Raw genomic sequence first — 144179 nt, 5'->3', positions numbered from 1 at the left:
CACGTGGCTCAAAAGACTCAGAAAAGCCTAAAAATAGGATAGGGAAAAAATATTTTTGCCCGTGAAAATTTTGGCCTAAAAACTGCCCGGGGGTCTCCAGACTTTTTTTTTTTTTTCCGACACCTACGCAGGCAAGGAAACACGAATCGGAATTGAGATTGATCTCAAGAACAAACCTAATATGAGAAGAACTCGGATTGGTGGTGCATATATGGTGGATTCAGAGCGGTGGCGGATAAGCAAAAGTGGTAGATGGGCGATGATGATGGTGCGGCGGTGGCGTGACAACTTGTGACCAGAACTCGAAACTCTAAAAGACTAGACTCTAAGACCAGCAACTTGACACGACGATGCAACCGCAAATTCAACAAAGCAAAAACCCTAAAAAGATTATGCAAAGGCTCAGATTGGTTCGGATATGATGAACTAACCCTAATTTTTTTTTGTGTGGCTTTTTCGTGGACTGTAGGTATGAAGAACAGACTCGATCTAATCTACGAAAAACTGTAAAATCTCACCGAGCAACCTGGAAATCTGATACCACTTGATAGAGGCAAAGGTGTCCCGATGTTTCGATGAGATGGTGGCTATCGTTTTCTGTGGGAGTCGACCTTGACGATCCGACTACGAACGTGCGAGACGTCGCGCCTTAGCAATCGCTAAACCAACTTCCGAGGGGTTATTGACCACGCCGGAGCACGATCAACCTGACCACGAGGGCCTGTTTCCTGCGAGCAAACGAAGAACAAGCAAGAAGCTGAGATTGCAATCTGGATATTGCGAATATAAGATGAAAGCTTTATTGATCAAGGTGGGGTTCTGTGACGTCTTGGTCTGGTCGTTGGACACAAACGAAGTACGTGAAGTTGCAGCTATGGCGAACTTTTAATCTAAACAAAACCCAAGTCTAAACGACGCCCTAAGGGCTGTATATATGGAGGAAGAGAGGGGAATTTCGTGGCCCTTGAGGGTGGGGTCCGAAACCAACCCTAACTCTTGTTTCCCCACACATACGGACTCTAAAAATAGCCTATACTTAAGTATTTCGAAATTACATGGGCCTGGCCCATTAATAAGGTGACGCAGCACCTAGAATAGCCTATGGGCGAATATTATGAAGTGGCATCTTGTATATTTCGTCCAAGGCTTCATGCACTCCTTATGGCGGCTTCAAAGTCCTGAAATCATCACTTGTAACTCCGTTCTTGATCCCCTTGCGCATGCCATCAACTCCATTCGTGTTCTTGCTCCAATGTTCATCCTTCTCCAAGCTAGGACCTTCATTTGTAAGCAAAACAAATGTATCCAATTTAGGCAGCATCATAATCTCATGAACATTAGAATCATTACCAAGAAACGAAAGTACCTGGTAATTTAATTGGCGTGCGCGAGCTCTAGTAATTGGTCCAGTATATGTAACAGTAGGGGCTGTGGGTGTAACAATGGTATTGATGTCCTCATCATTTTGGATCACTCAAGTTCTTCATAATGATAAGCAGATATAAATCCCAAGTGACTCAAAGAATAGAGCTATGCTCCCCGGCAACGGTGCCGGAAAATAGTCTTGATAACCCACAAGTATAGGGGATCGCAACAGTTTTCGAGGGTAGAGTATTCAACCCAAATTTATTGATTCGACACAAGGGGAGCCAAAGAATATTCTCAAGTATTAGCAGCTGAGTTGTCAATTCAACCACACCTGGAAACTTAGTATCTGCAGCAAAGTGTTTTGTAGCAAAGTAATATGATAGTAGTGGTAAAGGTAGCAAAAGGTAACGATAGCAAAAGTAATAGTTTTGGTGTTTTGTAGTGATGATAACAATAGCAACGGAAAAGTAAATAAGCAAAGAACAATATATGGAAAGCTCGCAGGCAATGGATCGGTGATAGAGAATTATGCCGGATGTGGTTCATCATGTAACAGTCATAACCTAGGGTGACACAGAACTAGCTCCAATTCATCAATGTAATGTAGGCATGTATTCCGAATATAGTCATACGTGCTTATGGAAAAGAACTTGCATGACATCTTTTGTCCTACCCTCCCGTGGCAGCGGGGTCCTAGAGGAAACTAAGGGATATTAAGGCCTCCTTTTAATAGAGTACCGGACCAAAGCATTAACACATAGTGAATACATGAACTCCTCAAACTACGGTTATCACCGGAAGTGGTCCCGATTATTGTCACTTCGGGGTTGCCGGATCATAACACATAGTAGGTGACTATAGACTTGCAAGATAGGATCAAGAACTCACATATATTCATGAAAACACAATAGGTTAAGATCTAAAATCATGGCACTCGGGCCCTAGTAACAAGCATTAAGCATAGCAAAGTCATAGCAACATCAATCTCAGAACATAGTGGATACTAGGGATCAAACCCTAACAAAACTAACTCGATTACATGATAAATCTCATCCAACCCATCACCGTCCAGCAAGCCTACGATGGAATTACTCACGCACGGCGGTGAGCATCATGAAATTGGTGATGGAGGATGGTTGATGATGACGATGGCGACGGATTCCCCTCTCCGGAGCCCCGAACGGACTCCAGATCAGCCCTCCCGAGAGAGTTTAGGGCTTGGCGGCGGCTCCATATCGTAAAACGCGATGAATCTTTCTCTCTGATTTTTTTCTCTGCGAACATGAATATATAGAGTTGGAGTTGAGGTCGGAGGAGCTCCAGGGGGCCCACGAGGTAGGGGGCGCGCCAGGGGGCAGGCGCGCCCCCCACCCTTGTGGCTAGGGTGTGGGCTCCCTGGTCTTGATCTTTTGCCAGTATTTTTTATTATTTCCAAAAATAATCTCCATGAAGTTTCAGGTCATTCCGAGAACTTTTGTTTCTGCACATAAATAACACCATGGCAATTCTGATGAAAACAGCGTCAGTCCAGGTTAGTTCCATTCAAATCATGCAAGTTAGAATCCAAAACAAGGGCAAAAGTGTTTGGAAAAGTAGATACGACGGAGACATATTATATACCGATTGTATGACCTTGTTTGATTTGAGTGGTGTGAAATGAATGTGTTTGTCTCATGTGCATATTGGTAGTGATTTCTCTTTAGACCTCACTCTATTCTATTCTCATCTCTCTAAATCTATTAGATGCCTCCGAGACGTGACCCCGGATTTGTCTTCCCACCGGAGCTCACTCAGTTGATTCGACAGCAGAATGCCTTGATGTAGTTGCTAGTTCAGAACCAAGGCAACAATAACAACAACAACAACAACAACCCACCGCCACCACCTCCAATTGACAACTTAGCCCGTTTTCTGAGGTTGAATCCGCCGGTGTTCTCTAGTAGCGCCGAGCCGATTGTTGCTGATGACTGGCTCCACAGGATTGGAAGGGAGCTGACCACCGCAGGTTGCACAGATGCTGAGAAGGTGCGCTTTGCCCCACACCAGCTGGATGGACCCGCGGCCTCATGGTGGGAGAATTACACAACCACTTTCCCCATATCCAATGTCACTTGGGATCAGTTTCAGCAAGCTTTCCGCATAGCACACGTCTCAACTAGAGCTATGAGTATGAAGAAGCGTGAGTTTCACAACTTATACCAGGGAAATCGTACTGTGGGGCAGTACGTGGATGAGTTCAGCAAGTTAGCCCGCTATGCCCCAGATGATGTGGCCATAGATGTCGCAAAGCAGGAGAAGTTTATGGAAGGGCTGAATGATGAGCTGAGTATGCAGTTGATGGTGGGAACATTTGCTAACTACCAGGAGTAGGTAGACACGGCACTTATGATTGAAGGCAAGCAGCAGCAGATAGAGAGCCGCAAAAGGAAGTATGGACAGGGGAAGTACAACTCTGGAGCTCAGCAGAAACCTCGTTTTACCCCAAACTCGGGAGGACATACCCATCATAACCATGGAGGCCACACTCACAATGGAGGGAGTTCACATAACCATAGTGGCCCCAAGAATGGTAATGGGAATGGAGGAAACAACGGTCAGAACCGTTTCAACCCCACTACACCCGCTAAGAAGGATGTAAGACACATTACTTGTTTCAAGTGTGGGAAGACTGGACACTACGCTACCGAGTGTCCTGAAGCAAAGAATGGAAATGGAAATGGAAGATCGAGGAAGAAGCCCAACCCTTTCACCGGAGGACAGGTGAACCACGTTAACGTGGAGGAAGTTGAAGAGCAGCCGGATGCAGTTATCGTAAGTTTTTTATTAAGTCATTTACTGCTACTGTTCTTTTTGACACTGGTGCATCACAATCATACATATTGAGGGGATTTGTGGATAAGTATAAGATGACCACCAAAGCCCTTAAGACACCTATGTTAGTAAGATTGCCACGAGCGGAGTATATGGCAAGCAGAGGATGTTTTCAGATGCCATTGACCATTGGTAGGCATGTTTTCCCCTTAGACCTAATCATTTTGGAGTCACAAGGATTGGATGTGATACTAGGCATGCATTGGCTATCGATGTATGGAGGAAATATCGATTGTGCTAGTAAATCAATTCTCCTCACCACCCCTGAGGGAAAAAGGATCAAGTACGTGTCTAGGCATGCGCCAAGAAGGACCCAACTGAATTCCCTCATGGGAGTTATTCAAGAAGAAGTGCCTGTAGTGAAGGATTACCCGAATGTTTTTCCAGAGGAATTACAAGGCATGCGACCAGATCGGGATATAGAGTTTTTGATAGAGCTGTTGCCAGGCACTAGACCAATATCAAATAGACCGTATCAGATGCCCACAAATGATCTGGAGGAAATTAAGAAGCATATTAAGGAATTATTGGAGAAAGGTTATGTTCGACCCAGTTCATCACCGTGGGGAGCCCAGTGCTCTTAGTTGAGAAGAAGGATAGATCTTTGAGAATGGTTGTTGATTATCGTGCATTGAATGAGGTGACGATCAAGAATAAGTATCCATTGCCGATGATCAACGATTTTTTTGACCAGCTACAGGGAGCTAAAGTATTTTCCAAGATCAATCTTCGATCAGGATACCACCAGGTGAAGATCCGCGAACATGATATACCTAAGACTGCCTTTACCACAAGGTATGGGCTATATGAGTACACGGTCATGTCTTTTGGATTGACTAACGCCCCCGCCTATTTTATGTGTATGATTAATAAGGTGTTCATGCAGTTCTTGGATAAGTTTGTTGTGGTGTTCATTGATGATATATTGGTGTACTTGAAGAATGAAGAGGAACACAAGGAGCATTTGCGCTTAGTTCTCGAGAAGCTCAGAGAACATCAGCTATACGCCAAGTTCAGCAAGTGTGAGTTTTGGTTGAAGGAAATTGGTTTCTTGGACATGTTATATCAGGAGAATGTATAGCAGTAGAACATACCAAGGTTCAGTTTGTTACTGAGTGGTTGGCACCCACCTTAGTTGGGGAGATCCGCAGTTTTCTAGGACTCGCAGGATACTATAGGAGGTTCATTGAGAATTTTTCCAAGATTGCGAAACCCATGATAGAGTTGTTGAAGAAGGACACCAAGTTCAAATGGACTGAGGAATGTGAGGCCAGTTTTGAGGATTTGAAGAAATGCTTAGTTATAGCCCCAGTGCTACCCGCATATACGCAAGGATTTCCATGTTTATTGCGATGCTTCTCGCTTGGGACTTCGAGGTGTACTTATGCAAGACGAAAGAGTTGTTTCATATGACTCACGTTAGCTTCGACCGCATGAGTTGAATTATCCCACGCATGATTTGGAGTTGGCAGCTGTAGTGCATGCGCTCAAGACCTGGAGACATATTATAATTGGAAACCGTTGCGGTGTATACACGGATCACAAGAGTTTGAAGTATATCTTCACGCAGAAGGAGCTGAATCTCGGGCAGCGGAGATGGTTTGAGCTAATAAAGGATTATGATATAAAGCTACATTATCATCCAGGAAAGGCCAATGTTGTAGCAGACGCGTTGAGCCGCAAGAGTTATGTCAATACCCTCGTAAGCGGAGGATTACCGCAGGAGTTAGTCGACGATCTCAAGGAACTTAGTTTGGAGATATTTCCAAGAGGATTTGTTGCGGCAATGGAGGCTCAATCTATGTTATTGGGAAAGATTCGAGAAGCTCAGAAGGATGATAAGGAAATTGTTGAGATAAAGTTGAAGATGAGCAAAGGAAAGGCCAAAGGTTTTCGTGAAGATGAGCATGAAACTTCATGGTTTGATGACCGTGTTTATGTGCCAAATGACTTAGAGATCAGGAAGTTAATACTTCAGGAGGCTCATGACTCGCCATACTCGATTCACCCCGGAAACACTAAGATGTATCTGGATTTGAAGGAACGTTTCTGGTGGACATGTATGAAGAAGGACACTGCCGAGTATGTAGCAGTACGTGATGTATGTCAGCGAGTTAAGGCAGAACATCGGAAGCCAGCAGGTTTACTACAGCCTATGCCGATACCTGAATGGAAGTGGGACAAGCTTGGCATGGATTTCATCACCGGATTACCCAGGACACGATCAGGTTATGGTTCCATCTGGGTAGTAGTTGATCGCTTGACCAAAGTGGCTCAGTTTATCCCTGTGAAAACCACTTATACGAGTGCGAAGTTGGCCAAGATATATATGACTAGGATTGTATGTCTACACGGAGTTCCGAGGACCATCTTATCAGATAGAGGAACACAATTTACCTCGAAGTTTTCGAATCAGCTGCACCAGACTTTGGGTACCAAGCTAGAGTTTAGTACAGCCTTTCATCTGCAGACAAATGGACAGACCGAGAAAGTCAATCAGATTCTGGAGGACATGTTGAGAGCTTGTGCGCTAGATTATGGATCAAGTTGGGATGATAACTTGCCTTATGCAGAGTTCTTATACAACAACAATTATTAGGCTAGTTTGAAGATGGCCCCTTTTGAAGCTTTGTATGGAAGAAGGTGCAAGACACCATTAATGTGGGATGAAGTTGGAGACCGTCAGTTGTTTGGACCAGATTTAATCAAGGAGTTTGAAGAGAAGGTTAAGTTGATTCATGATAGACTGAAGGTAGCTTAGTCCAAGCAGAAAAGTTATGCTGATATGAAATGCAAGGAGGTTGTCAGTGTCAAAACCGGCGGATCTCGGGTAGGGGGTCCCGAACTGTGCGTCTAAGGCGGATGGTAACAGGAGGCATGGGACACCATGTTTTACCCAGGTTCGGGCCCTCTTGATGGAGGTAAAACCCTACGTCCTGCTTGATTTATTCTTGGTGATATGAGTATTACAAGACTTGATCTACCATGAGATCGGAGAGGCTAAACCCTAGAAGCTAGCCTATGGTATGATTGTATGTTGTCCTACGGACTAAAACCCTCCGGTTTCTATAGACACCGGAGGGGGATAGGGTTACACAAGGTCGGTTACAAAGGAGGAGAAATACATATCCGTATTGCCTAGCTTGCCTTCCACGCCAAGTAGAGTCCTATCCGGACACGATACGAAGTCTTCAATCTTGTATCTTCATAGTCCAATAGTCCGGCCAAAGCATACAGTCTGGCTGTCCGGAGACCCCTTAATCCAGGACTCCCTCAGTAGCCCCTGAACCAGGCTTCAATGACGACGAGTCTGGCGTGCAGTGTTGTCTTCGGCATTGCAAGGCGGGTTCCTCCTCCGAATACACCACGGAAGAATTTGAATACAAGGATAGTGTTCGACCCTGCAAAATAAGTTCCACATACCACCGTAGAAAGAATAATATTTCCACAAATCTAATCTGCTGACACGTTTTGGCAACATGACATTATGCCATGGCCCGGTGATTATTCGAACTGTTTCCTTTAACTAGCCCCGCACATAACGCGAGGCAGTTTCTTGACACGTCTTGTCAAAGCAGAGATCGTGTCCCCCTTATTACGGGATTCTCATCAATACGGGCATGGGAAACCCAACCACGCCGTCGATTACGGCGCTCGGGGGATAAGCGAGTTTTACCAGGCTAGAGGGGGCGCATAGTTTCGGCTGCCCTTATAAAGGGACAAGGTTTAACCTTTTTCTACCCATGCCTTCTTCCTCCTTGCTCATCCATTCTTGCGCAATCGAGCTCCAATGCCCAAGTCCACATACTTCTCCTCAACCTTCTCCAAACATGTCCGGAGGGGGAGGCAAGTGGATGGCGTCCTCCATCATGGAGGGACACATCAAAAAGCTGCGCGGGGTCGGATACCCGCATCGGCTGCCCGCTGCGGGGCAGATCGTCCCTACCCCGGAACCTCACGAGAGGGTAGTTTTCCTCCACCACTTCCTCCGCGGACTGGGGTTTCCCCTCCATCCATTCGTTCGTGGTCTCATGTTCTACTACGGGCTGGACTTCCATGATCTGGCCCCGAACTTCATCCTCAACATTTCGGCGTTCATCGTCGTGTGTGAGGCTTTCCTCCACATCCGGCCCCACTTCGGCCTGTGGCTGAAGACCTTCAATATCAATCCGAAGGTGATGGGGGGCCAATAAGCAGAATGCGGCGGAGCCATGGTGGGCAAGATGCCCAATGTTATATGGCTTGAAGGCTCCGTGGAGACCATAAAGGGGTGGCAATCGGCCTGGTTCTACATCACCGAGCCGCGCGACACCAACTGGGTGTTGGCCCCCGAGTTTCGATCCGGAATCCCCACGCGGCTCACCTCCTGGAAAGAGAAGGGCCTATCCTGGGATTCATCGGTGGAGCTGGACGGACTCCAGAAATGTATCCGGAATATGGCAAGCAAGAAGCTCAAGCTTGTCAACATAGTCCAGGTCATGCTCATCCGCCGGATCCTCCTGTGTCAACAACGGGATTTCAACTTGTGGGAGTTCGACCTGGCCCAGCACCAGATTCTGAACGAGCTCTTTGACGCGATGCACAGGGACGTCTGGAGGGTGCTGTTCAAGGGCGCCGAGGTCCCTCCCTCTCTCACTAAGGACCACGGGCTAAGCGTGAAGCGCCCAGCGCATTCGGTGAGTTCTATACATCTAGTAGGATATTTATTTCCCCTAGCTTAACTATGTGCGGGGTCTAAGCTCCATGCCTTTGACGGGACTGGGTGGAGACGTCGGGGCAGATTAACTGTCCGGCCCCTCTGCCCGAAGACACTGCGGACGCTCTCCTGACGGAGATGCCGACTCCGGCTCCTTACAAGGTGCCGGAGAAGACCAAGAAGGCCAAAGGAAACCGTAAGAGTTCCCGACGCCAGGTGTTATCGGACTCATCGTCCGATAACTCCGCGATGCACTCCTCCCCCGAAGACGAGGAAGAAGATGAAGATGCTCCCCCTCCAGTCGGGGGAGACAAGAAAAGGAAGGCCACCCCAACCGGGGGGGGGGGGGGGGGCGAAGTGTCCAAGAAGGGAAGGACTCTCCTTCCGGACTACTCCACCACCGCCGCCGAGGGCGGAGACGAGTGGCTGCTCAGGGCCAAGCCCCTGGCGAAGTCGTAAGTATTCGGATACCAGAGTAAGTCATAGCATACGTTTGTCGCACTGCTTCTCCTAACACCGAATTATGATTATGCAGACCGCCCCGCACCTGTATCGATGTATCCTCGTCGGACGGCTCCCTGGGCTCGTTGGATATGGATAGCGATCCACTTCTGACCGCCACCTCCCCTTGCCCGACGGACAACGCCGAGGTGTTGTCTCAAGAGGCACCGGGTGGAGGGGAAACAATCCCGGAGGCGCCTCAAGGCGACCTTCTGGACTCCGGGAGCAGAGGGAGCAAGGCTCCCGAGGGCTCCGGGTTCGGCCCTCTGCTGAACACCGCGCTGGAACCTCCAGTGATTCCGGACTCGTGTAGGAGGCCTCCTTCCAAAAGGGGCAAGTAGCCTGTGCCGGTGACCTCTGTCCATCCAGAGGCAGCGGACAATCTGCTGGGACCGCTTTGCAGCGCTTCCATCGACGAAGAGCACCGCACTATTATGAGTGCGGTGGTCCAGAAGGTTCAGTCCGCCAAGAGCGGACTGACTGAAGCATGTGCCAGCCTTCTAACAGGCTTTGAGGTAAGTATTTGAAATAAGAAAAATATTACTACATAGACAATAGCCCCTGGTGCTATGTTCGGTGTTCACAAAGAAAAGCCGAATAGAGGATCAAACAATATCGCAGGAGTCCAATATAAGTATGTCTATATGCGTATGCAGGCTTCGCTACTGGCCTCTGCCGCACTGACTGCGGAGGTCGCCGCACTGAAGCAGGACCACGAAGGGTCCAAGGAAGAGCTCGGCCTTGCCAAGAGGAAGCTCGAGGAGAACAAAGGTAAGTAATACCTAGTCTATGGATATATATAAAAAGAATGCGATTGCAAAATGACAGGATCATCGTAAATTTGCCAGGGGGCACGACCGAGGTGGCGACCCTGAAGCAAACGCTATCCGAGGCCGAAAACAAAGTGGCCCAGGAGCGCACTGAGCGGGAAAAACAAGAGGCACGGGTGGGCGAGGTGCAGTAAGAGCTCCGCGCTCTCGTGACGAAGCACGAGGCGTTGGAGCTTGACTTGAAGACGCGAGAGTCCGAGCTTGCCACAGCCCTTGAGAGTGCAAAGAGTGCCAAGGCCGAAGCCCAAAAGGCCCTCCAGGAGATTGATGCGATGAATAAGATAGCACGGGTAAGGCCTTCTATATGCAAAGCAAGCATGTGAAAGTAAATTACTTGTTACTTACCCGAATCCGGAGCTCTCCAAGAGCATTCGCAGATTTGCCCCGCAGCGTGTCGGATGCCGCATAGTTTTACCAGGCCGAGGAGGGAAGCTCAACGGAGAAGCTGTTCTGGTCTCAGTATACTGGGACCGAACACCCGATGCCTCTGAGCGACCAGCTGAAGCAACTGGTCGAGCTGCACAAGGCGGCCGAACAGGCCATGAAGGGCTTTATAGTCCGGATGTGGCCTGGCAACGCCCTTCCCAACAGCTACTTCAGCCTGGTGAGGCGGCTTGTGGATGCCTGCCCATGGCTTGAAGTCATCAAGCGGTTCGTCTGCATCGAAGGTGCACGTCGGGCTTTTGCCTGTGTGAAGGTGCAATGGGCCAAGATGGACGCCGTGAAGCTGGTGAAGGAAGGTCCGCCGCATGGCAAGGAGCATCGCCACCCCGAGATGTACTATGAGGGTGTCATGAAGGGTGCCCGTCTCATAGTGGACGAGTGTGCAAAAGATGTAATATTTGAATGAACTTGCTCGTGTAATCCATTATTATGAAAACTTGTTCATATGCGCTATGCAACGCTTGTCTGAATTTAAAATATTACCTTCTGTTCGGCTGTTTATCAAATCTGAGAGATGGCTAGTCGTCGGCTTCTGCCCCCACGCCACGAGTGCTGGGGTGTTCGGGATAAACCTGAGCACTCTTGTTCCCATTGTTGGGTCCTTCGAGGGAGATGCTCAGCACAACGAACAAGGCAATCAGACTATAATGCGTTATCACTCTCACTTAGCCATAGAATTCTATAATTTTAAACTTTGGAGAAGCCCCTAGTATTCAGAAGGCCGAATTCGGGGCGCGATACACGCCTTAAGCCGGACAGGGCCGACTCCTCGCTCTAAGCGGCATAACTCTTTAGGGACTTGAAACCTCTCGAACAACGACCAGTCTCTCGCCTTATCATGACAGTCAGTTTTAGCTTTCTCTACTGAGGTGCTTAGCCCAGCAGAACCGGGGCACAATCGCAGTAGTTCTCCCAGTGCTACCTTAGCCGATATAGCGGAACGTAAGGTACCAAAACATGGGAGCCGGGCAAACCCAACTATTGACCCAAGACATGATTCGGAGCTGATGCATATAATGCTATAAGTTCGGGGTGCCGCACTGTAGAAAGTGTTCGGACTTCTCACGCCGTATTATGGGGTATGCTTAAGCCCCTAGCGTATTGGCCGTACCAGAGTGTACGGGTGCTATATGTCGTGAATGAACATATATATAAAAAGGAAGAATGCAATAATAGTCTTAATGCTATGCATTTTTTATTCAAAATGGTGCGTTGAAGTAGAATGATACAAGTAGTGCGATAAGCAAAAAGTAGGACTATTTAACATGTCCCTTCCAAGGGCAAGCTGAGGAATAGTATTAAAGCAAATATTTCACTCGTTATCGTAATCCACCTGGGAGTTCCGTGGTGTGACGTAGCTTTCTGCCTCCTTGGTTGCTGCATCATGTGTTCGGCAATCATGCTGCCGGAGAGGGTTTCCAGAGATTAAAGTCCTGAAAGAGAAAAATAACAGAGCGAGAAGCCCGTAGTGCGGTTTAAGCCGCGTATTGGGGTGTGCCATAGTTGTGCCCCCTCCCCGCCTATGCCCATGGTATTTTTAATGCGTAATTATGTACGCGTGGCATGGATTTTGCCATTTGGCTGGGACCGGGGTGGGGGCCGCATTGCTATGCGAGGTCGGAACGTGCCAGGCGGTCCGGTTGCCGATTACTCCGGGTGCGCTTGAAGTTGTCCGGGTCCTTAATCGCCGAACTAGTGGATTGCCTTAAGAGGCTGCTTTGTGCTTCTGCTGCGAGGGCCGCAGTGTGCTCCTCCGTGCGCAGAGAGCGCTCTGTGTTTCCATTGACTGTGATGACCCCTCGAGGTCCTCGCCTCTTGAGCTTGAGATATGCATCATGCAGTACCACATTGAATCTTGCAAATGCAGTTCACCCTAGCAGTGCGTGGTAGCCACTGCGGAACGGGGCTATGTCGAAGATTAACTCTTCGCTCCGGAAGTTATCCGGGGATCCGAAGACCACTTCCAGTGTGACTAAGCCTGTGCAATGGGACTCTACATCTGGTATGACACCTTTAAAGGTCGTTTTTGTGGGTTTGATCCTTGAGGGGTCTATACCCATTTTGCGCACTGTGTCCTGATAAAGCAGGTTCAGGCTACTGCCGCCATCCATAAGGACTCAAGTGAGGTGAAATCCGTCGATGATTGGGTCTAGGACCGGTGCGGCGAATCCGCCGTGACGGATACTAGTGGGGTGGTCCCTGCGTTCGAAGGTGATCGGACAGGAGGACCATGGGTTGAACTTTGGGGCGACTGGCTCCAACGCATATACGTCCCTGAGCGCACGCTTCTGCTCCCTCTTGGGGATGTGGGTTGCGTATATCATGTTCACCGTCCGCACTTGTGGGGGGAACCTCTTCTGTCCTTCGGTGTTCGGCTGCCGGGGCTCCTCCCCGTCATCGCTATGTGACCCCTTATCTTTGTTTTCGACATTTAACTTGCCGGCCTACTTGAACACCCAACAATCCCTGTTGGTGTGGTTGGCTGGCTTGTCGGGGTTGCCGAGTATTTGGCACGAGTGATCGAGTATACGGTCCAAACTGGACGGACCCGGAGTGCTTCTTCTGAATGGCTTTTTCCGCTGACCGGGTTTAGAGCCTTTGAATCCGGCATTGACTGCCGTATCCTCGGTATTGTCGCTGTTAATGCGGCGCTTATGCTTGTTGTGACGTGACCTGCCATTGTCGTCCTTGGTATCCGAAGTACCATGGTTCTTTGATATGTTATTGCTGCGAGCCAACCAGCTGTCTTCTCCCGCACAAAAGTGGGTCATGAGTGTCGTGAGGGCTGCCATAGGTTTCGGCTTTTCCTGACCAAGGTGCCGGGCTAGCCACTCGTCGCGGATGTTGTGCTTGAAAGCTGCTAGGGCCTCTGCATCCGGACAGTCGACGATTTTATTTTTCTTTGTTAGGAACCGTGTCTAGAATTGCCTGGCCGATTCCTCTGGCTACTAAATTATGTGGATCAAGTCATCGGCATCTGGTGGTCGCACATAAGTGCCCTGAAAGTTGTCGAGGAATGCGGCTTCCATATCTTCCCAACAGCCAATGGACTCTGCTGGCAAGCTGTTGAGCCAATGCCGCGCTGGTCCTTTGAGTTTTAGTGGGAGGTATTTAATGGCGTGTAGGTCATCACCGCGGGCCATGTGGATGTGCAGGAGGAAATCCTCGATCCATACCGCAGGATCTGTTGTGCCGTCGTATGATTCAATATTTACGGGTTTGAAACCCTCTGGGATTTGATGATCCATTACTTCTTCTGTGAAGCATAGGGGGTGTGTGGCGCCTCTGTACTGGGCTATGTCGCGATGCAGCTCGAATGAGTCTTGCCTGCTGTGTTCGGCCGGGCGGACTTACTTTTACTGTATCCGGCGTGACGATTATCGTCTCGCATAGTGGCGCGCCCTCGTGATCCGTAAATAGATCTTGCATGTTTTGCTTTGTCCTCCAATACGTCTCGCAGGTCTGGCGTATTTCCCCATGCCTTTTTATTTGAATGGCGTCGGGGTGCGGGCTGAGCTTTTGGCTGGAATGTTTCTCTGTCGCGGCCACGAGGTGGCCGATCAGCCGCGTCATATGCCGGGGATGTAGGTTTCGGTGCTTCCTCCTCCAGTCGGGGTAGCAACCTGCACTTTGGGTAACTCTTGGAGGGGCGTTCATGTTTATATTCCTCGGCCGCCAGGACTTCAGTGCATCTGTCGGCTAGCAAATCTTGATCAGCTTGAAGCTGTTGCTGCTTTTTCTTAAGGGTATTTGCCGTGGCTATAAGCCGACGCTTGAAGCGCTCTTGTTCGACGGGATCCTCTGGCACGACGAATTCGTCTCGTCGAGGCTTGCCTCATCTTCGGAGGGAGGCATGTAATTATCATCCTCCGCCTCTCCATCTGCCGCTCTCTCAGGAGGGCTGGCTCCTCCATCCTCCTGCTCTAAATCTTGCTGGAGGGGATTGTTGTTGTCTTCAGCACTGTCCGGAGTGCTATTATCTCCGATGCCGGTATCACTACTTTTGCCTTTGCGGGACTTAGAGCGGCGCCGCTGACGCCGGCGCTTGGGTTGCTTCTTGGAGGGGTCATCCTCCGTTGTCTCGTCGCCATTGCCTTCTTTGGGTGTGTCCACCATGTATATATCATATGATGAGGTGGCTGTCCAGTGCTCTGTGGGCAGTGGTTCCTCTTCGACTCCCTCATCGTCGTCCATACCGTCGATGTCTTCGGAGTCGAAGTCGAGCATGTCGGTTAAGTCATCGACAGTGACTACTAAGTGGGTGCTGGGTGGGCGGCGAATTTCTTCGTCATCCGCATACCAATCTTGCCGGACGTAGTTCGGCCAGGCCTCTCCTGACAAGGAGAGAGACCTTAATGAGTTCAGTATGTCGCCAAGGGGCGAGTGCTGAAAAATATCCGCGGAGGTAAACTCCATGATCGGCTCCCAATCGGATTCGACAGGAATGGGCGTAGGTGGTTCGGAGTCCGTGGCCGGAGAAGGATCCGGCAGTTTGGCAACACGACTCTCGTGAAGGGTAAGGTCGATATTCGTCTCGATCGCCGCTGAGGATACGGCCTCCGTGACGGGGTCCATCCACCCATCCATGGATGGTGCAACTGGCTCCGAATTGAGGCTCGGAGCGGCTGCCATGCGATCTCCTAGATATGGTCCGATGGTAGAGCTAAATCGTACTCATCGTGACCGCACGGCACACAAGGCAGGGGCTCGAATCCGTCAAAGATCAAGTCTCTGCGGATATCGGCCGTGTAGTTTAAGCTTCCAAACCTGACCTGGTGGCCAGGGGCGTAACTTTCGATCTACTCCAGATGGCCAAGCGAGTTGGCCCGCAGTGCGAAGCCGCCGAACACAAAGATCTGTCCGGGGGGAAAAGTCTCACCCTGGACTGCATCGCTATCGATGATCGTAGGAGCCATCAAGCCTAACGGCAACGACACAGAGGAACTCTCAATGAAAGCACCAATGTCGGTGTCAAAACCGGCAGATCTCGGGTAGGGGGTCCCGAAATGTGCGTCTAAGGCGGATGGTAACAGGAGGCAGGGGACACGATGTTTTACCCAGGTTCGGGCCCTCTTGATGGAGGTAAAACCCTACGTCCTGCTTGATTTATTCTTTATGATATGAGTATTACAAGAGTTGATCTACCACGAGATCGGAGAGGCTAAACCCTAAAAGCTAGCCTATGGTATGATTGTATGTTGTCCTACGGACTAAAACCCTCTGGTTTATATAGACACTGGAGGGGGCTAGGGTTACACAAGGTCGGTTACAAAGGAGGAGATATACATATCCGTATTGCCTAGCTTGTCTGCCACGCCATGTAGAGTCCTATCCGGACACGAGACGAAGTCTTCAATCTTGTATCTTCATAGTCCAACAGTCCGGCCAAAGGATATAGTCCGGCTGTCCGGAGACCCCCTAATCCAGGACTCCCTCAAAGGTAGTCTATGAAATCGGAGACCGGGCATATCTTCGTGTGTCACCACTGCGAGGAGTTAAACAATTCGGAGTTAAAGGAAAGTTAGCCCCGAGATTTGTAGGACCATACCGAGTTTTGGAACGTATGGGAGAAGTGGCCTACAAGTTGGAGTTACCCGAAGGACTGTCAGGAGTTCACGATGTATTTCACGTTTCCCAGTTGAAGAAGTGCCATGTAGAGATGGCCGATATTCCTCTGAGAGATACAGTGCCCCTGCAAGCAATTCAGTTGGAGAGTGACCTAACCTACGAGGAGAAACCAGTCAAGATTCTCGAGTTTGCCAACCGAGTTACACGCAGCAAGGTTATCAACTTTTGCAAAGTTCAGTGGAGCCACCATATCGAGGAGGAAGCCACCTAGGAACGAGAGGAAGACCTACGGAAAGACCACCCACACCTCTTTTCTAGCCAACCCGAATCTCAAGGGCGAGATTCATCTTAAGGGGGGTAGGTTTGTAACATCCCAATTGTCAATTTTAGATGTTATACATAGCTCATCATATGCATATCATATTTTTATTTGCATTTGGTTGTGCTCCTAGAAATCTTAAGCAACTCAAGGACCCAAGGAGAGAGCTGGAGGTTTCACAAATTATCATAATTGAATTTATTTCAAATTTGAAGAAAGGATCAATTTGATTTTAATATTTTCTCTCCAATTCTTTTCAATAACAAAAAAATAAATGAGAGAAGATAAAATGACTTCTTCAACAAAGAGAGAAATATTGGAGAAGACATTTATAAAATCAAATTATTATTTTGTTCATTTTTTATTTGCTATTTTATTTGAATTAGAGAAAAACTTGCATTTATTGAAAACTGCATTTTAGGCCACAAAAATGTTCATCTTCTCCTAAATATTAGGTTTGGACGGTGAAAATTGTTTCTGGTATTTTTTAGAATTTTTTTATATTTTATTAGGATTTTTCTTTCTCGGCAAAATTTATTTAAAAAAATAAAAAATTTCCTTCGGACCGACTGGGTCGAAGCCCAGCCAGCCTAGGCCGCCGCCGCCTTCCTTCGCGCGCGCGCCTCCGTGGTGGCCAAGCCGGAGTCCGGCTCCAACTCCGACTCCGCCGGCCGCCTTGCCCCCTCCCCCAAGCCGGCCCTCCCCTCCCCTCTTTATAAAGCGCCGCCCCCTGTCACCTCAGCCCGCCACCCGCCGCCGCCGCCGCCTGCAGCCGCCGCCTGCCGGCGTTGTGCCGCACCCCGCCGCTGTGCCGCCGCCCCGCACAGCCACCCCGCCTCACCACGGCCTCTCGCCGGACTCGCCGGAGCCACCGCCGCTTCTCGCCGGTTTTCGTTGGTTTATTAGGTAAAAACCTAGATCAGTTTTTTAAGGTTTCACTGGTTTATTTTTTTCGGTTAGTTCTGGTTTTCTGTTTTTATTTTCAGTTCGACCTATTTAGCGAACGTTCACCCAATCATCTCTGTTAACGAACGAATTCATTCGTTAGCCTCTGTTAGCGAACGTTCGACCGATATATTTTTCTTTTTATTTTCATTTTCGGCCAGGGACCTATCCGCGAATACTTTTATCACAAATTAGTCCTAAACTTCAAACCCTCGCTACTTTTTGCCCGTTTATCCAAATCAAGTGAAACCAACGCCAAAACCTTCGTCTTGTTCCCCTCTTTCCAGATAATCAACTTGAACATGGTTTTGACAATTCAAAATTTTGTTTCAAGCAGATTTGATTTCGAACTTTTTTTATTGTTGTTTGAGTTTCGTAGCTGCGATTCGATTGATTCTTTTTGCAAATCGAAGCTCTTCTCTTGAACTTTCAGTTTGGATCCTCTCTCTTGATTTTTACCCTTGCATCTTATGCTTGAGTGCTTATGTATGCTATTATTTGTTCACGATAGAGTTTCTGGAGTGCGAGGCTTGCTACTTCGAGTCACTAGGGTTTTCAGATCGTCAGCATGGCAAGTAACACTTTGATCATATCCCTTATTACCTAGTTTTTATGCATTAGTTTCAACCCTCAAACATTGCATGAGTAGGAATTGTTTAACATGTGGGTTTTGGGAAGTAGTTGATGAGGTAGGAACCTATTTTCCTTTCTTATTCAAACCCATGGGTGTTACTACGTTATGCTCATATTGCTATGCTATGCTCATAGACGTGGTTTGGTTTTGAGAAAATTCATGAAAGATGTGAGAGTTATTGTTTACTAAGGTTTAACTTAAGGTGTCTACTTTAATACACATCTGGGTGGATTGGTTGGGGCACCCTGGAGCACCCAGTAGTTGTCCGGGCACCTGGAGCAAACCAGTGTTGCCCTAGGATATCCCGGAGTACCCGTGTGATCATCCTATGGTTTGCCACCCAGGCTCAAAGGGATCATAAGATTGTTCATCCTAGAAACTTCTGTGTGCAGCCACAAGCCATTATGGGCTCTGGCATAGTTGAGTAAGTTGCGGGAAACCTTTCCATGATGGGCTAGGAGATGTAGGGGATTGTAGGTGTACCGGCCTATCTATCGGTTAAGGGGACCTCTTCGGAAAGACTGTGTCTCGGTCATCCATTTCTCAAAGACCATGAAGTGTGAGGATTCCAATGGAGGAGATTGAGTCTTGTGGGGAAAGGTGCGCAAACCTCTGCAGAGTGTACAAACTAATCATGGTTAGCCGTGTCCCCGGTTATGGACATCTTGAGTATCTAGTACTTGAATTATTGATCTGATCTCATCCCTTTACTTAATTAATATGTTGGGTGATAACTATTTATTTTGGGATTGAGTTGGCGGAACCTTCTCAATGTTTTCAACAAACTTGTAGTTAATAAAAATATATTCCTTTGTTGTAGGGAAAAAACTAGCTTTGTGCAAATGATAACCATAGAGCCTCCACCAGCCTATGCATGTAGTGATAGTTGTTATTTGTTCATTGCTCTATAGTGTTATCTTGCCAGCATATTCTATGTGCTCACCTACACATGCTGCAACGTATTATGTTGCAAAGTTTTCAGATGAAGAGTAAGATGCGCTAGGTCGTTGTCATGCACTCAGTTTTGCCGTGGAGTTGGATGGACTCTACTACCTTCGAAGCTTCCGCTGTTATCTTATTTAGATGGCCTTCAGCCATATGTAGCGACCCGACCCGAGTGGATCAAGTGCTCTGTGCTCCGGTGTCATCCCTGGATCAGTAATGCTGACACCACACAGTACATCGAAGGATTTATAGCAGAGTGGCAATCACACACTTATTACATCGTTGTCTCAAAGAGAACTTATTACAATAAATATGGCTTAAGGCCATCTAATAATGATAACAGCGGAAGACTCGGAAGATAAATGGGTCCATCAACTCCAACGGCATCACTGAGTATAGAACCACGACCTAAAAACACCTTACTCATCGTCTGAAAAGTCTACAACATGAGAAGTTGCAGCCCGAAAATGGGTCAGCACATGGAATATGCTGGCAATGTAACACATAGAGAGTAATGGAATGAAACAACTATACTATATGCATATATGGCTGGCGGAAAGCTCTATGGTTACAGTTTTGCGTAAAGCCAGTTTTTCCCTACTGCAAAGGAATAAATTTATTTAACTATCATGGTAGTTGTTAAACATCGAGAATGGTTGACAGCATTCCGATCCCAATTAAGTGAACAATTAAAAACCCAACAACATTAATTATAAGTAACATGTTGAGATTCACTTGATATTCAAGTACTAGATACTCAAGTTGTCCATAACCGGGGACACGGCTAATCATGATTAGTTTGTACACTCTGCAGAGGTTTGCGCATTTTTCCCCACAAGACTCGATCGCCTCCGTTTGGTTTCTCGCACTACATGGTGTTTGAGAAGACGGATGACCGAGACACAGTCTTTCAGAAGCACTAGCACCTTACATGTGGGTAGACCGGTACACCTACTTTCCCCTACATCTGCTAGTCTACCCGTAAGAGTTCGCACGACTTAGTCAACTATGCCAGAGCCCATAATGGCTTGTGGCTGCACACGGAAGTTTCTAGCATGAATTATCTTATGATCCCTTTGAGCCTGGGTGGCGGTCCAAAATAAAACAGGCAAGTCCTGATAGACATCAGGTGCCTCAATCCACCCAGATGTGTGTTTAAGTGGCCACCTTAGATAAACCATTATAAATTATCAACTCACATCTGTCATGGATATCACTCACCCAATCCACGTCTACTAGCATAGCATGGCATAATAAGCAAACGTAGAAGTAACTCCCAAAGGTTTCATAATAATACAGGTGATAGGTACTACCTCATCTACTTCCCATCCCATAGTTTAATTAGATCCTAATCATGCAATGTGAGAGGACTGATCTAATGCAATAAAACATGGGTTGTAGAAAAGGTATGATCAAAGTGTTACTTGCCTTGCTGATGATCTGCGAGACCTAGGGTTTCGAAGTAACAAGCGGCGCAATCCGGGTGATCTATCGCAGAAAAACAACAAGCACACAATAAGTACTCGTCTAATGCACAGGTAAAACTTGAACAAGAGAACGAACCAGAAAGATTCAACTTAAGAACTCCGGTTGCAAAGAAAGAAAGAACCGAAGAAAGAAACGAAAAACAAACGGCGGAAGAAAACAACTCGGTTCTAGCAGGTTGAAACTAGGTCAAATTTTACGGTAGAAAAACTTGTTTAAGATGATTAGATGGAACGGCGGTTTCGAGACGAAACTCCAGGCGCTTGAATCACCTGATTCCGATAAGCGAGCGGAAAGAAAGACTAGAACGAAGATCGGATCTGAGATCGCGATCGCGGAATAAATCCGACGAAAAGAAAAAGAAGAACGATTAAATGAACGGCGTCGTTAACCGGGGAATAATCGGTGATCACGTTCGTTGAGACGAATGGTCCGAAAGAAGAACGAAAACCGATCTAGGGTTTTCGGAAAAGAAAACCGAAACAAAGAACGAAAGAAAACCGGAACGGTTAAGAAAGAACCGGAACGGTTTAGAAGAAAAACTGAACCGAGGGGAGAAAAAGAGACGCAGCGCGGGACAACCTCGGCGAGGCTCCGGCGAACGGCGGTGACGGCGGCTATAGGGCGGCGGTGACGGCTATAGGGCGGCGACGGCGGGTTAGGGGCGCGGGGTGGGGCGCGGCTAAGGAGGAGAGGGACTTGGGATTGATGTGAGGAGAGGGGGGGTTTGGGGTGTATTTATATAGGTGGCGGGGGATTACTTGGGGTAGGGGGCAAGCAAAAAAGGGAAAACAAAACAAGGAAAGGGGGGCTAACCGGCCTAGAGTCCCTCTGGGACTCGGCCTAGAGGCGGCGGCCTGGCACTGCGCCTGGCGCGCGCGCTGGCTGGGGAGGCGGCCGGCTGGCTGGGCCTTTGGCCCGGCTGGCCTTGGTCCTTTTTTTTAACTGGATTCACGCGCAGAAAAACAAAAGAAAACTAAACTAAACGAACTCCAAAATTACTAAAGTAAATTTTCCCCGACTCCTAAAAATGAGTCGAACAAAATGAACTTTACTCCGGACCTAGATGCAATTTTTGAAAACACGCATTTTTCCCTATCCAAATAAAATGCAAATAAAACTCCGGCAAAACCAAAATTTGATTTATTCATTAAATCTTCATTTTTCCTAAATTTGGGAAACTCATATTATTCCCTCTCTTATATTTTTGATATTGGAAAAATAATTGAAGATGAAATAAATAAATCAAATGATCCTCTTTTCCAAAATTTGAGAGAACTCAAATATGAAAATAACGAAATCTCCAACTCTCTTTGTGGGTCCTTGAGTTGCGTGAAATTTCTAGGATCAACCAAAATGCATGAAAATATGATATGCATGATGATCTAGTGTACAACATTCCAAATTGCAAATTTGGGATGTTACAAACCTACCCCCCTTAAGATGAATCTCGCCCTCGAGATTCGGGTTGGCTAGAAAATAGGTGAGGGTTGTCCTTGAGCAAATCTTCTTCTCTCTCCGAGGTGGCTTCATCCTCTGAGTGGTGGTTCCACTTAACTTTGCAAAACTTGATAACCTTGCTGCGAGTAACTCTGCTGGCATAATCAAGAATCTTGACTGGCTTCTCCTCATACGTTAAGTCGTCCTTCAATTGAATCGCTTCGAGTGGCACGGTATCTCTTAGCGGTACCTCCGCCATCTCGGCATGACATTTCTTTAGCTGAGAAACATGCAATACATCATGAACTCCTGACAGTCCCTCTGGTAATTCCAACTTATAAGCGACTTCTCCCATACGTTGCAAGATCTTGTACGGTCCAAAGAAACGTGGTGCTAACTTTCCCTTAACTCCAAAGCGCTTAACTCCTCGACGTGGGGATACTCGGAGATAAACTCTGTCTCCAGTTTCGTAGACTGTCTCCTTGCGTTTTGAATCTGCGTAGCTCTTCTGCCTAGACTGGGCTACCTTGAGCCTATCGCGAATCAACTTAACTTCCGTTCAGACTCCTTAATCAAATCTGGTCCAAAGAATTGACGGTCTCCAACTTCGTCCCATGACAACGGTGTCCTGCACCTCCTTCCGTATAAAGCTTCGAAAGGTGCCATCTTCAAATTGGTTTGGTAACTGTTGTTATAAGAAAAATCCGCATACGGCAAGTTATCGTCCCAACTAGATCCATAATCTAGTGCACAAGCTCTCAGCATATCTTCCAAAATCTGATTGACTCTCTCGGTCTGTCCATCTGTCTACGGATGAAAAGCTGTGCTGAACTCTAGTCTGGTTCCTAAAGTTTCATGCAACTGATTCCAAAACTTTGAGGTAAATTGGGTTCTTCTATCTGATACGATACTCCTCGGAACTCCATGCAAACAAATGATCCTAGTCATGTATATCTTTGCCAACTTAGCACTGGTGTAAGTGGTCTTAACTGGAATAAAATGTGCTACCTTCGTCAAACGATCAACTACTACCCATATCGAGTCATAGCCTGCTTTCGTCCTGGGTAGTCCTGTGATAAAATCCATGCCTATCTTATCCCACTTCCACTCGGGTATCGGCAATGGTTGTAACAATCCTGCTGGCTTCTGATGCTCTGCCTTTACTCTCTGACATACGTCACAAACTGCTATATAACTGATTGCTGAATTTGGCGTATAACTGATGTTCCCTTAGTTTCTCCAAAACCAAACGCAAATGTTCCTTATGCTCCTCTTCATTCTTTGAATAAACCAGGATGTCATCAATGAACACTACGACGAACTTATCCAAAAACTCCATAAACACTTTGTTCATCAGGTTCATAAAATAGGCAGGTGCGTTAGTCAATCCAAATGACATAACGGTATACTCATACAGTCCATATCTCGTGGTGAATGCTGTCTTAGGTATGTCCTGCTCCCGAATCTTCAATTGATGGTACCCTGATCGCAAATCGATCTTGGAAAACACTTTAGCTCCTTGTAACCGATCAAACAGATTGTTGATCATTGGCAGTGGGTACTTGTTCTTGATGGTTACTTCATTCAATCCCCGATAATCTACAACCATCCTTAATGATCCATCCTTCTTTTCCACTAGAAGTACGGGTGATCCCCAAGGCGAAGAACTTGGGCGAATGTAACCTTTATCCAATAACTCCTTAATCTAATTCTTAATTTCCACCAAATCCTTTGCTGGCATCCGGTACGGTCGCTTCGATATTGGGCCTGTACCTGGCAATAACTCAATCAAAAACTCAATGTCTCTATCCGGTGGCATGCCTGGTAATTCCTCAGGAAATACATCAGGAAAATCCTTCACCACTGGTACTTCCTCTTGCACAACTCCTATTAAGCAGTTCACTTGTGTCCTGTTTGGCACATGCCGGGATACATACTTGATCCTTCTTCCTTCTGGTGTGGTAAGCAAAATTGTCTTACTAGCACAATCGATGTTTCCTCCATACATCGACAGCCAATCCATACCAAGAATCACATCCAGATCTTGGGATTCCAGAATAATTAAATCTGTTGGGAAAACATGCCTTCCTATACTTAATGGTACTTGGAAACATCCTTGTCTGGCCATGTACTCTGCTCCTGGCGAGCTTACTAGCATAGGTGTTTTAAGAATCCTAGTGGGCAGGCTATACTTTTCCACAAATCCCCTTGATATGTATGAATGCGATGCACCAGTATCGAAAAGAACGAGTGCGGTAAATGACTTAACCAAAAACTTACTGATTACTGCATCGGGCTGATCTTCAACCTCCTCCACATTAACGTGGTTCACCTGTCCCCTATTGAAAGGGTTCGGCTTCTTCCCAGAGCTTCCATTGCCATTTCCATTCTGGCCTTCGGGACATTCATTGGCATAATGTCCGGTCTTGGAACACTTGAAACATGTGACTTGACTCAGATCTCTCTTGGTTGGGGTCGATGGGGTGGTCCGGTTCTGGCCGTTGCTTCCTCCATTCCCATTACCATTCTTGTGGACATTATGGTTGTGCGAACTACCTCCTCCATGGGTATGCTGAAACTGAAATCCCGGTTTAGGGGCAAAACGGGGCTTCTGCTGGGCTCCAGAGTTATACTTCCCTTGTCCATACTTCCTCTTACGGTTTTCAATCTGCTGTTGCTTTCCTTCAATCATGATGGCACGATCTACCAACTCCTGGTAGTTGTTGAAACTTGCTACCATCAATTTCATGCTTAGTTCATCATTCAGTCCTTCCAGAAACTTCTCCTGCTTAGCTGCATCCATATCAACGTCATCTGGGGCATAACGTGCTAACTTGCTGAAATCGTCAACGTACTGGCCAACTGTCCTTCCTCCTTGGCGTAAGTTGCGAAACTCACGCTTCTTCATGGCCATAGCTCCTGCTGAAACATGGGCAGTGTGGAAAGCTTGCTGAAACTGATCCCATGTGACAGTGTCAACTGGGTAAGTGGCTGTGAAATTCTCCCACCATGCTGCCGCGGGTCCGTCAAGCTGGTGAGCGGCAAACTTTACTTTCTCACCATCCGTGCATCCTGCAGTGGTCAACTCCCTTCCTATCTTGCGGAGCCAATCGTCTGCTACTATTGGCTCGGTGCTACTGGAGAACACCGGCCGATTCAGCCTAAGGAAACGGGCTAAGTGGTCAACAGGTGGTGGTGGTGGTGGGTTGTTGTTGTTGTTCTGCTGGTTCTGGACTAACATCTGCATCAATTGATTCTGTTGCTGGATCAACTGAGTGAGCTCCGGTGGGAATCCATTGTCACGTCTCGGAGGCATCTGAGGGTTTAGAAAAGACGAGAATTAAGAATAGAGTGAGGTCTAAAGGGAAAACACTACCCCAATGCACATGAGCAAATGCACACAAAATCACTTCATTCAAATCAAACAAGGGCTTACAAACGGTCTAACTATCGCAAAAGTGCTCGAACTATTGTGTTTACATGGGGGAATACTACTACTATCTGGTGGTCATCTAGAAATTTGAACCGGTGGAAGACTCCATGATATCTGCTCAAGCTTCGTCTTCAAAGTCGGGTTCACTTGGATCCGAATCGGTGTCGTCGATGATGATGTAGTTGTCCGGACATGCGACGTACTCGTCTTCCTCTTTGGATGCTAACTTCCTCTTGAGTTCTTCAATCTCCTGCTTAAGATCGCCATTGTGTCTTGCTAGAGCTACGATCTCGTCCATGTAGTCCTTGCGTGTAGACTTCAGTTCTCCTTCTAGCTCGATGATCCTTGCCTTTGCATTCTTCAACTCTATCATATCATTGCACATCTGGTTCTCGTGGCGTCGAATGTGCTGGTTTAACTCCTGGATGAAAGATGCAATGGATCTATCCTTCTTGGTGTTGACTAACTCCCATTGTTCATTTCGGCGTCCGCAAATCTGGTAGATAGTGTCCTTGAGGTCTTCTTGATAGACTTCTCCAATGCGTCCTATGGTGATATGAGCTGCCATGCTCTTTCCCAGACTACAGGTTGGTGCATTGAAAACACTATCTATAGGCTTCGTGATTGGCGCGAATGTTCTTCCCGGAACGTGAGCTTGAATCTTCCAGCGCTCCTCTTCAGGCAGAGTGGCGTTGAAGGTCCCGGTGAAGCTTGGTAGTCCAATGTTCAGGTACTTGGTGACTTCCTTCAAGTGAAATCCAAAAGGTGTGCCTTCATCCGGTTGAGCATACTTAATCTTCGCGTTCGTCATCCTAAAAGGGTAGAAAAGGTGAGGAGTTAGAAAATGAGAAGAGAATGGTGATCTATGGCTTTAACTTAGTGGTCGTGTCCTACAGTCAGCGTGTGCTCTGATACCATCTCTGTAGCGACCCGAACCGAATGGATCAAGTGCTCTGTGCTCCGGTGTCATCCCTGGATCAGTAATGCTGACACCACACAGTACATCGAAGGATTTATAGCAGAGTGGCAATCACACACTTATTACATCGTTGTCTCAAAGAGAACTTATTACAATAAATATGGCTTAAGGCCATCTAATAATGATAACAGCGGAAGACTCGGAAGATAAATGGGTCCATCAACTCCAACGACATCACTGAGTATAGAACCACGACCTAAAAACACCTTACTCGTCGTCTGAAAAGTCTGCAACATGAGAAGTTGCAGCCCGAAAACGGGTCAGCACATGGAATATGCTAGCAATGTAACACATAGAGAGTAATGGAATGAAACAGCTATACTATATGCATATATGGCTGGTGGAAAGCTCTATGGTTACAGTTTTGCGTAAAGCCAGTCCTACTGCAAAGGAATAAATTTATTTAACTATCATGGTAGTTGTTAAACATCGAGAATGGTTGACAGCATTCCGATCCCAATTAAGTGAACAATTAAAAACCCAACAACATTAATTATAAGTAACATGTTGAGATTCACTTGATATTCAAGTACTAGATACTCAAGTTGTCCATAATTGGGGACACGGCTAATCATGATTAGTTTGTACACTCTGCAGAGGTTTGCGCACTTTTCCCCACAAGACTCGATCGCCTCCGTTTGGTTTCTCGCACTACATGGTGTTTGAGAAGACGGATGACCGAGACACAGTCTTTCAGAAGCACTAGCACCTTACATGTGGGTAGACCGGTACACCTACTTTCCCCTACATCTGCTAGTCTACCCGTAAGAGTTCGCACGACTTAGTCAACTATGCCAGAGCCCATAATGGCTTGTGGCTGCACACGGAAGTTTCTAGCATGAATTATCTTATGATCCCTTTGAGCCTGGGTGGCGGTCCAAAATAAAACAGGCAAGTCCTGATAGACATCAGGTGCCTCAATCCACCCAGATGTGTGTTTAAGTGGCCACCTTAGATAAACCATTATAAATTATCAACTCACATCTGTCATGGATATCACTCACCCAATCCACGTCTACTAGCATAGCATGGCATAATAAGCAAATGTAGAAGTAACTCCCAAAGGTTTCATAATAATACAGGTGATAGGTACTACCTCATCTACTTCCCATCCCACAGTTTAATTAGATCCTAATCATGCAATGTGAGAGGATTGATCTAATGCAATAAAACATGGGTTGTAGAAAAGGTATGATCAAAGTGTTACTTGCCTTGCTGATGATCCGCGAGACCTAGGGTTTTGAAGTAACAAGCGGCGCAAGCCGGGTGATCTCTCGCAGACAAACAACAAGCACACAATAAGTACTCGTCTAATGCACAGGTAAAACTTGAACAAGAGAACGAACCAGAAAGATTCAACTTAAGAACTCCGGTTGCAAAGAAATAAAGAACCGAACAAAGAAACGGAAAACAAACGGCGGAAGAAAACAAATCGGTTCTAGCAAGTTGAAACTAGGTCAAATTTTACGGTAGCAAAACTTGTTTAAGTTGATTAGACGGAATGGCGGTTTCGAGACGAAACTCCAAGCGCTTGAAGCACCTGATTCCGATAAGCGAGCGGAAAGAAAGACTAGAACGAAGATCGGATCTGAGATCGCGATCGCGGAATAAATCCGACGAAAAGAAAAAGAAGAACGATTAAACGAACGGGCATCGTTAACCGGGGAATAATAGGTGATCACGTTCGTTGAGACGAACGGTCCGAAAGAAGAACGAAAACCGATCTAGGGTTTTCGGAAAAGAAAACCGAAACAAAGAACGAAAGAAAACCGGAACGGTTAAGAAAGAACCGGAACGGTTTAGAAGAAAAACTGAACGGAGGGGAGAAAAAGAGACGCGGCGTGGGACAACCTCGGCGAGGCTCCGGCGAAAGGCGGCGACGGCGGCTATAGGGCGGCGGCGGCGGGTGAGGGGCGCGGGGTGGGGCGCAGCTAAGGAGGAGAGGGGGGGGTTTGGGGTGTATTTATATAGGTGGGGGGGGGTTTACTTGGGGTAGGGGGCAAGCAAAAGAGGGAAAACAAAACAAGGAAAGGGGGGGCTAACCGGCCTAGAGTCCCTCTGGGACTCGGCCTAGAGCGAGGGAGGCGGCGGCCTGGCGCTGCACCTGGCGCGCGCGCTGGCTGGGGAGGCGGCCGGCTGGCTGGGCCTTTGGCCCGGCTGGCCTTGGTCCTTTTTTTTAACTGGATTCGCGCGCAGAAAAACAAAATAAAACTAAACTAAACGAACTCCAAAATTACTAAAGTAAATTTTTCCTGACTCCTAAAAATGAGTCGAACAAAATGAACTTTACTCCGGACCTAGATGCAATTTTTGAAAACACGCATTTTTCCCTATCCAAATAAAATGCAAATAAAACTCCGGCAAAACCAAAATTTGATTTATTCATTAAATCTTCATTTTTCCTAAATTTGGGAAAGTCATATTATTCCCTCTCTTATATTTTTGATATTGGAAAAATAATTGAAGATGAAATAAATAAATCAAATGATCCTCTTTTCCAAAATTTGAGAGAACTCAAATATGAAAATAACGAAATCTCCAACTCTCTCCGTTGGTCCTTGAGTTGCGTGAAATTTTTAGGATCAACCAAAATGCATGAAAATATGATATGCATGATGATCTAGTGTATAACATTCCAAATTGCAAATTTGGGATGTTACACCATATTATTATAATAAGATCTCTTTTGAGACATTCAATGTAGTAAGTGTGTGATTGAACTCTGTTATAAACCCTCGAGTACTGTGTGTGTCAGCAATACCGATCCAGGGATGACACTTAAACACAGAGACCTGACCGTCTGAGGTTGGGACGCTACAACTACAAGGCAACATATGCATCATATGACTAACATCATCATGCCAAGGTAGAGCAAACAACTGTGGTGGTAAATAGGAGTGGTTAGCTGCGTCTGAATCCACCTCAGAATAGATATCTTCCTCTGGTTTACAATCTGGAGAGGGGGGTGGTTTGCCATTGAACCCACCATGGAGCGATGTCTACATGACATTATATTGCCGCGCAAAACTCTTCTATTTTTCTCTACATGTTCAGCATGACTGTGTACAATATCTGACATGCATACGAAAAAATATGGTGAGATTATGTAAGGAGAGCATGCAGAAATCTAGAGTGATGGTAACAACCAGTGGATGGATCCAAAAATAATGCTAGAAGGCTGATGATTGCTTTAATTTAATAAAAAGACAGATGATGATTGCTTTACTATTTGTTTCGCACCCACGATGAATAACATAGGCATACCCTAGGTGAACCAGATATTAGACATAGATACTATTCATTTCTGCCTCGATATGTGCCCCACAACTAATTTAGAACTCAAGTTTGAACATTAATTTGGACCTGACTTGGAGTTTAAGAGGTGATCAGGATGATAAAGTAGCAGGTAATTTTAAGCAATGCCTAACCTAAGCATAAACAAAAGAGTGCGACCTCTGTTGTGGATCCGTGTACTCCTCAGGTTCATCTGCTGAGTCGATGATGGTGATGCCGTTGTAGTGGGTGCCGGTGGCAGGGAAGGAGATCTGAGGTGGCGAAAGACTGTCAGGAGTCGTGATGTCTGGTTTGGTGGATGCTTCTGTCGATGGAGCAGCTCAGGTGAGGTGGACGACATTGCGGCAGGAGCAGGACAAACCACACAAAGTTTCCTTTGACACCTACATGTAACTGAAGTAATTCTGTAAGGGATCATTTGGATTGTATGATTCTAAAAACGAAGGGATAGGAAAAACACCAGAATAGGATAGGAATGCCCATGGTGAACAAAACATTTGTAAACATAGGATTTCTGTTAGCTTGGGTGTTTGGTTCACATGAATTGGAAGAGCAGAGGAATACAAAGAAACATGGCCAAAATAAAGTGAAACCATATGAAAGCGTGTACAGTTAGAATGTTATTCTGCCACTAATGCACTTGGTCTTGTTTTCATGCATAGGATTTTGAAAATTAGGTCCAGGCAGATGTTTTGCTCCATTACTTTCAACAAAATGCATGAATAATTGAATAGTAGATTGCCATAGGAAAATTTCCTATTGCTATGTTTTTTCGTTGAACCAAAATAGCCCTAATGGATCGAGATGAATGTAGAATAATAAGTGATGCAACAAGTGTACAACCTCTTTGCCGTAGACGTGTCGACCTCAGTATCATTGGGTTGGTTTCTAAAGAAGTTGAGGTAGAGGTGGCTGTCGGAGATGTGGAGGAAGATCTGAGGAATCTGTAGATAGCGTCCAGGGCACTGCTCTCTTGTGATTGATCGTTCTGTCGTTGGAGCAGCTCCGGTGAGCCGTAAGATGTCAAGGCTGAACCAGCACAAGACAAACATCGTTAATCTCAAGTGGGATTCTAATAGCATCTCCAATAGATGATGTAAAATAGATGTAAAATTTACATCACCAAAAACCACCTGACTACAACAGATGAGGTAAAAGCTGTTGACTCTGAACTTAACTGTCGAAACTGAAATTTACTTTTCAATCTGAATGTTACTGTCAAAACTGAACACAATGGTAGCAGAGAGGAACTTGACATGTAGTTTAGGGAGGGCCTGCAGTTCATCTTCAACCTGCACCCCCCTGAGCCGCCAGCCACCACCGGCCGAACCGCCGGCCCCCGCGCCGCCCCAAAACAACTCCCCACCGCCGGTCCGCCGTCGCCCCGGTCAGCCCTCTAGCCTCCCCCTGCACGCCGAGCTTTTTCTCCGGTGATCCCCATGCCACCGCCCCACCATCGCGCCCCCACCGCCGGTGACCACTGCCCCAACCCTAAACCCTAAGATAGATAGTGGGGTACCTCTCAAGCGAGCCCCCCTCCCCGCTGTGGGTGGTTCTTCCTTAACTCCAGCGAGCCCCCCCTACCCCCTGAAAATTGACTGACCCAAAAGTCGATTCAGTTGACTGAAGTGTAGCTAAATCGGAGCAGAGCAGCAGCACGAGCGAGGGGAAGAGCAGCAGCAGCGCGAGCGAGTGAGTGAGTGTTGGAGCAGCAGTAGTGCGAGCGAGCGAGAGCCGGAGCAGCAATAGATCTGGCTGGTATGGACGCCGCCGCCGAAGGGGCCTCACAGTGGGGGAGAGCCGCCGTGGAGATGTCGCCCGCGGCGTCGGCTTCGAGGTAGCCGCCCCATGGGAGTGCGGGATGGAGCACTGTCGGCACCGGGAGGTCGAGTTAAGGAGAAGGAGTGATGCGATGAGTGTACAACCTCTTTGGTGGCGCCGAGTAGGCCTCGACTTCGTCCGAGGAATTGGTGAGGATGCTGTAGTTCCGATGGAGCAGGTTAAGGCGGCGCTGTGGGGATGGAGCAGCCACGATAGACGAGGTGATCATCAGAGCAGCTCCTTGGAGGTGGAGAACAGCGCTGCTGAACCGGCGAGACGATGAGATGGACGACAGATCCTCATCCGGGGAGGTGGATGAGGGACGTCGAGCTGTTGCGGTGGACGACATCGTCAGGGAAGAGGCTCCAGTTGGGCAACGGTGAGGTGGCAAACTAAGGAGCGTGGGGTTTCATGGCTGGAGCGGAGAGGTTATGGCGGCCTGGGTTTTCGAATGGCGAAAAGGAGGCGATGGGAGGGGGAACCATGACTTAGGGACGCGCTTGTCCAAAATGTAGGGTGTGTTACAAAAGTACCCCCACCGATTTGAACTGCGGCCCTTTTGGCTCAGGGTTAGAAGGGGGATTTCGCGTGTCGGGATTTGGCAGCTGGAGGGAGTTTTCGCGTGCGTTGAATTTCGGGGTAGAAAGGCGCGGGTTGTGAAGGCACCAGTTTTGGGCGCACAATATCTGAATTTTCGGGATATAACAAGGTGCGGGTTGAATTTTAGGGACAAGACTAACATGTAACATTGTACTTGTACGTACCAAATCAATTCGCACTTCCCTAAACGAAAAAAGGAAAAAAATAAAACTATTCACACCACACAAAGAGAGTCTTGTCCTATTTTATTATACAAATGCTTTTCAAAGCTACTCATACCAACATGTTGTGTTGAATTAAATTTTTTTGTTGGCTGTATAATGCATGTAACCTACTCATACCAACATTTTAGTGCATTGCAAATGTCTATAATACCGCTTCAATTCGAACTAAATTTGAATTCATTTCTCTATTTCAATAAGAATCTACAATCATGATTGTTGCCAACTTCAACCATCATTTGTGTATTACCATAACAACACACCACATGATTACTATAGAGATAGATATGAAATATGTGTACTATATGAACTCGAATTCAATTTTTTGAATACACTTGATGTTGATTCCAAATAATAGTACATTTGATGTACTAACTATATATTCATAATCTAAACCATGTTCCACACGTACACCATGTTTATCACACAAAGTATAGTGCCCCGCCCCCTACATTATGACAAGTATTTAGCCCAGAGCTGCAAAAGCCACACATTAGCCCAAATTATAATGAATGTTCTACATTATGATATCTTCTTCAAGTATCCGTATCCACTTTATTGTAATGAATTATGATCTTTGTTCGTCTTTTACACCTTCACGATCCTCTTCTCTTTGTAGCTAGCTAGCACTAACTTTCTATCATGCATGCACACGCCCACCCCCTCTCACCCTCCCTCAGCGCCCCCTCCATCGCGCATGTTAGTTATTTCTCTTTAGGTTGTTCACCCACGGTGTGTGTAGGCCCCTCGGATCCTTCTTTCCGGCACACACCGGTCGATATACCTCTCTAGCTAAGTGTGCCTACCACAAACACATACTTCCCCTCTTCTCTTCTCACCGTCCATGCCCCCCTATGTCCAATATGGTTCCATGCAGGTGCACACTCCCGCCCCTCTTTTCATCGATCTCATACTCGCACACTCCTCCCCCCTCGACATGGTAGGCCTCTCGCACCACCTCCTAGCTGCACCCCTCTCCCCCTGTCTGTCTCTCCAGACCTTATTTGCGTCTAATGCATGCATGCATGTATACATACCGATCTCCCTTCATATAGCCAGGTCGACTATAATCGTTTTCCCCATGCACTGATAGACTTACCTCACTAGTGATGTCTCTCCCTTTCTCGGACACACGATGGTTGATCTTCCTATGTAGTTATGTATGCTTACTACAACCATATTGTCTCCCCTCATCATCCTTGCATACCTCCCGACCCGTCTCTCACACGCACGTGCATAGACAGACAGACATCCCCCGCCCTCTCTTATTGATATTGCACTCGTACCCTCCGTTTGTCTAGCAGACCTCTCCCACCATTTGTGAGACGCCACTCCCCTAGCAACCCTCCGATGCTCTACCTTTGTCTTTCTCCCAACCTTATTCCTCAGCTACACATATCCGTGGACGTCGATCGATCTCCCTCAATACATAGCTAGGTCCCTCTCCTTCCCCACACATATACTAGTCGATCGGTCTCTGCCCCCCCACACACCGATAGTCCAATGTTGTAGGTAGGTATCCATTCCACAGAGAAAAACTGCACCTCTGCCCTCTCAAATTCTAGTAGGCCAGCCGCCCTGTATCTTTGACGTGGGCAAACACAAATTCGATGTCACTCTTTATTGATCGTGCAGCAACACACTTCATCCCTGTTTTCGATTCTATCGATATCTCATGTCCATGACTTCGTTTCACACACAATGCATATGTTACATTTTTTTGTTTGAGATATCATCGACACATTGCCTATGTTTCGCACAAACCATCTCTCTCACACCCACCCACATATGTACCTGCACCTAAAGAAGAGGTGCATGTAGGACACACATACTCACGTCTCGTTCCCGGCCACACCCGCGCGGGTACACGGTGGTGTTCGTTCATGTACGAAAAGGCAGCCCACGTGATAATTTGACTCGTGTAGTGGTTGTTTACTCGAAGGAGGGTCGGGTACCACGCCTAGATGGAACAAAATTCGACTTGATGCGTTAGTATTAAATAAAAGTTATATATTCCTCAATGGCACGTACAAAATATAAAACGATTGCCGTGGGGAAAATGGAAAAATCCTCTCCACTATATAGAACGGAGCCTGCCTCCCGGGATATGTCCCTCATCAGACCATCTCACACAAGGCGGCGGCGGCCTCTTTCTCTCACCATTGGTTAATGATCCGGCTGCATCCCGTCCGCCGGCGGAAAGGGAGGATATGCATCATTTCTCCTTTCGATGGCGTTGAGGCAACACGTCCCGATTTGTGGTACCCGCCGTTCTCTTTGACCAAGCTCCGGCGTGGTAGGTCCTTCGCCGGCGACCTCCTAGTAACATCCCGATGACCCTCAGGTACAGCTTCCTCTGGCCTTGCTCCAACGCCCACTATAACACCCACGATGTGGCTATATCTCCCACGTGTAGGAGCATGACTTAGAGGCATAACCACATTGTAGGCATGTCGCAAGAGGGGTAATCTTTACACATCCCATGTACTGAATAAGAAAGGGATAAAGAGTTGGCTTACAATCGCCATTTCACACAATACATAAATAGAACATACATCATCTAGAATACAATCAAGGTTCGTCTATGGAACCAGATAAAAGAAAGACAACCCCAAATGCTAGATCCCTGATCGCCCCAACTGGGCTCCTCTACTGATCATCCAGAAAAGAAACATAGTAACGGCCCGAATCCTCGTCGAACTCCCATTTGAGTTTGGTAGTGTCCCCTACACTGTCATCGTTGGCACCTGCATCTGTTTGGAAGTATCTGTGAGTCACGGGGACTCAGCAATCTCACACCCTCGTGATCAAGACTATTTAAGCTTAAAGGTAGGAAAGGGGTAGTGAGGTGCAGCTACAGCAAGCACTAGCATATATGGTGGCTAACTTACGCAAAAGAGAGCGAGAAGAGAAGCAAAGCACGGTCGAGAAGCTAATATGATCAAGAAGTGATCCTGAGGCTACTTATGTTCAAGCATAACACGAGACTGTGTTCTCTTCCCGGACTCCGCCGAAAAGAGATCATCATGGCTACACACGCGGTTGATTCATTTTAATTAGATTAAGTGTCAAGTTTTCTACAACCGGATATTAACAAATTCCCATTTGCCCATAACCGTGGGCACGGCTTTCGAAAGTTCAAAACCCTACAGGGTGTCCCAACTTAACCCATCACAAGCTCTCACAGTCAACTTAGCCGATCAGACTCGGAGTCCCAGTTACAAGACATTTCGACAATGGTAAAACAAGACCAAAAAAGCCACCCGATGTGCCGACAAATGCCGATAGGAATCGCACGTATCTCGTTCTCAGGGCACACCGGATGGGTAGGACGTCGGGTTGGCATAAACCCTCATTGCCCAGGGGGCGCCGGACATCGCCTAGTTTGGACCAACACTCAGAGGAGCACTGCCCCGCGGGTTTAAAATAAAGATGACCCTTGAGTCCGCGGAACCCAAGGGAAAAGGCTTAGGTGGCAAATGGTAAAACCAAGGTTGGGCCTTTCTAGAGGCGTTTTATTCAAGGCAAACTGTCAAGGGGTTCCCATAACACCCAATCGCGTAAGGAACACAAAATCAAGGAACATAACACCAGTATGACGGAAACTAGGGCGGCAAGAGTGGAACAAAACACCAGGCATAAGGCCGAGCCTTCCACCCTTTACCAAGTATATAGATGCATTAAAGTAAACAAGATATAATAATGATATCCCAACAAAAATCCATGTTCCAACATGGAACAAACTTCATCTTCACCTGCAACTAGCAACGATATAAGAGGGGCTGAGCAAAGCGGTAACATAGCCAAACAACAGTTTGCTAGGAAAAGGTGGGTTAGAGGCTTGACATGGCAATATGGGAGGCATGATATAGCAAGTGGTAGGTATCACAGCATGGCAATAGAGCGAGCAACTAGCAAGCAAATATAGAAGTGATTTCGAGGGTATGGTCACCTTTCCTGCAAAGTTCTCCGAGTTGCCGAAAGCTTGATCCTCGTAAGCATACTCAACGGGTTCCTCGATCATGAACTTGTCTCCCGGCTCTACCCAAGGCAAACACACAAGCAAAAGACCAATAATCAATCACAATGCAATGCGCAAGCAACATGATGCAAAACATGACATGATATGCGGGATGTGATATGCAATGCATATACGTGCTTTGGAAAGGAAAGATTGAACCAGACATACTTGTCAAACCAAGTGCGCCGCTGGAAAGATGAGTTGATTTCGGTCGAAACTGATATAAAGATCACCGGAATCGGATGTACGGTTGGCAAATGGAAAGCAAAACAATAATGGCACAATTCGGCGATTAATCGCACAATGCCATCTAGAATGCAACAAGAAACTAAGCTACTGCACTCCAACATATCAAAAGGGCACATGGCAGTGATCTACTCAAGATTCTTGACAAAAGATGAACACTGAGCTACGGCTAAATCACACAAGAACAGGTTCAAACAAGCATGGCAAGGGTGCAAAAGATATCAGCATCATAGACTTAGTGAAAATATCAACATGCCAGGAATTAACATCAGGAAGCCATGTTTAGAGCAAGCAAACAACATGCTACGGAAACAGATCATATCAAGTCAAAAGGGCATAGAAAATATGATGGCACTGATGTAAACATATCTAGTTCCGTTAACAGATTCGGACTTAGCAGAAAACTGAGCATGGCAAAAACAAAATTATTAAGGCATCTTTGCGAGCTCGATTCACTCACGACAAGGCATTGCATGACAAACTAAGTATACTACCAGCAAGAAGACATGTTCATGAAGCTAACCATGGCAAGAAAAAGCTCATAGCATGCATGGATCAACTACAACAACCATGGCAAAATTGATTAACATGTAAACAATCTACCAGGAACATTTTATGGCAAACGTAGAGCAAGATTAAGTCATGCTAGGGCACTCCATAATTGCAAACAGGGGCATGGATGGATGGAGCATAACCATATGTCCAAATCATCCTTATTTAAGATACTCAAACAAAGCATGGATCTCACTGTAGCATCATCGATACAGGGCATAAAAATAAGAGCAGGAAAATGACTGAAATCCTAAGTCTCTGAAATCAGCAATATCCCGAAGGCTACTTTGCATGCTTGTGCTAGTCACCAAAAAGATCATAAAAATACATGGCATACACCCCTGTAAAGATGGCATGGAATAGACCAAAACACATGTAGAGCTCATGCCCATATGCAGCACACCACAAATGTAGCAAAAATGACAAATCCTCATACTCTGCTAAGAATCAACAACTAACATTTTATAGAACTCTTGCATCAATGATTTGGCATCAAGATGGACTCAAACGAGCATGTCACAATGGAACAAAATGAAGAGCACATCATGATGAACATTTTGATATATCATGCATGCAAAACGGATCTATGGATGAGGAGTTATGGCATGATGAACAGGGGTGAAAATATTAGGGACTTGGCAGAAAAACTACCTCAGAAGATAGATCTAGGGTTTGGTGCACGGAAGTTGAGGAAGACGGGATCTCGCTGGAATTGGTGGAGAAGATGACTGGAGAGGACGGAGGAGCTCGCCGACGAGAGGAGCCGGCCGGATCCGGTGCTCGGAGCAGCGACCGACGTCGGAGGCGAAGCGATGAGGCAGTGGCGGCCCGCGGCGGCGAAGGAGCGCGGCGGCGCGGCGAGCTCGCGGCAGCACCGGCGAGGGTCGGCAGGCAAGGCAGCGGCCGGCGCGGGATCTGGTGTGGCGGCGGGGTGACGGGAGCTTGGCGTGGGGAGGCGCGGGGGAGATGGGCCGCGGGGGCCGGCCTCGGGCCCGAGCGGGCCGGCGCGGGAGGCGGCGGTGCTCGCCACTTGGCAGCGTCTCACTGGTGCGGGGCGGCGGCGGGTTTCGTCCGGCGGCGCGCGGACATGTCCGTCGGGCGAGAGGGAGGAGAAGACTAGGGTTTCGCTCGAAATTTGGAGAGGGTTGCACATATTTATACCTAGAAGGAGGTGGGAGTGTCCAAATGAGGTGTAGTTTTTGGCCACGCGATCATGATCCGACGACGGAGGACATGACATAGGTTTGGATGGGTTATTGGGCCACTTTGGAGGGGTGCTGGGCTGCAACACACACAAGGCCTTTGTGGTTCCCCGATTAACCGTTGGAGCATCAAACGGACTCCAAATGGCACGAAATTTGACAGGCGGTCTACCGGTGGTGTACCAAGGCCGCTTGTCAAATCTCGATCCATTCCAAGAATGTTTCACACCCGCTCACGAAAAGAGACAAAAGGGGGCGCCGGAGGACGTAGGAGTGTAGGATTGCAAAACGGACAATGGGGAAAATGCTCGGATGCATGAGACGAACACGTATGCTAATGAGATGCACATGATGACATGATATGAAATGCATGACATGGACAAAATGCAAAACGAAGACAAAACCCAACCACGAGGAATCTCATAACTTAAAGCCAAAATGGTAGAGTCGGAGTTACAAATATGGTAAGTTAGATCCGGGGTGTTACAACACTCCACCACTACGAAAGGATCTCGTCCCGAGATCTAGGACTGAAAGAACTCCAGATATTTGGAATGGAGGTGGTTCTCGCGTTCCCAGGTGGCTTCTCGGTCGGAATGGTGTGACCACTTCACTTTCAGGAATTTGATAGACTTGTTGCGAGTCTTGCGCTCAGTTTCTTCAAGAATAGCAACGGGATGCTCACGATAAGACATGTCTTCTTGGAGATCAATCTCTTTGAAGTTGATGGTGCAGTCAGGAGTCTTGAAGCACTTGCGAAGCTGTGACACATGAAACACGTCATGCACATTTGCGAAGTTGGATGGAAGCTCAAGTTGATAGGCGAGATCGCCTCTTTTGCCAATGATCTTGAAAGGACCCACATATCTAGGGGCAAGCTTCACTTTGATACCAAAGCGACGAGTACCTTTCATTGGAGAGACACGAAGGTAGACATGGTCTTTGATCTTGAAAGCCAAGTCGCGATGCTTGCTACCATAGTAACTCTTCTAGCGCGATTGTGCGGCTTTGAGATTTTCACGGATGACTTTGCACATTTCTTCAGCTTCTGTGATTAAGTCATTGCCAAGAAGTTGGCGTTCACCAATCTCTGACCAATTAAGAGGAGTACGACACTTTCTGCCATAGAGAATCTCGAATGGGGCCTTGCCCGAACTCGCTTGGAAGCTGTTGTTGTAGGAGAACTCGGCATATGGAAGAGAATCCCCCCACTTCATACCGAAAGAAATGACACAAGCTCTCAGCATATCTTCAAGGATTTGATTGACTCGCTCGACTTGGCCACTAGTTTGACGATGGAAAGCTGTGCTAAAGTGAATGCTGGTGCCCATGGCCTTCTGGAAGGAGTCCCGGAACTTAGAAGTAAAGATGCTTCCATGATATGAAGATATCAATTGCGGAATGCCGTGCAAGGAGACAATCCTGGAGGTATATAGCTCTGCCAACTGAGCTGTTGTGATAGATTCTTTGATAAGAAGAAAATGAGCCACTTTAGTAAGCTTGTCGATGATCACAAAGATAGCATCATTTCTCACGTTTGGACTTGGGAAATCCAGTTACGAAGTCCATCTCAATATGGTCAAACTTCCATTCTGGAATGGCAAGAGGTTGGAGGAGACCAGCTGGTCGTTGGTGTTCTGCTTTCACTCTTCTGCAGACATCACATTCATTCACGAACTGAGAAATTTCTCGCTTCATTCAAGTCCACCAATACGACTGCTTGAGGTCATGGTACATCTCTGTACTACCAGGATGAATGGATAGAAGGAAATTGTGAGCCTCGTTCATGATGACTTTACGTAGATCACCCTTAGGAACCACAATTCGATTCTCGAAGAATAGAGTATCTTTGTCTTCAAGGCGATAGCACTTGTACTTGGGTTGGCTCTTGGCAATCCCATTTTTCACCTTCTTCACCATGGCATCAAGAAGTTGTGCCTCACGAATTTGATCTTCCAAAGTAGGAGAAACTTGGAGGTTGGCAAGAAAGCCTTGAGGAATAACTTGGAGATTCAGTTTGCGGAAAGCTTCACAAAGGTCCAGTTGGAAGGGCTTGAGAATTAGACTGTTGCAGTAAGCCTTCCTGCTCAAAGCGTCTACAATGACATTGGCCTTGCCTGGAGTATATTCAATACTCAGATTATATTCTTGAATCATCTCAACCCAACGAGTCTGCCTGAGGTTGAGGTTGGGCTGAGTGAAGATGTACTTGAGGCTCTTATGATCAGTGAAGATGTCCACTTTCCTTCCCAACAAGAGATGTCTCCATGTAAAAAGAGCATGGACAACTGTCGCGAACTCGAGGTCTTGAGTGGGGTAGTTCTTTTCATTGGGCTTCAACTGATGAGAGGTATAGGCCACAACTTTCTTCTCTTCCATTAACACAGCATGGAGACCTTGCAGGGAAGCATCACAGAAAACTTCGAATGGTTTGGATTCATCAGGAGGAGTCAAAATAGAAGCTGTGAATAACTTCTCTTTGAGGGTGTTGAAAGCCACGTCACATTCAGGCGTCCAGACATACTTCACATGCTTATAGAGGAGGTTGGAAAGAGGCTTCACGATCTTAGATAAATTCTCAACGGATCTTCGACAATAACTTGCAAGCCCAAGGAAACTGTGGAGCTGCTTCACATTCTAAGGCGGTTCCCAATTCACAACTGCAGACACCTTCTCAGGATCAACAGCTATGCCCTTGGCGGAGATGATATGGCCAAGGTAGAGAACCTCATCGAGCCAAAACTCACACTATGAAAACTTCGCATAGAATTGATGTTCTCTGAGTTTGTCGAGTACCAATCTCAAATGCTTGGCTTGATCCTCCTTGTTCATGGAAAAGACCGAAATATCATCGAGATAAACCAAGAAGAAATCATTTGTGTAAGGGTTGAAGATGAAGTTCATCATGCGAGAGAATGTTGGAGGAGCATTGACAAGGCCGAAAGACATGGCATTATATTCATACGAACCATAGCTTGTTCTGAATGCTGTCTTGGGGATATCTTGTTCATGAATGTGAATCTGATGATAACCCATACGGAGGTCAAGCTTGGAGAATACTTGAGCACCCTTAAGTTGCTAGAAAAGCTCATTGATATTGAGAAGTGGGTACTTGTTCTTTATTGTTTTCTTGTTCAATGGACGATAGTCGACACAAAGTCGTTCCGTTCCATCTTTCTTCTGGACAAAAAGAACACCACAACCCCATGGAGATGAACTTGGTCTGATCAGACCCAGACACTCTTGTTCATCGAGCTGTTTCTTCAATTCCTTCAATTCCTTTGGTCCAAGCTTGTAAGGACGTTTGCAAACAGGCTCCGTGCCAGGCTCAAGATTGATGACGAATTCAACTGGCCAGTGAGGAGGCATTCCTGGAAGCTCTTCTGGAAAGATGTCTTGATATTCACAAACGACTGGAATATGAGAGATGGCATCCAACTCACCCTTCTCATTGAGAGAAAACAGTCGAATGCTATCATCACGAGCGGCATAGATGATCACATCCTCAGACGAGTGTGCCAATTGAATCTGCCTGGCAGCAGAATCAAGCTTAGCCTTGTTCTTAGAAAGCCAGTCCATGCTGAGAATTAGATCAATATCCGAGTCACCAAGAAGCATTGGAGAAGACAGAAATCTATAGTCTCCCATCTTGATGGAAACATCTGGAGCCATCATTTTGGTGTTCATGAACAAACCCGGAGAGGAAACCGCTATCGGCTTAGGCAAATCGACAGTATGCAAATCGTGCATGGATGCAAAAGGCTTTGATATGAATGGCAAAGATGCACCAGTATCAAATAAGACTCTTGCAGGAATATCATTAACTGGAAGATTACCCATGCATTTCTAGCATTATGCTTGACCACTGCATTGCTGGCAGATCTCACAGGAGGAGGAGGCGGAAGACGCCTTTGGTTGAAGCATTTTTTTGCATCGTGCCCTTTCTGCTGACACTTGTTGCAAGTAACCTCTGAGAGCAAACGGTGATAAGGAGCACTTGACCTTGGAGCATGAGATGGAGCTTTGTTCTGATAGCCTGGGTTGGGTGGGTGGGAAGGTCCATTGCCACCTTTGCTCTTCTGCTGGTAAGGCTGACGGAACGGAGGAGGAGGAGGCAACCAGAACTTATGTTGCTTAACTGCCACTTGAGATGAAGAAGACGATTGAGTTGCATCCCTGACTCTCTTCTTAGAAGCATCGCACTTGAGCTGAGCGGCCTCTTGCTTTAGTGCCATGTTGTAGAATTCATCATACTTGGTCGGCTCAAAAAGCACGAGAGCTAATTGTAGATCTTCCCTGAGGCCACCTCTGAATTGATAAATCATGCTCTTCTCATCAGGGATGTCTTGTTTAGCGAAGCGAGCGAGCCTCTGAAACAGGATGTTGTACTGGTAAACAGACAAGCTGCCTTGCTTGAGATTGTGGAACTCCTCACGCTTACTCTCAGCAACACTTTGAGGAATGTGGTGAGCTTTGAAGTCTCGGCAGAAATCATCCCAGATAATCACGCGACCTCCTCTAGAATCTTTGTATTGTTGATACCACTCAGCAGCTTGGTCTTTGAGTTGGAACGAAGCAAACTTGACAAAGTCCTCAGGCCTGACATTGCTACAGTCAAAATGTTTGCAGATATCCACGAGCTAGTCATCGGTGTCTGTGGCCTCGACACAGTTACTGAAGGACTTCGGCTGGTTTGCAAGGAACTGATTGAGGGTAGCAAACCGAGCTTGATTGTTTCCTTGGCCTTGATTTCCTTGGTTGCGCTCTTGCAAGAGTTGCAAAAGCATCTGAGTGTTGGCGTTGGTGGCGGACATGACAACTTGCCATGCCTCCGGAGGTGGAGGTGGTGGCGGAGGTTCCGGATTCTGACCCGTTGGAGGAGCCATCCTAAAGATGTTGACATCCATTAGCATCTTGAAAGACATATATCCAAGCTGAATCAATGGATCAAAATTGCAACATATAGCCTTAACATTCGAACAAGAATGAACGAATGAATTCCAAATTAAATCATCACACTTCCATAAATTGAGAAGCCACTTAGATAAAGATAGATGAATAAAACAACAATGTACGGATATGAACAAATAATTGGTAAGGATTACCCAATAACAAACCAAATATCTGCGGGAAGAAATACTAGAGCTACATGAATTCCCACCTATGAAACTTCCAAAACTTTTTGGTTATGCAATCAGGTGTTGGGGATACAGGGGAAGCATAATATCTCACCGAAAACTAGCAAATCCTACATCCAGTTGTATCCATCCTTCAACACATAACCAAGAAACCTTCGGCAATCATTTACCTCAACCTTCGAAAAGCATCCGTTATACGAGTTATGGCAATACTCCCGAACTCCCACCCCAGTACTGGGTGGCGTCGAGGTTATCTCACCATCAAGTGCATAAATGAGATTTTCGATGTCGGTGAACTCAGGTATTCCAGAATTGCAATGATAAAATTGTGACGACAACACCTCGGAGCTCAATTCCCCAGGATACTGCCACAACCCCTAAATGCCAGGAGGCACCAAGTGTCGTGGTTCTAACTCTGACAGTGATGTAGGGGGGTGTGTATGGAGAGGCTAGATCTCAGCTATTGGGAAGTTGTAAACACACGAGGATTACGAGTTCAGGCCCTTCTCGGAGGAAGTAACAGCCCTACGTCTCGGTGCCCGGAGGCGGTCGATTGAATTATGTGTGTATGAATAATAGGGGTGCGAACCCTTCATACTGAGGAGGGGGGTGGCTTATATAGAGTTCGCCGGCCCTCTCCTGCCCTAAGTGATGCTGGGTTTAAGGTACATTTAAGGTTGGGCGTTACTGGTAACGCCCCTAATAAAATGCTATAATGACCATAAAGACTACTTAATAGCCGACCGTTTGCCTGCGGAGTGACTTTAGGTCTCCTGGCAGTCGAGTGGTTGGCTTCATGGTCGAGTGATAGCTTCTTGGTCGAGTGTCTTGAACCCGTTGAGTGGGATACCTTCAAGTCGATTGAAAGGTGACTTCTTCTAGGGATGTCCTTGGGTAGGGCTCTTTGTACAGGTCCGTGCCCCTACCCTAGGTACATAGCTTCATCATTAGCCCCAGAATGGATCGAGGTTTGAGTGGGGAAAGAGTTGGAGATCCTCCGACTGGTTCTTTGGGCCACATGAGTGCCTCGTTTTGGGTCAATCGTCACAGATGACGTCATCAACCTCTTCCAGTCGCCTTGATACATTCCAGGCCTTTCGTCGAGTGAATTTCTTTACTTGGGACATACCGAGTGTCGTCGCGAGCGGGGTCTTCTGTTTTGACAAGTTGTTTTGCAGCCCGCGGATGTCGTGGGATTCGGATTTTGGGAAGCGCGCGGGACGGGAGAGGCCGCAGTAATCAGAAGCGATAAAGCAGAAGCTCCTCGATTTCCGTGCCACCTTTTTCGCCACGTACTGCGCGCGCGTCCGCTGCGGGATTTGACTGGATTGCCTGGGCCTACCAGTCAGCCACTCGGGAGCGGCCTCTTATAAGTAGCCGGCTCGGGGTTTCCAAACAGTGTGCTCTCTTCTTCCTCTCTCCCTTCGCAAGCTCCTCCGCCACCTCCGCTCTCACCCTAGCGCCGCAGACCCGTGCGAGATTTGCCGGCGACGATGGCGAAGGACAAGACATCCGCTCTGGAGCGCGCGAAGAAGGCGGCGGCGCAGGAGAAAGGGAAGAGATCTGCTCGGGGCGGATCGTCCTCAAGGTCTGCTCTGCCCCGCGGCTGGATCCAGGGCAACTGGATGCCGTCGGTGATCCGGCAAGAAGACCTCGACGACATGGTCGAGGGGGGAGTCATTCCCCACGAAGCTGCGCGTCTCCCGGGGAGAGAGATCGAACCTCAGCCTCGCGACGGTGAGTGTGTGCTCCTAGCCACCCATATCGACCGAGGGTTTTCTCTGCCGCCCCATCCTTTTTTCTGGAGCTTTCTGAACTTCTTCGGAGCACAGCTCCACCACTTCACTCCCAACTCCATCGTATATCTTGCTACTTTCATTTCCATGTGTGAGGGTTTCTTGGGTTGCCGCCCCCATTAGGGACTCTTCAAACACATCTTTACCTGCCGTTCTCAATCGGTCAAGAAGGCCAAGTCGAGTGACGAAAGGACGCAGGTGATTCAGCTGTGCGGGGGCCTGGCGATCCAGACGAGGGGAAAGAGTTGTTTTCCATCTATCATTTTCCCGGAGTCGGTCCGCGGTTGGCAAGCGACCTGGTTTTACTGTCAAGACCAGGCGACCCCAGGGCAGTCGACCGGACTCCCCCCTTTCTCTCTCGACCGAGCTGAAAAACCTGCTTCTCTGAAAGTGACGCCGCAGGAAAAGGCCCAAGTCAAAGTACTGGCTGGTCGAGTGGTTGAGCTTGTCCGTGAGGGCGTGACTGGTATGGACTTGCTGGAGGTCTTCCTCCGGAGGCGCATCCAACCGCTCCAGGCTCGTGACCTCCCGATGTGGCTGTACTCGGGTCTCGACGACACCACTCGGGTCCACCCGGAGGAGGTTACTGACGAGATGCTGGAGGGGTGGCTGTCGAGCATCACGGGGAACAAAGACAACCCCCGAGGAGCCAGGAGGGTAATTCCACTCGACAACTCATATGACGTGGACCAGGTATGTCTTTATGCTCCTGACTGAGATCTTGTTTTCTTCATTGGTCTTCTTTGAGTAGGTCAATTGACTTTCGTCTTGTCTGTTGTTTTCCAGGCGACTACCGAGATGTACTCGACGCCCAACGGGGCATAGGGGCCAACTGAGGAAGGGGAGGCGAGCGGAGGTGAGAGCGGAGACGATCAAGGTGAGTGGGAGTCCGACGGTGAAGGAGAGGGAGGCGACGACATCGACTCCAGCGAAGAGGAGGAGGAGGAGGAGGTTGAACCCCCCCGCCCGGAGGTGCGATCCAAGCTCACACACGACCCAGCACAGGAGCGTGGTAGGGCGACTGCTCCTGTTGGGCAGTCATCGAAACGCCCTCGGACCTCTTCTCCTACGCCGACTGGAAAGGCTCCCAAGCACCCACGCGCGACGCCGTCCAAGCTGCCCAAGGCTCTGCCCAAGATGAAGATGGCCGTCCCCACCATTTCTAGGTAATAATAAAACTTGTTTTCCTTTGTCGACCGTGGACAGATCCTTGGTCGATTCATTGAGCCAACTGACTGACTTTCGAGACTTGCAGTGCTGCTACTTCTGAGATCTCCGCCAAGGACGATGACCAAGAGATGGAGGATGCTGTTACCTCCAACCCTGGTACGATTACTGACGTTCCGCTTTGAGTCGACTGAACATTTATTGCAACTCTGGTCGATTGAATGTTTCTCTTGTAGCCCCTCCTCATGTTATCGACCTCCCGGATGACGACGACAACGAACCGCTGAGAGTGAGGAGGAACAAGAGGGCGTCGGCTGACAAGACCCCCCAATCTGCTCCGGCGTTTGAGGCCGTAGCTCGGGATGGTGGTGACACCGCTCGGGCTTCTGTGACTTTCGCCATTCCTCTGACAAGTGTGCGGCCTTCGTCGTCGACTGCGGATCCGCCCTCGCTTTTTGCCGCGTACCCTATCCCTGAGGACCAAGCGGCTGCCGCAAAAGAGGCTATACGCCAGGCGGGGATCATGATGGAGCAAGTGAAGGTGGCTCGGGAGGCCAGCCAAGCAGCTTATGACGTGAGCTCGGCTCTTTAGAGCAACGTCCAGGTCAGTCGACTCAACACTTGGTCTGTTATGATATGCTGTTTGAAGAATCTCTTTTCCGAAGATCTTTGTATCTGTACACCCACTGGGTGTGTCTGCCAATTCTTGGACGAGTGGAGGCACGCTAAGTGCACCCACTGGGTGTAGTCCCCAAGACTACGGTGGACTGCTGGCAGTCGACTGTAGTCTTTATATTGTGTTGCTGTAGCTGTATTTCTTCACTCGGTCTGGTCAGGCCATGTCGAATGGGACTGTATCCGGTCGACTGCGGGCAGTCGACTTTTTTTTTTACAGTGGGGGCACGCTGAGTGCACCCACTGGGTGTAGTCCCCGAGACTACTGTCGAATGTTCTTGATTCGGTTGTAGTCTTAGAAACGTCATCATTGTCTCTTAGTTACTTCGAAGCAACTTATTTTGGACGTCTATTGACTGATTTTTATTTTTACAGAAATCCTGCGAACTTGTAGCTCGCTATACTGAGTTGGAGAATCAACAGATCCAGCTCAACCTTAACTTGAAGCTTGCTCAGGAGAATTTGAAGAAGGCGCAAGAAGAAGCAAAAGGTATGGCTGGTGAGGTTCTCCATTCTTGACGAGTGGCTTTTCTTTCTTGTCCATTCTTGATGTTGATTTCGCTCGACGTGCCGCAGATAAACTGGAGGAAGCTCTAAAGAAGAAGGATCAAGATCTTGCGGAGGCACAGAAGGAGGTCTTGGATAAAACGAGGCTTGCTGAAGAGAAAATGGCCTCGGTCGGAGCTCTTGAGCAGGAGAACTCCAGACTGAAAGCTGCTCTCGAGGTAGCCAATCAAGAGGTCAGCCGACTGAAGAACGACAACGTGGCTCTGCACGACAAGGCAGGTGAGCTAGCGGGGAAGAGGAACGATCTGGAGGCTTATCTCGGTGGACTCGCCAAGAAGCTGTTCGTCGTGCTCGAAGGTAATTACTCTGCCCCGACTGTCTTGCAGTTACCAAGTCTGTAGGGTCACTGTCTTATTCTTGAATCGTGTTTGCAGAATTCGGTCAGAACTTTGAAGAGGAGACCAGTCGAGTGGAGCCAGGCTTGGACCCTGCTAACTCCCTTGTGAAGGACGAGGCTGCAATGAACGTGCTCCGTCTGGAGTCTCGTATTGCCAGCGTGGATTGACTATCTTGCTCGACTGAAGGTTGCGATGTCGCGGATCGACACATCACTCTGGCCTGGGACGACGCTTCAGAACGACCTCGAGTCCCTGATGGCTCAACTTAATGAAGTCCCAGGTCGAGTGGTGGAATGGAAGAAATCTTCTGCTAGATCCGGTGCTGATGTCGCTCTGTCTCTGGTCCGCGTCCATTGCAAGGAAGCGCGAGAAGAAAAGCTGGCCGCCATCCAAGTTGCCAATACCAGGAAGCACAACTTTCAAGACTTCATGGAGACTTTCATTGCTTCCACCACTCATATTGCAGACGGGATCGACTTGGACGAGTTCGTCGCCCCTTCCAGTCCTCCTCCTGAGGAATGAAAAACTTTTATGCTTCACTTTAAATTTGCCTCGGAATGCCGAGTGGATTTGTAATCGTTAAACTCCGCCGAGCCGAGGGCTCGAGTACTTTGATCTAAGGTCTGGGACCTTTTAGGCTTTATCTGAACTTGATTTCCCTTTGAATATCTTCATGGTTTGATCCGTCGAGTGGAATTCGATCTTCACTCGGAATAACCTTGTATTTGCGGCGCAACTCCGAAGGAGAAGGTAGCAGTCGACTTGCGCCTCGTCGTCCTTGCGGATTGGGTTGTGTCCTGTACTTAGGCGAGCACTGGGCCGCAGCTAAGTCCCCGAGTGGGAGGTTTGCTCTCACTCAATAGGATTTTTAAACACTTAGGCGAGTGCTGGGCTGCAACTAAGCCTCCGAGTGGGAGGTTTGCTCTCACTCGGTAGGATTTTTCAAACTTAGGCGAGCACTGGGCTGCAGCTAAGCCCCCGAGTGGGAGGTTTGCTCTCACTCGGTAGGATTTTTTCAAACTTAGGCGAGTTCCTGACTGCAGCTAAGTCTCTAGGTGGGAGAACTTAGGCGAGTACTGGACCGCAGCTAAGCCCCCGAGTGGGAGGATTGCTCTCCACTCGGTAGGATTTTTTCAAACTTAGGCGAGTGCCTGACTGCAGCTAAGTCTCTAAGTGGGAGAACTTAGGCGAGTACTGGACTGCAGCTAAGCCCCCGAGTGGGAGGTTTGCTCTCACTCGGTAGGATTTTCAAACACTTAGGCGAGCGCTGGGCTGCAGCTAAGCCTCCGAGTGGGAGGTTTGCTCTCACTCGGTAGGATTTTCAAACACTTAGGCGAGCGCTGGGCTATAGCTAAGCCTCCGAGTGGGAGGTTTTCTCTCACTCGGTAGGATTTTTCAAACTTAGGCGAGCACTGGGCTGCAGCTAAGCCCCCGAGTGGGAGGTTTGCTTTCACTCGGTAGGATTTTTTCAAACTTAGGCGAGTGCCTGACTGCAGCTAAGTCTCTAGGTGGGAGAACTTAGGCGAGTACTGGACTGCAGCTAAGCCCCCGAGTGGGAGGATTGCTCTCCACTCGGTAGGATTTTTTCAAACTTAGGCGAGTGCCTGACTGCAGCTAAGTATCTAAGTGGGAGAACTGAGGCGAGTACTGGACTGCAGCTAAGCCTCCGAGTGGGAGGTTTGCTCTCACTCGGTAGGATTTTTCAAACTTAGGCGAGCACTGGGCTGCAGCTAAGCCCCCGAGTGGGAGGATTGCTCTCCACTCGGTAGGATTTTTTCAAACTTAGGCGAGCACTGGGCTGCAGCTAAGCCCCCGAGTGGGAGGTTTGCTCGCCACTCGGTAGGATTTTTAAACACTTAGGCGAAACGGATTCGCAGCTAAGTCACCCACTGGGGGATTTCGTATGCAAACAAAAGTGACAGCAGTTATTGGAACACTCTTGTCTTTGATAAAAATGTACTGTAGGAAATTTTTCCTTGTTACATCTCGTTCAAGTGTAAAATGGGGGGAGCAGTTCCGCATTCCAAGCTCGTGGTTCGTCGATCTGGCGATCAACATTGTAGAGGTGATATGCTCCATTGTGGAGGACTCTGGTGACGATGAAGGGGCCTTCCCAAGTAGGAGCAAGTTTGTGTGGTTTCTACTGATCCACTCGGAGGACCAAATCTCATTCTTGGAAGGCTCGGCTCTTCACATTTCTAGCATGGAATCGACGCAAGTCTTGCGGATAGATGGTCGATCTGATCATAGCCATTTCCCTCTCCTCCTCTAGGAGGTCGACTGCGTCTTGCCGGGCTTGCTCTGCTTCGTCTTCGTTATAAAGCTCGACTCTGGGGGCATTGTGAAGTAGATCGCTCGGCAGGACGGCCTCGGCTCCGTAAACCAGAAAGAATGGCGTTCTTCCAGTCGACCAGTTCGGGGTGGTCCTCAGTCCCCACAAAACTGACGAAAGCTCGTCGACCCAAGCGCCTGCTGCGTGCTTGAGATCACGCATCAGTCGAGGCTTGAATCCTTTGAGAATTAGACCATTTGCTCTTTCAGCTTGTCCGTTCGACTGGGGATGCGTGACCGACGCATAGTCGACTCGTGTGCCTTGAGAGGCGCAAAAAGCTCTGAACTTGTCTGAATCGAAGTTTGAACCATTGTCAGTGATGATGCTATGCGGGACCCCATATCTGAATATCAACTCTCTGACAAAACTGATAGCAGTGCTAGCATCAAGATTTTTGATAGGCTTGGCTTCAATCCATTTGGTAAACTTGTCGACTGCCACAAGCACATGTGTGAATCCGCCCATGCCTGTTCTCAGTGGACCAACCATGTCCAGTCCCCAAACAGCGAAGGGCCAGACGAGTGGAATGGTCCTCAGAGCTGATGCCGGCTTGTGTGACATGTTGGAGTAGAACTGGCAGCCTTCACACTTGTCGACTATGTCTTTCGCCATTTCGTTTGCCCTGGGCCAGAAAAAACCCGCTCGGTATGCTTTGGCCACAATGGTCCGAGAGGACGCATGGTGACCACAGGTCCCCGAGTGGATATCATCAAGGATCATCTGACCTTCTTCTGGCGTTATGCACTTCTGACCGATTCCAGTCGCGCTTTCTCTATACAACTATCCTTTTACGACAGTGAAAGCTTTAGATCGATGGACGATCTGTCGAGCCTCTTCTTCGTCCTCTGGAAGTTCTTTCCTCAAGATATACGCGATGTATGGTATCGTCCAGTCGGGAGTGATAGCCAAGACCTCCATGACTAGGTCGACCACAGCAGGAATTTCGACTTCAGTCGGATCTGTGGCACTTTTCGGTTGCGGAGCTTCTTCTGTGAAAGGATCCTCCTGGACTGACGGCGAGCGGATGTGCTCCAAAAACACATTGCTGGGAATGGCTTCTCTCTTGGAGCCTATCTTTGCCAGATCATCAGCTGCTTGAGTTTTCAGTCGGGGGATGTGATGAAGCTCTAACCCCTCGAATTTCTTTTCTATCTTTCTTACTGCGTTGCAGTAGCCAATCATAGCTGGGCTTCTGACGTCCCACTCCTTCATCACCTGATTAACCACCAAATCTGAGTCGCCGTAGACCATGAGGCGCCGGACGCCGAGTGAAATGGCCATGCGCAAACCATACAAGAGTGCTTCATATTCTGCTTCATTATTGGAGGAATCGAAGTGAATCCGGAGAACATATCTGAGCTTATCTCCTCGGGGGGAGACCAATACTACCCCAGCACCGGAACCATTCAGCATCGTAGATCCATCGAAGAACATGGTCCAGTGCTCCGAGTGAACTTGGGTCGGAAGCTGCTGTTCAATCCACTCGGCGATGAAATCTGCAATTGCTTGGGACTTGATAGCCTTCTTTGCTTCAAACTTGATATCTAGGGGAAGGAGTTCAATCGCCCACTTCGCCACTCGACCAGTTGCATCTCTGTTGTGCAAAATCTCTGACAGTGGAGCGTCGCTGACGACTGTAATGGAATCATCAGAGAAGTAGTGTGCAACCTTCTTCGTGGTCATGTAAATCCCATATACAAGCTTCTGGTAATGGGGATATCTTTGCTTCGAAGGAGTCAAAACTTCAGACACATAATATACTGGGCGCTGAACTCTGAAGGCCTTTCCTTCTTCTTCCCGCTCGACCGTAAGTACTATACTGACAACTTGTCCCGTGGCCGCAATGTAAAGCAGCAGAGGCTCTACTGATTGGGGCAGCAAGCACCGGCTGGGTGGAGAGCAGAGCTTTGAGCTCTGCGAACGCTGCATCAGCTTCTGGAGTCCACTCGAACTTGTCAGACTTCTTCATCAGTCGATAAAGAGGCAACGCCTTTTCACCGAGACGAGAAATGAATCGACTTAGAGCGGCCAAGCAACCTGTAAGCTTCTGGACATCGTGTATATGCACAGGGCGCTTCATCCGGAGTATGGTGCCAACTTTCTCGGGATTGGCGTTGATTCCTCGTTCGGAAACGAGGAAACCGAGTAACTTTCCACCTGGAACTCCGAATGCGCACTTTGATGGATTGAGTTTGATATCATATCTCCTGAGGTTAGCAAAGGTTTCGGCGAGGTCAGTCAGTAGGTCGGAACCTTTCCGTGACTTAACCACAATATCATCCATGTATGCTTCTATGTTCCGACTGATCTGAGTGAGCAAACACTTCTGAATCATCCTCATGAACGTGGCTCCAGCATTCTTGAGGCCGAAGGGCATGGTGATGTAACAGAAGCACCCGAATGGGGTGATGAAAGCCGTTTTGATCTTGTCGGGTCCATACAGACGGATCTGATGGTACCCTAAATAAGCATCTAGAAAAGACAAACGCTCACAACCCGCGGTCGAGTCGACTACCTGGTCGATGCGGGGGAGGGGGAAATGATCTTTCGGGCAGGCCCGATTGATATGTTTAAAGTCAATGCACATGCGAAGTGACTTGTCCTTCTTGGGGACCATGACAACATTGCCGAGCCACTCGGAGTGGTAAATCTCTCGGATGAACTCCGCTGCTAAGAGCCGAGCCACCTCCTCGCCAATAGCTTTCCTCTTCTGGACGGCGGACCGTCGAAGATGTTCTTTCACAAGCTTGAACTTCGGGTCGACGCGTAGACGATGCTCAGACAGCCCCCTGGGAACTCCAGGCATGTCAGAAGGCTTCCATGCGAAGATGTCCCAGTTCTCACGGAGGAACTGGATGAGCGCTTCTTCCTATTTGGAGTCGAGCATCGTTGAGATGTGAGTCGGGGCAGCGTCGGGGTCGGTCGGGTGAATGTGGGCTGGCTTTGTTTCACCGGACGACTGAAAAGCAAATTCTGAAGCAGGCTTCTTGGCTCGTAGCAATTCACTCGGATCAGCAGTCTTCTGGTACTCTTGCAGCTCAACAACTGCCATCTGAGCGTCAGCAATCTTTGAGCCTTTCTGAAAACACTCTTCTACCTTCTTCTGATTGCCTGTAACAGTGATCACACCTTTGGGACCAGGCATCTTCAACTTGAGATACACATAACATGGTCGAGCCATGAAGCGTGCGTAAGCCAGCCTGCCCAAAATGGCATGATAAGCACTTTGGAAGTCCACAACCTCGAATGTCAACTTTTCCTTGCGGTAATTCTTTGAATCACCGAAAACCACATCAAGAGCGATCTGGCCGAGTGATTCGGCTTTCTTCCCAGGAATGACTCCGTGGAAGCTCGTGTTACTGGTACTGAGTTTGGACATCGGAATGCCCATTCCTTTCAATGTTTCAGCATACAATAAGTTCAGGCCATTGCCACCATCCATCAGGACTTTGGTCAGTCGAGTGCCTTCGACAACTGGGTCGACCACCAAAGCTTGCCTCCCAGGGGTGGCAATGTGCGTAGGGTGATCGGACTGGTCGAATGTGATGGCAGTCTGAGACCACTTCAGATAACTGGGTGTTGCCGGAGCAACCATATTCACCTCACGGTTAATGACTTTCAGTCGACTTTTGCTTTTGACATCAGCAAAAATCATCAGGGTGGAATTGATTTGGGGGTATCCATCGTCACTATCTTCCTTGTCCTCAACTCTGTCCGACTCTTTTTCCTTATCTTTGGACTGTTTGCCCTGAAACTGCTGGATCAGGAGCCGGCACTGTCGAGTGGTATGCTTTGGCTAAATAAAATTACCCTCTTCATCTTTCTTGGTGTGGACGTGACATGGCAGATCCAAAACATCATTTCCATCTTGATCCTTGACTTTCTTGGGCTTCCAGGGGCCTTTGGGTTTTCCCTTGAAATTTCCCTAAGCTACGGCCAGGGCCTCCCCAGGGGCGGCTGGCTCGGCCTTCCGCTTCTGCTTCCGACTGGAATTGCCTCCGGTTTCCTGGGCGACTGCTTTCTGCTTGCCACTCCGGAGTTGATCTTCATCTTCTCCGTTAGCGTATTTGGTGGCAATTTCCATCATCCGATTCAGGGACATTTCTCCGGTCCGACCGAACTTCAGGTTCAACTCTCTGTTCTTGACGCCTTCTTTAAAGGCACAAACTGCTTGGTGATCCGGTACGTTCTCAACTGTGTGATGCAAAGTGATCCACCTCTGGATGTAATCCCTCAGAGTTTCACTCGGTTTCTGCACGCAAGACCACAATTCTGTAAGGCCTGCTGGTCACTTGCATGTTCCTTCAAAGGTCGTGACAAACACTCGAGAGAGATCCTCCCAAGTGTAGATGCTGCTGGGTGCTAACTGATTCAGCCACGCTCTGGCCGAGCCCTCTAACAGGAGAGGCAAATGCTTCATAGCCACCTCATCATTGCTGCCACCAATCTGGACAGCCACTCGGTAGTCTTCGAGCCAAGTGTCAGGCTTAGACTCGCCGGTGAACTTGCTGACTCCAGTCGCCAACCGAAAGTTGGGAGGAATCACTGCGGCCCTGATGGCTCGACTGAAACACTCTGGCCCCGAAACACGTACTCTGCTGCTGGCAGGCGCATCTCTGTTGTGGCCTTCCCGATGAGCTCTGTTCCTGTCAACCAAACCTTGAACGAGGATAGATCTCGCGTCAAAGCCTGTGTCCCTGGGGTCGACTGGAATCCTCTGCCCAACACTATGAGGGCGCCTGTCATCTCGATGTCGAGGCGCATATGACCCACTCCTCGGGGGAGGGGTTGGCACTCGACGTCGATCATCACGATCGGATCGGTGATCATACTGCTCATTCCTTCTGTACTGATCATGCCGGTAACCACGTCCCTCATGCCTCGGGGGCGATCTCGGGCTGTGAGCTGACTGGACTGTATCTGTTGCAACGGATCGACTGTGGATCCTATTCCGCGACAGAGAAACAGCGGAATTCTGGTTTCCCGCCGCCCGGAGCAATGCTCTGATCTGCAACAAGCCCCTGCCAGCCTCCGACTGGGAGGGATGAATCGATTCTACTATACGGGCCGCGGCGGCCAAATTCTGAACTGGGGTTCGGTATACCTGCGTCGGCGGGAAGAGTTGACGTCGACTAGACTCGGGAGCCCGCTGACGCGCTTGCTCGTCGAGTGCTCGCTGGAGATTCTCCAGTCGAGTGCGCTCGGCCAAGTTAGCCAAGCGCGCGTCCTCCAAGGCCCGGGCCTCGGGGGTCTCCCCGATGATAGGAGTGTGGAGTGCGTCCATGTTCCGGCGGCGAAGCTCCTCTCGCTGTAACGACGTAAGAGGTTCGGGGAGATACTCATCGTGGGGATGCGACGGGTCGCCCCCACCCGCGCCTCCATCAGCGCGAGGGAAACCGGGAGGACTGTGCGTTCCATCGACCGCCAGAACTTCAGCTGCTGGGTCGCTGCTGTCGCACTCAGATGCGGTCTCCGCGGAGCCATTCGACAGGTCGAACAGGCCGAAGAGGGATTCGTCGGGCTCGATTGCCGCGACTTGTGGGGCTGCCGACTGACGAGCCACGGCATGCCTCACCCACCTCTGAAGTCTCGACCGACCGGAGCGCTTGCGCCGGTGGGAGACAGAGCGGGGAGACGACACGGGGGCCGACCGATACTGGGTCCACGGCTGCCGTAGGAGGACGCCACGAACGCATGCGCGGAAGTGTGTCGCACCGCGGACGGGAGCGCGTCGATGTCGAGTGGTGCCTCCTGAAGCCAGGCGGAGTCGTCGGCGATGAACGTGAGCGCGCCGAGGCGGATCTCGCGGCCCTCCACCAAAACTCCGCACGAAACCATGATCAAAGGGGTCAGAAAAATCGCAACTTCTCCAATCAGGCGATAAGATTCCTGCCCCATGGTGGGCGCCAACTGTCGTGGTTCTAACTCTGACAGTGATGTAGGGGGGTGTGTATGGAGAGGCTAGATCTCAGCTATTGGGAAGTTGTAAACACACGAGGATTACGAGTTCAGGCCCTTCTCGGAGGAAGTAACAGCCCTATGTCTCGGTGCCCGAAGGCGGTCGATTGGATTATGTGTGTATGAATAACAGGGGTGTGAACCCTTCATACTGAGGAGGGGGGTGGCTTATATAGAGTTCGCCGGCCCTCTCCTGCCCTCAGTGATGCAGGGTTTAAGGTACATTTAAGGTTGGGCGTTACTGGTAACGCCCCTAATAAAATGCTATAATGACCATAAAGACTACTTAATAGCCGACCGTTTGCCTGCGGAGTGACTTTAGGTCTCCTGGCAGTCGAGTGGTTGGCTTCATGGTTGAGTGATAGCTTCTTGGTCGAGTGTCTTGAACCCGTCGAGTGGGATACCTTCAAGTCGATTGAAAGGTGACTTCTTCTAGGGATGTCCTTGGGTAGGGCTCTTTGGACAGGTCCGTGCCCCTACCCTAGGTACATAGCTTCATCACCAAGAACAATGTTCTCGTCACAAAACTATCGGAACGATTCCAAGATACCCGCATGATCCTAAATTTTTTTTCGTGAAATTTGAGGAGGGAAAAGTCAAAACTCTATGTCAGGAGGCCTCACCAGAGCGACGAAGAGATTGAGGAGTAAAAAGAATCCTACTCTCCGATATATATAATCCTATAAGACTCAAAACATTTTTCTAGACTCAACAACGTTAGCGATTCGATCAAGCAGGGGGCTCCTAAGTCAGGGAAGGCTCTGATTACCAACTTGTAACACCCATGATGCGGCTATATCTCCCACGTGTCGTAGCATGACTTAGAGGCATAACCGCAGAGTAGGCATGTCGCAAGAGGGGTAATCTTTACACATCCCACGTACTGAATAAGAAAGGGATAAAGAGTTGTGTCGTGGAATAGTCACGGCAGATGTCCTAGTGGAAGGACTTAGTCGTAGGGCCATCGCAACTAGGAAGCTTAAAGGGGTTAATCGGGACAAAGGACAAGAGAGGTTTTATACTAGTTCAGCCGCTTACGATGAAGGTAAAAGCCTACGTCTAGTTGTGTTTGGTATTGCTGGGGTTTCGATCACCAAGAAGCTAACTCGCCGGCTTGGTTATCGACCTCTTGTTTCTTGCCCTAAGCCGCCACCGGGTCGTCCCCTTATATACACGGGTTGACGCCTGGTGGCCTACAGAGTCCCGGCCGGCTCATAAATCATGTCCGGCTCGGTGACTTCTTTTACATGCCTTTCTTTACAAGTCTTTCCTTACATGCGGCGGTTTACAATATTGGGCCTTAAGCCACCTCTAGGCCTTTTAGGCCATCTATAAGATTTGATAAACTATCATCTTAATGTTTACTGGGCTTCCTTTGTAACCCGCCATTGGGGCTGACCCGGCCCCTCCTGGGCGGGTCATAACTAATAGCTATAAACCCAACATTAGGCCCTAGGTTGACTTTGAACTTTGTTCTTTTTCAATCTTTAACATTTAGACAAAATCCATCTTCTTATCCTCGCAGAAGTTTTTGTAACCCGCCATGACGTCATCTCTTGAAAACGCAAAAAACTTTTATGACGTCATCTCCCAACAGATCTTCATATTTAATGCCTTCCGAGAATCGAGGCTTCCATCTAGTTAGATAACCATTATTTGGCTCTTCTTCGATTTTCGCGCCTGTCTGTTCCCCGACCTTCCTCATTCTTCTCTCTCTGAAAGTGCTAGTGATCGACTAGAGGGGGGGGGGTGAATAGGCGATTTTTATGAAAGTCTTCAAAACATGGAAGTTTTGAAGACAAACGATAGAAATAAACCTATTACCATGCAGTGGAAGGTAGACTACACTAAGCGAGCCATAGTCAAGTATTCAATGAAATGAAAGCATAAAGACTAATAGCAGCTAGGCAGTATAGATCAAGATGGAAGATAGTATGAAGCCAATCAGAACAATCAGTCACACAGTGAAGACATAAGATAATGCAGACAAGCAATGACTTCACAAGGACCAACTATAAATAAATAGATGGGGAAGATAGAACCAGTAGCTCATTGAAGACAATGATTTGTTGGACCAGTTCGAGTTGCTGTGACAACTGTACGTCTGGTTAGGGAGGCTGAGATTTAACTCAGAAGACCGTGTCTTCACCTTATTCCCCTTGAGCTAATGACACCCAGTCCTTGCCCAATCACTCTGGTAAGTCTTCAAGGTAGACTTCCTAACCTTCACAGACTTCGTTCACCGGTGATCCACAATGACTCTTGGATGCTCAGAACGCGACGCCTAACCGGCTGGAGGATTCACAGTCCTCAAGTGTAATAAGTCTTCAGATCACACAGGCAGGAAGACTTAAGTGATGCCTAACACTCTTTGGCTCTGGGTGTTTAGGGCTTTGTCCTCGCAAGGAATTCTCTCTCAAAAGCTTCGAGGTGGGTTGCTCTCAAATGACAAAAGCCATATACTAACTCTAAGCAGCCAACCGTTTATGGTTGTAGGGGGTGGGCTATTTATAGCCACTAGGCAACCCGACCTGATTTGTCTGAAATGACCCTGGGTCACTAAGGAACTGACACGTGTTCCAATGGTCAGATTTCAAATACACACTGTGACTTTACTTCGGCTACAAGCAAAGCTGACTTATCCAGCTCTGGATAAGATTTGCTCTCATTGTCTTTGCTCGAAGACATAGGATTTTGGTTAAGCATCACTTCAGTCATTCTGACTGGTTCACTTGGAACCAACTTAACAGTACGGTGGTTCCTATGACTCAACAAAGAAGAAAAGGAACGACGAAACAACTAAGTGTTCGCGCTCCATAGTCTTCACGCAATGTCTTCTCTTGTCATAGTCTTCAATGTGAATGTCTTCACATACCACCTTTAACTTCAATGTCTTCATACATTTTTAGGGGTCATCTCTGGTAGGAAAGCCGAATCAATGAGGGACTTCTACCTGTGTTATCCTACAATTCTCACAAACACATTAGTCCCTCAACCAGGTTTGTCGTCAATACTCCAAAACCAACTAGGGGTGGCACTAGATGCACTTACAATCTCCCCCTTTTTGGTGATTGATGACAAACTGGTTGAAGTTTTCAACGGGGAATAAAATATGTGAAATTGTAAAGGATAGGTTATTTTCTTCATAAGTGGCAAAGGCTCCCCCTGAAGATGTGCATATAAGTAATTTGCTCTTGGAATGCAAATGCACATGGCAGGTTGTACTTGTGGAGATCGTCTTCAACTTATGATGACAATTCATCATGCATGATTTGATGTAACGAAGATAATGACATGCATAATGAAAAATGGACGTCTGCAAAATGACCTAAGTGCGGAAGTTATCATCACACATGCAAATAGGTCTAAGTGCGGAAGTTTACAACTCAAAGAACCAAATGTATCGAAAAGCAAGAGTTGTAAGCACTTGACAAAAGTAGCAAAAGGTAAAGCAACCACCCATATGGACCCGCTTGAAGACTATCAACTCATATGCTTCTCCCCCTTTTGTCAGTAAGGACCAAAAAGGTTTGAAGACATAGAGCGCCTACTCGTTCCCATGAGGTGCAGGCGAGGCAGCAGGGTCGTCGTTGAGGTCCGGTGGTGCAGAAGAACTTGGTGTAGTGTCGACATGCGCTGAAGTTGGAGGAGGTGAAGTTGCATCATCTTGGTCATCGATGACTCTGGCCTTCACTGTCGCGGCTGAGGACGAATAGTCAGAGCCTTCAATTAAGGGAGTCCGACGCAAGTGAGCATTCCTTGGAGGAGTTGAGTCAAACTTGAATCGTTCAGTGAAGCCATCGTCCTGCAGATCAGCTTCAGCACTAAGCAATGTCAAACTCTTCCACGACCTCCGACAGGTTTCATGATTGACAAAGGCATTCTTGGTGGCAAGATTGTGAATGCGGTTGACATCCACCAAGAGGCTTTGCATCTGACGCTTGAGCCAATTGTGATGCTTGTCCTGTTTCTGGTGTAACGCGACGAGAAGCTCTCGGTCATTGAGAACACGAGATCGCCTTCGAGGCCTTTGCGCAATGGTGCTTCCAGTGGCGTCAGTTTGAGCGCGAGGGGCACGTGTGTTGCCAGCCAAGGGATAAACACACGAGACTGCCTGAACTCCTTCAATGGGCTGGGTGAAGCTTTGGTGATCAGCATTGTGAAGATAAATGGGATCCTTAGCAGGCTCTGGGTAAATAGCTTCAACAGACAGATCAACCTCTGGCAAGAAGACAAGATGATTGCGCGCAGACGGCTGATAGTTAATGGTAGAGTGAAGCCTGATAAGGCGCATTACCCATGGAGCATAGAACTTCAGACCAAAAATGTCGGAGCCAGATGTAGCCAACTGCCTGATGAAGAAGTCTTGAGCATTGAAGCTGATGCCATTGAAGATGTAGAAAACCAAAGTCTTCATTGCTCCTGCAAGCTTTGCTGCAGACGAATGTCCTTTGACAGGCCATAGAGTTTTTTTTTGAGGATATGATAAATGGTGCGAGGCAGATACTCTAGGTCTTCAACAAAGAATTCAGATGGGTAATCAGTGTCGTGAGGCAAAGGCTTCATCATGCTCAGCATTTGACTCATGTTGGGTTCTGGCTTCTGAAAAATGCTCTCCAAAGCATTCTGGTGTTGTTGACAACCTGGCTCATAGTATTCACCAGGAGTGGGCAGGCCTGTGAGCTCAATGATATCAAGAGCATTGGCTTCATGATGGACATTGCCTGTCATCCACTCAAGGACCCAAGTCTTTGGATCCTTGTTGTAGCCTCGAATGTGAAGAGTTGCATAGAACTGTAGCAGAAGCTCTTCATTCCAGTGTTCCTTATCTGTGACAAACTGTAGGAGTCCAGCGTCTCTGAAGCAATCCAACACTTCTTCAAGGCAGGGCAGGCCAGCTATAACTTCAGTGTCGAGACGCATATGTGGAAATATGCGCCCTTGATTGTATAAGACGCAGGAAAAGTAGCTGCACTTCTGATAGCTCCAGAACCGATCTGATGAAATGCGAGGTTTGGTGTAAGGGTTCTTGGTGCTGTTGAAGAAGGTGTTATGGGCCACGAAGCCATTCACATTGAAGACCCCAGGTGAAGTTGCAGTGCCTGGGAATCGTGGAAGTCTTGGCTTGGGCTTCTGGACGGGAGATCTGTGCTCGACATGATAGTCAAATTGTGGACCCGCAGCAGGTGGAGGAACCAGAATGGGCCATCGGACCATTACAGGCTGACCACGATCAAATGCCAGCTCAATTGTATGAGGTCTTGGAGGGGGTACATCAGCATTGACATTGTCATTGATATGGGCTTCAGGGACCACATTGGCTTCAGGTGCTTCAGTATTGGCTTCGGGCGCTGCAGTGGCTTCAGGTGCTTGCACTTCTGGCACCGCATGAGCTTCAGGCAGCACATTAGCTTCATCCATGACAACGTCATTGGCTTCAGTGTTGATGTTGGTGGCCGCCTCAGGATTGTTAACCTCCACTTCAGAAGCTGGAGGGTCGGACACGTTCTCCTCGAGAACAACATCTTGGTGGGATGGGGGTGTAGCAACTCTTTCTACTTCAACTCTTGGTTCTTCTTCTTCATCGGCTAATGCGGCCGGAATATCATCAGCCGTTTTGGCTTCAGACTCTAATACGTGCACAGTGGGAGTGACTTGGGGCCTTGGTCCTTTGCGAAGCCTGCAAAATGCTGGCGACACTTGCGGTGATGGAGTTTGTTGTGCCTCAAAGTCATCGTCATCTTGCACGGGTGAGGTGACTTGTTGTTGGGGAGAACTTGGGGTGTCTTGTCATTGTTGGTGATCAGCCCACGATGCATCCTGAGCAGTTGGCGTTAGAGGACGACAAATGCTGATGAGTTCGGTGTGCGTGAGCACAGGTGATGATACCAACTGGTGCTCGATCTTAGGAAGGACTTCATCATCTTCAACATTGTCGTGAGGACCAATGTCTTCGGCTACGGTAGGGTCAACAGCTGGATTGTCTTCAGCTTCAGGAGCCTCTGTGGAAGCAGGCTCATGAACTATCACTTGGCGTTCTTGATGTTCAAACGCAGGACGAGACACTGAGATTGGCTCGACATCAAGGGGTTCTGTGGGAGCAGCCCGGTCTCTCTTCTTGGTTTTTTGTTTCTTGGTTGGAGGAGCATCATCAGTGGTGGCCTTAGTTTTGCACTTTCTGGCTTCGGCTTCAGCTGCCCTTGTTTTCTTCGGTTCTGAAGCCACTGTGGGGACCTTAGGCTTCGAGCCTATCATACTGGCTAGGAAGACAATGTGATGTTCTTCCTGCCTTGGTGCTTTGGTTTCTACCACAACTGGCTTCTTTTTCTTCTTGGCCGCCATTCGGGGGTCGATGCCTGGTCACCCCAAAGCCTTGCGCTTTTCAGCTTCATTGTACCCCTGAACACATTTAGCAGCGAGATCCTTCATGCGTTCACGAGAACCTTTGGCTTCTTCGCGTTTTGTGCGGAATGCTTCCTTGAGCTCATGCATCATGACCTGGAAGTTCTCAATGTCTTCAACATTGAGCTTGGCCATATGCTTCTTGAATTGAGCCTTTTCATAATCGATCTTATGCTTCAGCTCAACAATTTTCTGAGCTAGAGCCAGCTCAGCAGCAATGGCTCCGTGGAAGGCGACGCTGAGGCCAATGGGAAGCTGAAGATCATCAAAGCTGACGTTTGGGCTGTCAAACCACTCATCAATGAACTTGTTTAAGATTTCCACATCAAAGAGAGGAAGGTCATTGAAGATTTCTGCCTCTAGCTTGCTCTTGTTATCAAATAGAGGAAGGTCATCAAAAGAGAGGAGAAACCAGACAACACATATTGGACAATTCATTTTGATGGGTCCAGACAGTTGGAAGGCTCGGGGGCTGGAGTCGTTTTAACTTCTCCTCGAGGGGACAAGTTTTGTTATGTGTTGCGATTAATGTTTCCTTGTACTAACAACGCAGCAAAGTATGAAGCCTTGCTCCATGGTCTTCGATTGGCTAAAGAGATGAGCCTGAGCCGGGTCCGGTGTCTTGGCGATTTAGATTTGGTGGCCCGGCAGGTGTCAGGCAAGTGGGATTCCAAGGACCCTCTCATGGCGGCTTATCGCCGCGAAGTCGATGCTGTTGTAGGACATTTTAAAGGTTATCAGGTGGAACACATTGACCGTAGGAAGAACAAAGTGGCCGATGCTTTAAGCCGGTTGGGATCTCAGCGTAAGCCGGTGCCACCTAACACCTTTTTAGATGTTTTGCATAACCCATCTGTTAAGTTACCTACAGAAGAAGATTTGGCTGTTCCTGACCCAGAGGCACAGTTGGTGGCGGATCTTCACGTCATTCCAGATTGGACAATACCATTTTTGGCTTACATGACCCGGGGCGAGTTGCCAGAGGATGAGACCCTGGCCCGACAGATAACCCGGTGGTCCAAGTCAATGACGATTTCTAACGGAGAGTTATACCATCACAGTGTCACTAGAGCGATTCAGCGGTGTCTTTCTCCTGAAGAAGGCCAAGAAATACTTCGTGAGATCCATGAAGGGATTGTGGTCATAATGCCGGGTCAAAGCCTCTTGTGGCCAAAGCTTTTCGTCATGGTTTTTACTGGTTGACGGCTCACGCTGATGCATAGGATCTGGTCAGTAGGTGTGATGGATGTGAAAAGTTTGCATGGCGAGCGCATGTGCTGGCACAAGAGTTGCGGATGATTCCAATCACTTGGCCGTTTGCAGTCCGGGGGCTGGACATGGTTGGACCTTTCAAAAGGTCTAAGGATAAAAAGACACATCTTTTAGTGGAAGTTGACAAATTCACAAAATGGGTTGAGGCAGAGCCAGTGAGTAAGTGTTATGCAGCCACGGCGGTTCAGTTCATGAAAAAAGGTGATCTTTCGTTTTGGTTTTCCACACAACATTATCACTGACAATGGCACTAATTTATCCCAAGGGGCTATGGAGCAGTTTTGTCAACGTGAGCATATCCGGCTTGATGTTTCTTCTGTAGCTCACCCTCAATCCAATGGTCAAGATGAGAGAGCAAATCAGGAAATCTTAAAAGGTCTCAAGCCCCGGCTTATGGTTCCCTTGCAGCGGACGCTGGGTTGTTGGGTAGAAAAGTTTCCCTCGGTGCTGTGGAGTATCAACACCGCTCCTAACAGGTCTACAGGTTATACACCTTTCTTCATGGTTTATGGAGCGGAAGCGGTGCTTCCTAGTGACATCCATCATGACTTGCCTCGTGTGGCGGCTTACGTTGAAGCTAATAATGAACAAGCCCGACAGGATGCACTTGACTTGTTAGAGGAGGAGAGAGACTTAGCAGCGGCTCAATCAGCAATTTATCAACAGGACCTACGTCGTTATCACAGCTGCCGGGTTAAGTCCTGGACTTTTCAAGAAGGTGACCTGGTGCTTCGGCACATCCAGGATTTGTCAGATACACACAAGCTATCCCCGGCTTGGGAAGCACCCTTTGTGGTCAGCAAGAATTTAAACAATGGGTCATATCACCTCATCGACATCCGAGAACACAAAGACTCACGTAAGTCGGAGGAAGAGACCCGCCGGCTCTCGTCATGTACATACTTTGACGTTGTATATACTATGATAAGTAATAAAGCAGACCTCTGTCCTTTTCCTTTTCAAATATTATATATCTTTACCCTTTTTCACTATCTAAATGACTATTAAGGAGCTGATCATATCTGAATCAAGTTTAACCTTTTTGATCCGGCTTATGATCGTATTCGAATCTAGCTATAAACCTCATGGTCACTTGGGGGCTTCCTGTTCAAACATAGGTCGTATTCGAACCAAAGAGAACATAGCTATCGTAACCCTCTTGATCAGCTCAAAGCCAAACTCACTAGGGGGCTTCTTGATCGTATCCGAATCATAGCTTAAGCCCTTTTGGGTCCGACTTGGATCGTATTTGAATCAGGGTCGTTAAAAACCTCTCAAGGTCATTTTGGGGGCTTCCTGTTCAAACATAGGTCGTATTCGAATCAAAGAGAACATAGCTGTCGGTACCCTCTTGATCGGCGCAACACCAAAGCCACTGGGGCTATATGATCGTATTCGAATCTTAGCTTAACCCCTTTGGTCCGGTTTACTGATCGTATTCAAATCAGAAACCCCCAACTTTTAGTTAGAAGGTTAATTTATATTGTTTGTAAACTATTATTTGCCTTATTGGTCTTTTATTGTCTCAATTTTAAACGATCAGCATGGTCTTTTCACCAGCTTGACTATTTGACAATAAGACGCCAAGTGTTACGGCATATCTCTCTCAAGGTAGTTTTGGTGATTGATGACAACATGTTTGCGGACTAATCTTGTGCTTTGAATAATTCACAGATTCTCCCCTGGCACGAGACGCCTTCTTCCCCTCGGAGTGTATTTCAAGACGGTGTAGCTCTTTCGTTTCTTTCTCGGTGGACTAGTTGCGTAGAGGGCACCGTACTATCAAGAGGGGGTCCGCTGGGGTTTTGCATGGGTGGAATCATCACGTACACATCAGCTTCTCACCCTCCGAGCATTTCCTTTCCATTGAAGAGATCTCTCCTCTCTTCCTTGTCCTGTCTGCGTCAAAGCGGTAGTACCGCGCACCCAGCGGTAGTACCGCTGAAGAGCCAAGCGGCAGTACCGCTCCGCAGCGGTAGTATCGCCCATGGCTCCACAGAAGTAGTACCGCTGGGGGCCTGGCACCTCCGCCTTGTCCTCAGCGTCTTTGAGAGATTCCTTCTCTCTCTCTCTCGCCCCAGCGGTAGTACCGCACTGCCTGCGGTACTACGGCCGAAGGGTCACAAGCGGCAGTACCGCTCCATAGCGGTACTACCGCCCTTGACCCCACTGCCATAGTACCGCTGGGCAGTCTGGCTCCTACCGCCTCGATTCGAGAGGTCTTTTTCTCGTGTCGGGTTTTGCGGCACTAGTCACGGTTGTAGTGGCGGTAGTACCGTTCCAGGAGCGGTAGTACCGCCCTACCACCGCGGTAGTACCGCATTTGGGTCCGTTCCCTACTAGTCTCCTCAACGCGGCAGTACCGCTGGCTGGCGTGGCAGTACCGTTGTCCTGGCAGTAGTACCGCCCCCTCTCAGCGGTAGTACCGCCCTGTGCGGGGCTGGTTGGTGGGGGCAACGGGATTGTTGCCCCCACTATAAAAGGGAGTCCCTTTCTTCCCTCTCACCGACTCCTTCCTCCTCCAAGCTCCATTTATTGCTCAAGCTCCATTAAATACTCCAAGCTCCATTTTCGCCCTATCTATATCTCTAGCCAATCAAACTTGTTGATTTGCTCGGGAGTGGTTGAGAAGGCCCCGGTCTACACTTCCACCAAGGGATTTTCAATTCCCCCACTCATCCCTAGCGGATCTTGTTACTCTTGGGTGTTTGAGCACCCTAGATGGTTGAGGTCACCTCGAAGCCATATTCCATTGTGGTGAAGCTTCGTGGTCTTGTTGGGAGCCTCCGATTAAGTTGTGGAGATTGCCCCAACCTTGTTTGTAAAGGTTCGGTCGCTGCCTTCAAGGGCACCAATAGTGGAATCACGGCATCTCGCATTGTGTGAGGGCGTGAGGAGAATACGGTGGCCCTAGTGGTTTCTTGGGGAGCATTGTGCCTCCACACCGCTCCAACGGAGACGTACTTCCCCTCAAAAGGAAGGAACTTCGGTAACACATCCTCGTCTTCACCGGATCCACTCTTGGTTATCTCTTACCTTTACTTGTGCAAGCTCTTTAGTGTTTCTTCCCTTGCTTGCTTGTATGCTTGTTGTTATTGCATCATATAGGTTGCTCACCTAGTTGCACATCTAGACAACCTACTTTGATGCAAAGTTTAATTTGGTAAAGAAAAGCTAAAAATTGGTAGTTGCCTATTCACCCCGCCTCTAGTCAACTATATCGATCCTTTCACCAAGGCATGATGATCATCAGGCATGAAGAAGCATTTACTTCTCAAAAAAAGGGACTGGGTCATGTAAACCAGTAGTCCAGATACAAAAGATACAGGTATGACTGTTATATATGAACAGTTTATTTCCGTGTTAATCAAAGGTTGTTTCAACCCTGTTTATTTTCACGTCTAGTTCTGTTTTTTACTATGATAAAACTATTGGTCATGTACCGGGTATTCTGAACCGTTCGGTGCTAAACAGGCAAGCCAGTTTCTTTTCCTTTTCTACAGGAACAGAGCCGAAATATTACAGAGATAACCATAAATATGACGCATATATTGACATCAGGAAGAAAAGAGTCACACACGGCATCTTATGCACGACGGCATAGGCAAAATATGCAGTTGTTTCAAGCTAAATCTATTACAAGGCTTTAAAGAGCCCACAAAGATGGTTCTCACTCTTCCCTTGCCGGTTCGCCTCCTTCTATTAATTGGAAGCTGGCATTGGAACAGTCAAAGCCGTTCACGGCAATGAACTCTGCTTCATCATCAATCACGCCAGCCAGATCAACTTCTAGAGCAAATGTATGTTGACGAATCGGCGGGATAAGGTCTGTCACCTTGTAAGAGGGAGTCACCATCTTCTTATTCTCCAAATCAAAACCCGGCTGATATTTGTCAATGTTGGTCTCGTCTCCAAGAATGGTGGCCTGAGGTCGAACTCCCCTCACGCAAGCAACAAAGTCATCCTGCTCAATTAGAGACCCGTCTTCCTTCACGGTAGGGTACCCCCTGGCTACATCCGCTGGGTCTAGATCTGGCACCCAGGCTTTGGAGCGGCTCAGGGCAGTCAAGGCTCCGACTCTGGCACATGATCGTTTGACTTCTTGAAACCTGGCAGGTATGATTGATAATTTTTTCAAGACATCACTGAGCCGGTTGGGTCCTTGGTTGGCAGGAGAGATAGCAGCAAGTGCTCGTTGAGCGCCAGTGTACAATTGCTCCACTAAGGTATAGACCGCCTTCAGTTTAGTCACATTATCTTGGCTCAGATTTTAGCTTCGCGGGCCTGCACATATTTTTTAAACAAGGGGTCAGCAGGCGGTTTATATTCTAGGTCAAAAGAAGGTACAAAAAGATCAGTACAGATGGCTTACCAAAGATGGCAAAAACCATTTGGGACACCCGGTTCTTTAAGCCAGTAAGCTCCATGGTAACCTCCTCAAGAGCCGCTTCAGCTTTTTCAGCGTGTTGTGTCAGCAGCGTCTTTTCTTCGGCCCAGGATTTCTTTTTGGCCGTCAAGCTGGTTTTCAATTTTTCTGTCTCAGCAAGACTCAATTGAAGTTTAGAATCAACAGACTTGATTTCTGCCTCTTGATCCGCCAGCCGGGTCTTTGCATCAGTTAATTGGGCACCCAATTCAGATAGGGCATTCTACAAAACATACACAGGTGTGTCAAGGCTTAAACTAAAAGTTATAAAGATTCAAGTCTCAAGTACTTTGCACTGCAATACCACTTGACACTTGGGGGCTAATGTCTGTTAAAACAATTTCTTATGAATTTTATATATTTCAAGTCCCAAGTACCTTAGAAAGTAACAGCACTTGGCACTTGGGGGCTAATGTATGACATTTAGAAAGTCTCTCAAGATTAAACCGGATTATAATATTTATTGGGACTGGCACAAGACAGTTATGAAATTAAGTCCGGCTCATTTTTGATCAAATGAACCGGCCCTTGGGGACTACAGGTGAAGTTTGCACTATTCTGTTGGACTTCTGAAAGACTTAGAGAGAAAGTATCCATCTATATCATAAAGTCTCCAGATCATTCAGGATCATCATCTGAAGACTTGGGGGCTAGTAGAGTATAAGTAAACCGGAGAACATACCTCATATTTTAGTTGAAGTTTCTTGACCATCTCAATCTCTGACTCACGGCTGGAATGAACATGGCTGAGATAGCCGGACAATATGTCATTAGCATTCAGATGACTGTAGTGAGAGATATCAAAATTCACTTTCTGTCTCTCCAGGGCTTCTTGTTTAGCGGTGTGTCAAGCTAACACGGTGGGAGTCCCCGGCTCAACAAAACGGCTTCCGGTGATCGGAACGTCATGATCAGAAGATGATGGCGGGTTAGCCGAGCTGGATGGTCCGGCAGTATAGGGGTTAACAATGGTGTCATCAGCTGACGGCTCAGGAGGGTCTAATTGGGTGTCAGCAGCCGGGTCTTCTGGTGCTTCAGTTCAAGGGGGAGAAGATGGCATGGCCAGTTCAGGAGCAAGGACTGATGGGTCTTCCACCGGTTTAGTTACTTTGGCCTTCTTGGACTTGGCTTGGCCACTACGAAAGATGTTATGAGACAGTTAGTACAAAGATGCAGTTTGAAAAGACATGGAGGAAAGATGATTTTTTCCTTACCCAGGGGCAGTCTTGAAAGCCAGAAATTGAGTTTCAGATGAGTCACCAGAAGAGCGAGACACCTCCCGTAGAAGATTAAATAAAGTTAGTAATGCAAGGGAGAAGGTCCATTAATGAAAAGTAAAAGATGAAGATAAAAGAGACCTCATTCTAGCATTTTTGAGGAGTTTGTTGAAGAACGAAAGGCGGTTCATCGTCGTTCCGGGCCTGACGGCGGCTCTCATGTTGCTGCTTTTTCAAAAGAAAATGAGGGTCCAAATAAGCCAAAGGGTGTGAAAACCTTACTTTCCGGGTTACCAGTCGAAGTTTCTGTCTTGGCAAATGGGCTGAGTCAGAGGAAATAGTTACCTCTTCTTCCACGGCCTGACTAGCCCCCGTGTCGTCCTGGCAATAGTCAGTGTCAATAAGGTTATTAAAAAACTGGCCAAGGGGATCAAGGGCTACCTCCGACTCAGAAATATCATCAAGCTTTAACAGGTCCTCAGCGGTGCTCTTTTTCTGCTTGGACCTCCGGGTCGTTTCTTGGCATTTATGGCGGCGGCTCTAGCCTTCTTGGCGGCTTCATGGTCATACTTGGCTTTCCAGAAGTCAGATTTAGCCTGTGAACAATTAAACAAGGTCATGCAGGTATTTAAAACAAGTGAGCAAAATACAAATAGAAAGAGGTCAGGGGTTTCTTACCTCTGGGACCGGGTTAGGTTTACAGAAGGGGTTTAACCCGACTTTATTGCAGTCTTCATATTTTCCATTCACCAGAAGGGTCAACATTGAAACAATATCTTCTTCAGTTGGTTGAACGGAGCTGTGACGAAGAGAGTCATCTGGGCCTTCACCATATTCATACATCAATTTGGATCGGCGGCTTAGAGGGATGACCCGCCACGAGACCCAGCAACGAGTCAAATCAACTCCAGTTAAGCCGTTCCCAGGAAGGCGTTAATCCTTTTAATTGATGGAATAAGCTTTTTGAGTTCGGCAGCAGTAAGCTTGTTAGGGAGCGCAAACTTGGAATCTAGACGATCCGCACGATAACCCGGCACTGGTTTCTCATTGGCTGGTGAAGTCTCTTGACAGTAGAACCAGGTCTGATTGCAGTCTTTGGGATGACTCGCCAAGACTATTAGGGGGAAAACGACGCCCTATCGATGCTGAATTGAGATGCCTCCAAGTTCCAAGCTGGGGCCATTGGTACACTCGTTCTAGTGGTTCAGATAAAAATACTCTCTAAAGAGTTCCACAGTCGGTTCTTCTTGAAGGTAGACCTCACAGAGAACTTGGAAATTGCAGATATTGGATATGTAATTGGGCCCGAGATCTTGAGGGAGGAGTTTGAAAAAATGGAGAACATCTCTGAAGAATTTTGAGCTGGGTGGTGAAAAGCCCCGATTCATGTGGTTAGAGAAGACAATAACTTCACCATCTTTGGGGTTAGGTCATTCCTCGTCCGGGTCAGGTGCACGGTAAGACATAACATTCTTCCCTGGCAAAAAACCTATGGAGAAGAATTCCTTCAAGTTGTCCTCAGTTACTGTGGAAGGGACCCAGTTGCAGACGGTTGGTGCTTTTGACGGCATGATGATCAAAAGATGAACTGAAGAGAAAGTAACGTGCCGGTTCAATTCAATGGTGAAATTAATAGTTAAATGATGATGGTGCAAAAAGGTAATGGCGGCTTAAGTAAGGGCTAATGTCATATAAGGGAAAAGTAAGCCGGCGTCATAAGTCGCCATGACTATAGACATTTGAAGGAAAACAGAAACAGAATTGGCTAAGTGTTGAGGCAAACATGTTTCCTAAATTCTTGATATTATTTTGGATCGAGTGGTCGTTCAAAATGGAAAATATTCTAGACCTAAAAGTCTGGCACAAAAGAGTTCGTGAGCTCTAATGAAACCCTTTTTACCAGAAGAAGGAACCTACTAGTATCAAGGATGGGCACAAAACAACTACCGTACGATTATATGTTTCTTTTTGGATCAAGAAGAAGCTGTAGTGGAAGAACTACAACGAACCCGTGACGAACTGTGAAGAACACGCAGGAAACGTAGAAACCCTAATGCGGATCTGAGGAGCAGGAAGGTGAAAACATACAACCACGGATCTTCTACGGAGGTCACCGCCGTTCTCTGGACCGATTCAGGTTGATGCAGCGGCCAAGGTCAATGGAGACGAGGAGCTCTGCGACGGTGGCAGAGCTCGAGCGGCGGTAGGGTTGCGAGAGGAAGAAGACGGATAAAGAGAAGAATGAGAAAGACTCGAGCATGCCTATATATAAGGAGATAAGCGAACAGGCGGGCGCGAAAATCAAGGAAGACCCAAATAATGACTATCCAACTAAACGGACGCCTCGATTCTCGGAAGATATTAAAAGATAAAGATCCGTTGAGGATGACGTCATAATAGTTTTTTGTGTTTTTAGAAGATGACGTCACGATGAGTTACAAATTTTTTATAGAGAGAGGAAGATGGATTTCAACTAAGTATTGAAGATTGACAAGGAAAAAGTTCAAAGTCAACCTGGGGCCTAATGTTGGGAATATAGATGCCAGGTAAGACCCGCCAAGGAGGGGCCGGGTCAGCCCTAATGGCGGGTTACAAAAAGGCCAGTAACATTCAAGGCGATAGTTTATTAATACTTATAGAAGGCCTAAGCCCAGAGGCGGCTTAAGGCCCAATATTGTAAACCGCCATTGTAAGGAAAGACTTGTAAAGAAAGGCATGTAAAATAAGTCACCGAGCCAGACACGTTTTACAAGCCGGCCGGGACTCTATAGGCCGCCAGGCGTCAACCCGTGTATATAAGGGGACGACCCGGCGGCGGCTTAGGTCAAGAGACAACAACTCGAAGCCAGGACAAGCATATTCGCTCCCTGGTCTTCGAAACCCCAGCAATTCCAAACACAACTAGACGTAGGCTTTTACCTTCATCATAAGGGGCCGAACTAGTATAAAACCTCTCGTGTCCTTTGTCCCGATTAACCCCTTTAAGCTTTCTAGTTGTGATGGCCCTACGACTAAGGCCTTTCACTAGGACATCTACCGTGACAATTCCACGATAGAACCCCTTGACAGTTCGCCTTGAATAATACTCCTCTAGCAAGGACCAACCTTGGTTTTACCATTTGCCACCTAAGCCTTTTTCCCTTGGGTTTCGTGGACTCAAGGGTCATCTTTATTTTAAACCCCCCGGGCCAGTGCTCCTCTGAGTGTTGGTCCAAAATGGGCAATGTCCGGCACCCCCTAGGCAACCAGGGATTATGCCAACCCGCCGTCTTGCCCATCCGATGTGCCCTGAGAACGAGATACGTGCGACTCCTATCGGGATTTGTCGGCACAGCGGGTGGCTTTGCTGGTCTTGTTTTACCATTGTTGAAATGTCTTGTAACCGGGATTCTGAGTCTGATCGGGTCGTCCTAGGAGAAGGAATATCCTTCGTTGACCATGAGAGCTTGTGATGGGCTAAGTTGGGACACCCCTGCAGGGTTTTGAACTTTCGAAAGCCGTGCCCACGGTTATGAGCAGATGGGAATTTGTTAATATCCGGTTGTAGAAAACCTGAAACTTAACTTAATTAAAATGAATCAACCGCGTGTGTAGCCGTGATGGTCTCTTTTCGGCGGAGTCCGGGAAGAGAACACGGTCTCATGTTATGCTTGAACATAAGGAGTTTTAGGATCACTTCTTGATCTTTATAGCTTCTCAGCCGTGCTTTGTTTCTCTTCTCGCTCTCATTTGCGTAAGTTAGCCACCATATATGCTAGTGCTTGCTGCAGCTCCACCTCACTACCTTTTTCTACCCATAATCTTAAATAGTCTTGATCGCGAGGGTGTGAGATTGCTAAGTCCCCGTGACTCACAGATTACTTTCAAAACCAGATGCAAGTGCCGACGATGCTAGTGCAGGGGACGCGACCGAACTCAAGTGGGAGTTCAACGAGGATTCATGATGTTACTATGTTTCCTTTCCGGACGATCAGTAGAGGAGACCAGTTGGGGCGATCGGGGATCCAGCATTAGGGGTTGTCTTTCTTTATTTGGTTCCGTAGTTGGACCTTGATTGTATTCTGGATGATGTAGTGCTATATGTATGTATTGTGTGAAGTGGCAATTGTAAGCCAACTCTTTATCCCTTCCTTATTCAGTACATGGGATGTGTAAAGATTACCCCTCTTGCGACATGCCTACTATGCGGTTATGCCTCTAAGTCGTGCTCCGACACGTGGGAGATATAGCCGCATCATGGGTGTTACAGAAGCCCACTCTCCATAATTTTCCTCGTCCATCTGAGTCCTAGAAGATCTCACCCACATCATCTGAGCCCTGATAGACAACGTGCATAGAAGGAGTAGAGGCGACTTGGGACGCACCACGTCGTGGGCACTCCGTACGTGCTCGTGTGCGTGCAGCGTGTGTGCTTTTCCATCGGTGCTAGCTCTAAGGCTGAGGTTGTTGTCGTCTTCGTCTCCGACTAGTCGTTGAGCAATGACGGCAACGAGGTGCTGCTAGAGATGCGTAGGCGCCGTTGTGTGCGAGCTTCACCGTAGCACGACGAATCAGACGTCGCCGCAGATGGCGCACTCCTCCATGCAGCCGAGTGTGTGCGCATGCATGTGTTATTCATGTGCATTGTGCGGTCAAGTGTGTGTGTGCATGCATGTGTTGTGTACGTGCGTTGTGTGCTCCATGATGTGTGCGTATGTGCATGAGTTGGATCGGCATGAATTAGTGCGTTGGTGTGTGTACAAGCGTGGCTGCATGCATCCTCTACATGTGTGGCTTCTTGCGTGGTTATCAATATAAACGGTAAAACATCTTCAACTTAGCATCCTGATGTATCGTCTCTAGTGGTTAGTGAACAGTTCATGTTCTTTTATTTGTTTATCGGTGGGCAGGCGGCAAAAAATAGGGGAAAACGTGCAAGGTTTCTTGCAGACGCTCCACCGCGTGGTTCCTTGCTCCTTCTCAGTCGTCGGGAATCTATGTTCTTCACCTCTTTTTTTACGTGAGCTTTGTTCATGAAGGAAATATACCATAGAGGCAATAATAAAGTTGTTATTTATATTTCCTTATATCATGATAAAGTGTTTATTATTCATGCTAGAATTGTATTAACCAGAAACTTAGTACATGTGTGAATACATAGACAAAGAGAGTGTCACTAGTATGCCTCTACTTTACTAGCTCATTAATCAAAGATGGTTAAGTTTCCTAGCCATAAACATGAGTTGTCATTTGATAAACGGGATCACATCGTTAGAGAATGATGTGATTGATTTGACCCATCTGTTAGCTTAGCATTATGATCGTTTAGTTTATTGATATTGCTTTCTCCATAACTTATACATGTTCCTATGACTATGAGATTATGCAACTCCCGAATACCGGAGGAACACTTACTGTTCTATCAAACGTCACAATGTAACTGGGTGATTATAAAGATGCTCTACAGGTGTCTCCGATGGTGTTTGTTGAGTTGGCATAGATCGAGATTAGGATTTGTCACTCCGATTGTGGGAGAGGTATCCCTGGGCCCTCTCGGTAATGCACATCACTATAAGCCTTGCAAGCAATGTGACTAATGAGTTAGTTGTGGGATGTTGCATTATGGAACCAGTAAAGAGACTTGCTGGTAATGGAATTGGGCTAGGTATGATGATACCGACGATCGAATCTCGGGCAAGTAACATACCGATGAGAAAGGGAACAACGTATGTTGTTATGCGGTTTGACCAATAAAGATATTCATAGAATATGTAGGAACCAATATGAACATCTAGGTTCCACTATTGGTTATTGACTGGAGATGAGTCTCGGTCATGTCTACATAGTTCTCGAACCCATAGGGTTCGCACGCTTAACGTTCGATCACGATCGGTATTATGAGTTTATGTGTTTTGATGTACCGAAGGTAGTTTAGAGTCCCGGATGTGATCACGGACATGATGAGGAGTATCGAAATGGTGGAGACATGAAGATTGATATATTGGAAGGTTATGTTTGGACACCAGAATTGTTTTGGATTAGTTCGGGCATATACCGGAGTACCGGGGGGTTACCAGAACCCCCCGGGGGCTTAATGGACCTACATGGGCTTTAGTGGGAGAGAGTGGAGGCGTCCAAGAGGTGGGGGCGCACCCCTAAAGCCCAATCCGGATTGGGAGGGGGGCCAGCCCCCTTTGCTTCTTCTCCTCTTCCCCTTCCTCCCCCTCCTATTAGGACTAGGAAAGGGGAAAACCTACTCCTAGTAGGAGTAGGAATCCCCCCTTGGGGGCGCACCATGAGGCCGGCCGGCCCCCTCCTCCCCTCCTTTATATACGGGGGAGGGGGCACCCCATTGACACACAAGTTAACAATTGTTTTAGCCGTGTGTGGTGCCCCCCTCCATAGATACACACATCAGTCATATCGTCGTAGTGCTTAGGCGAAGCCCTACGCCAGTAACTTCATCATCACCGTTAACACGCCGTCGTGCTGACGGAACTCTCTGTCGGCCTCAACTGGATCAAGAGTATGAGGGACGTCACTGAGCTAAACGTGTGCAGATCGCGGAGGTGCCGTGCGTTTAGTACTTGATCGGTTGGATCGCAAAGACGTTCGACTACATCAACCGCATTCCTTAATGCTTTTGCTTTTGGTCTATGAGGGTACGTAGACATACTCTCCCCTCTCGTTTCTATGCATCTCCTACATAGATCTTGCGTGATCGTAGGATTTTTTTGAAATACTGCGTTCCTCAAAAGTGGCATCCGAGCCAGGTCTATGCGTAGATGTTATATGCACGAGTAGAACACAAAGGAGTTGTGGGTGTGGGTATATACATATTGCTTGCCGTCACTAGTGGTTTCTTGATTTGGCACTATTGATGGATGAAGCGGCCCGGACCGACATTACATGACTGCGTTCATGAGACTGGTTCTACCGACGTGCTTTGCACACAGGTGGCTAGCGGGTGTTAGTTTCTCCAACTTTAGTTGAATTGGATTCAATGAACAGGGTTCTTTCTGAAGATCAAAAAGCAATCACTATACCGCATTGTGGTTTTTGATGCGTAGGTAAGGACGGTTCTTGCTAAGCCCATAGCAGCCACGTAAAATTTGCAACAACAAAGTAGAGGACGTCTAACTTGTTTTTGCAGGGCATGTTGTGATGTGATATGGTCAAGACGTGATTACATAAACTGTTGTATGAGATGATCATGTTTTGTAACACAGTTATAGGCAACTGGTAGGAGTCATATGCTGTCGCTTTATTGTATGAAATGCAATCGCCACGTAATTGCTTTACTTTATCACTAAGCGGTAGCGATAGTTGTAGAAGCAATAGTTGGCGAGACAACAACGATGCTACGATGGAGATCAAGGTGTCAAGCTGGTGACGATGGTGATCATGACGGTGCTTCGGAGATGGAGATCAAAGGCACAAAATGATGATGGCCATATCATATCACTTATATTGATTGCATGTGATGTTTATCCTTTATGCATCTTATTTTGCTTAGTACGGCGGTAGCATTATAAGATGATCTCTCACTAAATTTCAAGGTATAAGTGTTCCACCTGAGTATGTACCATTGCTATAGTTCGTCCTGTCGAGACACCACATGATAATCAGGTGTGATAAGCTCTATGTTCACATACAACGGGTGCAAGCCAGTTTTGCGCACGCAGAATACTCGTGTTAAACTTGACGAGCCTAGCATATGCAGATATGGCCTTGGAACACCGAGACCGAAAGTTCGAGCGTGAATCATATAGTAGATATGATCAACATAGTGATGTTCACCACTGAAAACTACTCTATCTCACGTGATGATCGGACTTGGTTTAGTTGATGTGGATCACGTGATCACTTAGATGATTAGAGGGATGTCTATCTAGGTGGGACTTCTTAAGTAATATGATTAATTGAACTTTAATTTATCATGAACTTAGTACCTGATAGTATTTTGCATGTCTATGTTGTTGTAGATAAATGGCATGTGCTATTGTTCCATTGAATTTTAATGCGTTCCTAGAGAAAGCTAAGTTGAAAGATGATGGTAGAAACTACACGGACTGGGTCCGTAACTTGAGGATTATCCTCATTGCAACACAGAAGAGTTACGTCTTGGAAGCACCGCTAGGTGCCAAACCCGCTACAGGAGCAACTCCAGATGTTATGAACACCTGTGAGAGCAAAGTTGATGACTACTCGATAGTTCAGTGTGCCATGCTTTACATCTTAGAACCGGGACTTCAACGACGTTTTGAATGTCATGGAGCATATGAGATGTTCCAGGAGTTGAAGTTAATAATTCAAGCAAATGCCCGGATTGAGAGATATGAAGTCTCCTATAAGTTCTACAACTAAAAAATGGAGGAGAATAGTTTTGTCAGTGAACACATACTCAGATTGTCTGGATACCACAGTCACTTGACTCATCTAGGAGTTAATCTTCCAGTTGATAGTATCATTGACAGAGTTCTTCAATCACTACCACCAAGCTAGAAAAGCTTCTTGATGAACTATAATATGCAAGGGATGGATACGACAATTCCTGTGCTCTTCGCGATGCTAAAGGCTGTGGAGGTAGAAATCAAGAAGGAGCATCAAGTGTTGATGGTCAACAAGACCACCAGTTTCAACAAGAAGGGTAAAGTGAAGAAGGGGAACTTTAAGAAGAAGAACCAGCAAGTTGCTGGTCAAGTGAAGAAGCCCAAGTCTAGACCTAAGCCTGAGACTGAGTGCTTCTACTCCAAAGGGACTGGTCACTGGAAGCGGAACTGCCTCAAGTATTTGGCGGATAAGAATGATGGCAAAGTGAAAGGTATATTTGATATACATGTTATTGGTGTGTACCTTACTAATGCTCGCAGTAGCGCCTGGGTATTTGATACTGGTTCTATTGCTAATATTTGCAACTCGAAACAGGGGCTACGGATTAAGAGAACATTGGCTAAGGACGAGGTGACGATGCGCGTGGGAAATGGTTCCAAAGTGGATTTGATCGCTGTTGGCATGCTACCTCTACATCTACCTTCGGAATTAGTTTTAGACCTGAATAATTGTTATTTGGTGCCAGTGTTAAGTATGAACATTATATCTAGATCTTGTTTGATGCGAGACGATTATTCATTTAAATCAGAGAATAATGGTTGTTCTATTCATATGAGTAATATCTTTTATGGTCATGCACCCTTGATGAGTGGTCTATTTTTACTAAATCTTGATAGTAGTGATACACATATTCATAGTATTGAAGCCAAAAGATATAAGTTTAATAATGATAGTGCAAGTTATTTGTGGCCGCCGTTTAGGTCATATTGGTGTAAAGCGCATGAAGAAACTCCATGCTGATGAACTTTTGGAATCACTTGACTATGAACCACTTGATGCTTGCAAACCATGCCTCATGGGCAAGATGACTAAGACTCCATTCTCTAGAACAATGGAACGAGCAACAGACATATTGGAAATAATAGATACTGATGTATGTGGTCCAATGAGTGTTGATGCTCGTGGCGGGTATCGTTATTTTCTAACCTTCACAGATGATTTGAGCAGATATGGGTATATCTACTTGATGAAACATAAATCTGAAACATTTGAAAAGTTCAAAGAATTTCAGAGTGAAGTGGAAAATCATCATAACAAGAAAATTAAATTTCTACGATCTGATTGTGGAGGAGAATATTTGATTTACGAGTTTGGTCTTCATTTGAAACAACGCGGAATAGTTTCGCAACTCACGCCACCTGGAACACCATAGCGTAATGGTGTGTCCGAACGTCGTAATTGCACTTTATTAGATATGGTGCGATCTATGATGTCTCTTACTGATTTACCGCTATCATTTTGGGGTTATGCTTTAGAGACGGCTGCATTCACGTCAAATAGGGCACCATCGAAATCCGTTGAGACTACACCTTATGAACTGTGGTTTGGCAAGAAACCGAAGTTGTCGCTTCTTAAAGTTTGGGGCTGCGATGCTTATGTGGAAAAGCTTCAACCTGATAAGTTCGAACCCAAATCGGAGAAAAGTGTCTTCATAGGATACCGAAAGGAGACTGTTGGGTACACCTTCTATCATAGATCCGAAGGCAAGAGATTCGTTGCTAAGAATGGATCCTTTCTAGAGAAGGAGTTTCTCTCAAAAGAAGTGAGTGGGAGGAAAGTAGAACTTGATGAGGTAATTGTACCTGCTCCCTTATTGGAAAGTAGTTCATCACATAAATCAGTTCCAGTGATTCCTACACCAATTAGTGAGGAAGCTAATGATGATGATCATGAAACTTCTGATCAAGTTACTACCGAACCTCGTAGGTCAACTAGAGTAAGATCCGCACCAGAGTGGTACAGTAATCCTGTTCCGGAGGTCATGTTACTTGACCATGACGAATCTATGAACTATGAGGAAGCGATGATGAGCCCAGATTCCGCAAAATGGCTTAAGGCCAGGAAATCTAAGATGGGATCCATGTATGAGAGCAAAGTGTGGACTTTGGTTGACTTGCCCGATGATCGGCAAGCCATAGAGAATAAATGGATCTTCAAGAAGAAGACTGACGCTGACGGTAACGTTACTGTCTATAAAGCTCGACTTGTTGCGAAAGGTTTTTGACAAGTTCAAGGAGTTAACTACGATGAGACCTTCTCACCCGTAGCGATGCTTAAGTCCATCCGAATCATGTTAGCAATTGCCGCATTTTATGATTATAAAATTTGGCAAATGGATGTCAAAACTGCATTCCTTAATGGATATCTTAAAGAAGAGTTGTATATGATGCAACCAGAAGGTTTTGTCGATCCGAAAGGTGCTAACAAAATGTGTAAGCTCTAGTGATCCATTTATGTACTAGTGCAAGCATCTTAGAGTTGGAATATACGCTTTGATAGTGTGATCAAAGCATATGGTTTTATACAGACTTTTGGAGAAGCCTGTATTTACAAGTGAGCGGGAGCTTTGTAACATTTCTAATATTATATGTGGATGACATATTATTGATTGGAAATGATACTGAATGTTAGGACCCCGATCCTAGGTCACACCGATCTAGCATGTAACAATTCATATCACTTTGCGGCCTCACGCATGGTATTCCCACGGGTGCCACCTTACCTGGCCTAGGACCGTTTGCGCCTTTTGGCTCACGTATATGATAGTGTCGCTAGCATCCATATGACAGAGAACCCGGGCCGACATGACTAGTCATGAACCCAAAGTGGCACTACCTTACAGGGACAGGCATACATGAATCAACCTCGAGCATGTCGGTCCACAGCGTATGAATCCGGGCTGTAGCACTGGGCTAATAGGACTCCGGGAACCCGGGCTGTAGCAGGCTAGGCAGGACTCCGGATGTCACCGCATGACATTTCCCCGAAGGGACAGACACAGGAACGAAGTGAATCACATGTCGGCCAGTCAAGTGTTCCGGAGCAGTAGTGCTGGGCTAGCAGGACTACGGTGAACCGGGCTTTAGCGGACTACTATGGCTCATGAAAGCACAAGACTACATTTCCCTATAAGAGAGGCTACCAGGGATAAACAACTAGGTTGTCGTATCCCACACATAGCAATACACGTTACACGTACGCATAACATGCAAGTATGTGCTATACAACATGGCATCACAACATAAATCAAACTCATATAGATAAAGGCCCAAAAGAGCCACATAGCATTCAATACAAACAGGGGTCTCATGACCCATCATTCAGAGCATACAAGCAATGGAGGCATTACATGTCCGAGTACAGACAACTACAAAAGGAAAAGACTAAGAAGCCTGACTAAACATGACCCTCCCAAGGGTACAAGATCGTAGCTGGGATACAAGCTACTCGTCGAAGTCACTAGTGTAACCAACTGCAAAACATAAATAAGCAAACGTGAGTACGAAGGTACTCGGCAACTCTTACATCAAAACTATCTACATATGCAACATTATCAACAAGGGGGTGGTGGAGTTTTAACAGCAGCGAGCCATCTTTGACTCAGTGGCTAGCCTATACTACGAGTATCAGAAACTTCTTTGAGGTGAGAAGACGCACACGAGTCCACATATTCACCATATCAATACTCCACTATGGATCCATTCCCGTCTCCCTACGAGAAGGCCATCCATAGCACTCATGCTTATCTTGCGGATTTTAGAGTATCCACTTCAAGTTGTCTATGTAGTACATAAGTCCTCCAAGTTTCCATATCCGAGGAAAACGGCTATTCGAATAGATAATGTTAACCCTGCAGGGGTGTACTTCTTCACACACGCTCTCGCCACTTATCGCCCTGTACATGTCATGTACCTCGGCAACCTTCAAGTGGAAGCCGGGCAAGGGTGTCGGCCACGACCTGACTAACCACACAAGTCTCTCGTCCAGGTTTATCGCCTATTCGAGTTCCATCCACAAGGAGTTCCGGCCGAAGTCTCCAGTATGGCCCCAAGCCCACCATCTGGGTGCCACTTAGTACACCATGCCACGGTGCCTAGTCTGTCCCAAGCCCGTCCCATCGGACACCACCTGGTAGACAAGTAGCACTACCTACAAACGCCAGAAACTAGTTGCAACTCCTAGACAGAGATCAAGTAGATTAATAAGCCGAGAGGGGCCGGATAACCGGAAACCAATGTGTGGTAGTAACTGGACTTGGATAACATACACAGAACTCAGTACTTAGGGACGGTTCCAATGAGACAACCCACCATGCACTCCTACATGGCCTCTCATCGCTACCTTTACCAAAACGTGTTCACACACTTAGCCTTAATCGGTAGGACATGTTCACCACTCCGATTCATTCCCGATGATTCAGACCTGACACAACTCTAAGCATAGCCGGCATAAAGAAAACAAGCATGGATGAGTAGGCACATCAGGGCTCAGGCAACTCCTACTCATGCTAGTGGGTTTCAACTATTTACTGTGGCAATGACAGGTCATGCAGATGAATGGGTTCAACTACCGCAGCAGAAAAGTAGCAGTTGAATCGTTGTTGTCCTAATGCAGTATAAGGAGCAGGAGCGGGAGAGTGGGATTTATCGAAATGCTCAAGGGGGTTTGCTTGCCTGATAGAACGACGAAGGGGTACGGCTCCTCTGACAGGTACTCGGGAACACCTCCCGGAGTGGAACCTATCGAGATGAAACGGTGCCGGCGATCAACACACAAACAAATGCAACAAAATGACGCATGAACATGACATGTGCAAATGCTAGTGTTTGGGCTAATGCAAGATGCTACCAAGTTGGTTGAATACCATTTGAATCAAAGATTCGAATGCAATTCAAAATGAAGTATTTAAAATGCCCATATTATGTTTTCACTTATACAGCATGTATAAGTTGGTTTTTCATGCATGGAACTGGCATAAATGGATTCCTTGCATTTTTCTGATAATTTTTCTTATATAAATTATTTCATTCTGAGCTACGGTTGAATTATTATGATTTTTTGAAGTTTAAGCAATATTCTGGAATTTCGTGAGTTAAAAAAATAATTTCAGAAATCAATTATTGCGTCAGCTCTATGTCAGAATCACGTAAGCGAGTCAACGGGGCTGACCAGGTCAAACCTGACTAGTGGGTCCCACTGGTCAGTGACCCAGTCAACTAACTAAGTTAGTTAGTCCTAACTAACTGGGCAAGGCCCACTAGTCAGTGACCGTAGTAGCTAATCTAGCTAGTTAATTAGCGCTAACTAAAATAATTAGTCGGGCGGGGCCCGCAAGTCAGTGAGAGAGAGAGGGGGAGGTCAAACTGGGTAGTGGGGTCAACCCACGCCAGTCAAAGGTCAGCGGTCGCCGGCCTTTAGCCACCGGCGAGTCCAGACGCGGCGGTGCACCGCGGGTTTTGCCTACAGGGGGCCATTTGGCGCGCGGAGTGCAGCTACGGGATGCTGGGACTCGCGCGCATCCAGGGAAGCACGCAGCTGGGCGTGGGGTGGCCTGGTTCACCGGCGGTGAGCTCATCCGCGGTGGCCCGAGCAGGGGGATGAGGCAGGCGAGGCTGTAAGCCACGGGGACGCCGGCTGAGGTGCTCTACGGGCTCCTGGGAACTGCTGGAGTTCGCCTATGCACCCAGATGCGACGGGAATGAGCCCTGGCCGCGTCAGCGACATCACCGGCAGCAAGGAGCTTATGGGTGCGAGGGGGAGATAAGCTAGGGGTTGGGCAGGAGGAGGGGAACAGGGGGAAAACGGAGAGGAGCTCACGACGGAGTTGCTGAGCAGGCCAGTGGGCTCGGGGAGGCGCTGAAGACGGCAAATCGGAGTCGGCGGTCGGCGGCGTCCGAGGTTGAAGACAATGGCCATGGCGGCGTTCCAGGGCGTCCGGCGCCGTGCGTCTCGACGAGGAGGCGTAGCCCACAGCGATGGAGCACGTGGACACGACGGAGGGGCGAGGGGACGGCGGAGAGCGCGTCGGTGGTGAGCTACGGCGACGGCAGCGCTTCGGCTGTCGCGGGAGAGAGAGACAGAGGAGGAGACGGGGACGAGGGAGAGTGAGAGGGGTTCGGGGAGGCTGCGTGGCATCTCCAGGGACGTCCAGAGGAAGGCGGTAAGCAGGAGGTGGCCAAGCGTGCGTCGGCCACACGCCTCTCCTCCTCCTAGCGGGAGGTTGAGGGTGACTGGCAGGGCCAGCTGGCTGGGCCAGCCAGCTGGGCCGCACAGTGCCAGGCCTCAGGTAAGTGGCCCAGGTAAGGTTTTTTCCCTTTTTTTGATTTCTTTTCTATTTCTGACATTTGTTTTTGGCTTAAAATAAATACTAGCACAAATGTAAAAATGTTGAGATTCCTTGTGACCACTAGTTATGATATACTAGAGGCCCTCACCAAATTCCAACATTTTTGGAGCCTTTAAAATATTTATATTATTTTAAACAGCTCCAATTCAAATACATATGGGTTCATTCAAAAATCCAAAATGTTTAGCAAAAATGTGCATCACCTCTGGTTGTTGCTTGCAACATTTTCCAAAGACCATGAACATTTTTGAAGAACATTTTGGTTTTATTGAAATTCCATTTTTAATTTGGATCTATTTGAATTTGCTTTGGTGTTAGGGTTTGAAACATCCCCATTTCAATTTCATTTGAAACTTAACATGATGCACAAAGCAAACCTATGACATACCAGAACTAGGGATGTGACATTGAATTTTTGAATAGCATAAAAGGATACTTGAATAAGAAATTTTCAATGAAAGACCTCGGTGAAGCTGCTTATATAATGGGCATCAAGATCTATAGAGATAGATCAAGACGTCTAATTGGACTTTCACAAAGCACATACCTTGATAAAGTTTTGAAGAAGTTCAAAATGGATCAAGCAAAGAAAGGGTTCTTGCCTATGTTACAAGGTGTGAAGTTGAGTTAGACTCAATGCCCGACCACCACAGAAGATAGAGAGAAAATGAAAGTCATTCCCTATGCTTCAGCCATAGGTTCTATCATGTATGCAATGCTGTGTACCAGACCTCATGTGTGCCTTGCTGTTAGTTTAGCAGTGAGGTACCAAAGTGATCCAGTAGTGGATCACTGGACAACAGTCAAGAATATCCTGAAATACCTGAAAAGGACTAAGGATATGTTTCTCATTTATGGAGGTGACAAAGAGCTCATCGTAAACCGTTACGTTGATGCAAGCTTTGACACTGATTCGGATGACTCTAAGTCACAAACCGGATACATATTTTTAATGAATGGTGGAGCTGTCAGTTGGTGCAGTTCTAAGCAAAGCGTCATGGCGGGATCTACGCGTGAAGTGCAATACAGAGCTGCTTCGGAAGTAGCAAATGAAGGAGTCTAGATGAAGGAGTTCATATCCGATCTAGGTGTCATACCTAGTGCATCGGGTCCAATAAAAATCTTTTGTGAAAATACTGGTGCAGTTGCTTTGGCAAAGGAATCCAGATTTCACAAGAGAACCAAGCACATCAAGAGATGCTTCAATTCCATCCGCGATCAACTCCAGGAGGGAGACATAAAGATTTTCAAGATACATACGAATATGAATGTTGCAGAACTGTTGACTAAGCCTCTCTCATGAGCAAAACATGATCAGCACCAAGACTCCATGGGTGTTAGAGTCATTACACTGTAATCTAGATTATTGACTCTAGTGCAAGTGGGAGACTGAAGGAAATATGCCCTAGAGGCAATAATAAAGTTGTTATTTATATTTACTTATATCATGATAAATGTTTATTATTCATGCTAGAATTGTATTAACCGGAACCTTAGTACATGTGTGAATACATAGACAAACAGAGTGTCACTAGTATGCCTCTACTTGACTAGCTCGTTAATCAAAGCTGGTCAAGTTTCCTAGCCATAGACAAGGGTTGTCATTTGATAAACGGGATCACATCATTAAAGAAGGATGTGGTTGACTTGACCCATCTGTTAGCTTAGCATTATGATCGTTTAGTTTATTGCTATTGCTTTCTCCATAACTTATACATGTTCCTATGACTATGCGATTATGCAACTCCCGAATATCGGAGGAACACTTACTGTGCTATCAAACGTCACAATGTAACTGGGTGATTATAAAGATGCTCTAGGTGTCTCCGATGGTGTTTGTTGAGTTGGCATAGATCGAGATTAGGATTTATTACTCCGATTGTCGGAGAGGTATCTCTGGGCCCTCTTGGTAATTCACATCACTAAGTCTTGCAAGCAATGTGACTAATGAGTTAGTTGCGAGATGTTGCATTACGGAACGAGTAAAGAGACTTGCCGGTAATGATATTGAACTAGGTATGATGATACCGACGATCGAATCTCGGGCAAGTAACATACCGATGACAAAGGGAACAACATATGTTGTTATGCGGTTTGACCGATAAAAATCTTTGTAGTATATGTAGGAACCAATATGAACATCCAGGTTCCGCCATTGGTTATTGACCGGAGATGAGTCTCGTTCATGTCTACATAGTTCTCAAACCCGTAGGGTCCGCACGCTTAACGTTCGATGACGATCGGTATTATGAGTTTATGTGTTTTGATGTACCGAAGGTAGTTAGGGGTCCCGGATGTGATCACGGACATGACGAGGAGTCTTGATGCGGAGCATCCTATAGACATCACCATGTCAAGAGTCCGTTTGGCAAGTGACACGTGCGACATCTACTCCACATACATAAAGGTGAATCATCTCCTTTACACGTGTGCACTTGACCCCTTCGAGGATGGTATGCTACTTGACACTCCACTCGTGTGCATGCATAGGTATTGTTGGAACGGTACGTACGACGAGGAGGAGTGCGTGCAAGTGTACACCTACACCATCCGCGTGGGATGCCTAGAAGAGAAGATGGAAGAAGAAGGAGCTGCAGAGTCTACAGCGACCGGAAGCCACCGGACGTCCGACCCCTACAGCCATCGGACGACCGACGAACACCGGACATCCGACAAGTCCCAGGCACCGGACCTCCGATGCTCACTAGAAATCCGGTGCCACCTATCCCAAAGCAAACGATGGACTTTCGACACCCGCCGGACGTTCGGTCCCCCTCGAGCCGTCGAACGTCCGACAACGACCGGACTTCCGGTAACTGCCTGTGCACAGCCGCGGGCCTTTGGCAATGTATCCCCACTTACCCCTTCGTGTCCCTAGACTATATATACTCCTCCACCTCCTCCTAGTTAGGGTTAGTGTTGTGATAGCTCATATTAGAGATAGAGCCTCGCTCATCCATACGGATCTACTCCACGAGAGAGACCGCAGCCTCTATGGAGAAGATCCACGTTGGATTCAAGACCTCCTCACGGAGAAGACCATCAAGACCTCCTCACAAAGAAGAACCGATTACCCTTTGTATCATCCTTTGTTGACTCTGGATTGTGTATCTCTCTTTGTGTTTCGAGGATCTAGCACATGTGTGATCGTTCTTGTTGGTTTGAGTGATTCTCTCATGATTCCCCTCGTATTTCCCCTAGTGTTCTTCGTGTTCTTCGCGGGATCAGCTCCTTTCATGAAATATCGGCCATCTAGGGTTCTACCCTACATCATCTTGGTATCAGAGCAAGGTTGATCATGATTTCAGAGCCTCCACTCGTTGTTTTCTAGCCTAATTTTGTTGTGTTCTTCCCCAATTTCGAAAATCCCCACCAAAAATACCTCCATTTTTTTTGTGATTTGTTGGTTTAAGGAAGTATTGGTGGATTTGATCCATGGATTTCCTTGGTTTCAAGTGGATCTAGCATCTCCCCAACTTTCCCCATCTTTCATCCATGAAATCTCCTCAATTTTGACCCCAAAATCCCCAAATTCCGCCCAAAATCGCGTCCCGGATCTGAAATTTCGCGTTGACCCCGACCCACCGGACGACCGATGTTTTACGGACGTCCGGAGCCCCTGGAATGACCGGACGTCCGACCTTTTCCGGACATCCGAAACCCCTAACCCAAGCCAAATTTACGGATTTCCGAGCCCGCCTGGACGTCTGGCCCTCGGACATCCGTCCTTTTACGGACGTGTGTAACCTGTAAAAACTGACTTCGCCGAAATTTTGTTTTGGCCATAACTAATTCATCCGAACTCCTATTTTGACGTTCTTTAGCTCGTTTTGAAGCTCTTGACATCCCCTTCCCACAAAAATACCACCAACATCTTTTGACTCCATAAAATTTTGTGAATTTTGGCATCTATGCCTAGGGCTTCCAGCACATCATCCGCTACACCACCACCGACTTCCACAACCTAACCCATCTCGATCCCCATCGCATTAGTGGTTGCTCGAGGAGTGATTTGAGTCTCTTAAAGTGTCTAGGCTACTTAGGGACAGTTGCTTCTTCATCAACCACCACCACCACTACCGCATAGGCTTACCCACCATACACTTCCGCCACCCCGACTTAACCCAATTTTGTTTATGTTGTGAGTTGTGTCTCCTAAGGTGTTTCGGCTACTCAGGGACCGTGCTTCCAACTCCAACACTGTGTATAGTCCACCACCTTACACTCCATTTCCGCATTGCATCTCAAAACCCATCTTTGCATTTCCTCAATCCCTTTAAGCTTCCGCAACCACCACCGCATTCCCGCTACCACCATTTGACATTTGAGATTTTGAGTTCGCGGTTTTTCCATTTCCTAAGGTGTTTCGGCTACTTAGGGACGAGTCTCCATCATCTTGGTATCTACATCAAGAACACTACCACTCATAATCGCCAAGGACGATAACCTCCATATCATCTTGGTATCGTGGTATTGTATATTCCCTTGCAATTGCATTGATAACCCCTAGCCTATTTTGCGTTACTTGCCGATCGAGACTAGCCATTTGAGTATTGCCGGCAACGTTACTTGTGCACGTTAGTGATCTACACCATACATTGCATACATACAATACCATATCGGCATCATCTTGGTATCATATCATCCTTTGTGCCACAAGTTTGTTCCCACATATATACAATTGCTATCTTGGTTTGTGCAGTGTGCAAAAGTGGACATAAAAAAGAATAAGCTTTTAAGAAAAAGAGAAAGAGCAAAGAAAACTGTAAGCAATAGCCATAGCATCATACCACATTGCATATAAGATTGTCATATCCGATCATCTTGGATCATACCATCGGAACATCATACATAGCATACTTGGGATAGAAAGTCGATACATTTTGCATATCATAGGTTGTGCACAAGTGTCATATCCGCCTATGGAGCAATCGTGCTAGCGTCTCTCTCGAGTTGTGCAACACGAGCGTTTTCTGTGGATTCCACATTTTGTGCTCATTCCTTGGTTGCACGAACCCATTTATCTATCCGTGTGTGTGTTTCCGTGTACCACATATTGCTATTGGTCTACTTGTTTCACTTGCGAATTTGTGAATCTCTTTCAAAATTATTGACTCTTGCTAACATTTTGCATTAAATTTTGTGCCACTCTCCTCACCGAGCTCCACCATAAGACTTACTTGTGTAGGTGTGAGAAATCGGCAAGATCGTTACCAATTGTGTTATTTCCTTGTTACATCATTGAGTGATCATTGATCCATCTTCAACATCGGTCAAGGTACATTTGCTATAGTTCTTCTCTTTCTCGCACTCATATTTGCTCAAGTCTTGTGATGGATAGGCAAGGTATTTCATCTTCGGACTACAACAACAGCGACGAGTTCGATGCCAAGAAAAACTCCACCGACGCCAAGATGCAAGCTCAAATGGAGGAGATCAAAGCCCTCATCAAGTCCTACAAGCGGTCTTCCTCATCTTCGAGAAGACGCTCAAGAGCACATGCCTCCGAGCTACCATCTCCGGCAAGGTCACATTGACATCGATACCATCACCACCACGAACGTGACGGTCAAGAGCTCAACACCAATAACCGCTCAGCGACTTCACCATCTCCCTTGGCATCTTTGCCAAGCGACTTCAAGGCATCTTCGCCTATGGACATACGGCATCTTTGCCCACAAGCACTTCAAGAGAAGCTCCCTAAGCTCAAGTCCGCGACTTCCACGAGCTACTACGACATCGACATCGAGCACGTGATTCCATTCTATGGGACTCAAGAACCCAAGGAGTATCCCGAGTGGGAGCATTTGATGGATGACTACCTCAAGCTACATCAAGTTCCTCCTGAAGATCAAGTGAAGTGCGCCACAAGGAACTTCCATGACTACGCGTCCACATGGTGGCTTGACACACCTTCGGAGACCTATGACATGAGTTGGCCCAAGACGAAGAGTGCTTTGCGGCGAGAGTTCATGCCTCCAACCTACACGGAACAATTTCGACGCCAATTGGAGAACACCATCCAAGGATCCAAGTCCATTGACGCGTACTTGAAGGAGATGAAGATTTTCTTGCAACGAGTCGGCATGGACGACCCCATTTCGATGAAGTTCCACTTCATGATGGGATTGCACAACGACATCTCCAAGACGATCTTCCTCGAGAACTACAAGTCCCTCGATGACAACTACATTGGTTCTCTCAAGGAGGAACAAGAACTCATGAAGGCCAACGCTTCTCGACCCCAAGCACACTTCTCAAAGACCACACTCTGACATGGTGAGCATGAGGATAGTACCACCAAGATGTCCAAGCCCGACGAGCTCCAAGACGATGCTCCCAAGTTCGACTTCATCGCCATCCCTATTTGTGGCATTGATGGTGCCGAGTCTACTTCAACTCTTTTTCAAGATGGTGTGGCGACGACTACGACTATGGAGCCAATCAAGGAACATGCTTTGGAGGCATGCGACATGGTGACGAGCACGGAGGATGCTTCCATCTTAGGAGGCGAGAGTGATGATGTGCCATCTTTGGCCTTCATCCACAGTGAAGACAACGAGATGGTTGAGCATGGGATTTTCCCTTCAACCACTGCGACATATGATGACTTGAGTGACTTTAGCCACCATATTGAGAGCGAGAGTGACTTCACCACTAGCCCCATATATCATGTGTTTCCACAATTCCCATGTGAGGAGAGCCACAACCCCCACCACTTGAGTGAGATGAGTGACTCCACCATACGTGAGATTGAGTGCACCTACCTTGAGGGAGTGAGTGAACCACCACATAGAGAGAGTGAGATAGTTGATAGGTCATGTCAGGCCACTTTCAACACTAACGACTTGACCTCTACCTCTATTGTGTCTTCTCATTTGTGCTAGGTCCCATCTATGATGACGCGCTGATTCGCGATGACTTCATCCTCCCTTTGGACAAGGCGATGGCCATGGTGGAATATGATGCACCTCCCATGGTTCCATCAAGATGAAGATGACCATCATTTGGTCTTTCCCACCTCACCAACACCACTTGAGTGGAATGAAAACGGTAACATAGGTGATGGTGATGCTCTAGTCCCACTAGTGGACATTCTTGACATTGATTGCTTGCATGATGTTGATCAACCTATTAGCATGCTTCATGCTAGTTTGACTTCCCCATGTGATGATTTATTGCCCATTTATGATTACCATGTGGAGTCTATTAGTTGTGATGCCATGTTACATAGAATTTCTTGTGACAATTCTCTAGGTCACATCATGTTTGACAATCCGCTTGACTTGTCATATGCTATCCATGAGATCAATCATATGTCATATTTGCAATCTCTTCATAGTCACTATGCATATTCTATTAAAATAAACCCAATTTGCACATATGGCATAGATGACAAGCCTATGGTTATTGTCATTTGTTTCTCTTGTGATGATATTGACATGCTACCTTTGCATCATTTATCTCATATGCCATGCCATAACCACCTAGCTTCGGATATGCATTGTTTTGGATGTTGTCCATTTTCTCCATATGATGTTTCTGATGTTGCTCATGAGGAGACCCCCATAGTTTCCTCATACATTTTAGGAGATTTTGATCACTCCCATCCATTGCACGATCCCATTACTCGCGTGCACCATATGCTCCCCATGAATAAAAATGCTATTGTTGTGCCATATACTTGTATGATAAATTTGCATCCCCATCGTGTTATACATAACAACTATTCTTTCATGATGGATGACATGTTCTTATACCATGGATCAAATTTCTTTGAGCGATGCTTATCTTGTGCTAACTCTCACGTGCACATACACATAATGATGGATGATGTGTAAATTTACCACGCGCACACTTTCTTTCGTTTGTGTCTCTTTTGTGTAGGTACCCATGAATACTTGTCAACCTCGCAATCCCACGAGTTGACAAAACGAGCTCTACAGAACAATGATGACTTGGGATTGTCTTTCCCACCGCTCTCTTTGCGCAAATACTTTGCGCATTTCTTCTACATGGTCCTTGTCGGTGTCAAAACCGGCGAATGTTGAGTAGGGGGTCCTGAACTGTGCGTCTAAGGTTGATGGTAACAGGAGATAGGTGACACGATGTTTACCCAGGTTCGGGCCCTCTCTATGGAGGTAATACCCTACTTCCTGCTTGATTGATATTGATGAATATGAGTATTACAAGAGTTGATCTACCATGAGATCGTAATGGCTAAACCCTAGAAGTCTAGCCTGTATGACTTAGGTATTGAGTATATTCTTCCCGGACTACACCCTCCGGTTTATATAGACACCGGGGGGATCTAGGGTTACATAGAGTCGGTTACATAAGATGGAATCTTCATAGTTGTTCGCCAAGCTTGCCCTCCATGCCAAGGAGAGTTTTATTCGGACATGGATGTAGTCTTCGGTCTTCGTATCTTCACAGCCCATCAGTCCGGCCCATAGATAACAGGCCGGACGACCGAGGACTCCTTAGTCCAGGACTCCATCAGTAGCCCCTGAACCAGTCTTCAATAGCAGGGTGTTCGGCACACAGATTGTCTTCGGTATTGCAAGGCGGGTTCCTCCTTTAATGATTTCCAAGTAGTGTATTCGGCCGTAGATTTGATGTCTCCCCTTGGCTTCTGCGCGCTTAATGTCCTCGTTTTCCACGTGTCGAGCGAATGCGGACAGTTAGATTTTTTTGCAAATAACACCCCAATCCTGCAAGGAAGAGAATCTATTTAAAGAGATTGGATCTCAGATCCTTTCGGAACCAAGCGGAGAAAATCCTCAGAGATCGCCAAGCAAGACCATTCCAACATGGCCAACAATCCTAGCTCCTCTTCCCGTTCCAACCTAGGGAGAGGCGAGTGGGAGAGGTGCTCTGTGTCCCATAGCCGATTGGCGAAGCTGCAAGCGCAGGGATTTCTCCCTCCAGCAGATCTGGTCCCTGTTCAAGCAGGGTTGGCCTCCTTCAACGGCAAAACCCAGGCAGAGGATTTTCCCAATCCGTCTACGGGAGGACGGGTGTGCTTCATCCCCTATCTTCTGAGAGGAGTGGGGTTTCCAATTCACCCATTCCTCCGAGAGCTGCTAGAGTACTATGGCCTCCAGCTACACAATTTTACCCCCAGCTCCATCCTCCACATTGCGGGTTATGTCGCCCTATGCGAACTATTTGGGTTGCGAGGCCCATTTTGATTTATGGAGAAGACTGTTCTGCCTCGTCCCTTGCAATCAAGGTGGATCAATTTTTGAAGTGGGAGGAGCCGAAGTGTGGCGCATTGCCGGGACCGGATACCTGTCCGGCATGCCAAAGAAACTCCCGAAGAGTGGCCTTCTGAATGGTTCTACATTGACGATGTCGCTCTACCCGACCCCATCCGCATAGGGCTCCCTGAGTATTCAAACGCTCCACTAAAGAAGCGCCATAGCTGGCGTCTTCGGATCCTCGAGGAAGGGGATAGCGCGGAGATCAGCTTGCTACTGGGCAAGATTAAAACTCTTGCCCAGTCCAGATTGTCAATAGTCGAGGTGATGGCGATTTCTATAACGCCGGGGGTCCAGCCACTCCAATACCGAGGCCTGCCCATGTGGCTTTATAATGGAGAAGACAACGCCTCATGTTACAGCCGAAATGACCCGAAGAACCCCGCTGCACTAGCCAAGATTCTGGCTGAGCTGTATAAAGGGGAGAAGGAGGAGTTCAGTCGTCTCCAACATCGAGACGGACTTTCCATGTAGAATCCTCCCAGCCGTGTAAGGTTCGGCCCCGCTTATTCTATCCTGTCCCTGGATCATTCGTTGATAGGCAGCATCTTATCTGTTCCTAACAGGAATGGCGAAAGGCTATCGAGGGGATCTATGACCCCGCCCCTCAGCCGGAGAATCGCAACCGGGATCTTGACCCCGGATATGAAGAACATCCGGACATATTCATGGAGCTTGAGGAGGGGACATTCTATCAGATGAGCTACGACGGTACATATGTACCCATTATCGCCGATTACCCCAGGCTCCTTCCAACTTCACACATAAGTAATCCAAAGACACCTTATCCGAAACAGACCTCTCCTTCCTTCTCACCCACCGCACCATCCTGTGCTCAAAAGGGGAAGGGTTCGGTGCACCGTACCGCCCCAGGGGTATCTCCAAAGAGAGTGTCCTCCACACCAGGCGAGCCTCCCAAGAGGAAAGCAAACAAATACACGGCCGGTCCTTCATCGAAGAGGTTTGAATTTGCCAATGTGCACCAGGGCAGTCACGTCCAACCGCGACCTTCTCGTTTTCCATGTGTCAGGAAAAAGGCGCGCCAGACTATATCCGGGGGTTCGATCGGCCATACTTCCCATAGCCAAGATTCAAATTATGCTGTGAAGACGGGGGCTGATGCGGGGGCGATGCTGGACTGTCCTTCAGCCGAGGACTTGGATGATGTATCCGTCACCAACTCGGAAGTGGAGAGTGCCATGAATCATCGGCACCGCCGGGCCATTTTACAAGACCCTGGTTTTTTCAGAAGAGTCGTTTAACGCCTTTAGCTCAGCCAATGCATACATCCGAGCTGCTCGAGATGGGCTTAACAGGCCACAAGGCAGCATTTGAAAGATGTGCAGGTAAATTTGTTTTGTCTGACTATGATAACCATATGCCAGTAGCCCCCGAGACTTAAAGGAGTTGAAACAAGTAATTTAAGGATCAATGTACAACTAGGTGCTTACGGAGAAGAACACCATGTTAGCTCAGGAACTAGAAAAGTGTTAGCGCCGGCTGCTTGCTGCCAATGCCGAACTGGAGAAATACAAGGCATCTCCCGGTAATATTTCCCTCTATCGAGAATTCATAATGATACACTGATAGTGTGAATCTGGGTGCTTATCTTTGTGTTGGGTTGTTAGACCAATTACAAGAGCAGCTGGACGCCGCTCGAAGCGAAGAACACGGAGCCAAAAAGATACTAGCAGCAGGCGAGCGTGTATTGACAAAAGTCGTTCAAGAGAAAAAGAAACTCCAGGATTCGAACACCAAACTAGGGGAAGAACTGAAAGATGTACGAGCTCAGCTAGGGGACTCTATGAAGGAGAACAAGAAGCTGCGAGGCGGCATATTCAATACGTGGCTGCTTTTATCTTATAACAGTTTGGAGGTAACAGTAGCTGATATAGCTGTAATTGTAGGTGTATTGATGAACCGCCCCGAAGAGGAGGTGTCCGGATCATCAAGTGATCTTCTGCAAGGGCTGTCGCAGTTGCACAAGCAAGCTCGGCAGGTGATGCGGAGTGTAGCCAAGGCCTTATGGCCATCCGACTCCCCTCCAGGAAGTATGGAGAAGCTGGTAGAGCTGTTCAAGGGAGCGCGGCGGCGTATCCTACTGTGGAAGATATCGGCCTGCCGAGAGGGTGCGCGAGGGGCCTGGGCCATGGTGAAGACACGACATACCAAGCTGGATCCTAATCACATGGCTCGTGTCGGACCGCTAGGGCCGAATGGGGAAGAAATTCCCATTAGTTTAGTATATGAGCAAGTAGAGGTGTCTGCCAAATACTCCCAACAGGATTGTAAATTAGACCGCCTTTTTAGATGGCATAGAGGAGGAAGTGTTTGAGTCGTGAGCGACTATGTACTTTCCTTATAGCTGGATAATAAAGACAATTGTCATCGCCGACCTTTTCGCTTCAACCTCTGGACCCGAAGGTGCGGAGTGTTTCCGAATACCCTAGCGGCAGAATATACCGGGGTATGCGTGGATACCAGGCGTAGGGGTCATAATTGCTCGAACAGACAATGTGTATCCAACTAGTTATGTTATATTACATTATGTAAGAAACATCTTCCAGAGAGAATAGTTTCGTTAAGGGTTCCTTTCCCTGGGTGTGCATGCATTTAATGTGCATGTCCGAACTGTGATTGGAAAACTTTTAGAGTAAGTAACATCTGGGGTTCATAATGGAGTGAATGCGGAAACACCTTTAATTCGCCGACCGAATATTCCCTTAAGAATGCTTGCTTTCGGCTTCATCCAGTCTGAGGTACACATCCGGATGACCTGGCAGTAAAAATCGCAGAGGTGCTCCTTTTATGCCCTAGCCGAACTAACGAGAATGTACGGCATAGGCACAGGAGACAGGTAACCTAGCTTGGCCAAAACTTAAGTCATATCGATGCATATAATGGCGAGGAAAAGGTACATATGGAAAAAAAGCATATGTGCTAAGCTTGGTGCTCGAAGAATAGTCGCAAGCTTATGTACGAGAAGCCCCCAGGTATAATGAACTTACATATTTAGAGATGTATGAATCAGGTAGGGATGGTCTAGCCTTACTAAAGCCGTAAGGCTAAAGAAAAAATGAAAAAGGGTAAAAGACGAAAAGAGAGGGAAAAAATAACTGTAATAACAGGAAGGAGGAAATGAGCACAGAGTTCGGCGCTAGGCATAAAATCGTCGTAGTCTGGCCTCGTTCCAGGGGTTCGGCTCCAAGTGATTGTCTGACGCATCACGTAGGCGGTACGCTCCTCCAGTGAGAACTTCATCAATGATGAAGGGACCCTCCCTCTTGGGCTTGAGTTTGTCCTTTTTCTTCTCCGGTAAGCGTAGAACGAGTTCACCAATGTTATAAGTCTTGGCCCGCACTTCTCTGCTTTGGTACCTGCGAGCCTGCTGTTGATAATATGTGGAACGGGATTTTGCTACGTCGCGCTCCTCCTCCAAGGTATCTAAGTTGTCCTGCCGATCTAGCTCGGCTTCTCTCTCTTCGTACATACGCACTCGAGGTGAGTCATGAATAATATCTCAGGGTAACACTGCTTCCGCACCGTACACCATGAAGAAGGGTGTATATCCAGTAGTGCGGTTGGGCGTGGTCCGTAGCCCCCAGAGTACGGAGTCAAGTTGCTCCACCTAGTTCTTGTCTCATTCCTTCAAAGACCGCACTACTCTAGGTTTGATGCCGCTCATAATGGGACCATTAGCCCGTTCGACTTGACCGTTTGTCTGCGGGTGATAGACAGAGGCGTAATCGAGCTTAATGCCTAGATTACCGCACCGGGTTTTCACCTCATCGGCTGTAAAGTTGGAGCCATTATTGGTGATTATACTGTGGGGGACACCGTAATGGTGTACCACGCCGGATATGAAATCTATTACTGGCCCCGCTTCGACTGTTTTGACTGGTTTGGCCTCTATCCACTTAGTGAATTTATCCACCATGACCAACAAATACTATCTCTTATGACTTCCTCCTTTAAGGGGTCCGACCATATCGAGCCCCCAGAACACAAAAGGCCAAGTGATGGGGATTGTTTGTAAGGTAGCGGGGGGCATATGGCTTTGGTTGGCAAAGAGTTGGCATCCGACGAAATGTTGGACAAGGTCATGTGCATCTGCTTGGGCCGTCGACCAATAAAACCCTGTACGGAAGGCCTTGCTAACAAGGGCCCGAGCTGCGGCGTGGTGACCGCCGAGTCCGGCATGGATTTCAGCCACGGATATACATCGTTGAAGGACTCCGGTAGCACTTTTCTTATAGAGCTCTCCATCATGAACCTTGTAGGCCTTTGAACGCCGGACAATGCAGCGGGCCTCATTCTAGTCCTCAGGAAGTTCCTTCCTGTTAAGGTAGGCCAGGAAGGGTTCGGTCCATGGGGCCATGACTGCCATGATGAGATGTGCCGACGGTGTTATTTCGGTGGATGAGCCCCCAACAACGTTGGTGTTTCCGGGATCTGCGGTTATGTTTGGATCCGGACTAGTATTGCCGTTTTCCCCCTGCCACACTATGGATGGCTTAAAAGCCTTTCCAGGAAGATATTAGGTGGGACGGGGTCGCGCTTAGAGACGATACGAGCAAGAACATCCGCCGCTTGATTACTTTCTCAAGCCACATGATGGAACTCGAGCCCCTCGAACTGGGCTGACATTTTTATGGCTGCGTTATGATATGCTGCCGTCTTCGAATCTTTGGCGTCGAAGTCTCCATTTATTTGAGATATTGCCAGGTTTGAGTCCCCGCGCACCTGTAGGCGTTGTATGCCCATGGAGGCAGCCATCCGGAGACCATGTAATATGCCTCATATTCGGCTGCGTTATTGGAGTCTGTGTATAGTATTTGGAGGACGTACTGAACGACGTCACCAGTTGGGACATTAAAAAGACGTCCGCTCCTAACCCTGCCAGCATTTTGGAGCCATCGAAATACGTGACCCAATTGGAGTATGTGCCATACTCTTTAGGGAGTTCGTCCTCTGTCCATTCAGCGACGAAGTCGGCCAGTACCTGGGATTTGATAGATCGACGTGGTTTATATGTAATGTCAAATGGGAGGAGCTCGACGGCCCATTTGGCAATCCGTCTCGTAGCATCACGATTGTTTATAATTTCATTGAGTGATACTTCGTAGGCCACCGTGATCGAACACTCCTGAAAGTAGTGACGGAGCTTTCGGGATGCCATGAAGACCGCATATGCTATCTTTTGATAATGAGGGTACCGAGATTTGCATGGTGTAAGAATAGTAGATACGTAGTATACTGGCTTCTGAAGCGGGAATTTATGCACGTCCTGTTCTCGTTCAACGATGACTATGGCGCTCACCACCTGATGTGCTGCCGATATGTATAATAACATCAGTTCGCCGGCGTTTGGTGCAGCCAAGATTGGCTTTTATTTCCTCCAGTCCGGCTGTTGTCGCGTCCGTCCACTCGAAGTGGTTGGTTCGCCGTAGAAGGCAATAGAGTGGTAGTGCCTTTTCTCCCAATCTGGAGATAAAGCGACTTAGAGCTGCTACGCAACCCGCGAGCTTTTAAACTTGTTTAAGGTCTGCTGCCTTAGCCAATTGTGACAAAGCTCGGATTTTGGCTGGGTTTGCTTCAATTCCTCTATTGGAAACAATGAAGCCCAGCAGTTTTCCAGCAGGGACGCCGAAAACGCATTTTTCCGGATTGAGCTTAATGTCATACACGTGGAGGATGTCGAATGTGAGACGTAAATCGTCTATTAGTGTTTCGACGTGCCTAGTTTTGATGACGACATCGTCCACATAAGCTTCAACTGTTTTGCCGATCTGTTTCTCCAGGCATGTTTCAATCATGCGTTGGTATGTGGCGCCAACGTTCTTGAGCCCGAAGGGCATGGTGTTGAAGCAGAATGGCCCATATGGGGTGATGAGTGATGTTGTCGCTTGGTCGGATTCCTTCATTTGGATTTGATGGTATCCGGAATATGCGTCAAGAAAACATAGTGAGTCGTGTCCTGCAGTGGCGTCAATGATTTGATCGATGCGGGGGAGGGGGAAGGGATCCTTGGGGCATGCCTTGTTGAGGTCTTTGAAATCGACGCACAGGCACCAGGATTTGTCCTTCTTTGGTACCATCACCAAATTTGCTAGCCAGTCCGGATGTTTTATTTCTCTAATGAATCCGTCCTCGATTAACTTGGCTAGCTCTTCCCCCATAGCTTGGTGTTTGGGTTCGGAAAAGTGCCGTAGTGTTTGCTTGACCGGCTTGTGTCCCTTCAATATATTGAGGCTATGTTCGGCCAACTCGCGTGGGATTCCTGGCATATCGGAATGGTGCCAGGCGAATATATCCCAATTCTCGCGCAGGAACTCTCGTAGAGCGGTGTCAACCATCAGGTCTAGTTGTGCTCCGATGGAAGCTGTCTTCTTGGGGTCCGTTGGATGGACTTGGAATTTGACTATTTCTTCTGCTGGTTTGAATGAGGTGGATTTGGGTCGTTTGTCTAGGACCACATCATCTTTTTCCACCGTGGAGCGCAGCATGGTTAACTCTTCGGCCGCGAGGGCTTCAGATAATGCCTCAAGGGCCAGGGACGTGGTTTTATTCTCGGCGCGGAGTGCTATGTTCGGATCACTAACTAGAGTGATTATACCATTGGGCCCGGGCATCTTAAGCTTCATGTACCAGTAATGGGGTATTGCTTGAAAGCGCGTAAATGCATCTTGCCCGAAGACGACGTGATAACCATTGTTGAAGGGGGCCACCTGGAAGGCTATCTCTTCGGACCGATAGTTCTCCAGCGTGCCGAATACCACGTCGAGCGTGATTTTTCCCGAAAACTGTGCCTCTCGACTGGGAATGATTCCTCGGAAGGTCGTGCTGCTTTGCTCGATGCGGCTCCTGTCTATTTCCATTTTTCATATTGTATCCTCATAGATGAGCTTCAGTCCGCTGCCGCCGTCCATGAGAACCTTGGTGAGCCGAAAGCCATCCACAATTGTGTTGAGGACCAAGGCGGCTGGTGTTCGGACTGTGATAGGGGCAAAGGTGTCCCGATGTTTCGATGAGATGGTGGCTATCGTTTTCTGTGGGAGTCGACCTTGACGATCCGACTACGAACGTGCGAGACGTCGCACCTTAGCAATCGCTAAACCAACTTCCGAGGGGTTATTGACCACGCCGGAGCACGATCAACCTGACCACGAGGGCCTGTTTCCTGCGAGCAAACGAAGAACAAGCAAGAAACTGAGATTGCAATCTGGATATTGCGAATATAAGATGAAAGCTTTATTGATCAAGGTGGGGTTCTGAGACGTCTTGGTCTGGTCGTTGGACACAAACGAAGTACGCGAAGTTGCAGCTATGGCGAACTTTTAATCTAAACAAAACCCAAGTCTAAACGACGCCCTAAGGGCTGTATATATGGAGGAAGAGAGGGGAATTTCGTGGCCCTTGAGGGTGGGGTCCGAAACCAACCCTAACTCTTGTTTCCCCACACATACGGACTCTAAAAATAGCCTATACTTAAGTATTTCGAAATTACATGGGCCTGGCCCATTAATAAGGTGACGCAGCACCTAGAATAGCCTATGGACGAATATTATGAAGTGGCATCTTGTATATTTCGTCCAAGGCTTCATGCACTCCTTATGGCGGCTTCAAAGTCCTGAAATCATCACTTGTAACTCCGTTCTTGATCCCCTTGCGCATGCCATCAACTCCATTCGTGTTCTTGCTCCAATGTTCATCCTTCTCCAAGCTAGGACCTTCATTTGTAAGCAAAACAAATGTATCCAATTTAGGCAGCATCATAATCTCATGAACATTAGAATCATTACCAAGAAACGAAAGTACCTGGTAATTTAATTGGCGTGCGCGAGCTCTAGTAATTGGTCCAGTATATGTAACAGTAGGGGCTGTGGGTGTAACAATGGTATTGATGTCCTCATCATCCTCCCCTTCTTGAAATGAAGTCGTCCTCGACGGAAGCTCATCTTCCTCACCCAAATAAGGCTTCAAATCTGCAATGTTAAAAGTGGGACTAACCCCAAAATCTGCAGGTAGCTCAAGTTTATATGCATTATCATTTATTTTCTCTAAAACCTTAAAAGGACCATCAGCACGTGGCATTAGCTTTGATTTGCGCAGATTAGGAAATCTATCTTTACGCAAATGTAACCAAACAAGATCTCCAGGTGCAAACACAACATGTTTTCTACCCTTATCTCCAGCAAGTTTATATTTAGCATTCATACGCTCAATGTTTTCCTTAGTTAACTGATGCATTTTTAAAATCAATTCAGAACGTTCTTTAGCATCAAAATTAACCTTCTCCGAAGATGGAAGAGGCAACAAATCAATAGGTGCACGAGGTAGGAAACCATACACAATTTCAAAAGGGCACATCTTAGTAGTAGAATGCAATGAACGATTATAAGCAAATTCAATATGAGGCAAGCATTCTTCCCACATTTTCTTGTTATTCTTCAAAACAGCCCTAAGCATAGTAGACAATGTTCTATTGACTACTTCAGTTTGTCCATCAGTTTGGGGGTGACAAGTAGTACTAAAAAGCAGCTTAGTCCCCAACTTAGCCCATAAACATCTCCAAAAGTGGCTAAGAAATTTAGTATCACGATCTGAAACAATAGTATTTGGCACACCATGTAAGCGAATAATTTCACGAAAGAACAAATCAGCAACATTAACAGCATCATCGCTTTTATGACATGGTATAAAGTGTGCCATTTTCGAGAACCTATCCACGACAACAAATATGCTATCCCTCCCCTTCTTTGTTCGAGGTAAACCTAAAACAAAGTCCATAGATATATCCTCCCAAGGAACACTAGGTACAGGCAAAGGCATATATAAACCATGAGGATTGAGTCGTGACTTAGCTCTTTGACATGTAGTGCAGCGAGCAACAAAACGCTCAACATCCCGTCTCATCTTTGGCCAAAAGAAATGTGTAGCAAGTATATCCTCCGTCTTCTTGACGCCAAAGTGTCCCATTAATCCTCCTCCATGCGCCTCCTGCAACAACAAAAGACGAACGGAGCTAGCTGGAATGCATAGCTTGTTAGCACGAAACACAAATCCATCGTTAAGAACGAACTTGTTCCAAGTTCTCCCTTCCTTACAATTCTGCAATACATCTTTAAATTCAGCATCATTAACATATTGATCCTTGATGGTCTCCAAACCAAATATTTTAAAGTCAAGTTGTGAAAGCATAGTATAACGACGAGACAAGGCATCAGCAATAACATTTTCTTTACCCTTCTTGTGTTTAATCACATAAGGGAAAGTCTCAATGAATTCAACCCATTTAGCATGTCGACGGTTCAGTTTTGCTTGACTTTTAATGTGTTTCAAAGATTCATGATCAGAATGTATAACAAATTCCTTGGGCCATAAATAATGTTGCCATGTTTCTAAGGTCCGAACAAGAGCATATAATTCTTTATCATAAGTAGAATAGTTCAGACTAGGCCCACTCAATTTTTCAGAAAAGTATGCAACAGGTTTCCCATCTTGTAATAACACACCTCCTAATCCAATTCCACTAGCATCACATTCAAGCTCAAAAGTCTTATTGAAATTAGGAAGTTGGAGTAAAGGAGCATGTGTCAACTTATCTTTCAATACCGTGAAGGCTTCTTCCTGTGCGGTACCCCAAACAAAAGGGACATCCTTCTTTGTAAGCTCGTTGAGAGGTGCAGCAATGGTGCTGAAATCTCTCACAAAACGCCTATAGAAACCAGCGAGGCCAAGGAAACTCCTCACTTGTGTGACCGTTTTGGGCTGCGGCCAACTCTCAATAGCTTCAATCTTGGCTTTATCAACTTCAATTCCCTGTGGAGTAACAACATAGCCAAGAAAAGATACTCGGTCGGTGCAAAAGGTGCACTTTCCAAGGTTACCAAACAAACGTGCATCACGTAGAGCAATAAAAACAGCACGTACATGTTCCAAATGTTCCTCCAAAGATTTGCTATAAATCAATATGTCATCAAAGTAAACTACCACAAATCGTCCAATGAAGGCACGTAAAACTTCGTTCATTAACCTCATGAAAGTACTAGGTGCATTAGTTAACCCAAAAGGCATGACTAACCACTCATATAATCCAAACTTAGTTTTAAATGCTGTTTTCCATTCATCTCCCAATTTCATACGAATTTGATGGTAACCACTACGCAAATCAACTTTGGAGAATATTGTAGAGCCACTCAATTCATCAAGCATATCATCTAGCCTAGGAATAGGATGACGATAACGAATAGTAATATTATTAATGCCTCTACAATCAACGCACATACGCGACGTACCATCCTTTTTCGGCACTAAAATGATAGGAACAGCACAAGGACTAAGGGATTCGCGTATATAACCTTTGTCGAGCAGTTCTTGTACTTGACGCATAATCTCCTTCGTCTCCTCTGGGTTGGTACGGTATGGTGCACGGTTGGGTAATGATGCACCGGGAATTAAGTCAATTTGATGCTCAATCCCGCGAATAGGTGGTAATCCCGGTGGCACGTCTTGTGGAAAGACGTCGGCGAACTCCTGCAAAATGTTAGTGACAGCAGGAGGCAAAGAGGAAGGCGCGTCCTCGAATGAAAATAATGCCTCTTTGCACACAAAAGCATAGCAAACAGATTTGCTAAAATCTAGATCATCAATATCAGATTTGGTGGCAAGTAAACATGCACTTTTCAATTTAATTTCAGAAGCAACACTAGATTGTTTATTATTATTAGGCTGCATTTGTTGCTCAAATTCTTTTGCCACAATCTGATTTTCACTCTTAGTTTTCTCCTATTTTGCTTTATTAGCTCTATTAATATCATCTTTCAAAAGGGAATCAGGAGTCATAGGAAGCAAAGTAATATTTTTATCCTTATGAACAAGAGTATACTGATTGTTTCTACCATGGTGAATAGAATTTTTATCAAATTGCCATGGTCTACCAAGTAATAAGGAACATGCTTGCATAGGTACCACATCACAATCAACATAATCAGCATATGTAGAGATACTAAAATGCACACGAACAGTACGTGTTACCTTAACCTTGCCGCTGTTGTTGAACCATTGGATGTAGTAAGGATGTGGATGTGGTCTTGTGGTGAGAGATAGCTTCTCCACCATCTCGATGCTAGCCAAGTTGTTGCAACTCCCTCCATCTATGATCACGCGAACAGAACGTTCCTTCACAACTCCCTTTGTATGGAACAAATTATGCCTCTGATTTTGCTCAGCTTGTGTAACCTGCACACTCAAAACACGTTGAGCAACTAAACATTCATACCTGTCAGCATCTTCAGGAGCCATGTATTGCGTCTCATGATCAGAATCGTCTCCACCGTGTTCGTCACGTGTAATAAGAGCCAAAGTCTCCTCATCATAGTCACTAGCGGACTCATACCCACCATCCTCAGTAACAATCATCACACGCTTAGATGGGCATTCTCTCGCATAATGACCTCCACCCTTGCAACGTCGACAAATAATATCATGTGTCTGCCCTGTTGATGCCATGGATGAAGAAGAGCTCTTTGCAGGCCCAGAAGGTGTGCTCTTGGCAGATAGTGGTGATTGTGCCTGCTTTATTGTATCACGGTTGGAGGTGGCAGCCGACGGAGGCGCCGGTGAAGCAGAACGTGTGGGAGTAGATGATGCACGTGGTGTCCATGAAGAAGGTCGACCTGCAGAAAAGTTAGTCCGCGCCAATGCCTGTCGATCCTGCACTTCACGTTCAGCTTTACAAGCAAGATGGAATAAACGAGTGATATTAGTATACTCCTTATACTCTAGAATCGTCTGAATCTCTCTATTTAATCCACCCATAAAACGTGCAAGCATAGCTTCATTCTCCTCAACAATACCACATCTAATCATGCCAGTTTGTAATTCCTGATAATATTCTTCTACAGAATTTTTTCCCTGTCTTAAGCGCTGCAATTTTTGAAGTAATTCACGTTGATAATATGGTGGAACCCAACGAGTACGCATAGCAGTTTTCAAAGCAGCCCAAGTAGCAGGAATGGGATATAATCTACAATGCTCAGACCACCAAACACATGCAAAACTAGTGAATGCACAAACAGCAGCAGGAACACGTCTCTCCTCGGGATATTGTAAACATGTAAATCGTTGTTCAGTTTCTAACTCCCAAGTAAGATATATATCAGGAACATATCTACCCTCAAATGGTGGAATATTCAATTTTAGTTTAGGGAGATGGTCATGATCTCGTACCTGAGGGTGAGCCCTACCATTGCCATTATTTGCATGTGGACGACCTGATGGTTGCGGTGCTGGTGGTGGCACGTAGTTTTGAGTTTGATCAACCTCATCCTCATAATCTCCCACATAATCATCCTCCTCCGCATCAGCAGCAGGAGCCACAGAAGTAGCAACAGCAGCACCAACAGTTTGGCCAGGTGCAAGAGGGAGACGGCTCGCTCGGCGGAGGGCTGTTTCACGATGTGTAGGTAGTCGTCGTTGTTGTTGTTGTAGAGGTGCGTTAGGTGCAACCGGTGGTGGTGGTGGAAGACGCGCGAGCAATTCATTAAACCTGTTATCGAGCTTTGTTTCGAACGTCTTCTCCATGTCATCTATCTTCTCCATGGCCTCTTCAAATCTGTTTAGCACATCCTGCACCTGTCCATTCATCATTTGCTGAAATTTATCATGCAACTCCTGATTCGTCATGTTCTCCCAGTCAGTCTCGTCGGCTTGTGATCCTGCCATGGTTAGCAATAATAGAAAACACACAAGAATATGATCCTACAGAATACTAACAAGAGGTGGTGGTGGCGGGTGTCACAAATCCGTCAAGCAAATCTCAAATTCTTACCAGTTCTTACCCAGCAGCAGGCGGTGATCGGCAACCGTTGTAGTCAAAAACGCTCAAAAGCTTGGATAGAGCGATTGCCAGGGAGAGTCAAACGCACGACGTAGATGTATGTGGAGCTGGGAAGGCTTATAGTATGGTAGCAAAAAGGGTCAGCAATAATCAATTCAGAGATGCAAAGTTGAATAAACGCTCAACGATGGTACTGTGCTGGTCCTAGGCTAGACCGTGCTAGAGACGCGAGCCTAGAACACTAACAAAATCACGGCGCTGCACGTAAATAAGGGAAAAGCACACTCTGGAACTTTTTTTTTTTTCGCTTTTTTTTTTTGCACTCCACTTTTTTTTTTTTTGCGCTCCTCTTTTTTTTTTTTGCGCTCCTCTTTTTTTTTTTTTTTTGCGCTCCTCTTTTTTTTTTTTGCGAAAAATTATTATAATGGCGAGTGTCTCAAAACTCTTCCCTCGTCAAACTGATAGGATGGGCACGAAATTTTTTTTTCACTTTTTTTTTTCGGAAATCAGGGCAGCGACGACGAAAAAGTGCGACAAAAAATCACTATGATGGCACGTGGCTCAAAAGACTCAGAAAAGCCTAAAAATAGGATAGGGAAAAAAAAATTTTGCCCGTGAAAATTTTGGCCTAAAAACTGCCCGGGGGTCTCCAAAGGTGTCCCGATGTTTCGATGAGATGGTGGCTATCGTTTTCTGTGGGAGTCGACCTTGACGATCCGACTACGAACGTGCGAGACGTCGCGCCTTAGCAATCGCTAAACCAACTTCCGAGGGGTTATTGACCACGCCGGAGCACGATCAACCTAACCACGAGGGCCTGTTTCCTGCGAGCAAACGAAGAACAAGCAAGAAACTGAGATTGCAATCTGGATATTGCGAATATAAGATGAAAGCTTTATTGATCAAGGTGGGGTTCTGAGACGTCTTGGTCTGGTCGTTCGACACAAACGAAGTACGCGAAGTTGCAGCTATGGCGAACTTTTAATCTAAACAAAACCCAAGTCTAAACGACGCCCTAAGGGCTGTATATATGGAGGAAGAGAGGGGAATTTCGTGGCCCTTGAGGGTGGGGTCCGAAACCAACCCTAACTCTTGTTTCCCCACACATACGGACTCTAAAAATAGCCTATACTTAAGTATTTCGAAATTACATGGGCCTGGCCCATTAATAAGGTGACGCAGCACCTAGAATAGCCTATGGACGAATATTATGAAGTGGCATCTTGTATATTTCGTCCAAGGCTTCATGCACTCCTTATGGCGGCTTCAAAGTCCTGAAATCATCACTTGTAACTCCGTTCTTGATCCCCTTGCGCATGCCATCAACTCCATTCGTGTTCTTGCTCCAATGTTCATCCTTCTCCAAGCTAGGACCTTCATTTGTAAGCAAAACAAATGTATCCAATTTAGGCAGCATCATAATCTCATGAACATTAGAATCATTACCAAGAAACGAAAGTACCTGGTAATTTAATTGGCGTGCGCGAGCTCTAGTAATTGGTCCAGTATATGTAACAGTAGGGGCTGTGGGTGTAACAATGGTATTGATGTCCTCATCAGACTGTCCTGTGTTTTGGTTCATCGCCAGCATTAAAGGTTATCGCTGTGTCATTCCAAGGGTTTATTGTTGCGACCTGGCAGACTTCGGCGAGTTCGCGGAGTGCTCTTTTGCGCCTATTGTTTGAAGTGAATGTCCCAAGGACTGTCAGGACTCTGGGTTTGTCGTCTTGTGGAGGGTGTTGCTCTGGGGTGTCTTTCGTGAGGATATCCACGCCGTTTTTGGCTACCTGCCGGAGTATCCAACATGCTCTAAGGTTGTGGGTTGGTATGGTGTCCGGTGTGCTGTGTATTTTGCATGGGCCATCAAGCCATCCATCCAGAACGGTTCCGCGTCGCGTAATGGGTTTGCATTTTTTGGCTATTAGTCTGGGCGCGTTACAGGGGTGCGCCCTTTTTGCCTCGACCAGTGGTTGAGTTTGCACCGATAGCCCCAGACTGTCTGATCTCTCCAGGTGCTCTCCATTGCATTGTACCTCTATACAATAGTTGCCATGTCAGCGAAGTGTAGTATGCGGTGGCGATTAATGGCGTTGAGGAGTCCTTCGTACATGCAATTGTTGCGGAATGCTGATATTGCGTCCTTGTCGTGGCAATATTTGACCTTGTCCTTGACAAGTAGGAATCTGGCCCAAAAGTGGTGGACCGATTCCTGGGGCTGCTGTTGGATGCTAATGAGAGCGCTTATGTCTGGGTGGGTGGGTGGAGTTGGATCTAAACCCTGACCTGATCGATGATCCGGAGTCTGAGGTTTTTCCGGACTGAACAGTCCGGGCTCTGGAGTATCTTCTGATTTTTGAAGCCCGCCGTCCGACTCTAAGTTTGGAGGGCGAGGCGTGTCTTTCTGCCGGTAGGTGTCCGGCTTCTCGAGTTCGGAGATCTGAACGTAATTCGTCCTCAGTATAGAGGAAGGGTTATCTTGCTCCTCGACTACCACTATCTAGTGGGTGATCAGTGGAGAATTAATCTCTCTCTGGTCGGGTTTAAGCCCAATCCGATCATAGTCTGTAGCGACTCCCAAGGCGGCGATGTGATCTAAGAGTTCGTTCAAAGACGATAACTCCGTCGGATCCATCCGTTTGGCGTATCCAGAATCAACGCATATACGTTTTTTGATGACTCGGGAGGTCATCCTCATCGGCTCAGAGGCCGAGCGGGCGAACATGGTAAAACCGCCCAGCCAGAGGGTTTGGCCCGAGGCCAGAGCTCCTCCTGAGGTTATATTTTCCTTGACGATAAGTCGAGCCATCAACCTCTGCGACGACGGCATAGTGGAACTCTCAATGAAAGCACCAATGTCGGTGTCAAAACCGGCAGATCTCGGGCAGGGGGTCTCGAATTGTGCGTCTAAGGTTGATGGTAACAGGAGACAGGGGACACGATGTTTACCCAGGTTCGGGCCCTCTCCATGGAGGTAATACCCTACTTCCTGCTTGATTTATATTGATGAATATGAGTATTACAAGAGTTGATCTACCACGAGATCGTAATGGCTAAACCCTAGAAGTCTAGCCTGTATGACTAAGGTATTGAGTATATCCTTTCCGGACTACACCCTCCAGCTTATATAAACACCGGGGTGGGGGGGGTCTAGGGTTACATAGAGTCGGTAACATAAGATGGAATCTTCATAGTTGTTCGCCAAGTTTGCCTTCCACGCCAAGGAGAGTCTTATCTGGATGCGGGTGTAGTCTTCGGTCTTCGTATCTTCGCAGCCCATTAGTCCGGCCCTTAGATAACAGGCCGGATGCCCGAGGACCCCTTAGTCCAGGACTCCCTCAGCCCTCACTTGACTATGGGTTGTTGTTCCTTACATATCCTTTGCCCATCTTGCCATGTTCACTTTGCATGATATGCTCATTCCTATGCTTTTGCCATGCATTTGTGACCCATGCTTTGCATTACACATGATGATTGATTCTAATACTTGTATGTGTGTTTGCAAGCTTGGTGGAGATATCAGTTGTCATTGCCATGTTTGCTTTGTACCCCATGCCTATGATGATACTATGATATTGCTTTGTGTTCGTGCTTGCGATATGTCATGTGCATTGCCTATGCCTATTATTTGCTCTCATGACATGATTGCCATGATTTACTCTAGTATGTTGCATCTTCGCACTACTAGCTTGCACGACTTGATTACTATGTTTGCTTGCCTTATTGCATCAGCGATAATTCAAACTTTCTCATTTCATGCGGTTGATGACACCCATCTACATGATTTGCACATGATTGCTATTGCTTCTTGTCATATATCTCCATATGTTGCCTCTCTCATGCTAGATGATTTTCCATGTATTGAGCACAACCATGATTTTAGTCTTGCTAATGAGATTGCCCCCATAGCATTTTCAAATATGTTTGGAGATTTTGACATATCCCTTGTGAAGCATGCTTGTCTTCCTTCTTTGCACCATATACCTCGTGCCATGAATATTGCCATTGTTGCATCATATTGTTCATGCACTTGTGCTTCTAGTGGTTATGTGCAAGAGAAGAGAGCCATCATGATGGATGATGTGTTTATCTACCATGTGCATACATTCTTTGTTTTGTTGTGTGCATGTGTAGGATACTTGGACCTTGTGTCAACTTCCACGTCACGTGAGTTGAGAATCCAAGCTCTTGAGAGCGAACCACCTTCTACCACAACGATTCAACATCTCACTTGCTTGTACTTCGGCATTGTGAAGGACGCACAAGGACATCCTTTTAAGGTGATATCCTTCTCTTTGGAGAACCCCCAAACCATGAGCATGGATATTATGGATCATACTACTTGTGTTTCTTTCCCCATGAGACTTATTATTCATCTTGCACCACTTGATTGCACACTTGTTAGAGATCTTGCTTTGACTTGTCATTTTCACCATTCCATGCATCATAATATATATGCCTTGTGTGTTGCATCCAATTCTTGGATTGCTTGCTCCTTTCATATGTTTGGTTGCAACAATGTCATCCCTTCACATATGCCATGTCCCATGGATTGCTACATGCTTGCCTTGATTGCCTCACACATGATGAACAATTGCTCCTTCTATTGTGTTGAGTGCCATACTATTTTCACTACACCCTATGCACATTATGCTTGGATTGTCTTGCACTTGTCCCATGTGTTTAGACACTTCCTTTTACTTGGTGTTGCGAATGATTCCTATGCCTACCATCGACCATTTGTCGAGCGCTTTATGCATGATTGCGGTGAACTTGAGGTAGATGCTTGTTCTGTTGTAAATCATATTTGCATGACTACCTCACATTTACATGCTTGTTCCCATGATTTCATTGCTTGTTCTAGATTGATATGCTTACATGCCATGTCACAATCCTTTGTCACACTATATGCTTTGCATGATGACGACACTTGTTTGGTGAATCACCTCTTGAATGCTTGGTTTTGCACTAACGCTAACCACATTTATTTTTCCAAGTGTTTGTTGTCCTTGCTCATTTTGAAGGAATCACTAGACGGTGCAACATTGGAGAGTGCCCACTTCAATCTTGAAAATGATGCCTACTTGGTGAACGTCCACTTCTATATGGCGAAGCCATCTCTTTCCCATGGTGATTTGGTTTTCGATCTGAGGTCGGATCTTTCCCAAGGGAGGGGGGATGATGCAGAGCATCCTATGGACATCACCATGTCAAGAGTCCATTGGCAAGTGACACGTGCGACATCTACTCCACATACATAAAGGTGGATCATCTCCTTTACACGTGTGCACAGGACCCCTTCGAGGATGGTATACTACTTGACACTCCACTCGTGTGCATACATAGGTATTGTCAGAACAGTACGAACGACGAGGAGTGCGAGCGCAAGTGTACACCTACACCATCCGCGAGGGAAGCTTGGAAGAGAAGATGGAAGAAGAAGGAGTTGTAGAGTCTACAGCGACCGGACGACCGGAAGCCACCGGACGTCCGACCCTCTATAGCCGCCGGACGACCGACGAACACCGGACGTCTGACAAGTCCCAGGCACCGGACGTCCGACGCTCATCGGAAATCCGGTGCCACCTATCCCGAAGCAAAACGACGGACTTCCGACACCCGCTGAATGTTCGGTCCCCCTCGAGCCGTCGGATGTCCGACAACATCCGGACGCCCGGTAACAGCCTGTGCGCAGCCGCGGGCCTTTGGCCATGTATCCCAACTTACCCCTTCGTGTCCCTAGACTATATATACTCCTCCACCTCCTCCTAGTTAGGGTCAGCGTTGTGATAGCTCATATTAGAGATAGAGCCGCGCTCATCCATACGGATATACTCCACGAGAGAGACCGCGACCTCTACGGAGAAGATCCACGTTGGATTCAAGACCTCCTCACGGAGAAGACCATCAAGACCTCCTCACTGAGAAGAACCGGTTACCCTATGTATCGTCCTTTGTTGACTCTGGATCGTGTATCTCTCTTTGTGTTTCGAGGATCTAGCACATATATGATTGTTCTTGTTGGTTTGAGTGATTCTCTCGTGTTTCCCCTCGTGTTTCCCCTTGTGTTTCCCCTAGTTTTCTTCGTGTTCTTCGCGGGATCCGCTCCTTTCGTGAAAGATCGGCCATCTAGGGTTCTACCCTACATCAAGTCTCGAAATGGTCGATACATGAAGATTGATATATTGGAAGGTTACATTTGGACACCAGAATGGTTTTGGATGAGTTTGGGCATATGCCAGAGTACTGGGGGGTTACCGGAACCCCCCGGGGGCTTAATGGGCCTACATGGGCTTTAGTGGGCGAGAGAGGAGGCGGCCAAGAGGTGGGGGCATGCCCCCCCAAGCTCAATCCGAATTGGGAGGGGGCCAGCCCCCTTTCCTTCCTCTCCTCTCCCCCTCCTATTAGGACTAGGAAAGGGGGGAAACCTACTCCTAGTAGGAGTAGGAATCCCCCCTTGGGGCGCACCATGAGGCCGGCCGGCCCCCTCCTTCCCTCCTTTATGTGCGGTGCCCCCCTCCACAGATACACACGTCAGTCGTATCGTCGTAGTGCTTAGGCGAAGCCCTGTGTTGGTAACTTCATCATCACCGTCAACACGCCGTCGTGCTGACGAAACTCTCCCTCCGCCTCAACTGGATAAGAGTAGGAGGGACGTCACCGAGCTGAACGTGTGCAGATCGCGGAGGTGATGTGCGTTCAGTACTTGATCGGTTGGATCGCAAAGACGTTCGACTACATCAACCGCGTTTCTTAATGCTTCCGCTTTCGGTCTATGAGTGTACGTATACATACTCTCCGCTCTCATTGCTATGCATCTCCTAGATAGATCTTGCGTGATCGTAAGAAATTTTTTGAAATACTGCATTCCCCAACAATTCATCCCTTTGCCAACACGTGAGACATCTAGCATCAAGGTGCACGTGTCATGCATGAAAATGGAGATAATCAGATAAACAGTGCGTACGTGAGTCATGCACTTAGATGGCACCTACTACTATGGAATATTTTTTCTCCTCGATGGCACGTGAGTAGTGCACGTACTCAACGTCGGAGCACGGGATGGGGGGAAGCCATGACATGGTTAGCCCTTTTTTGGAGAGAGTACATACTAAATAACTTTGATGTGTCCTGTCAACTCACAGAACAACGAGAAGCTTGCTTGCTACGCCTTCTCCCTCGCCAACGTGTGCGCGGTGGCTCGCAGCATGAGGAGAAACTTTTTCTTACAAGCGGTGGACGTGCTGCAGTTCATGTGGTGTCGGATTGCCAGAAGTACTACTGTAGTACCATCATTACTGTTCGACTTCCGGAAGAGGCGAAGATCCAAGCGCAAGGTCACCTACTAACCTTAGGCTAGGCATAGTGGGAGTAACATAAGTAGGCGTACCTCCTTTTTTTATTCTAGAAACAACCACACGCAAATATTGGACGGTAGCAGGACAACAACTGAATCCAAAAATCGAAGTCAACCAATGAACTACTACCACCGGTGAGCGTTTGCTAGTATCCTGTATTCCGTCTGTCCATGTATATAGGGCTTAATGCGTTTTCCGGGACTAACTTTGGCCCTATTTGGATCCATGGGTTAGAGTTAGTTTGAGCTAGTTGGGGCTCAGATAGCCCTAAAGTATCCAAACATGATGGTTAAATTGGAGCAACTTGCCCCAAACCCACCAAAAAAACTATCCCACCCAAGAGTCGGTAACATGCGATGAGTTAACCGACCTTAAGAGACGGCGAAAACGCCAGCCTGCCGCACTTTGTTCATCCTTTTGCCAACATGCGAGACATCTAGCATCAAGGTGCACGTGTCATGCAAGAAAATGGAGATAAGCAGTGCGTAAGTGAGTCGTGCACTACGATGGCACCTAGTTCTACGCAACATTTTTCCTCCTCAATGGCACGTGAATAGTGCACGTACTCAATGATCGAGCACGGGATGGTAGCCATGGACATGGTCGACCCTTTTTGGAGAGAGTACTAAATACTACTACTACGTATTAAATTTGATGTGTCCCGTCAACTCGCAGAACGATGAGAAACACACACTAGACTACCAAAAGTTGGAGTAACATCTACACTCTTATAAAATACAGAGTTGGTGATGATGGTGTGCCTCCCGTCCTGCAATATAGGTCGTCCGATTTATATCTGACGGATAGGAAGGAAACTATGGCAATTTTGCAAAAAGGTAACCACACACCTCTCCACATTTGCAAATAAGGCCTTTCCTCATTCATCCGTTTCTCTCACAAGATAAGCTAGTCATACAAATGCATCTTGATGTTACATGCAATGCACGGGCATCTTGCTAGTTGGTACACGTGGCATCTCAGATCTGGACACAAGGTGACGTACACCGTCAAGGTCCATGGTCAAGGGGGTCAGGGAGGACGCGACCTCTCACTGCGTCCGCCATTTGAAACAGCGCGTCGGCCCAGGGCACCGCCTGCTGCACTCCCAGTTGTACCCGCCTCCTCGCCGCATTCAAAAACCTACATTTTACACCGCATGGCATGCGAGAAACCAACTCCGGCCACACACGTCCGTTCAGGAGCAGGACTGTCGGGGCTCAGGAATGACACCTATGGGATCACAGGGAATCCCTACTACGGTTGCTGGGGCGCTGGGCCGTAAAAAGAGAGGGTTTAGAAGATCAGCACGGGGGGGGGGGGGTTATCCAGGTTTGGGCCGCAACTGATGCGTAATACCCTACTCCTGCTGGTTTTTGTTTATCTGGTGTTCTTGGACTAGCTACAAAGTGTGCAGGCTCCAAAAAGTTCCAATCCTCTCACAGTACGCCACGGGCCTCCTTTTATAGTCAAAGGGGCTGCCACAGTTGCACACATGAGGTGGAAAGTTGTAAAGTAGTCGAGTTTATCGCCTGACATTACGAGACAAAACGCATTAAATGCGCTAGTTAGGTGTCCTGTTGCTTTATTGGGGATGGCAAGGAAGCCCGTCCCGTCCGTCGCCCCTACATTGCTCTATTCATGTTCATAATCAGAGGGGTATTAATATGCATAAAGGATCTGAACATATGATCTTCCACCAAATAAACTAACTAGCATCAACTACAAGGAGTAATCAACACTACTAGCAACCCACAGGTACCAATCTTAGATTTTGGGACAAAGATTGGATACAAGAGATGAACTAGGGTTTGAGATGAGATGGTGCTGGTGAAGATGTTGATGGAGATTGACCCCCTCCCGATGAGAGGATCGATGGTGACGAGATGATGATGATTTACCCCTCCCGGAGGGATGTTTGCCCGGTAGAACAACTTCTCCGGAGCCCTAGATTGGTTCTGCCAAGGTTCCGCCTCGTGGCGGCGGAGTTTCATCCTGAGAACTTGCTTATGATTTTTTCCAGGGCGAAAGACTTCATATAGCCAAAGATGGGCACCGGAGCCCTACCAGGGGACCCACGAGGCAGGGGTCACGCCCAGGGGGGTAGGGCGCGCCCTCCACCCTCGTGGATGGTGGGTGGCCCCCTCTGGTGCTTCCTTCGCCCGATATTTTTTATATATTCTAAAATTGACTCTGGTGGAGTTTCAGGACTTTTGGAGTTGTGCAGAATAGGTCTCTAATATTTGCTCCTTTTCAAGCCCAGAATTCCAGCTGCTGGCATTCTCCCTCTTCGTGTAAACCTTGTAGAATAAGAGAGAATAGGCATAAGTATTGTGACATAATGTGTAATAACAACACGTAATGCAATAAATACCGATATAAAAGCATGATGCAAAATGGACGTATCACACCACGTAGGTGCTTGACTAGTTGGCTTAGGAGCCACGTACTGCCACGTAGGTACCTGCTTAGTTGGTGGGTCGGCTGCTGAGCTGGGGTGGTGACGGGGTGGCAAGGCCTTGCCGCGGTCTTGCTGATCTTCTAGGCAAGGGTCTTGCCGGATCCTTGTGGGTGTCCTCGACAAGAGTCTTGCCGGGGCCTCGTGGGTATCTTTGGCAGGTGCCTTGCCGGGGCCTCGTGGGCATCCTCGGCAAGGAGCCTTGTTGTTGTCTTGTTTCTTGGTTCCTATCTAGGCCTCGCAGGCCCTTTGTCTTCACAAAGGTCTACATGCCACCACAGAGGCGCCTCCTGAGCCTTGGTTCCGATGTGGTTGATGGCGTCGGGACTCCTAGACTCAAGGGTGGCGACCTTGTTGGTGTTGGGCAAGTTGCCCCGGCAAGGCTCTTGTCGGGGCCATGAAGGCCACCCCGGCAAGGACCTTGCCGGGGGAGTTTCACCTCACCCCTCTACTCTTTGTGCCTCTGGCCTCGAGCACGGCTCTGGTAGTCTTGGATCTTTGCTTCCCCTTCTGTCCTTCCAAGCATGGCCGCAGGCGTGTGGCTGCGACTGCCCGCGCACAAGTAAAGGGGTACAAAAAGGACCCCTACTTTTGTACACCAATAGAAGCCCCGGGCCTGGGTCACATATAAGCTCGGAGCGTTATTGGGCCAGGCCTAGAACTGTGCGCGGGCGCGCGTGCGGCGGACTTTTACCGTAGTAACTTCCTCGCCAGTTGCACTTCCCCACGACCCGCGTTGAATGGGTGACGTGAGGGTCGTGCGTGGGGCGGTTGCTGCACGCCTGCGTCACACCATGGTAAATAGTAAAGAGGTGGCTCGCGCCTTCCCATGGAAAGAGGAAAACGCAGGGGCGCGGCTCATTTACTACGTGGACTCGGGTCGTGGCCTTCAAGGCGCCCGCGCCCCATGATCACGGGGTGGAAAATAGTCGCTTCACTTGTCTTCTCGATTCTGGCCTGCTCGCCATGTGTCCCCCATGCCCGAAGGAGAGTAGGCGACGGACGCGGAGGGCACGGGACTTAATGGCGAGGCGGAAACCGGGTTGCCGCTGATTGGAGCAGCGGGTCGGTCTCGATTCCCTACGCCCCTGGCCGCCGTATTGGTTAAGTGGGGCGGCTGAGCCCCAGCCCCGCCCCTTTCTAAGAAGGGGAGGGGGATGACACCCTTCAATCCTCCAACATCCATCTCCTTCCATCTCGACTCCTTCCTTCCCTTCGCTATGGCGGGAGGGCGCGCCGGTGCTCCGATGGCAGCGACCAGAGTCTCTCCTCGACAGCATGCCCCCCTCCCTAAGAGCTCGTGCCGGCGGAGCCGGCCGCGAGGGGAAGAGGGAGGGGGCGAGGCCGAGGCCGCCGTCGTGCTTGGGGAGAGGAGGACGGGGCAGCGCACCGGCCGCGCCTCCGCCAGTGGCTCTTCCCCCAATGGAGGGCCATGTCGGAGACCAGCCCCGCGAATTCTTCATCAGGCTACACAAGCTAGTGCGCGGTCGCCTTCGTCTCCCCACTCCGTTCACTCGGGAGATGGAGCTCGACCCGCCACAAGCCTTGAGGCTGCATATGAGGGGTTGCGGGAATGGAGGCATGTGGTTCGATGTCGACTTCCCCGCCCCTCATGTCATGTATCTTTGCCGCGGGTGGAAAGCCTTCGCCCGTGCCCATAGCCTGTCGGAGGGGCTCGTCCTCCACTTCAAATTGATGCAGAACGGCCTGCTCTCCGTCATGGTTTTTGGGCACTTGCGAACTCGCCTAAGGTGCTGCGTGGAGATCTCCACTGATGACGAAACCTCCTCCTTGAGCGGGAGTGATGAGGGGGATAGCGACTGCAGTGACGAGGGCGTCAGACGGGAGGACGCCGACTCCGACTAACCGCGCTGCCCTCCTCCCTCGTCCATGCGCCCTGCCGAGGGCCTTCCTCGTCAAGCTCTCCATCGGCGCGTTCCCCGCCGCTTCCTTGTTGCCTTCACCTGCCACACCTGGGAGGAAAGGGGCAAGAACAGGGATTACAGGGCATTTATCTCTCTTTTTAAGCCCGCGGGCATTTTTCCGATTGAAACCTTGTAATCCCCTTGCTCATGTTTACATTCCACATGAGTTGTACTTGTTCGCAACATATTAATGAAAAAGGGGGCTTGCCGGGTTCTTTTGTGTGTGAGCAAGGCTCACACCAAGTAACGAGTCCTTGTTATCTTAAGATAAGCACTGTTGGCCGGCAGCAGACCTTGCCATCCTCCCACTTCAGAGCTCGACCATACTCACGCTCTTGGCAGAGGCAGGTGCGAAGTAGGATAAGGCCCTTCGTTTGTTTCCTTGTCACCGCAACTACAACCAAGTTCCGGCCCAAAGAAGAGTTCTTAGGCATAGGAAAATGGGAGCACGGTAGCCCGGGAACAAACGAAGTCTCATACATCCAAGTCCCATATGGAAATGCATAACAAGAGATAAAATACTTATCTGAATCTGTAGCCCCCGACAACCTTGGCTTGCCGTGGTCGGATACTTGAATCTGCAGCCCTCGACAATGGCTTGCCGGGGTCGAGGATGTCGGTCCGTCTCCCTGCTCTTAAATGGTTTGGCAGAAACGCCTATGCAGCCTGCGAACCAAAGAAAGGACTGGAAAGGACAGAAGGACACACACTCGACCTCTATGCTAGGGGTCAGTTGCCGCTGAGCACTATCAACCCTAACAAAGAGAGAGACTCAACCTAGCATGCATGCGAAAACTTAGGGCGCCCGCGCTTCATTTATTTATGCTCAGGGTCTGCACCTGGCTCTGTACAAAAGGTTACATGCCTTGCCCGCAAGGCTTGTACAAAAGGTGGTTTGCTGGGAGGCCCAGCAACCGTGCCTCATGGGTAAAACTTATGAAGATGTTTGATGTTCCAGGAGTTGCTCACTGGAATAATGTCGGCGTTCTGGGAACGGGGGTCCCAAGACTTGCCTGCCTGCGGCCCGTGGCGTGGCTCCAAAAGCGGCCCTGTACGAACCATCTTCACCATCAAACACTCAATACCCTCGCGAGGCGGACGACGCAAGACCTCCTCAGGGGTGGCCTCACCAGGCTGGCTCGCGAGGGGTGGAGAGATCAAGGCAAGGGACACCTCGCGAGGTTTGTGTGACGCAAGCCATGACGACTGGAGCTAGGCGGGCGCCAACGCGCAGTGTCCTCGTTTCCTCTTTGGTGCTAAAGGGGCAAGCGCAAGTGAGGAGTCCTGAGGCATCAGGCAAAGGTTTCCATATCGGTGCAACAAGACCATGACCAGCAGGACGGCAGGACGAAGGTTACCGTGGAGCCCAAGACGACGTCACCACCAGAGCCTTTGGCAGACGAAGACTACTTTTGTCAGGTAGCTTGTACTAGTTGTCTCGCTTCGAATTCGGCCATTGTGGGATCCCTTCCCGCTCAATATTTGGGAAGAGGACCAGGGCCTCTATAAATTGGACTAGCCACTACCATAGCAAAGGGAGGCTCATCTCATCGAGAGAGACCATCCCCAACCACTCAAGCTCATCAAGCACAAGAACACCTCTCCTCAGGAGGCTGTTCTTCCCTTGTAACTGTTCATCCTCAGCCCAAGAGGCAATCCACCACACCACACTGAAGTAGGGTATTACACCACAACGGTGGCCCGAACCAGTATAAAACTTGTGCCTCGTTTTCTTTGGGTCCGTCAAACTAGGCCGTGTGATCATACAGAGTGTGCGAGCTAGAGAGGGGGAGAGATCTTTGCGCGCACCCCAGTGTTCGAACCTCAAGGGTGCCAGAACCCGTAATCTGACATTTGGCGCACCAGGTAGGGGTTCGCTAAAGCTTGCCCCTCCCGACGGCCTCGCCTCTCTGAACGACTCTCATGGACGCCGCCCCTTCTTTGACTGGATCGACGGGCGCCCTTCACACCGCCGGGGGGCTCCCGGGCCTTCACCCCCGCCTTGCGGCGGCTGCAGTAGTGATAGAGGTGAGGGTGTCCTGATCTTTCAATGAGATGATAACATCGATTTGGTGGAGATGACTTTGACGATCCGACTACAAACGTGCACGACGTGGCGCCTTAGCAATCGCTAAACCAATCTCCCGAGGTTACTGATGATGCCGGAAGCACAGTCAGCCTGACCACGAAGGTCTATTCCTGCAAGCAATCGAAGAACGAGCAAGAATATGATAAAGCAATCTGCAAATTGTGAATATATATGAAGTATTGATAATGGTGGGGATCCGTAAGCGGTCTTGGTCTGGTCGTTGGACACAAACGAAGAACACGAAGTTGCAATGGCTAACTTTTAACTAAAAAAATCCCAAGGAAATAGCTACTAGATGGATCTACTTATATAGAAGCAAAGGGTGGCGGCCAAGGAGGTGGAAGGACGTCCCAAGGCAGCCTAAAACTAACCCTAGGTCGTATAAGGCTTATGGGCCCAAGTGGAGGTGGTGCAACACCTTTGGACTTGTTGTTTGACTCGGATTCTGCTGCAGCGTCAGATTGTTTCGTCGATATCTCAATGCTTCAGACAAATTTGAAGGTGATTCCAATTGGGTTGGAAATATCACGAAATATACTTTCCAACAAAAAAAGAATCACCCAATTACGAGTCCGTATGAAAGAGTTGTTGACGTTTTGAGTCGGGTATGTCTGTGCAGTCCGAATCTGAATGCAGAACGTGAGAGACTTGGACTCTATCTTCTCTTGGCCCAAAATTGATGTGAGAGGACTTTTTGAACAGAACCTAAACTTCTCCTTTTCCCTTATCTTCATATGTGGATTGTACAAATGTTCCATACACCTGCAATTAGACAAAACACAAAAGTGTGTGAAGTATTTTTGTTCTAGATAACATAAATACATTATTGAATAGTTTGCACTAGAAATCACCTGACAAATATGCATGTACGCAATATTTTTGGTCGTATCCAAGGTAGTCATGTCCTCATCATCCTCCCCTTTTTGAAAACAAAGCCGTCCTCGGCGTTGCTCAATCTGAAATGTGGCTAACAAAAGAGACATGGTGTCACAACCCTAGTTTGGCCTTTGCTTGTCCTTGCATGATCATCATGTCTAAATTCTGAAATTTGAATTGAGAGAATTTTCAAAGCCTCAGAAACCTTTTAAAAATAATCAACATTTAATTCTCATCAAATGAGTCCAAATAAATGTTCCTGTTACTCTGTGAAAATAATGGTAAGAGGTAAAACTCAAACCAATATTTTTGGAATCACAGAAATATTTATTTTGGGCCTTTGACTTAAATCAATAACATATTTGAGATGAATTTATTTCTGTTATATAAGAAATAAAGTTCAAGTATTTCTGTAAGTTTGCATGTGACCTTGAGCTGGCTCCCTGAGCTCACATAAAAATTTACAGAACGTTTTAAAATGGTTTGGTTTGTAAATCAAATCAAAACAAAGAAAGAAAAATAGAAAACAGAACCAAATAAGAGAGGGAGAGAGTTACCTGGACCTACCTGCTATGCAGCCCACCTGACCGGCCCAGCTGGCAGCCCAGCCAACTGGCCCAGCCCACCACCGCCTCTTCCCCTGTCGTCTTCCTCCTTTGCCAGGAGGATGGGCGCGTGCCCGACGCGCGCACACCGCCGTGTGCCACCTCCTGCTTGCCGCTTCCCCGCTGGACGGGCTGGATGACCTCCACGTCACGTCCCCGACCCCCTGGACACGTCCACTCTCCCCCTGCCTCTCTCCCTCGTTCCCCTCCGCCATGGCCGAAGCAGCCGCTGCCGTTCCGCCGTCGTAGCCGTAGCCACCGTCGTCTCTGCGCCGCCCTACCGTGTCCACGAGCTCCGCCACCCTCCTCTCCGTCGAGCAGGCCGAGCCTCGAGCGCTCGCGTGCCCCGAAGCCACCGCATCGACCTCGCCCAACTCCGCCACCGCCGAAGATCCCCTTCATCATCACCGTTGCAGCAGGCCATCCCCGACCTCGCCGCCAGCTCCGTCGCAACCGCCATGAGCCTAGCTACCTCCCCACCCTCTCCGTTCCCTCTCTCGAGCCCCGTAGCGACTGCACATAGCTCACCCACACGCGCCGCCGCGGAGCTCGTCGCCGACGAGGCTCCGGCCACCCAACGGCCGCGCCACCTTGTCCACTGGCCCTACCGCACCCCCAGGAACTCAACGCACTAACCCACGCGCCTCTCCGTGCCCCCTAGCGGCGAGTCCGAGCTCACCCGAGCTCCAGCCGCCGCCAAAATCGTCGCCGGCGTCATCTCCGGCGACCCCGAGCCCAACCACTAGCACCACCTGCCGCGGCTCGTTCCCAGCTGCCCGTAGAACCCAACGGGGCCTCGAACGGTGCCCTGTAGATAAAACCCGCACCTGCACCGCCGCGTTTGGCCTTGCCGGCAGCTAAACACCGGCGTGTTTGACCCCGTTCGACCACGGGTGGGCCCAGTTTGACCCCCCTGGGTCAAACACAGGTGGGGCCCAGCCAGCTAATTAGTCTAGGGTTAGTACTAATTATAATTAGTTAAAACTAGTGACGCTGACACGCGGGACCCACTATCAGGTTTGACCTGGACCCTCCCATTGACCACTGATGTCACCCTGACGTAATGCTGATGCAGTAATTTGTTTACTGGATTTTTTCTTATACAGGAAATTCCAGAAAATGTCCTAAACTTCTAAAAATCACAGAAAATCAACCGTAGCTCAGAATGAAATAATTTATATATGAAAAATGATCAAAAAAATCCAATCTATCCATCTGTAGAATTTTCATGCATGTTAGAACAACTTATGGCTGCTGTTTAGGTCAAATAATATAAATGGCATTTAAACCCTCACATATGGAGTTTGAATTTGAACCTAGTGTTCAAAACAACTCCATTTAACTTGTTGCTAGTTGCATTAGGCCAATAAACAGCATATTGCCATGTCACATTCATGCATCATATTGTTGCATTGCATTGATTGTGTTTCCTTCTTTATTGCCGGAAGTTGTCCCCTCTCGATAGACGTGGTTTTGACGATGAGTTCGATGACACCGATGAAGAACTATACTATCTTCAGAAGTGCCAGGCAAGCAAAAACCCCTTGTTCATTCCGATACAAACCCACTCTCTCGCTCTTGCTCTCTTTTACTTCATTAGGACAACAACGATTCAACTGTTACATGTTGCTGTAGTTGAACCCCTTTCATTTGCATGACCTGTCATTGCCACAGTAAATAGATGAAACCCACTAGCATGAGTAGGAGTTGTTTGAGCCCTGATGTGCCTACTCATTCATGTTTTCTTGTCATGCCTGCTATTGCTTAGAGTTGTGTCTGGTCTAATTCATCTGGGATGAATTGGAATGGTGATGAACATGTCCTACTGTGTGTGAGCTAAGTGTGTGAACATGATTTGGTAAAGGTAGCGGTGAGAGGCCATTTAGGAGTACATGGTGGGTTGTCTCATTGAAACCGTTCTCAGGAACTGAGTTCTGTGTTTGTGATCCATGAAACAGCTACTACCACACATTGGGCCCTGAAATATAACCCCGCTCGACTTACTGACCCCTCTCGTCCTCTGTCCAGGAGTTGCAACTAGTTTCTGGTGTTGGCGGACGTGCGTAGTGCTGACCCTAGGGGTGGACTATGATGCGGTAGATACACCGTGGCACGGTGTACCGGGCGCCTGTTTGGTGTCTCGGGAACCCTGCACACATCGTTTGGGGCTGTGAGCGAAACTCCGGCCGGATCTCCTCGCGGATGGAACCCGAATAGGCGTTAAACCTGGACTAGAGACTTGTGTGGCTAGTCAGGTCGTGGTCTACACCCACGTCGGCTTTCGCTTGAAGTCTGCCGAGCACATGTCTTGTGCAGACGCTAAGTGGTGGAAAAATGTGTGACGAAATACACCCCTCTAGGGTATAAAACTATTCGAATAGCCGCGTCCGCGGTAAAGGACTTCTGGGTTGCCTATAACAGTTCGTAGACAAGTGAAAGTGGATACTCTAAAATGCGCAAGATAAGCGTGAGTGCTATGGATGGCGTTCTCGTAGGGAGACGGGAGCGGATCCATAGTGGTGTATTGATATGGTGAATATGTGGACTCGTGTGCGCCACCTCAAAAGAGTTACTTGCAGTCGTAGTTTAAGATAGCCACCGAGTCAAAGCTGGCTTGCTGCAGTTAAACTCCACCAGCCCCCTTTGTTGATACCGATGCATATGTAGCTAGTTCTGATGTAAGTCTTGCTGAGTACTTTTGTACTGACGTTTGCTTAATTTATGTTTTGCAGAGAGACTTCAGTCTCGCTAGTAGTTTCGCGTGGACTACGACGTTTAGCTTGATACCTCAGCTACGATCTTGTGCCCTCGGCAAGATCTGGTAGATAGTCAGGCTTCTTAGCCTTTTACATTTGTAGATGTCTATACTCAGACATGTTAAGCTTCTGCATGTGATTTGATTTGTATGCTATGATTGTTGGGTCATGAGACCCATGTTTGTAATATCTCGCTCCTCGGAGCCTAATGAATAAATACTTGAGTCGTAGAGTTATGTTGTGATGCCATGTTGTATTTACACATATCGAGCATATTGTGTGTATGATTGAAATGCTTGGTATGTGTGGGATCCGACAATCTAGTTGTTTATCCTTGGCAGACTGTATGGGGAAATGTAGTCTAGTGCTTCCATAAGCCATAGTAGTACGCTACAGCCCGGTTCACCGAAGTCCTGCTAGCCCAGCACTACTGCTCAGGACACTTGACTGGCCGGCATGTGTTTCACTTCGTTCCTGTGTATGTCCCTTCGGGGAAATGTCAGGTGGTGACATTTGGAGTCCTGCCTAGCCTGCTACAGCCCGGGTTCCCCGGAGTCCTGTTAGCCCAGTGTTACAGCCCGGATTCACACGTCGTTGACCGACAAGCTCGATGTGATTCATGTATGCCTGTCCCCATAGGTCTGTGCCGCTTTGAGTTCATGACTAGCCATGTCGGCCCGGGTTCTCTGTCATATGGATGCTAGCAACACTATCATATACGTGAGCCAAAAGGCGCAAACGGTCCCGGGCCATGGTAAGGCAACACCCGTGGGGATACCGTGCGTGAGGCCGCAATGTGATATGAGGTGTTACCGGCTAGATCTATGTGACTTGGAATCGGGGTCCTGACAGCGTTGGTATCAGAGCCTGACTGCCTGTAGGATTGCCAAGCCAAACTGGTCGAAGTTGAGTCTAGAAATGCTTTAGTTATATAAGGGAATTGATTGTCGAAGGGAACGTAAGGCTCTTTTTACTCCTTTACCTTATGCCCTTCTGATCTGAGTCAACCTCTTCTTTTCTACGGGGTTAAGAAACTAGGCCTTCTCATCGATCTATGAGGATGACATGTTACTAATCCATAGACTTATAGGATTGATGGATTCATGTCTCAGTTCAGTTTCCAGTACTTCCGTGTGTTCATAGTTGGTCTCGGAACTTTGATATTGTGATGTTAAGTGGTTATGCCACCATTTTGTAGGATGTCTCAAATAATTTTGAACATTTACAGCCGTTATGCTGTCCGAGTCATCCCAGGTCTCTAAATAGTCGGATGCATTTGCAAATCCTTTCTTCCTGTTTCTGATATCCTTTTGGGCCAGATTAACCACACTAATCGGTGAGTTGAGGCACTCTGTTGCCTCGACATATAGGTTGTAGCTATTATTATGACCCTAGGTGTTTTAGAGGATCACCTAGTAATCTAGCCATGTCTTGTGTTCCCGTGTGATGATTCTGGCCATCATTCTCGAAAGCATCCCGTGATGCCATTTAGTTAGTAGGTATTCTATTCCTGGGTTTGAACCCGAGATTCACTCCAGTCACCTCCTGTTGAGAGTGTTTGCTCATTCCTTTAGGATATTAGTAACCTTGCGACAGTCCTTGAGGTCTGTGGTATTTCCTTCTTCCAAATACCATGAACCATTAAGGCAGAAGTTCTTTGAACAAAAATATCACAATCAGAGTACTCTTGAGGAGTTCTCCATTCATAATAGTGATTCTGCCAGTTCTACCTTTCTGCATGGGTTATCTGGAAGAAACTTGTTGAACTTGGTTCGACATATTAATCTATGCATCCACAACTTAGAAAGATATATGTCCTCTTGAGTTGTCCCTCTTCATTTGTATTCCGACCATCGTCTATCAATTGATAGTCACGAGTAATTGTGCATCCGTGTTATCGATGTTATTATTCTTGTGGTCCGTTAAGCCATTCTATTTCAGAATGACTAGGAGAAACAAACTCCAGTACCTCATCCATATCCAGGATTGGGTCAAAGTAGTTGTGTTCTGCAGATCAAATGCCATACCCTGAAGTATTACCCACCTTATGTCAAGAATATTGTGAGAATTGCACCATCTCTTATGAATTCTTGATGAAGTGATACTTCGCACCATCATCGTTCATTTCTCGGTCCACGTGTTGTTGTAACCAGAGTGCCGACAAGTGAATTGTGATGTGTGAAATCAATACTCCTAGCAACCGTGTTGATTGGTAGTTAATGGACATTAATATAATTCTTAGTGTGTTGGTTATTGAATCACTATTCTAGGATTGCTCGTGTTATCTTGTCCTTATTTCTGGTGCACTCTTCGATCTTTGAGTTAGAATTGAATCCCTTACTCTTCTGATCATGTCGTCTTGCCTTGAAAACCAAGATTGTTCTCGAGCTTAAAGTCATATCGGTGGTTCATGATTTCCGGATATCTTCACGGAAGTATTACCAGGTTGTCACCTGACCGCTATGTTAAGTCCGTGATCATATTGGTTTCCTCCAAACCACCCATTCTCCAAGATTCTGTGTTTGGTACCCTGAACTAGTCGGTTGATCTAAACAAGAACTTGGAGAGTTGGAAGATAAAAGTTTGTCTGACTTAGTTCATGTTAAGGGATATTTGTGTGTGTGTGTGTGTGTGTCGAAGAAGGATGATATCTTCATCAATTGGTCCTCGTGATTAGTTGTTGGATCTATTGCCTTGCTTTGACTTGAGTATGGGCTATCGTCAAGTCAAATCAGAACCAACGATGTTCGTAATGTTGTCTTACTCGTGGTTGATCCCTCGACCATACACCATTACATCTTTTGGTCTGACCAATGCTACCACCGTGTTCACATGATGGTGGAAGTCCAGTGATATGGAAATTCCGATGAGTTGTTGTTGATCCCACCAGCAGCATTTTGTCTCCCCCATGATTCATGTTGAACATCAACCTAGTGTTGAAAACTTTGTAAGCAATGCCTTTGTGTTCCGTTCATGAAGCTTATGCTTGGATGGAAGAAGTGACTTCCTCGAATTCATGTGCATTTGGTGCAAGTTGCCGCCGTGAGTTCAAGAAAGATTGTTTTTTGTTTCCTCTGGTACCATCCCAAGTCAGTTATGCATGTGTGAATGTATTCTATGGTTTTGTAGATTAATTACCTCCACTCCATATGTATTCCCTAGCACACCAAGCCACTGATTGATTTGTTCAAGGAAAAGAAGCTCCTTTTTAAGAGCAAGACTTATACAAGGACTTCGATATCCTCGATGATGGTTCCCCACCTGAACTCGGTAGTGTTTTATTATAAGACTACTACGTGGTCATGCTCGTCTTGGATAGCGTGTTCATAGGTTTGTAGGAGAACCAGCTCATGTTTTGGAGCTTACTATCGCAGTTCATTCCCCGAGAATCTCGCAACGTCATCTCGTCGAATTGTGTTGCAAACTCTCATTCTTCTTTCTAGACTTGATGAGTCTGGAATATCCTGACACCAATCAGATCTGTATCTCAGGCAGATATGATGGTTGGAACGTACTCCAAGAACTATAATATTGGTCTCTCTGTAACCGGTAAAGTGGAAGTCATGGCCAACACACCCAGCCGGAAGACCTATTACTGTAGTATTTTGATTGAGGAAGTTGGCCACCTCCCCATAAGGATTTCATAGGATTTATTCCAGAAGTTGTTCCCTATGGACCCTTTGTATTCCAAAGTCCGACCACTACTTGATGGTTATGTTGATGCTTTAAAGCATGACCGTGGTAACCAGTACATCAAGGAGAACATTAGAAGCGGAGTGCTAAATGTCTGTCGGTCGATCATCCAGATTTCGCTCCCTTGGCCTCGCTAAGGTGAAACCTAAGAAAGGGTTGTCTTTCTATGCATCTGTATTGTCCATCATTATTCGTCAAGGTAGTAAGAGGTGTTGCCAGGATCCTCGACACGGATGTTGGTAGAACCTTGATGAATATGGGAATGCTCAAGTTCTTGAGAGCACGCGCAAGCAAAATCATCCCTTGCGTTGTCTTCAACAAGGTAGTTCACATCGTCCATTCTAGCCCGAGTGTGTCGTTCTCCCGAACTCCCTCGAACGATCGTTTGCGACTGCCTTAGGCTGGCATAAAGAGTTTCAATGATATTTATATCAAAAGTAATTATTTTTGCCACTTGAGGGAATAATTCTACGATTCACCTTCCCCAAGGTGCCCGTTATGGAATCATGGCAATTTTTCCTCGCTACTTTGAAACCCCCGTCAAATTGTTTCTTCCGTTCCTCCTGATGCATGCCATGCCTCTCAGCCCCAGAGATGTTTCTATGTCCCATTCGGTGAGTTAATCTTGTGTCCATTAAGATGATCCTAAGTTGCTCGAACCTCTTGAAGATTGATTCTTCTAAAAATCTCCCTTTCTATTCGTTGTCATGTTGGATGTAGTTCTCAAAGCAAGGCGTCGAGATCAAGGTGATGCAATGAATCAACATCCTCGAGAAAGACATCTGGATCGTGAAGATTGTATTAGCTTGTGTCCCTCAGACTTCTTACCTCACGACTCGAATCTCGGGACGAGATTCTTGTTTAGTGGGGGTTAGTTGTCACAACCCTTGTTTGGCCTTTGCTTGTCCTTGCATGATCATCATGTCTAAATTCTAAAATTTGAATTGAGGGAATTTTCAAAGCCTCAGAAACCTTTTAAAAATAATCAACATTTAATTCACATCAAATGAGTCCAAAGAAATGTTCCTGTTACTCTGTGAAAATAATGGTAAGAGGTAAAACTCAAACCAATATTTTTGGAATCACAGAAATATTTATTTTGGGCCTTTTACTTAAATCAATAACATATTTGAGTTGAATTTATTTCGGTTATATAAGAAATAAAGTTCAAGTACTTCTGTAAGTTTGCATGTGACCTTGAACTAGCTCCCTGAGCTCACATAAAAATTTACAGAAAGTTTTAAAATGGTTTGGTTTGTAAATCAAATCAAAACAAAGAAACAAAAATATAGAACAGAAACAAATAAGAGAGGGAGAGAGTTACCTGGACCTACCTGCTATGAAGCCCATCTGGCCAGCCCAGCTGGCAGCCCAGCCAACTGGCCCAGCCCACCACCGCCTCCTCCCCTGTCGTCTTCCTCCTTTGCCAAGAGGACGGGCGCGTGCCCGACGCGCGCGCACCACCGTGCACCACCTCCTGCTTGCCGCTTCGCCGCTGGACGGGCTAGACGACCTCCACGTCGCGCCCCCGACCCCCTGGACACGTCCACTCTCCCCTTGCCTCTCTCCCTCATTCCCCTCCGCCATGGCCGAAGCAGCCGCCGCCGTCCTGCCGCCGTAGCCGTAGCCACCGTCGTCTCTGCGCCGCCCTATCATGTCCACGAGCTTCGCCACCCTCCTCTCCGTCGAGCAGGCCGAGCCCCGAGCGCTCGCGTGCCCCGAATCCACCGCATCGACCTCGCCCAACTCCGCCACCGCCAGAGATCCCCTTCGCCGTCACCGTCGCAGCAGGCCGTCCCTGACCTCGCCGTCAGCTCCGTCGCAACCGCCGTGAGCCTAGCTACCTCCCCACCCTCTATGTTCCCTCTCGCGAGCCCCGTAGCGACTGCACGTAGCTCACCCGCACGCGCCACCGCGAAGCTCGTCGCCGACGAGGCTCCGGCCACCCAACGGCCGGGCCACCTTGTCCACTAGCCCTACCGCACCCCCAGGAACTCAACACACTAACCCACGCGCCTCTCTGTGCCCCCTAGCGACGAGTCCGAGCTCACCTGAGCTCCGGCCACCGCCAAACTCGTCGCCGGCGTCATCTCCGGCAACCCCGAGCCCAACCACTAGCACCACCCGCCGCGGCTCGTTCCCAGCTGCCCGTAGAACCCAACAGCGCCTCGAACGGTGCCCTGTAGATGAAACCCGCACCTGCACTGCTGCGTTTGGCCTCGCCGGTGGCTAAACGCCGGCGAGTTTGACCCTGTTCGACCATGGGTGGGCCCAGTTTGACCCCACTGGGTCAAACACAGGTGGGGCCCAGCCGGCTAATTAATCTAGGGTTAGTACTAATTATGATTAGTTAAAACTAATGACACTGACACGCGGGACCCACTGTCAGGTTTGACCTGGACCGTCCCATTGACCACTGACGTCACCCTGACGTAATGCTGATGCAGTAATTTGTTTACTGGAATTTTTCTTATGCAGGAAATTCCAGAAAATGTCCTAAACTTCTAAAAATCACAAAAAATCAACCGTAGCTCAGAATGAAATAATTTATATATGAAAAATGATCAGAAAAATCCAATCTATCCATCTGTAGCATTTTCATGCATGTTAGAACAACTTATGGCTGCTGTTTAGGTCAAATCATATAAATGGCATTTAAACCCTCACATATGGAGTTTGAATTTGAACCTAGTGTTCAAAACAACTCCATTTAACTTGTTGCTAGTTGCATTAGGCCAATCAACAGCATATTGCCATGTCACATTCACGCATCATATTGTTGCATTGCATTGATTGTGTTTCCTTCTTTATTGCCGGAAGTTGTCCCCTCTCGATAGACGTGGTTTCGACAATGAGTTCGATGACACCGATGAAGAACTATACTATCTTCAGAAGTGCCAGGAAAGCAAAAACCCCTTGTTCATTCTGATACAAACCCACTCTCTCACTCCTGCTCTCTTTTACTGCATTATGACAACAACGATTCAACTGTTACATGCTGCGATAGTTGAACCCCTTTCCTTTGCATGACCTGTCATTGCCACAGTAAATAGATAAAACCCACTAGCATGAGTAGGAGTTGTTTGAGCCTTGATGTGCCTACTCATTCATGTTTGCTTGTCATGCCTGCTATTACTTAGAGTTGTGTTAGGTCTGATTCATCTGGGATGAATTGGAATGGTGATGAACATGTCCTACTGTGTGTGAGCTAAGTGTGTGAACATGATTTGGTAAAGGTAGCGGTGAGAGGCCATGTAGGAGTACATGCTGGGTTGTCTCATTGAAACCGTTCTCAGGAACTGAGTTCTGTGTTTGTGATCCATGAAACAGCTACTACCACACATTGGGCCCTTAAATATGACCCCGCTCGACTTACTGACCCATCTCGTCCTCTGTCTAGGAGTTGCAACTAGTTTCTGGTGTTTATAGGATATGTGTTGGCGGCCGTGCGTAGCACCGACCCTAGGGGTGGGCTATGATGCAGTAGATACACCGTGGCACGGTGTACCGGGCGCCCGTTTGGTGTCTCGAGAACCCTGCACACATCGTTTGGGGCTGTGAGCGAAACTCCGGCTGGATCTCCTCGTGGATGGAACCCGAATAGGCGATAAACCTAGACTAGAGACTTGTGTGGTTAGTCAGGTCGTGGTCTACACCCACGTCGGCTTTCGCTTGATGTCTGCCGAGAACATGTCGTGTGCAGACGCTAAGTGGTCGAAACATATGTGACGAAGTACACCCCTGCAGGGTATAAAACTATTTGAATAGCCGCGTCCGCGGTAAAGGACTTCTGGGTTGCCTATAACAGTTCGTAGACAAGTGAAAGTGGATACTCTAAAATGCGCAAGATAAGCATGAGTGCTATGGATGGCGTTCTCGTAGGGAGATGGGAGCGGATCCATAGTGGTGTATTGATATGGTGAATATGTGGACTCGTGTGCGCCGCCTCAAAAGAGTTACTTGCAGTCGTAGTTTAAGATAGCCACCGAGTCAAAGCTGGCTTGCTGCAGTTAAACTCCACCCCCTTTGTTGATACCGATGCATATGTAGCTAGTTCTGATGTAAGTCTTGCTAAGTACTTTTGTACTCACGTTTGCTTAATTTATGTTTTGTAGAGAGACTTCAGTCTCGCTAGTAGTTTCGTGTGGACTTCGAAGTTTAGCTTGATACCTCAGCTACGATCCTGTGCCCTTGGCAGGATCTGGTAGATAGTCAGGCTTCTTAGCCTTTTCCATTTGTAGATGCCTGTACTCAGACATGTTAAACTTCTGCATGTGCTTCGATTTGTATGCTATGATTGTTGGGTCATGAGACCCATGTTTGTAATATCTCGCTCCTCGGAGCCTAATGGATAAATACTTGAGAGGTAGAGTTATGTTGTGATACCATGTTGTATTTACACATATCGAGCATATTGTGTGTATGATTGAAATGCTTGGTATGTGTGGGACCCGACAATCTAGTTCTTTATCCTTGGCGGCCTCTCTTATGGGGAAATGTAGTCTAGTGCTTCCATGAGCCATAGTAGTCTACTACAGCCCAGTTCACCGGAGTCCTGCTAGCCCAACACTAATGCTCATGACACTTGACTGGCCGGCATGTGTTTCACTTCGTTCTTGTGTCTGTCCCTTCGGGGAAATGTCACGCGGTGACATCCAGAGTCCTGCCTAGCCTGCTACAGCTTGGGTTCCCCGGAGTCTTGTTAGCCCAGTGCTACAGCCCGGATTCACACGCCGTTGACCGACATGCTCGATGTGATTCATGTATGCCTGTCCCCATAGGTCTGTGCCGCTTTGGGTTCACGACTAGCCATGTCGGCCCGGGTTCTCTATCATATGGATTCTAGCAACACTATCATATACGTCAGCCAAAAGGCGCAAATGGTCTGTAGCGGAGTGTCCTGAGCAGTAGTGCTGGGCTAGCAGGACTCAGGTGAACTGGGCTGTAGCGGACTACTATGGCCCATGGAAGCACTAGACTACATTTCCCCATAAGAGAGGCTGCCAAGGATAAACAACTAGATTGTCGGATCCCACACGTACCAAGCATTTCAATCATACACACAATATGCTCGATATGTGTAAATACAACATGGCATCACAACATAACTGTATGACTCCAATATTTATTCATTAGGCTCCAAGGAGCGAGATATTACAAACATGGGTCTCATGACCCAACAATCATAGCATAGAAATCAAAGCACATGCGGAAGCTTAACATGTCTGAGTACAGACATCTACAAATGAAAAAGGCTGAGAAGCCTGACTATCTACCAGATCCTGCCGAGGGCACAAGATCGTAGGTGAGGTATCAAGCTAAACGTCGAAGTCCACGCGAAACTACTAGCGAGATTGAAGTCTCTCTGCAAAACATAAATTAAGCAAACGTGAGTACAAAAGTACTCAGCAAGACTTACATCAGAACTAGCTACATATGCATCGGTATCAACAGGGGGGTGGTGGAGTTTAACTGCAGCAAGCCAGCTTTGACTCGGTGGCTATCTTAAACTACGACTGCAAGTAACTCTTTTGAGGTGGCGCACACAAGTCCACATATTCACCATATCAATACACCACTATGGATCCGCTCCCGTCTCCCTACGAGAACGCCATCCATAGCACTCACGCTTATCTTGCACATTTTAGAGTATCCACTTTCACTTGTCTATGAACTGTTATAGGCAACCCAAAAGTCCTTTACCGCGAACGCGGCTATTCGAATAGTTTTATACCCTGTAGGGGTGTACTTCGTCACACATGTTTCCACCACTTAGCGTCTGCACACGACATGTGCTCGGCAGACTTCAAGCGAAAGCCGACGTGGGTGTAGACCATGACCTGACTAACCGCACAAGTCTCTAGTCCAGGTTTATCGCCTATTCGGGTTCCATCCGCAAGGAAATCCGGCCGGGGTGTCCTCAACGGCCCCAAACAATGTGTACAGGGTCCCGATACGCCAAACGGGCGCCCGGCATACCCGGCCATAGTGTATCTACCGCATCATAGCCCACCCCTAGGGTCAGCACTATGCACAGCCGCCAACACATATCCTTTAAACACCAGAAACTAGTTGCAACTCCTGGACAGAGGACGAGAGGGGTCAGTAAGTCGAGAGGGGTCATATTTCAGGGCCCAATGTGTGGTAGTAGCTGTTTCATGGATCACAAACACGGAACTCAGTTCCTGAGAACGGTTTCAATGAGACAACCCACCATGTACTCCTTCATGGCCTCTCACCGCTACCTTTAAAAATCGTGTTCACGCACTTAGCTCACACATAGTAGGACATGTTCATCACGTGTTTGCCGTTGTTGGTTTCGCCAACAATACGCAACCTCAAGGTGACAAAAATGCTAGTTGATGGTGGGGCCGGCCTGAACTTGATCTCACCTGTTGTGATCAAAAGGCTGTAGATTCCTGATGGAGACCTCGAAGAGACGGACACGTTTCAAGGGGTCAACCCAGGAAGGAGTCAGCCGAAGGGTAAGATCACGCTGCCCGTGACGTTTGGAGGCGAGTTAAACTACAGGACAGAGAAGATTGTTTTCGATGTGGCCGAGATCCCCTTGCCCTACAATGGGATCCTCGGCCGCCCAGCACTAGCCAAGTTCGTGGCGGCTTCACATTACGCCTACAACACACTGAAGATGCCTGGGCTGATGACCATTATCACTGTCCCCTCTGACAAGAAAGATGCGCTGATCTACACCGACCAACTCTATCGGGAGGCAGTTGCAGCAACTGCCGCCAAGGCACTTGCCCCCGCCGACGAAGCCCCGGGAGGGAAGAAGACCGGCAAGACCTCTCGCACCCACTCCGGCAAGCGCACCTCTTCGGAGTGCTGTGCTCCCGTCGAGGACGTGCCAGATGGCTCTACCGGCAAGAGCAACAAATCCAGAGCTGCACCACCAGAGACCAAGAAGGTGTCCGTCAAGGAGGATGGCACGGGAGGGGATTTCACCATAAGCTCCTCCCTTGACAGCAAATAAGAAGGCGCGCTCGTCACCTTCCAGCGGGCGAATGTCGATGTGTTTGCATGGCGAGCATCCGACATCCCCGGCGTTCCCATGGAGGTGATTGAGCACCATCTTACTGTCTATCCTCATGCGTGACCCGTCAAGCAGAAGGTCATGAAGCAAGCTTTGGAATGGCAGGAGTTCATGAAGGAGATCAGGAAGTTAGAAGCGGCAGGCCTGGTGAGGGGAGTACGTCATCCAACATGGTTGGCCAATCCGGTGGTGGTGCGCAAGGCAAATGGGAAGTGGAGGCTATGTATTGATTACACAGATATCAATAAGGCCTGTCCGAAGGACCCTTTCCCGTTCCTGCGCATTGACCAGATTGTTGACTCCACGGCCAGGTGCGACTTGTTATGTTCCTTGACGCCTACTCAGGATACCACTAGATCTTCATGATGAGAGAAGATGAATAGAAGACAACATTCATCACCCCATGTGGTACGTATTGTTTCTTACGAATGCCTGTCGGGTTGAAGAGTGCTGGCTCAACGTTTGCAAGAGCAGTCCAAATTGGTTTTGAGCCCCAGCTACATAGAAACATGGAAGCTTATATGGATGACATAGTGGTCAAAACGAAGGACAGGGCAACACTTGTACAAGATTTGGAAGAGACGTTTGCAAATTTGCGCAAGATCAACCTCAAGCTGAATCCTGAGAAGTGTGTCTTCAGCGTACCGTCCGGCAAACTTCTCGGGTTCTTTGTGTCACAGTGTGGGATCGAGGCGAATCTAGAAAAGATCAAGGCCATTGAGCAAATCGAGGCACCTAGGCGGATCAAGGATGTACGTCGGCTCGCTGGCTACGTTGCCTCCATGAGCAGATTCATCTCCAAGTCTGCTGAACGTGCCCTTCCCTTTTTCGAAACCTTGAAAAAGGCGGGCCCAATGGAATGGACCCCAGAAGGTCGAGGCGGCCCTGCAGGATTTGAAGAAGTACCTCTCCTCTATGACAATACTGTTTGCGCCTAAACCATAAGAACCGTTGCTGCTGTATCTAGCGGCAAAGAACCAAGTGGTCAGCGCCGTGCTAGTGGCACAGAGGGAGGTCGACAAAGAGGCAATGTCAACAGTAGGGCTGGCGGATGGCAAACCGGAGCTCCCCCCCGGCAGGGCCTGGTGCCGTTAATGCAAGGACCCCGACAGAGTCTGGCGCTGGAGTAGCAGAAGCGACACAACCAAATGAAATAGTGGAGAAGAAGAAGATGATGCAGCACCCGGTTTACTTTGTCAGCTCCCTCTTGCAGGGGGCTAGGTCATGGTACTCCGGTGTGCAGAAATTGCTCTTCGGCCTCCTTATGGCCTCAAGGAAGCTGCGCCATTACTTCCAAGCACATGAAATCACCGTCATCACCCGCTTCCCGTTGCAAAGGATATTGCATAACCCAGACGCAACCGAGGGGATTGTGAAATGGGCTTTGGAACTGTCAATGTTTGGTCTAAAGTTTGAAAGCACTTCGACAATTCATAGTAGAGTCTTGGAAGAGTTCATTGCGGAATGGACCTCAATGCCCGATGAAGAGATTCAGGAGACCACTCTCCCCGGCAAGGAAACAAGTCGTGACTGGATTATGTACTTTGACGAGGCTTTCTCACTGCAAGGCGCCGGTGCTGGTGTGCTGCTCGTCGCACCCACCGGAGAGCACCTCAAGTATGTAGTCTAGATGCACTTTCCTAGGGAGATGTCAACAAACAACACTGCTGAATATGAGGGGTTGCTTGTCGGTCTCAGGATCGCGGCAGACCTTGGAATCAAGAAGATAATCGTCAGGGGTGATTCGCATCTTGTCGCCAAGCAAGTTAACAAAGATTACCAAAGCCCATTGATGGAGGCTGACGTAGATGAATTGAGGAAGCTGGAAGAGCATTTTGATGGTATACAAGCGGAGCATGTTCCCCGAGTGGAGAACGGCATCGCCGACTACTTGTCAAAATGCCCTGCCCACAAACTGCTTGTGGAACCAGGTACTTTTGTGCTTCGATTAACTCAACCATCCGTTGAACTATCGACAGGGAAGAAAAAGCGAAGGAAATTAGGCCCTAGAAAGTACTTTCCTGCCGAGCTCCCAGTTGCCGCCGGTAAGGACGTTGCCGTGGACGCTGGGCCAGCCATGGGGCAACAGACTCCGATAGGGCGTCAAGCCCTGGCCGTAGAGACAGCCGCTCCCATGACAGAGGAAATGCCTTTAACCCTTGCCGTCGAGCCTCAGGCTCCGGCATGGGCATGGCATACCGTCCGATTCCTCCAAACAGGGGAACTTCCTGAGGAGCAGGAACAAACGGAGAAAGTAGCCCATCGATCTGCCATGTATCAGTTCATCGGTAGCATTCTGTACAAAAAAGGCCGAATGGTGTGAAATTGAAGTGCATTCCCCGGGAGGAAGGACTGGAGCTGTTGGCAGAGAACCACGGAGGCACCAGCAAGGTTTCTTTTGGCCCACCGCCCTCCAGGATGCAACGGCCATAGTAACCAAGTGTCAAGCGTGCCAGTTCCATTCAAAGAAGCGTCATCAAGCAGCTCAAGCTCTCCAGACAATCCCTCTTTCCTGGCCATTCTCGGTCTGGGGGCTCGACATACTAGGCCCCTTTCCCATGCCGTCGGGGGCTTTGAATACTTGTACGTCGCAATCGACAAGTTCACAAAGTGGCCGGAGGTGGACGCAGTGAGAAAGGTGACAACACAGTCGGCTGTCAAGTTCTTCAAAGGACTAGTCTGCCATTTTGGTGTGCCAAATAGGGTCATCACCAACAACGGCACGCAGTTCACGAGCTGCACCTTCATGCAGTACATCCAGGACCTCAGCAGCAAGGTCAGTTTTTGCTTCTGTTGCACACCCATGAAGCAACGGCCAGGTTGAGAGGGCGAATGCTGAAGTATTGCAAGGACTACGAACAAGAACTTTTGTCAGGCTACACAAGTGCGGACGGCGCTGGATTGATGAATTGCCGGTGGTTCTTTGGTCAATCACAACGACACCAAATCGAGCCACCGACCAGACCCCTTTCTCCCTCATTTACGGGGCAGAAGTAGTTCTCCCATGGAACTCATGCATGGGTCACCTCGAGTGCTTGCCTATGATGAGCTTGAGCAAGAGCAGTTGCGGCAAGATGACGCAACGCTCCTTAAGGGAGATCGTCTTCGGACGGCTGTGCGAGCTGCACGTTGCCAGCAAGCCTTGCGCCGCTATCATAGCCGCAAGTTCGTGCCCAAAGCTTTGAGGAAGGCGACCTTGTTCTTCGGCACGTTCAGTCGGCCAACAACTCCAACAAGTTTACACCAAAGTGGGAAGGCCCTTATCGGGTAATACGAGTCACCAGGCCTCGCGCGGTTCCCCTGGAGACCAAAGATGGTATTCCAGTGAGTAACTCCTAGAACATCGAACATCTTCGCAAGTTTTACCGATAAGGATCAGTTGTCGGGGCCCCCGGCAAACCACCTTTTGTACAAGCCTTGCCTACAAGGCATGTAACCCTTTGTACAAAGCCAGGCGCAGACCCTGAGCATAAATAAATGAAGCGCTGGCGCCCTAAGTTTTAGCATGCATGCTCGGTTGAGTCTTCTCTCTCTATATTAGGGTTGATAGTGCTTGGAGGCAACTAACCATTAGCATAGAGGTCGAGTATGCGTCTATCTGTTCCTTCCCATCCTCTTTGGTTCGCAGGGTGCATGGACACTTCTGCTGAGCTGTTTTGAAGAAAGAAAAGTGGCTGACGCCCCGACCCCGACAAGCCAAGGTTGCCCGGGGCTGCAGGCCTAAGGATCTGATCACGGCAAGCCAAGGTTGCCGGGAGCTGCGACATCAGATAAGTCTTTTTTCCCACTTTGTGCCTCCGTATGAAACTTGAACGTACGAGACTTTGCTCGCTCTCATACCATCTTGCTCCCTCCGTCCCGTGTTCGAAAACTTTACTTTTGGCCGGAACTTGGTTGTAGTGCGATGGGAAGGGGATGAGTGAAGGGCCTAATCCTACTCATCCCCTACCTCCAACATGGTCGTGACTGTAGCCGAGCAATAGAGTAGAAAGACGGCAAGGCATGTTGCCGGGGTACAGTGTTTATCTTAAGATAACAAGGACTCGTTCCTTGGTGTGGCCCTTGCCCACGCACAAACAAAACCCGGCAAACATCCTTCTCCTCATTAATACGTTGCTTACAAGTACAATTCGTACGGAATGCATACATGAGCAAGGGGGTTACGAGATTTAAATCTTACAAAGGCCCATAGGCTTAAAAACTAAAAAGGGATAAGATGCCTGTGTCCCTTTCTTGTCCCTCTCCTCAGGGAATAGAACAAGGTCGTGGAAGGGCAAAAGGAGTGCCTAGGCGAGGTAAGAGCAGCAGAAGATACCAAGAGAACATGTCGGCGATCGTTCTGAAGGAGGCCGGTGATGACGGTGCCGGAGGAAGAGCTGAAAGATGAGGCAGCGGTCCGGCAATACGTGACGAAGGCGTCAAGGCCATCGTACTCCGACTTTACGGCCCCCCACCCACCTTCTTCATCTCTCCCGTCCCTCCAATGCCAGCCGCCCAAGGAGACGACCCCGAGAAGTTCAAGGAGCTTGTGATGCAGATGATGGTGCTGCCGGCGTCGCCCAGGAACGGTGTGTCCGACGCTTAGTCGGACCCGTCATCCTCCCTCCCACTACCCTCGTCATCGATGTCGCTGTCCTCCTCGTCACTCTCGCCTGAAGAGGAGCTTTCGCCATCAGTCGAGCTCTCCGCACAGCACCCTAGCCTGTGTCTCGAGCGCCCGAAGACCTTGACGGAGAGCAGATCGCTCTCTGCTAGCTTAAAGCAGAGGACGTGCCCATCCATTAAGCAATGGGCATGTGCGAACGTTTTCCAGCCCTGGCGAAGGAGCATCACTTCAGGGGTGGGGAACCCTGTGTTCACCCACATGTTGCCATGGCAACCCCCCTTCATGTGAAGCCTCAGCCGCGGTGGCTGGTAGATCTCCAGCACCCTTGCGAATGCTCGTGGAAGGCGAAGGCGGCGGCGCAGCGGCCCACGCAGCTGCATGATAAACTCAAGCGCCGAGTCCCCGACGTGGCCACTCGGCAAAGCAGGAGGAGTTGGCGGAGGAGATGGCGACGGAGGCGACACAGGCATCCCCCTTCCATGGCCGCCTAGCCGACCGCGGCCCCGTCCGGCGGCCCCACATCGAGCATGGCCGTCACCATGGGCATCTAGCTCTTCCTTGATCACCACAGCCCTCTGGCGGGAAGAGGACCTGGTCGCCTCCGTAGAAGAATGGCGGCGGCCACACCCCCTCGCCATGGGCATGAGTGGGGATGGAGACGAAGGGGAGACGTAGGGAGATGGTCTTCCTCCTAACCCTGAGTTCCCTTTTTATAGTTGGGGAGGGGAGGCCGAAAGACTAGCTCTAGCCCCTGAAGAGGCCACTCGAATCCGACTCATTAAAGTGGCAGCAAGTGAGGCCATCGACCGCCCTCCCCGCCCAATCGAAGGCACGTGAGTATCGACCCCCGCACGTCTTCCCGTATTCCATGCGTCTATCACCTACCCCACGCCGTGCATGCGGCGTACGTGGCGTAAGGAGTAGGCATAATGGGAAACGTGGAACGATAGTCCCGAGGTGGAGAGAGTAAATGAGCGGCGGCTCCGCCTTTTTGAGAGAACACGCAAGCCACCCTTTTACTGTTCACCATGGATGACGCAAGCATGCTGCAATCATTCCGCGCATGACTCCCACGTCACGCATTCAACGCGGGTCGTGGGGTAGTGCGACGGGCGACAAAGTTGCAGCAGTAAAGCTCGACCTTGCATACCTAGTGCATCATTTTGGGCCTAGCCCAACAACGCGTCATGCTTATGTATGGCCCAGGCCCGGGGCTCCTGTCGGTGCACAAAAGTAGGGGCTCTCCTTTGTACCCCTTTACTTGTGCGCAGACAGTTAGAGCCGCGCCTACGGCCATACCTAGTGGGGCAGAGGGAGAAAAAGCACAAGGCAACCAGAACAACACCAAGACCAGAAGGCACAAAGAGCAAGAGGGCGAGGTGGACTCCCCCGGCAAGACCCTTGCCGGGGCGGCCTCCGCAGCCCCGGCAAGAGGCTTGTCGGGGCAACTTGCCCAATGCCAGCAGAGCGCGCCACCCTTGAGCCCAAGGGTTCCAACACCATCAACCGCATTGGAACCAAGGCTCGGGAGGCACCTCCATGATGGCATGCAGATCATAGAGAAGATCATAGGCACACAAGATCAGATGAGGACCAGAAGACGACGATCCTCGGCAAGATCCTTGCCAAGGAAATCCACGAGACCCCCGACAAGATCCTTGCGGGGGACGACTGTGATGCCATGGCAAGACCCTTGCTAGGGCCCCGGCAAGACCCTTGCCGAGGACACCTGCGGGGCCACAGCCAGGCCCACGTCTACCAAGACCCGACCGCCGTTCCCATGCAGCTGCCAGCCCAACCAACTAGGCGGGCACCTGCGTGGCGATGCGCGGCCCTCAGGCCAACTCACCAAGCACCTACGTGGTGGCATGCAAATCTTTGTGAAGACCCTACCACCACGCCATCTCAGCAGCCAGCCAGCCTACGTGGCACTGCATGCCTTGTTGGCCTGGATGTGCGTCGGAGCGAGACGGAACAATGATGGATGGGACGGGCCTCATTACTGTCCCCAAGAAAGCAACGGGACACCTAAGAAGTGCATTTAATGTTCCTTGTCCCGTAATGATAGTCGATAAGCTTGTACACTGTTTACCTTTCCACCTCCTATGTGCCACTGTGGCGACCCCTTTTTGACTATAGAAGGAGGCCCGAGGCGTACTGGAGAAGGATTCAGACCTTTTGGACTACGCACACACCGTAGCTAGTTCGGAAGCTCAAGAACAATCAAATATACACCAAAGAAGGACTAGGGTATTACGCATCCTTGTGGCCCGAACCTGGGTAAACGATCCTTGCCCTGGCTACTAGACCCGCTCTTTGCACAACTCCTCGCCCGCCAACCGTAGAAGGGGTCCCAGTGATCCCATAGGTGTCGTTCCCACCGACACCCTCGTTGTGATAGTTATGGTAGTACATTTGTCAGCCATTTGCAAAGATATTTTAGTAGGTGTGAGTTTATTCAAACAAGTCTTTTATATAAAGAGAAATGCATAACACTAACACCAGCTCCCAAGTCACATAAAGCAGTTTTCACATAATTTCTTTTGATGGAGCAAGGTATAGTTGGTATTCCCGGATCTCCAAGTTTCTTAGGTACTCCATCTTTGAAAGTATAATTAGCAAGAATAGTGGAGATTTCAACTTCTGGTAATTTTCTATTATTGGTGATGATGGCTTTCATATACTTTGCATAAGGAGGCATTTTAAGGATATCAGTCAAGCGAGTACGCAAAAAGATTGGCCTCAGCATTTCAGCAAAGCGTTCAAATCCTTCATCATCTTTATTTTTAATTGACTTACATGGAAAGGGCATAGGTTCTCTTTCCTTACCGTGTTTTCTAGCAACAAAGTCTCTTTTATCATATCTTCTATTCTTAGGTTGTGGGTTATCAAGATAAACTGCAGGTTCTATCTCAACATCATTGTCTGGTTCTTGATTATTTGGTTGACTACTTCATGAACCTCATCATTAACTTTTTCATTATCAGAAGGTGAGTGTTCACTACCATGTTGAGTTTCAGCATCAGGGATAGAGACTTCATTATCATGAGGTTTTTCTACTTCAGTTTCACTAGAGGCATGTAAAGTCCTATCATTTTTCTTCATCTTTTTCTTTTTAGGAGGACTACGTGCATAAGTGTTAGCTCTTTGAGAGTCTTCTTCAATTCTTTTTGGGTGTCCCTCAGGATAAAGTGGTTCCTGAGTCATTTTACCTCCTCTAGTTGCTACTCTAACAGCAAAGTCATGTATGTTATTGTTCATTTCATCTAGCAACTCTCTTTGAGATTTAGCAACTTGTTCTAACTGGGTTTGAACCATAGAAGCATGTTTTCCCACACCTCTAACACCATTTGACATTCTAAATGACAAGTCACTCAAGCGAGCAATCATATCAGAATTGTATTTCAATAGTTTCATGACATTTGCATTGAAGTGATCTTGTTTTGTAATGTAATTTTCAAACTCATAAAGACATTGGCTAGGGTGCATATTGTGAGGATTGTCATTATCATTGAATTTCATTAGAGAATTTACCTCTACCACCTTAGGAGATGGTGGTGTATCAAGCCCATGTATTTCTTCAATAGGAGGTAAATTTTTGACATCCTCAGCTTTAATACCTTTTTCCTTCATAGATTTCTTTGCCTCTTGCATATCTTCAGGACTGAGATATAATATAACCCTCTTCTTCAGAGTGGGTTTAGGCGGTGGTTCAGCAAGAGTCCAATCATTATAACTTTTCAATATGTTACTCAATAATTCCTCAGCTTTCCCAATAGTTCATACCCTGAAAACACAACCAGCACAACTATCTAGGAAATTCCTAGAAGCATTGGTTAGTCCATTATAGAAGATATCAAGTATTTCATTTTTCTTAAGAGGATGATCAGGCAAAGCATCAAGCAATTGGAGAAGCCTCCCCAAGCTTGTGGGAGTCTTTGTTCTTCAATTTGCACAAACTTAAATATTTCTTGCAAGGCAGCGTGTTTCTTATGAGGAGGGAACTATTTTTCAGAGAAGTAATAAATCATATCCTGGGGACTACGCACAAAACCATGAGTAAGAGTATTGTACCAAGCTTTAGCATGACCCTTTAATGAGAGCGAAATTAACTTGAGAATATAGTAATAGCGAGTTTTCTCATCATGAGTAAGAAGGGTGGTTATGTCATTCAACTTAGTAAGATGTGCCACAACAACTTCAGTTTCATAACCATGGAAAGGATCAGATTCAACCAAAGTA

The sequence above is a fragment of the Triticum urartu genome, chromosome 4A, assembly GCF_056163025.1.
Source record: "Triticum urartu cultivar PI428250 chromosome 4A, HENAU_Tu73, whole genome shotgun sequence".
NCBI lineage: Eukaryota > Viridiplantae > Streptophyta > Magnoliopsida > Poales > Poaceae > Triticum > Triticum urartu.
Note: the sequence above shows the minus strand (reverse complement) of the source record.